This window comes from Sorex fumeus, unplaced genomic scaffold (assembly GCF_029834395.1).
Source record: "Sorex fumeus unplaced genomic scaffold, SorFum_2.1 ptg000003l, whole genome shotgun sequence".
NCBI classification, from domain to species: Eukaryota; Metazoa; Chordata; class Mammalia; order Eulipotyphla; family Soricidae; genus Sorex; species Sorex fumeus.
In genome coordinates, this window is record NW_026606060.1 from 44,720,821 (window position 1) to 44,864,999 (window position 144,179).

At 36.2% G+C, this 144,179-nt stretch overlaps 3 long non-coding RNA genes and 1 other non-coding gene across 5 annotated transcripts; all 4 read left to right on the top strand.

The window, feature by feature from the left end:
• The first annotated feature begins 7,405 nt into the window (after nucleotides 1–7,405).
• Nucleotides 7,406–41,334, top strand: LOC130027588 (uncharacterized). The gene is made up of 5 exons (XR_008793040.1): nucleotides 7,406–7,500; nucleotides 7,865–8,011; nucleotides 39,296–39,440; nucleotides 40,522–40,630; nucleotides 41,208–41,334. It is a non-coding gene; the product is annotated as an uncharacterized LOC130027588 (long non-coding RNA).
• Nucleotides 41,335–43,044: 1,710 nt separating this feature from the next.
• Nucleotides 43,045–103,825, top strand: LOC130026502 (uncharacterized). Of its 2 annotated transcripts, XR_008792880.1 has the most exons (4): nucleotides 43,045–43,242; nucleotides 76,082–76,285; nucleotides 98,998–99,205; nucleotides 103,639–103,825. It is a non-coding gene; the product is annotated as an uncharacterized LOC130026502 (long non-coding RNA). The 2 variants fall into 2 exon arrangements; XR_008792881.1 differs by lacking the exons at nucleotides 98,998–99,205; nucleotides 103,639–103,825 and adding an exon at nucleotides 89,656–89,733.
• LOC130029497 (U1 spliceosomal RNA) lies at nucleotides 80,651–80,815 on the top strand. Its single transcript, XR_008793364.1, has one exon. It is a non-coding gene; the product is annotated as a U1 spliceosomal RNA (small nuclear RNA).
• A 4,405-nt stretch (nucleotides 103,826–108,230) lies between the features above and the next one.
• LOC130026495 (uncharacterized) lies at nucleotides 108,231–112,541 on the top strand. The gene is made up of 3 exons (XR_008792879.1): nucleotides 108,231–108,390; nucleotides 108,489–108,721; nucleotides 112,359–112,541. It is a non-coding gene; the product is annotated as an uncharacterized LOC130026495 (long non-coding RNA).
• The last annotated feature ends 31,638 nt before the right edge of the window (nucleotides 112,542–144,179 follow it).

Sequence of the window (144,179 nt, forward strand, 5' to 3'; positions counted from 1 at the left end):
ACTGTGTTAATGGCTGAGGTAAATCAAGGGAATACCTATTCCTTAAGCTTTAAAGATATTAACTAAAATATTTTCATTTACTACGTTTACTTACCTATCGTTTCTTAGAATTCTCACCATATAAGTTAGGTTTTGCTTATCTTTTAAAGTTTACTTTATTTCTCAATTTCCCTAATAAAAGTCAAAGAGGATTAAAGAGGAGAAGAAAGCTTATTGTGGTTTGTAGCTTTGTTCACATTGAATACATGTTGAGAAATAGCTGCATTCATAAGCTGTATATTCTTTGAAATTTTCAAGAAAGTACAAAATGGAATAAAGCAAATGTATAATAACCATAGAGTAGAGTTTGTAACAATATTTAATTTGAAATACTTTTATAGAAATCTTTTAAAAATAATTATTTTTAATTGAATTTAATACTTTTATATATAAATAAAACATGAACTTTAGTGATAATTAGAAATGGTGTTATTTTCTTCATAGTATTAAAATGCATATTTAGATGAAAAGTTTACTTGCCTGACAATATTTCAGCATGCTTAATAGAGAGTAGATATTTTTCATAGTAGTTTAGCAGCCGAAGAGTAGGATTACTTCAGATGCCAACAGTATTAAATAATGAGAGTTCAAAGAAAAACAGTATAATATTTATAATTTAAATGTTCAATTTTAATAGAGAGAAGTACATAAATCTATGAAGCTGAATTAGGGACTGAGCATTCACTTTATTAAACGTTATATATAATTACATGGATTATATCTTCCATCGGCTTTTACTATTCTTCAATAGATAGTCTGGATTAAATTTCAAATGTAGTGTCTTAAAAAAAATTGAAAACAAATGAATATAACGAGAGAGCCGAAGAAAAGAATAAACACTGAAATAAATGTTGCAGCCGGAACTAAAAGTAACTCAAGTGAAAATGTTTTCGTAATGAACTTTTATGTTTAACAAGCCCAGACACTTGGAACAGTGTAAGCTATATTAAACCCTTTTATGAAAGGATTATGCTTTGTATGATGAGTGTTTTAATATAAGTATGGTACACAGCATAAACTATAACTACATTTAACTCAAAGTAATTACGAGAATTCAGACAAAATTATTTTCTCCTGTACTATCACATTGATACAGATTTTTTTTTCTTTCCGGAATCTTTCACCAACATGTCTCTGTTTCAATTATTTTTGGCAGTATATATTGTGGCTCTGCCTCAGCTACCTTTTATATCGACAGTTGGTAGCACAAGCCTTTTAATGCACAAAGGGTAGCAGCTCTTCAGCCAATCTGTGATAAAAGTGAAAAAATGAAATCACTATGGAAACTGCAGGAAGGATCTAAAATCTCTCTTTATAAAGTAAACGTCTGATGTTTGTGACTGCAGGGGTAAAAAATTCATAAATCCGTATGATGCTATCATTTCTGATTTGTTATCACTGCAAATGCCAACTTGAAGCAGCCTGACCTTAGGCTCATTAAGTGTTGTCTGTTTAGAAATAGTTACTATTCAACAGAAGAAGACTGCTCTGCCTTTCAGATCGGGCTTTAAGGAGAGAGAGTGTGATTGAGAGAAGTAACTAATTTGCTTAGAATGTTCCTTTTCTTTTCCCTTTTGATTGTCTTTCCCTTTTAAATCATAATAACTTGATAGCACTGGGCACACAGAATCGTTCTGTGCTGTGCTTTATTTTGGTTTGTCTTTCATTCAAAAATGGAGCCCATCTCAGATTCAAATTCAACTTAGAAAACTGTCTGACATTGATCTTGAATTGCTGCCAACTCTCTTCCAATCAAAAAAAAAAAAACCCAAAACAAAAACAAATAAAGACCAAGGAAAGTCTCTCTCTCCAGCACCCTGGACCCCCAAGAGAAAAAAGTGAAGGTGATCCAGATGACATAAACTCTGAGGAATCTCATCTTCCATGGATCACAGAAGCAGACACCTGCATCCTGGATTCTTTCTGAATAAATATCTTGACAGTACTCAAAATTTAAGTGACTTTTTGTTAAGAATAGTTGTGTGATTATTAAAATAGGAATTTTCCAATATGCTAGTCATTCACCTGTGGAGAGGGGACTACGAGGTCAAGAAGACACTGAAAATTTCTCAGATATGAAGTTCAATAGATTTCACAACCATTTGATAAGGATTAAAAGAAGACTCAAGTAAGTAGATTGTCTCAGCTTTGCACTTGTCACTACTCTTATTTCTCTAATGTTAACAATTGAATACTACTTCATTAGATTTTTAAGTAATTGGCATTGCAGATCTTCTATGTATTTAATAAATCTGAAAAAAATGGCAACTTTATTACAGTTGTAATGCATTGAAATGTCAAAGATTGATGTGCATGGTAATTGATTTCATATTGTCATGCTGCATTTAGACAATTATAAACATTGCTAATCTAATGTTTCAAGGTACTTATGAACAATTAGTTATTCTGCACTTGTCTTAAACACACTTTTGATGATAGTAGAGATAAATTCCATAAGTCCTAAAAAAGGCTAAGTGTAAATTATGATTAGGACAGAAAATTAGAAGGTTTTTTTTCCCCTTTAGTGAAATTAAGGTTTTGAAAAGTAATTGAGGATTGTTGTTATGAACATGCAAAAATAAAAGTCAGTGCCATTAATAAGGAGAACATATTAATATTTGTTTAAAATAAAGTAATATGACATCCGCCTTACTGATTATATCGAATTCCTACTACTCTAATTATTAACTTGACTGTTTTTATAGTATAATTTCCATGATACTTTCTCTTCAGTTAGAAGAGTCTTAATGATCAGTGATACATAATCTAATAGAAGTGTGTATTTGGGCATCCAAACATAAATACATGCATACTTTCATTTGAAAATATTTAAATGCCTCACACACACTGACTTCATTGATACTTTTGTGCATATAATGAAAACCAATTATCTGTGGAGAAAACTTGACTGGGTGGAAGAGAATTAAATTGGTTTTTAAAGACTCTCCTTAAGCAGCAGTAGCTAAGGATGGTGTTTTAACTCAGGATTGTGAGAACTTTGTGATATGAATAGATCGTGCTTTATTTTGATTTTTAATCAAAAGACTTGAATTAGGAGGACTACATGACCAAAGACATAATTTTTTAAGGACATATACATGTTCTGTAATCTTCTGTGAACTTTTAAAAGGTTTTATACAGAATAGGGAACTTCTTACCAACCTTTTTGCCTTCTTCCTTTTGGGTTTTTCCCATAGAAATGAAATGTCTTTATATTAAATCTGAAGCCAGAAATCAGCTTCTTGTTTGTTTTTTTTTTTGTCATATAAATCTGAAACTACTTACCAGGACATAGGAAACATGTCTTTTCATTTATATATGCAACAATGCAAATACTTTGTTAGGATTCAAAATATTGACATTCTATTGTCTGAGTATGTGTTCTCAGAGTTGACCCCCAGCAGCTATTGCAGAAGAAAGGTTCAAAAATAATTTTACCATTACCTGGAAGTATCTTATTGCTTTTGCATTGGTGAATAAAAGATGTCACTGAATTTTTCTGAAACCAAGTTTTTAACTAATTTAATCTGTGGCTCAGGAATCTTGTCAGACAGATTCTCTAAGAGTTTATGTTTTTATGCTGTGGTAAAGGGAATTGTTACGGAAATTGCATACTTTTTCTTCTATTAATTGCCAAATAGTCACTCCTTTAAATAATGTAGGTTTTTGGATGGTGGAAAGTAGCCCCTAACACTTTCTATCAATTTTTCTATCAATTTTCAACAGTACTTTGGGAATCAGTGTTCCCACTTGGTGGATTAAACAAAAAATTCACTAGTAAATTACTCAGTTCTGGTTTGACCATTGGCTAAGTTTTAGATTATGTATTTTATAATGTTTTTTTCTAATCAGCCAAGTTGTGTCATTCATTTTTTTTAAATCTCAGTTTTAAAAGTAATCATGGTAATACTTTCTTCTTTATTTAGCTAAAAATTAATCTCTTAAAGTTCTCTAAATTTCCTCATAGTACCAAATATCCTCGTGAAAAAGAGAGCTTTGGAAGTTGTTCATAGTTTTAAATCATTTCCTTTACATTAAAATATTTTGCAATATTTCTAATAATTTCCAACTTGCGACCATCAGAAATCTTGATTCTATATAAGCTTTCACTCCAAGACAGAATTTATGCTCTAATCTCAAATCAGCCAACTGAGATAAGACAAGGATTTTTAATTAGAATTTTAATATGTAATCCAAGTCATTTATAGATTATGCACGGAGGTGATCTTCTATGTATTTAATAACTATGTGGAGAATTTAGATAATGTTTAATTTGGTGGAGTGACTATTTTCAACATTGCTGGAATTGAGTTACTCACAATATTTCCAGAGAGTCTCTTAGAAGTTTTATCAGCATGTGGTTTACTGTGTAAATGAATAACCAAATGTGTCTATAGCAAGTTCTGGGAAGAAATTATAAGGAAGTCAGAATACTTTACATATAATATAAAGAGAATATTCCCTTTTCCTTTCACATCTTCTGGGAAACCTAATTTCAGATTGTCAGCTCAAACTATGTAGCTGAAGAGAGGTAAATAAATGCACAGCAGTTACTGATTGTGCTGTAGATAATGAGTAGTGCCCCTCACCTGTGTTTGTGTGTATTTCTTAAAAACTCAGGACAAAAACCAGTTTTTTTCCCTTTCATAGAACTGTTGACACTTAATTTTGAACTTTTGCTTGACATTAATTATTGGGGACTGACATGTGGATGATAAACTTAGGCCTCTGTATCCTAGGGACAAAGATGGCCTAGGAGGGTTTTGTGAAAATGTTCCTAAGAGAAAAATGATCTATTTTCCCGACTTATAAAATAAAAAGGAATGTGTAGTTTTCAAAATACTGGTAACTATTTGCGCACACACACACACGCACAGACATACGCACTGCAAGAATACATCCTCTGTTTTTTATTTACACATGTACTACTTCCATTAATGTTGATAACTTTCCACACATGCCTCCAGAAAATAATGGAACCCCACTGGGAGAACTGTCTGTATTCAAACATGTTAAGAGCTTATTATTTGCAATCTATTTGGCACACCAAGCTTGGTTTTCTGAAGACAACAGAAATTGGGTAGCAAGATCAAAAGAAACAAACAAAAACCCATCATAAAAGATGACATCTGGGTGAGGTCTGGGTAATGCTCTAATTAAATGAACTTACACCTAAGTCTTATCACATGCTCAGGAGTTGAGGGCTTAAATGTCCCTTTGAAACTGCAGCATTGGAGGCAATGGGGGCACCTGGCCTATGTGCAGCCTGTCCCCTCTGATGAGATCCAGCTCTGTTCTGCATGCACACCTCTTATCTAGTCTGCTTTCTTCTATGAAATGGGATTTTGCTATTGTGATATTAAAATAATTATGACAAATGAGATTTTTCATTTAAGGGATCTCTTAAACTTACAAAAATATGCGTGTCCTTTGAAATGAGTCTGAAAATCTACTTACACCACTTAGAAGAGAAAGGCTCTGTGATTACCTTGACTTTGTTCCTTACTCATAGGTTAAGATGAGCTTAGTAAGAGCCTTGTATACTTTCTCCTCTTTTAGGTAAAGTCTTTGGTTATGCTTCTTCTTCCTACCTCCATAGTAAAAGCTTTCCCTGTGTACAAACTGCAATGCGGATGTATTAGCTGTTACTTAGTAAAGTAATTTTAAATTTGAAAAGAGTTTCTGAAGCCCATATTAATTGCTCTAGGCCCTAGTTAAATTAGCATGACTTGAAATGGTTTCATAAAGTTGGAGTTTAGGATAAGAAACTGTGAAAAGGAGAAACTATATTTTTCTATGTCTTTTTTTCTTTTTAAAAAGGGATTTTGAAATTCCAAAATTCAATTTCTTATTAGCATTAAAAATAATACAAATCTTTCATATTTAGAAGAAGCTGCTGGGTAATACTGGGATTTACACTGCTTAGCTCATTACAATCAAGAGCTATGCATGGTTAAATCTCCCCTATTGCGCTGAGTATTTACCCTCTGGCTCTGTAAAATGATGCATGAGTGTGGTTTACAAAGAAATTTTCATAACCATTTTATAGCCTCTGCAGCATACCTACTATGTCAGAATATGCACACTGATGTATCAATGGTAACAATGAGTGAAATTGGTGTTTCCTCTAGAAAAAAAAGTCCAAAATGTTTTTATACTAAGTCTTTTGGGAAAGCATAAGTCCACATTTTGTTTAAACTCAACAGCAGCCTACTTTTTCTTTTCTCCTTCCTTCCTTCCTTCCTTCCTTCCTTCCTTCCTTCCTTCCTTCCTTCCTTCCTTCCTCCTTCCTTCCTCCCTCCCTCCCTCCCTTCCTCCTTCCTTTCCTTCCTTCCTTCCCTTCCTCCCTTCCTCCTTCCTCCCTCCCTCCCTCCCTCCTTCCCTCCCTCCCTCCCTCCCTCCCTCCCTCCCTCCCTCCCTCCCTCCCTTCCTTCCTTCCTTCCTTCCTTCCTTCCTTCCTTCCTTCCTTCCTTCCTTCCTTCTTTCCTTCTTTCCTTCCTTCCTTCCCCTGATTCTAATGGTATTACACAGTCAAATGCAAGACATTAGCCTTCTTTCATTTCTTAGGAGGCAGTTTATTCAGTTAACACATAAAGATAAAAGTCAGAAACAACACATAAAGATAAAAGTCAGAAACTCATAGGTGTTTTGAAAAGGTCCAGGAACTTACGGAATCAAATAGACCTCAGGAAACATAAGGGAGAAATCAAACCAAGTTATTTTTCTTTGGATATTACTAATTTTGTTATACTACCTTAGTCAAAAATTAGACACTGGTAAGGCTCTAGGAAGGCAGATAGTTTAGGAGGTCCTGGAGAAAACACAGGTGTCTAGAAGAAAAATAATAAAAAAAAAAGATTTTAGCCCTTAGGAAAATAGAAGTCTACTGGTAGCTTTTTGTGCTGAATGTATTCAGTGTGCCACACCCTTATGCAAAAGTTGGGACCCCTTTGGCTTAGGTTACCCCATTCGTGTTCTGGAAAACATTCTCATGGTGTTTTGATTTTTTTTAAACCCTGTTTGGGTCTTTCTTTTAAATTGTCTGCACTCTTTATCTTAGATGCTGAGGTTTTCTTTTACTAGCTAAGTCTTGCCTGTGCAATCCAATTCTTCATTTCTGGGAAGGGAGGGGGGGGACATTAGTATCAAAATCTGCATTTCAATAAATAGCAGGAAAAGGTCCCATTCGTAAAAGATACAGGACTAGTTCCCGCTGTGAGCTCATCTGCATCATCTCCATTTATTTCTTGTGGGTGATAAGAAGACCTCTGCGTTTGACCAAAAAGCACTAGGAAATAAGGAGTTAAAATGAAGGCAGGCTCACTGGTTTGCTGAGATCTGTCAGAGTCTGACTGGCTGGCTACATATCTGTCTCTGGAACAATAGGTACCTGTATTCTGCACGGACTGCTGGGTAGCGCTGACACTCCGGAGGAGACCGTCCTCTGTCTGCGCCTTGCTGGTGAGAATTCCCAATGACAGCTCCACTTTTCAGTGGAGGAGGAAAAAAAATATCTGTCTACACTCTTGATGAAGGACAGCGCTTTGATCATTTTTATTCAGGCTTGACTTGGTCGGAGGTTTTAGGTTCTTAGTCTTAAGTCAGCAGTCTCTGTCTCTGTCTCCCTTTTTCTCATACGCACACACACACGCACGCGCACACACACACTCACACAGGCACAAACACGCACATACACATGCACACACACACACACACACACGCTCGCTCACACACACACACACACACAAGCACGCGCACGCACACACTTCCACTCCCTCTCTCTCTCTCTCTCTCTTACTCTTCTGTCTCTCATTTCCCCTGGTAGGTTCTGTGCAGGCAGATGAGTGCCCCAGCTGTAACTGAGGCACAGAGCAATAAACAGAGTGGAGCCAATTTCCACAATGGCAAGAGGGGGCACTGGAGGTGACAACAATGACAAGGACCCGAGGAACATCGTTCTGACAAGTTTTTGGTAAGAAAATCTTTATGCCCCCCTTTTTTAAAAAAAAATTTTTGCATCCTGGTAGCAGAGGTTTATACGATCTCCAATGGGAAATGTTTTCACGAGGGTGTCATCTGTGCTGTTGCTTGCCTGCAAACCTGGGTTCTTGAGGCTTTGTGTTACTAGAATCATCCGGAGGTGAGGTGGGAGCGGAGCTGGGCGGAAGGGTGAGCTGCTTTTTATGTCGGTCTGATGACATTTATCATGCTGTTTAAATTCATAGCTGAGAAAAAAAATCTGTTTGATGATAGTTAGCAATGTTTTGTGCAATGTAGAGCATATGGCTGAGTAGAATTCAAGTGATGCTCTTTCATTCTTAATTTGTAATTATTTTTACACTCAACTGTACTGAGGTCAGAGAGTTTTAAAAATTAATGAGATTCCCCGTGGAGTTCAAATAGTAATGTCTATGTGAGCCACAAAATAAAGATAGGAGTCTGTTAGTATATCTTAACATGGTTTAATTGTCCTATTTTGAACATAGTCCATTTGAAGCATATGAATTGTATAATAGTTTAAGGAAAGTAAACTCTTTTGGAATATCTGTTCTTAAAAGATTTTTTAATGAGTTGAAGAAATTTGTGTCAAATCTCTACTGTTGAAAATGAGCATTTGGGGTGATTGCTAAAACTTAATAGACTTTGTTCTTATTGCAAAATGGAGAATATAATATACTTTCTAGGAAATGACAAATAATGAATAAACCACATGTTAACAAAATTTGCAAATGTGTTTTTTGTCTTCACTAGTAGATTAAAATACAGGAGATATTTGGGTGAAAAATTGCTAGCACGAACAAAGAAGCAAGTGTACACATAGATGAGAATTCTTTGTCACAAATATGAGTCCAGGGCAGGGAATTAGGAGGATAGGTGATTCTTCCATTCTTCGCGCTCCACAAAAGGTTTGAGAACAGACATTTAAAATCGTGCCCCAAACTTTCAATTTCCCACAATTTAAAAGCATTGTTTATGTTCCTGATATAGCACATTGTTTAAATGAGGGGAATTGAAAAGCAGTTTGAGTATACAGTAATCGGGGCTAAAGATGCTTTTTATCCGGAGTTCCCCATTTACAAAACCCATTCTGAGCTTCCTGTGATATATTGTTATGTAAATACGGTGCAGCCAGGGAAAGCAGTACTATGGAGATTCAATTTACTTTGAAAGTTGTTCATTATAGCTGAGATGAATGTTATTTATTTGATGTGATTCAAAGGCTGGAAATGACTTTTTCATTGTGGTGCCTTTTGTAATGGGTGCAGGGTGATCTAATCTTTTTAATTTTGGCTTTCACACCAGTGGAGATGAAAAGAGATCTGAACTCATTTATCCGTTGCTAGGTCCTTCTGGAGACCCAAGTCCTGATCTTCGTTGCTATGGCCAGTTCGACCTCAGTCTCTGTGGTTTTGGAGACTTAGGCAATCTTTTTTGATTTTTTTTTTTTTAGTTGAAGAGCATGTACCTTGATTTACGTCCAAAATTGTGGCTGAATGTCTTTGTTTGCTTGTGATAAACGGGTGCTGAACAATTCATCAGTTCTTACAAGTAAACACCGCTGTCCCACTAAAAATGTTTTGTTCTGAGTTAATGGAATGGAACAAGGCAGCCTCCACAAACAGCTATCTTTTATTGCGGAGGGGCCTCTAAAACTTGGCGAAAAGTGGAGGAAATTGTCCTTGGTTGTGATTGGGGGTGATAGGCTTTAGGGGGATTGCAGAAGAGAGGGGAAGGATTCCTACCCTGACTTTCTTTGCAGTTGAGGCTGCCTATGGAGCGGACCGCCTGGGATGGCCAGGCTAGTCAGAAGTGTAAGGAGGAGTTTCTCCGATGCTTGGCATCTGCTTGCGAACTGCCAAGTGCAAGGCAAAACCAGGCAGACGTGCTGTGTCTGTTGCTTTCAGGCTCATGCTGTTTTTTTCCCTTTCTTTTTATTTGAGGAAAAGTTGTATCCAATACTGGTGACTCTTAGGAATGTTCTGCCTGTGGGCGATTTACTAGTCCCTGGGCATGCTGACATGCTTGCATTCTAGAACCTCGTTAGAGAGCAGCGCTGTGATTAAGAGGCAGTGGGGGGTATACAGCTGTGCTTAGCAGATGAGACCTCCTATATTTCCTGTTCCCTTAAAAAATACAGCTTCATTGATGCTGCATGGAACTTACCCTGTGCTGATAAAATGGTGATGACAAAAACAGGGGCTAGAAGAGGTATTAGAAGCACCTTCAGCTTCCTTTCTAGAGATTGTAGCTTTGAAGGGCAGCTTATTCTTTTTTTTAATAGTAATATGCTAACGTTTTTATCCTAAATGGCCAGCACTGAGTTTCTGCAGGGAAAAAGAAATGGGTTCCATAAGAAGTGGTATCTTCATCAAATTAAAAGGTAAAAATGAAACATCTTTAAAAGTGCAATTTGCAAACTATTTCTTGCCAGTAATTTTAGAAAATTACTTTTTAAAATAAAACTATTTAAAACATACAGTGTACTTTTATATATATAGTAAATAAAGTGTTTAAAGAAGGCAGTGTCTTTGGAAATTACATAGTCATTTTTCTAAAGATTGTCTAGCTTTTGTAAGCAAAATACAATAAGGTAGTTATGTTATCTTTCAGCCCTGAAAATAAGCAGATTTCTATTTTTTAAAGAAAAGCATCTGGGAGGATCAGGAAAAAAATTCTTCATTTACTTTATGTGATTTTACTGCTAGACCTGGTAAGAACTGAAATTAGGTGATGTGGAAGGTCTCTGAGTCTTGAAAAATCTTTACAGATTACTAGTTTTCTTGGAAGAATGCATAAGGATGCTATTATTAATGTAATTGCACCAATTCTAGTGGTTAGTTCCTTTTGTGGAGCAGCAGTTAAAAGTTTTGTGGTCTATTGTACAGGTAATCATTGTGGCTGGAAGTAATTTCCAAAAAAAAAAAAAAGAATGTTTGAAGGTAGTTTTTTGAGACTGCTGGTTTAGCACCTTATTAAGACTGGGATTTGTAAAACTCCATTCTGTTTCTTCACATGACTTTCTTATTTAAGGTCTTCTTAAATGAATGTTTACTTCACAAGAAATTTAATTCTAGGTACTTGAAGGCAATTATTCCCTGCTATATGGTATGTATGAATGTATATAAACATATTTTAATATAGGATGCCTTATAACTATTACATTGTGTTTTGTTTTGCTGTTATTTCAAAGGATTTAAGTGAGTGTTGGATAGTGCTCAATTTCCTGAAATGATTAAATTCAGTCTCAAAAGAATCTGGAGAAAAGGACTGTAATGACATTTTGATGACTTTCATTTTAAGGTGTAATAGAAATTGAGTGAAATATTTTAATAGCTATTCTCTAATATCTCATTCCAAATACAATGTTTTTATTGCTCATTCTAGCTTACAATTTTCTGGTGATAATAATGTTGGCTGGTAATTGTCTCTTACATAGAAATCATTTTATCCTTATGTAAAAGTTATTTCTGAAAAGTCTTCATGCATTTATTTCAGCTGAAGCAATTGAATTGAACTCGAGATAAAACAGTGAGTACTTCCAGATTCCTCTATTGTAATTTGGTAGTTTTTAATAGAGTTAGTTGTATCTTAAAGGGAGAAAAAATTCTATATAGATATATGAATATATCTAGATATATTCATATATCTATATATGAGTTTGTGATTTAAAGAGGAAGCCAAAGAGGCTAGGGAAGGTTTAGAGAAAAAAGCAATAAATATTATGTGTTATCATATCAATGGTTTTGTTTCTAGTTAGCATGCATTTAAAAATTTTTAAATGGATTGAGAAATAAAATATGTGTATGGAAATTTGCAGTTGTTAGATCCTAGTTTTACTAAAAAGGCAAATGCTGATATAAGCTTAGTATGATAGTTGCTAATGTTACCAGGATGTCTACGCCTCAAATCTTTTGGGAGATGTAGACACAAGTAAAGTTAATCACATAGCTTTAAAAGAATCAAATCTTTGGGGAACTAGAGTTGTGACATATTAGATCAATTTTCATGTAAGTCAGAATGAAATATTTAAATCAGCTTTTCTGTTCAAGTTACTCACAGAGCCATTAACTTCTAGACTGAGTTGTTTTATAATGCTAATTAGAAAAATTTTATGCAATTTAATTGATTAGAGTGAACATTAAAAGTTAGATTGTGGTGTTATTGCTAAATTAACACACCAGTGCAATTTTTATTAAAGTAAAATTGAGATCTAGTTTATTCTTCTCTCCTAATATGTTCCCTAAATTTCTCTCGGTTTGCTTTCTTTTTGTAATTAATATTCTTTTTCATATTCCAGTGTTGCAGAGTAATTGGTTACTATGATACTTTTGAGCTTTGTCTTTTAGAGCCTGTCATGGTTTTTAACTGTAACATAGAAAGTTGTGTTCACTTAGAAGATATTTGTCTGACCTGTTTGGGTTGCACTGGGGGAGCCTAAAACTTGTTTTATTAGAAATTATACAAAAAGTTCTAGAGAATTTGAGATAACCTTAGGGGGGTAAATATTTGGGTATCAAAATTTACCAATTTTAGCAAGTTAATATGGTGAAGTAAAATATTTATTACAGCTTATTTTCCCTAGAGTAGTTTGCCAAATGCAAATCTCTGATTTCTACTGATTTCTACCTTGAAAATATAAAGACCTGGAGGGGGAAGCTTCAGTAACTACTTAAGTAGTTATTGAAGATATCACCACAATGCTTGTGCTGTTAATTCCAGCCTGTAAGCAAAGATATATGAGAAAATTTTATCATCTGTATTTTGTGTTTAGTCACCTCAGTGTTCCAACAACAGGTTTTAATATGTATTGCTATTGGGGAAAAAAATGCTTTCCATTGAACGATAACAGAATGATATAAGAAACTAAAACCATGGTAATGAGTAGAGTTAATTGCTTTAGCCCTCCATTATAATTAATGGAAGTGTTTAAAGTTTGTTCAGATTTCAAAATGTGAAATTTGTGTTTGCTTATTACTATTTATAATCTCTTTATTGAGATGTTCTTTACTGATTCATAATGGCCCTGAGTTTGTACCAAGTTCTAAAACTGCTAGACATGATCTTGCATCTTAGATTAAACAGAAACTTTTTATATCTTTAATAATAATTCTAAGTCATGACATGTTTTTATTTTTTCTTGGCTTTATTCTATCATTGTGTACCTATTGTTCTTAAATTTCCTCTATTTTTCTGGCAATTACATTCACAGTCTAAATGCAAAGACTAAAACATACCACAAGACTAAGAGTTCCTAAGAGAAAGACAAGATAACACCCCATGGTCAGGAACATGTGGTACATAATTAACAAACTCCAGGGTTTTAACATAGTTTACAGTAAGCTAAATATTAGATTTTCAGGAAATATCTGGAGAAGAATACCAATGGCTCGAAATATGAAGTATTTGAAATACAAAACACAGAAATCAAGTAAATTATTGTACAAACATCCTCCTTTTTTGTGATAGCTTAGCTTTCACCATTAATTTGGTATTCACTATTTGCCAGAATTTGCAGGCTAGTAAAGTGTCACTAGTAATTCATATATCATCCGCTAATCACATTTAATCTATACCATTTTAGAACTTGGATTTCTCATCTATTTTTTAAATGGATTAAAATACATTCCAGGTGTATATTTTAATTCAGAAAAAAATATTCATGAAAAGTGAAAATATGTTTTTAGATGTTATCTGTTGATATAAATGCATCTAAAAAGTGTTGCATAAATGCATTCCTTTTTTTTTAACTATTCAGTTTATCCGACAGCAAACACTAAATTCATCTTTTTCCTGCTTCCTTATTTTACACTCTGATTCTATTAATTAACTGCTAACATTTTTTTTCCTATTTTCTGGCCAGTATGTTAAGGCTTTACTTTCTAATTTAATACTTTCAAATACTAGAAAAGTAATATCACTATCCTTGGTTATATATGAAGAACTGAGATTGAGAATTTCAATAACTCTTGGGGAACATCTGAACTGATATAAAATTAAAGTCTCTCAGACTCTATTTATTCCTCTAGTTATTCAACAAATATTATTGAGCCTCTGTAGTGTCCCTATTTCGGTCAGTTTTTTTGAGAATAAAGCAGTGGATCTAAGAGTCACATCTCTGCACTTAAAATAGGGCTCACACTCACCCTACTGTTCTTTCAATAGTATACCCATTGGCATCCCTGGATTCCCCAGTAAATAGTAAATAATTAAAAATTTTAAATTTCACATCTTTATTTAGACTTCTTGTCATTTGGATTCGGTCTCTTTCCAACTGCATTATTACCAATTTCTGAATACAAATTTTCTTACACTAGAAAGTTAATCTCAGTATCCTCACAAAGTTTAACTTATACTTTCTCTGATCCACCCTGGGCCTAAAGCACTTTTTGCACTACTTTCTCAGTGCCCTCCTCCCGCCTTCCCCCACTCCTCCCCCCAACCTTGGGTTAAAACCCAGGACATGCACAGAGCCTAGTCTATTTTGTATTTGTGCTAATCTCTTTACACATAACATTCGCAACATGTAAAGTGACTTTGAGTTAAGACAATGTTCAGGGAACTGTCAGTACAGTAAAAGAAGAGGCTTGGAAATAAGAGTTACTCTGCTTAACTCAGTGCCCGTAACATGTACTTAATATACCTCTGAAATTGGGGAAAAGGGACCAGAAGTGTGAAGGAGGGAAGGAAAGACTGACGAAGGGGGAAGGAATCAGGAAAAAAAGAAAGCAATATACTACATTTACAGAACAAAGATGTCAAAGATCTTTAAGTATTTATATTACGGACAGATATCCTAACTATTGACTATAGAAATAACAATTTTCACTTTTAAATATATGTTTGCTGCTTTTTGAAATCACTGCTCTTTCCATTAAATATTTCAGGTATGGAACAGAATTTGTAAGAGTGTAGTGATCTTATATTTATGTATGTTTTCTTTCACTACTCAGATCCATGACACAGCTGACTCTAGTTGGGTTTAATTGTTTTATGTGGTGTATGATTATTTATCTAGTCCCTAGATGTTATTCAGCATCTTAGAAGTAGCTAACCACTCATCACCACACCAAAAAAAAATCTCCTTAACCATTTAACTCTTTCCTATTGGGTTTTCAGTATCGAAAATCCTACTGCAAATCTGTTTCAAAAAGCAGTTTTTGGTCATTTTGTTTTTCACTCAATTGTATTCAAAAATAACTTTGTCATCTCAAGAGAATCACTTATATCTATATTTTGGCACCTCTTAAACCAAATATTCAAGGAAAATGCTCTGCATTATAGAAATTCCCAGCCGACATTTCTTGAATCAGCGACTACAATTGACCTTTGCTATGGAGCTGTTTTACTGACCACAAAAACACTGACTTATACACATCTATAGTAATACAGAACATACTTTAAGGAAGTGTTAATAACATACAAATCAACGGCATATTATTTTTCCTGGATAAACCAAGCTAGAAAGTTTGTTCTTGAACTATTGAACCAGTTACGCACAGTTAGCCTGTGCATACCCTCCTAAGTCAGAGGGGAGTATTCCACTGACAGAGCCCCATTATTCTGTTGCAATTTGAGGAAAAGTGAGGGGAAACTTTTATCTTCAGTCAGGAGGCCTTGAGCTATATCCTTCTCTGAAGAAACAAGAATTTTCTGTCTGCAGTCTGTATTTGTAGTAGCAACAATTGAATAGTGTGAGAATTCCAAAAAATGAAACCTTGACTCCAAAGCTTATCGCATGCTGTGTTGATGTTGGTAAAATGCAGAGGATGAACTTCTCTCCCCTTTAACCCTAACTTTCTATGGTCCTTTCATTTGACACTAATTTCAGGTATGAACCTTGACACTTAGCTACAGTGTGTAATTGTTGGTGTCTCACTGCCACCTGGGTGCACAATGGAGCACAATATTTAGCCCCTACGATTTGCCATAAGAACTTACCACAAGCAGTTGGAAAGGGAAATATTTAATCAGCCGGTTTTCTCACTGTAGTCTCAATCAGTTGAGTCATTGAAAATTTCTATTTCTTCTAAATTAACAGGTTGTTTGGTTGCTGTGAAGAGAAAACCTTCAAGCTTCCTCTTGAATTCAGATCATGGAATTTCAGGACATAGCTTATCAGTTTGAGTGTTAATGATGAGATAGGAAATGTGCTAAGTTAATAGCTCATTTTTAATGAAAAAAATTTTAACTTCCTATCTTTTGTTGGTTCACTGTGAGCTTAATATGAAAAAGGCTATAAGTGACGCACGAATAATACCATTCCTTTTTTAGGCATGCTGTATGATGATGCTGTTGATCTTTAAAGAAATTCCATTTGGTGACATTTACAAAAATAGTTTTACGTTAGCACTTTTAATTTTAATTAAAAAAAGAGTGAAAAAATTTTCAAGTGACAAGGAAGTCACCTAGTAGATGTGCACTTATGTAATAGAAAATAAAATATACCTACCTACCAATGATGATGATATATTATTTAGTTAAAGGCAACCAATAGTCTTGGCAAGTAGAAAAATGACATAAGGATAAATTTTTCCATGTAAATAGGCAGACATAATCTTAAAAATGAATTATGAATTTATTTATAAAAATATTTATGAATAAATATTTTCAAGTGGTGATTTTAAAGTATGAGTGAGTTTTGAATCCATAGTTCACTCTACTTAATTGTGCTAATGCAATATACAATGCATATTCAATATGAATTCAGCGAGTAATCTAGTTAACTTAGTATCCTCATTAATCCAGTTACTCATTGGATTTCAAATATTTATGAACATTTTTACCTCTTCCAGTAAATATTTCTATGACAGGTTTATTTTGTTTTTTGGTTATCTAAATACAAAAGAAAATGACGTTACACATAGCAAAAAAATGATTTTCTGCCGAAAATTTTACTTAAAGAAATTTCTGAATTTCTGACGGTTCAGGGATTTATTTTTTATTTTAAGTTAGGTAAAAGTTGGTATGGCATCTTTTTAATTAAAATTGTTGCCCTTTAACTCAATATTTGTGGTTATTTTTATGAATTTAGGAGGGCTTCAAATCATTTACTCAGTTATTTAATTAACTCCACCGCCTTCCTTAATTATCCTGTTTGTCAATGTTGTGGAAGGCATTAGGGAAGATTTTATACAAGGAGGAAATATGATATTTCACTCATCAGCTGTAGCATAACTGGAGAAAATAAACCTTTAAAGAACTAATTGGCTACTATAATAAAATCCTAATCTAACAAAATTGTTCTCAACAATCATACTCCATACTGTGAAGGTAGAAATGAACTTCTCATTGGTAGAAAGTGTTCCTAACAATTAAATACAGTTTTTCTTTTGGTTCAGAATATTATTGACCTTATTTTTTTAGTGCATAATGGGAACATTCAGAATTAAAGTTCTTGAAAATAAATTTTATGATTTTGATTAATTTCACCAGCAATTAATTTTTTTGAGGAGTTAAAACATTGTGTCACACATTAATTTAACCTCACACTTTACAAATGTACTACTTTGCTGAACATTTGTTATGAAATATGTATGTGGAAGATGAGAATTTATTTTTGTCCTAACTGAATTTAATAGTATGCTTGCAATATTTAGGCACAAATATAAAGCGAAATTTGTGCGTTTGTTTTGTTTTAATACTTCAACTTCCTCACCACCTTGAGAAGATAGGCTTAATAGATTTTATGCCACGGTAATCTTTTAAAATACATTTTTAACAACATCTCTATTTATGAAGAACTTAGCTTGTACCTTTGTGCATCCAGCACAAATTTATACCAACTCCCATTCAGACAAAAACACTGTCCAAATAACACCTAACATTAAGAAAAGAGTTGTGGGTTTAATTTACATTTTAGTCTCTCTCTTGACTATAAAAGTTTAGAACTTTAAAGTAAAACCAACTTTGAGGCTAGAGTGATAGCACAGTGGGTAGGGCATTTGCCTTGCATGCGGCCAACCCGGGTTCAATTCTCAGCGTCCCATATGGTCCCCCAATAGCGCCAGGAGTAATTTGTGAGTGCAGAGCCAGGAGTAACTCCTGAGCATCACAGGGTGAGACCCAAAAAGCAAAAAAAAAAAAAAAAAGTAGAGTCATCTTTGTACTCACATTGATTATTATTAAGAGTCAAATTTACAGTCAAATTTGCAGTTGAATTTGCAGTGATGCCCTCTGCCCCCACCATTTAAAACAAAAAAACAACTTTAAAAGCGTTAAGGATTTTTATCCTTAGTTTCGCAAACATTTCTGCATTGAAAATATCAGCAACAACCATTATTTCTGTGAAGTTTTTATTTTGTAATCAGAGATAAAAGCTTTGGTCATTTCTGAATCTCCACTTAAAGACAGGAAGATTGCATAATATAAACTCCACTATTGCTGCCAGATATGGCCAATAGACTGTATATGGCATCCACTTCGTTGGGGAGGACAGATATCTTATTGTTAAGAATTGGGGATGGGGAGTTTAGCTAAGGATTAATTCTCCTGCGTATCCTGTTATGAAGTGGAGGCACATCATAGGGAGACTGAGACAAAAGTTACTTAAGGAGCCCTACTCAGAGAAAAGATACTAAAATCCAGTCTAATTCTCAAGTCACAGTGTCTTTGGGAAGCAGGGATCATCCTTCTCCTGTCTAAACAAATAATGAGAACAGAGAACCTCTATACCTTCTCCTCAGACTTGTGAAGGCCATTGGAGTTTCTACTGCTTCTTATTACCTTTGCCATCTACCCCAAATCCCAAAGGGTGATTTGAAATATGAATATTCAAGATGTTGGGAAAGGAGTAATAAGTTTACCAATTACTCAGTTTCTCTTGCACAGCGGGTAGGGCGTTTGCCTTACAAGCAGCCAACATGGCCGACCCGAGTTCGATTCCTCCGCCCCTCTCGGAGAGCCCGGCAAGCTACCGAGAGTATTCGATATGCCAAACACAGTAACAATAAAGTCTCCAATGGAGACGTTACTGGGCCTGCTCGAGCAAATCGACGGGAGGGCCTTTTTATTTTGATAGGTCTCTATTTTCTTCCTATTTAATTTTAGTTTTATATTCCCCAAAAAAGGAGTATGTGTGCATCTCGACATTCTCATCTTACCCCTACAGACAGTAGTGCATATCTCAAGAAGCTCATTCTTCAGTTTAACTTTGGTATAACTTGCTCATTGTCATCTGGGTCTTGTCCTCACAAAGTGCTTAATGGTGAATCTTGTGGGGAATACAACCTATTATGTTTCAATTTGCATATTTAATATAACTTGTAGTTAAAGTATGGTGCCACATCATTGTCTAGGAGCTCAGAGTCTTTTTCTTGCAGCTATGGAGGCTCTATACTATACTTTGTCAGTCATCAGTGAATGTCAGCTTTCCGAGTTTAAATGCATTTTAGGCTACATTAATTGGTCTTGATTTCTGTCATTCTTTATATTAGGTTTTAGTGATCTGAGAGTGCTGAATTTCATTTGGAAAATCTAACATTCTAATATTTAGCACACACTTTGAAGAGAGGATTATTAGAACATAGACATTCTTGATTGACTTTAGGGATGGTATGTGTTGAATCTTCTTCACTCAACTCTCTTTTTCTTGTTCATTTTGGGATTGTGGGTTAAGCAGTAGCTGTTGTGACAGAAAGCTCATGTAGTCTTTGGATCAAATCTATTAGACTCGAATCCCAAAATGGTAATTATCTTGAATCAATTATTTGACATTCTTGAAACACATTTTCTTCCTTTGCAATAAAGATACTAATACTCACCTAAATATCAATATTTTAACCATTTCCCTCATGCCAGGCATCATACCCACAGGGGCTTTAAAGCAAATATTGTTATAATAAATGACAAATACTGTTATTATAAATGTTAAGGCCTCAGAGATAAGGAAAACCTACCCCAAAGCACATGTAATGGTTAAGTAATGGGGCCCAAAATTGATTCTATTATTTCCATAGAGGTTTTCAAGAAAGGACTTTCAGGGTCAAAAGGTATATACATACTATATCTAATTATTTTCTAGAATGCATTTTATTTATTCTTGACTATGAGAAGCAGTTTTAATGCTGCAAATTTTTATTTTTCTATGTGACAGAATTGCAAGCTGATTCTGCTTGAGAGTATGTTTCTAAGTGGCCATGAAGAGCTATGTGGTATTAGAGCTGCTTTATACTCTTCTTTAAGATGGTGATGATGCTCTCATCTTGATAAGGACAACTACTTTTATAACTTTGTCTACTCTCATTCCTTGTTCATAAGACACTGCTAACTTCAACTTGTACTTCATCCGAAGGCTCTTGAAGTCTGTGGGATGCCCGTGTATATAGAATACGGAAATAGCTCAGTGCCTTTGGTTAAGAATAACGTGTCAGTTTTCTTTTCTTGCTTTTGTGTGCTATCTGGAGCTCACCCATGCATGATGTTCCAGTTGACTTCAAAGGCAAGTCTATGGTTGGATTAGCTCCACAGGACAGAGAGCAAGGTAAGAAACAGGCTTAGTGTTTTCAAGGCCCACTGGGGAGCTGATAGAATGAAGCAATGTGGTTACCAAACTGATTTGTGTTTATGTCCTCATGGAAGAGCAGGTTAATTTCCCTAATTCTTTCTTTTTTGTCACTATTAAGAATTGTTAAGAAAAATAATGACCGGGAGATAGTACAGTAGTAAGGGTGCTTACCTTGCGCACAACCAACCTGGATTCAATCCCCAGCATCCTATATGATCCCTCAAGCCCAGCCAGGGGTGACTTCTGAACACAAAGCTGGGAATAAGCCCTAAGCAGCACCGGGTGTGGCCCCAAAACAATCAAACAAAAAGATGAGCAGACACTATTTAAAAAAAGTTTGATGTAGAACTATGTGCTTTGAGTTCTTAGAGAGTTTTTTGAAGTTGAATCAAAGAGATACAGATAAATACATTTTGAACACGAAAATACTACTAACGTGGTGAAGGCATAAAATATATAAAAATCACAGTATTACCTAAAACGAATGGAATGAAATGTGCTGCTTGAGAAATAGAAGCTAAGGTGCTTTGCCAGCAAAGATAAACTTCTTATAAAAACACTAGTCAAGGCAATGCAAAGGGAAGGTTGGAAGAAGAGTGAATGAGTTGGAGACATCATCACAAAATGGGAGCACACTGGTTAGATGGCTGAGAAATGAGCAGGTGCTGACTTTAAGAAGATTTACCTGAAAGTAATATGGTAAACAGGGAGGGTTTAAATATGAAACAGAGGAGCAACTGGGATTCCCACGTAAATTGTGAAGCTAGGAAAGCCTACAATATAAACCATTAAGGAGGAAACCTAAGAAGGATGTCATTCAAAGAAGATTGGGGAAATTAAGCTAGCAATTCTGTCACATTGTGATAATAGACTGTAAAGGCAGATGAAGACACTGCTTTACAAAAATGAAAGAATCAGATGAAGGAAGTCACAATTATCCACGTAAGTAGTAGTCCAGGAATCCTGGACTAAAACTATAGATATGATGTTAAAAAAATGAAGGGAAACAATGAGAACAATTGTGAGGATAATAATAATTAATAATAATAATAATAATTAATAAAGAAAATAACTAACGCCAAAAATCTAAGGATAGGAAAGAAGGATAAAATATGAAGGAATTAAACACAGTTGGAAGGTTTGGCTTCTTTGCTAGAGAAATTTCAGAAAGCATGAGTGAGAGAGGGCAGGCAGCAATCCCAGTGCACCAAACATTCCATTGCATTCATTGTCATGAAGGACAAAGAAAATAAGGTTATTTCTTTGCTCTTTGATTTATTCTGTTTTGTACTCAGGGTCACACCACACACACACCAGCTTAATTTATAAGAACCTAAAGCACTTTTTAATTTCCTAGCTCTGACCCCCGCAGAGCTCTTTGAGATCATTTATTTTGGTATTGTCTAAGGGAGACATGACTGAAATTGTTGTCTGTGTGGTCACCAAAGGCATAGAATTAGTATTGTTGAGTCTCAGATGGAATCTCAACTGTGGTTATGTTGTTCTAGTGAATAGAGCAGAAATAGAAATGAATCATTTGTCTCCAAAATTTGGCATTCTGACTTTGCTTTCAAAGATACTGGCATGTGTTCTGTGTCTGAAACAATCCTATTTTGATTTGTCATCAAACATTTGGTATTGAAAAACAATATTGAAAGAAAAGATTTGAAAGGGAAAATATATTGTCAGATCCAGAGGAGCTTTTTCTTTGAATAAAAACACAAGAATTATGGGGATTGCTATCTCCTCATAATTATTACCAATAGAAATTTCTCTCCTGGAATCTATAGCATCATTTTTTGATTTTAGGCTTTGACTTCTCCAAGCATGTTTTTATTTAATTTCCAAAAAAGTAGAAAATATAACAGGACTTTCAATCATAGTTTTCTTTCTTTTAGCTCGAAATTCTGGAAGAGGAGACCATCAAGTAGAAGTGTAATTCTAATGTAGATTCAACTGAGAGGAAGGATTTATTTAAGGTCAGAAGGCTAGGTAGTGACAAGCCAGAAAAGCTCAATTTTATTCATATTCAGATGGACCTCTCTTAACCATGCTGTGCTATTTCTTTCTAGTGTAGGAGATTTTAAACAGTAGAAAGTTAAGTGCACACATAATTGTCATCAATCAATAAATCAGATCTCATATGAATGATTCATCATATAACATATAACATATAACCTACCTCAAAGGCATTATAAAATAAAATATAATCTGATCATGATGGACAGGGCTTAAGTAGAAGTTGAAGAGATTTTTAAAAGACAGTAATTATTTTATAAAATCTTATTTTTCTTGCTGGAGCAATAGCACAGCAGGTAGGGCTCTTGCCTTGCTCGCAGCCAATCTTGGCCAACCTGGGTTCAATTCCTCCACCCTTCTCGGAGAGCCTGGCAAGCTACCCAGATTATTACACCTGCACAACAAAGCCTGGCAAGCTACCTGTGACGTATTCGATATGCCAAAAACAGTAACAACAAGTCTCGCAGTGGGGATGTTAGTGGTGCCCTCTTGAGCAAATGGATGAACAAGGGGAGGACAGTGCTTATTTTTCTCATATGCTAGGGATATTTGGGGTTGGAGCGATAGCACAGTGGGTAGGGTGTTTGCCTTTGCATGCAGCTGACCCGGGTTCAATTTCTCTTCCCTCTTGAAGAGCTCAGCAAGCTACCAAGAGTATCTCGCCTTCACGGCAGAGCCTGACAAGCTTCTCGTGGTGTGCTTGATATGCCAAAAACAGTCAAAACAAGTCTCACAATGGAGACATTACTGGTGCCCACCCAAACAAATCAATGAAAATTAGGAGGACAGTAGTACAGTGCTAGAGAGATTTAATAAAAAAATCAATGGATCTGATTCATCTTATTCCATAATTTATTTGCTAAAGAGCCCCTTGCATCCCCCCACGCCCCCCCCACACACAAACACACACATGCACGTGCACATGCACACACACACACACATGCACACACACACACATGCATACACACACATACAAAGGGAAAGATCAGGGATGGTGCACAGAAAGTTTTCTCCAAGGCATAAATGGAAGGAAAAAAGAAAGGACAAGTCAAAGAGGAAAAAAGTGGGTGAGTGGGTGCATAGAATAGCCATTTCCAGAGTCTTGACTGAATTTGCATTGCTCTGGGTTGGCATTCAAAACAAGTAGTTATTTGATCAAGTATATTTCCCTGTTTATCTTGTCCTAAAAGTTCTCTAACTTGTCCTTGTCCTTATCTATTTTCTCTCTGATCTCTTTCTTCTGCTCTCATTCAAAAGTTTTAAAATGATGGGTCTGGAACGATAAAATAGAGGGTAGGGTGTTCGCCTTGCAAGTGGCCAACTGGGGTTCGATTCCCAGCACTGGGAATCATCCCCTGAGCACTGCCAGGAGTAATTCCCGAGTGCAAAGGCAGGAGTAACCTTTGTGCATCTCTGGGTGACCCAAAAAGAAAAAAAAAGTTTTAAAATGTGATCTCTATATGTACTTTGTGCATCTCCACATCACAGTTTCCAGTGTCTCATACCTGCTGTCAGTTCATGATTGACCACTGGTTCTTAAATTATTAATTCCAGAAGGATTGTCGGGTCTTTATGTTTCTGTACAGTTGGCCCTGTTGTCTCCTTCCCTCTCGAAGTTTCTGCTCACCTGGCTTCTATGGCAACATACCTACTTGGTTATCCTCTACTGTCTCCTTTTCTAGCTCTCCCCTGGTCTAATCTTCCTGTTCCATGGAGCTCATTATTCTCTCACTCCCTGTACTCTCCTTTGTACTTTCAACTGCTGTCCTGATTTGCACTCACTCACAAATTTTATATGTACCTCAAATCCCCTTATGTAATTCAGATTCAAATATCCAACTTCCCGTCATATCCACTCTAGTCCAACACGTGTAAAGTCACTTAGTCATTGTTCCACTTAACCTGCGTGTTCCATAAAGTTTGCTGTAGTGTTGTCTGCTTCATTTACTGAAGCGTGATGGTTCATTTTCAGCTTTTCTTTTCCAGCTTCTGTTGTTTTCCATTTCAAATTCACCTTCAGCGTCTACTAGTCTCCCCCATGAATTTCTTCCTGAAGTTGTCTGTAGTGTCTGCATCATTACCATTGTAGTTCACAACTGCTTCCTCTTGCTGGAGTCTTGCTGTTGTATCCTTGATTGGCTCTTTCCAGCATTTAAATGGTCTTTCTTCCATCAGCCTTCTCACCATCAAATCCAACATATATACTACCCAGAGTTAACATGCTCCATGCAAGCTTAAAATTCAATTCTTCACATCCAAACAACCCTGACTTTTGTTGGGTCAGAGGGTTTCGTTTTACAATGGAGTATTTGCCTTGTCTCTAAGGCAATCCACAGTACTCTTGGGAACAGGATTGGTAAAGGGCAGCTAACTTCTGCGATTTCTAAAATGTTCCTATTTTAAACCTGCTCTCCAGCAAAGAAGAGAAACTTGGATATGAACCATATTATTCATTAGTTTTACTCTTATTTACCTCTAACATATTTCACTTTCATATATCTCTTTCTTATTTCATTCCTAGTCTTTGTTTAATAAACTTAAGGGTGTAACTTTCTTTCCATACCTAGGCTTTATCTTTTTTGTTGTCTTTATACCAATTATCCTTAACCTACTCATATCCTGTGCATATTCTCATCCTTGAGTATACTATTTTCCAATTTGTGTTTATGTGAGTTGAATAGTCCACTGATTGTTGCTACAACTTCTTTTCTTCAAATAAGCTCATATGTCTTTTAATAAGAATTTTGAATGACAAAAAATGTACAAATATGTATGTATATATGCACATGCATCTTTAATTTAACCATTAATTCCCTCTGAAATGAAACTGAGTCATTTTAATTTCTTCCCGCATCCACACTTTATTTTATCCTCCAAAGAAGCTAAATTTAAAAGAATTACAGTAAATTTAAAAGAGCATACAACACTACAGTTTATTTAGAATAATAAATTTCCTCACATATTTCTTGCAATTTTATAACCTTACTTTTCTGGAATTTCTCAAATATTAAGTCTATTTTATGTTTCTTTTTTTCAGTCACATGTCTAAAACATAGATTTTCCAGGATGTTCAGTTACCACACCAAAGATTTCTAAAGCTTCCTTTATCCACATTTCAGATATGAATTTTTCATACCTAAAAAATAGCACACTGTGCTTTGCTGTCCCCCAAAATACTACAAATTCTATTTTCTCAGGAAGAAGAGTGAGGTTTATTTTTTGTTAATGAATGTCAAACAAGCCCAGCCAACGCTCCTGACATAATTAAATTGTAGCATCTTTGGCTGTAGCTCCAACCACGCAATGTTTTGCAGAAATTTAGTTTAAGCAATTTTTTAAAGACCAAATTCTTTTCAGGAAAAAAAATTGGGACATTCAGGAATTATGGCTGCTCTTACAATGTTATACATTTCAAAAATCTGATTAAGAATAAGCCACTATTATTATTATAATTATTAATTTCTGGCCCATACCCCGTGATCACATCTGGTGGAGCTTAAGGGACTATAGTTGGTGCCAGGATTGAACCTGACTTGGCCATGTGCAAACCAAGCACCTCTACCACTATACTACCTCTCTCTCCCAGTTTGTTATATATTTTTTAGTTTATTAATTAAGATTCTGTGGTTTACAATACTGTTAACAAAGGTTTCTCATAGAAGCGTTTCCAATAAAAACAAAGGGGTGGCCAGCAGTCATATGGAAAATTACACATCATTACTCATGATTTGGTAAATACAAATCAAACAACAATGAGATATAATCTCACACCATGACAGTGGCATATATATATATATATATAAAAAGTCTAAAAACTGCCATTATTGGGTGAAACTGTAGTGAGAAAAACCCTCAACCACTTTTGGTGCAAATATCACTTGGTTCAACCAGTACATTCTATTTTTATTCTAATTTTGCAACTTAACTCTTTTTTTCCAATCACCAAAGAACCAAAACTTCAGTTTTTGGCTAATATGTGTGAATGTTGTTTTAAAATTCATACCTAAATACATTTCTTGTACAGTTACTTCTATTCTCTCTTGCTTTTTTTTCTTTTTAGGTCACACCAGCAATGCACAGGGGTTACTCCTGGCTCATGCACACAGGAATTACTCCTGGTGGTGCTTGGGGGACCATATAGAATGCTCAGAATCAAACCCGGGTTAGCCAAATGCAAGGCAAACACCCTAACCACTGTATTATCGCTCTACCCCCTATTCTCTCTTGCTTTGTCCTTTATTGGCTTTTGACTTGATGGCTATTTTTGTTGTTTGGGGCCACACCTAGCAGTTCTAAGGGCTTACTCCTCACTTTGTGCTCAGAGATCATTCTTGTCAGTGCTGCAGAATCAGATGTTGTGAGGGTTATGGAACCAGGGTATGCCACATATAAGGCAAATGCCTTAAATCCTATGCTATCTCTATGGCCTCAAGTTCTGTCTTATAATGCTATTTATTTTCTATCTCTTTTTCTTCTTCCTAGTATCAGAAAAGAAAGAAACACATGATTCTTAATAAATAATCTTTAGGAATATATTACCCCAAGGAATATACCAAAAAGTAAAATAGACAAATAGGGATGTTTTTTCTTTTAAGTATACCACCTAATTTTTTTTTCTTTTTGGGTCACACCCTGCGATGCTTAGGGGTTAAGTTCTGGCTCTGCACTCAGGGATTACTCCTGGCAATGCTCGAAGAACCAAATGGGATGATGTGTATCAAACCCAAGTTGGCTGCATACAAGGCAAACGCCCTACCCACTGTACTATCACTCCCGCCCCAATCACCCCTATTTTTAATGAAATATTTTCTACTGTATCCATTCACTATTTTTTTTTAGTTCAATAGGAATGATAGGTGAATGATAGGTGAAAACTATAATGCTTATAGTTTTCCAGCAAAGTTTTATTCATTCAAACAGGTGGTAAGACTAATTATTGAGGTTGGACTCTACTCAGGGATCACTTCTAGTGGTACTCGGGATTATTTGGAGTACCCGGGATCAAACCGAGGTTGGCTGCTTGCAAGGCAAGTGCCTTGTCCATTTGGACCATCACTTGGACACCCATGCATGATGAATTTTGCAAATCAACCACAGTTTACTAACTCCCCAGTTCAGTCATTACTTTCATTTGTAACTCTTTAAATTTTATTTGCTGCTAGAGATTAAACTCTGGGCCTCACACATGCAGGCATGCACTTTACCAGTGAAGTATACCCCTTGGCCTTATTTTGAGTTGAAAATTGTAGATATAAAGACCAATGCTACTATAATGAATAAAAATTCAGTTTATATCAAACACGATCACATTCTTCAAAGGATGGCAACTTATTAACTCTGAAGATTTTTCCTATGTTTCTTATTTTAAAGTTGTACTTTTTCTGAGGGGAGTGATAGGTAATCACCCATTTTATGCTTTCACTATCACTACAGTGACTGGTTCATGTTAGAGGAATATTCTTTTCTTCTTTTGGAACTTGGCCCATATGTGAAGGGTACTCTTAGTTTGGTGCATGGGAATCACTCCCAGGAGTGCTTAGGGAACTGTGTGGTCCCAGAGATTGAATCCATGACTCCTATAGTGAGACCAGGTACTTCAGTTCTTTGTTTCATCTGCCTGGCTTAGAGGAATGTTCTCAGAACGTTCTCAGATGGAGAGTGAATGATCAGAACTATGTGTGCCAGCTTAATCACATTGTAAAAAGAAAGTTTTGAATTAGTTACATTTTTTTTCTCAGTTGCTTTAAGAATCTCAGATTAGTATTTTTTGTTTTTTGCCTTTATGGGTCACACCCGGAGATGCACAGGGGTTATTCCTGGCTCATGCTCTCAGGAATTACTCCTGGCAGTGCTCAGGGGACCATATGGAATGCTGGGAATCAAACTCGGGTTGGCCGCGTGCAAAGCCCTGCCTGCTGTGCTATCACTCCAGCCCCAGATTAGTGATCTTAAGATGGGATAAAGAACCATGCATGAATGTTGGGTAAAGGTGTGCTATCTCCAGGGCTCCTGTTCGTTAGCTGTTGCTCATAAGGGTTACAGAAAGTAAGTAGGTTGATACCTGTTTTTAATAAGTAGGTCAGGACTCATCTCTTTTGCTTTACACTGATACTATTAAAATACTAGTAATAAATAAAATAATGGGGATAGTTCAAGTGGTAGGCCAAATGCCTGGCATGTGCAAGTCAGTTTAAGCCCAGAACTATACATACCTTTTGCTAGGTTTGGTCCTGCTAGTCCTAGAGCACTGGCCCCTAAAAAACAATAAATTTACTAGTATTTATAAATTCTTAGACTTGAAGTTAATATGGACATTTGTGTCCCCGTGGAAGCTTGGGAAATACTTGTGAGGGGCAAATGGCCATCAAATAAAAAAGTTAGTCTTATATAGAATGACTATGACTGGCTTCATTGCAAAAGAGTGTAATCACAATCAGCCTATCTCTCTTGTCTTTTAAAATTAATGACAGATATAATGCTAGTTATACTGTATTTTACGTTTTAGAGGGGAGTTTGTTGGTGCGACACTCAACCATGCGCAGGGCTTAGTCCTGATTCTGTGCTCAGACCATGCTCAGTGGACCATCTCTGGTGTGAGGGATTGGAGTCCACAGTATGCCAGACAAGTGCCTTAACCTTTGTATTATCTCTCTAGCTTCATTATTCCCCTCTCACTTTCCTCAATTCTATTTCTTTTTGAGATAGAACATCTTAATATATTTGTCTTTTTACACTCTTTTCAGTACATATACTTTTCTCTATGTGTAAAAATCTCTTGCTTCATAATACGTTCAAAGTTGTTTTCTAATTTTTGATGGAGAGGGGGCACACCCAACTGTGTTCAGGGCTTACTCCTGGCATTGTGATCTAGGGTCACTCTTGGCAGGGCTCAGGTTCTCTATGGGGTGTTGGGGATTGAACTTGAGTGCATCACGTGCAAGGTAAGAGCTCAGCTTCCTCACAGTCAATGTAGTCCATTGTATTACCATTTTATCTGTTTCTTCTCCACTCCCTTAAGCTGGAGTACTCTGCTCATAGCAAAATTCCAACGTTGCTTATATTAGTTAAGTAGATAATAACAGACCTCCTCACAATGAGAAAATTAATATCTACTTTTATTAACCTAGTTTTCTTCTGTGATTCACATATCATAGCTTTGCAGAGTTTCTGATAGCCTTGTACAGATTTATGACACTTTTCCATATGTGACTTTGGGTCTTACAGTGGCTTATTTTGCATGAATGCATATTTGCACATTTTGTATAGACTATTTTGTGTCTTATAATTCTATAAACCTGAGGGTTCGTGTGTGCATGTGCACATACACATTGATTTATATCAAGTCCCAATTTAGATGGCCAAACTCAGAGTATGAGATCATTATGATAAGCATGTGTCTTTGTGACAGTGACATTCTAACAGAGTGTGCAGGTGCTGGGTCTTCAGAACATTGTGTTTTCTGACAAAATTTCTACATACTTCCAGTTATATTCACCAAAAGTGTCTTTACCCTTCTTTGTTCAGAAGCCTATATCTCTTAACTATTCAGAGTCAGCTATTTTTTTTAAACTTCCAAATTTGCTTGGAGCCTTTTTTTATGCAAGATTTCCCCATCTATCCACAAGTGTCAAACTCTGACAAAAGATAGCAGAAAATAAGAATAAAGCGTGCTTGTCATTCGTACTGGCTAAGAGATAAGCTGAGAAAGCAAGAATTGAATGATAGAGGAATGAGTGTACCATCATTTGAAATCAATCCTTCGTTTCAAATTTGTACTCATTGGAACTTACCAATTATAAACTGATAAGTCTTATTATTAATAATAAATAATAAGTCTTATTATTAAGACTTAATAATAGCAATTATAGTAATGCCTAAAATCTTATCTAGTGCCATATTTTATATAGTGTGTGTGCGTGTGTGTGTGTGCGTGTGTGTGTGTGTGTGTGTGTGTTGGGGTCACTCCTGGCAGTGCACAGGGACTGCATCTGATGCTGATCAGGGACCATGCAGTACGGGACTGAAGTCAACTTCCTGTATGCAAGCAGTTTTTAATGCTACTTCACTACATTCATTTTTATCTTTTTAAAAGTCTCATCAATGTGCAGCACAAATTTTTATCATTTCCTCTCTATGGGAACTTTTGTTGCTCTTCTGCGACCTGCTGCATCAGAGTGAAAAATAAAGAACCTCCAGATCTGACTACACTAAATGACATCAAGATTGAGTATAGAGCTTGTGGATATCTTAGCTTAGAAATCTGTGCTATACTTAACATTCCCCTAAAGAGAATAGATATCACTATAATGCTCAGATCAGATAATAGAATTATTGAGGTTATGCTACTCTTTTGAAATAGAGACCTGCGACAATATTAAAAATGGATAACATATATTAATTCCTAAAATTTACTCTCACTTATATCATAAAGTCATTTGAATTCCATCAGTTTCTCTAATAAATTAGCCACTGATCATCATAATTATGACCTTAGTTGCAGTATGACAATGAAATGCCTTTTGAATCATTAAGAAATGGTAATTTATGGCTGGCTACTCTGTACTTTTGAGCATTTTACTGCATTATTATTTCTTGAAAATTAGTCACCTCTATATTGCATGATATTCATACATGAGATTAGTTATAGATTTATATATCAGAAAGTACTATTCTGGGCTGGAGCAATAGTAGAGCAGGTAGTGCAATGCCCTCATTTTTTTTTATCCTGGTTTTTATCCCCTGCACTCTATACAGTCCCTGGAGCATTATCAGGAGTGATGCCTGAGAGGAGTTAAGTCCTGAGAACCACCAGTGTAGCCCAAAAGCAAACAAAGAAAATCTTATTTCTAGAGTTTAATAAACACTTTTATATAGATTTCCCCTTAAATGTCTGTTTTGATAACTATGATATTGACTTCTTGCTCATTAGGCACAGGTTGCTATTTGAAGAAATTTGAAGAATCCCTTCAAATAGCAATTCTTCAAAAGAATATGTACCATGTTTTAATAACCAATGCTTTCATTGTCATAATGTTACATAAACCTCAAAAGGTATTCTTACAAGCTATTTTATACAACAGGCATCGGGAAGCTTAAGTGGTTTGTAAAATTCACGCCTAGTAAGTGATAGAGAAGAAAGTCAGTTCCCTCTGATCAGGTCAAGAATTTTTTTCTGTTATCAAGCCAATACCATCTTGATACTCAGCTTTGTGTTAGTGTCAGGAAGTTTCGGCTGGCTCTTCTGAAACAGCCTCTGCATTCACAAGTTCAACTGGAAGAGTTTCTTTCAACTGTTCATTAGAGAAGCTGGTTTCAACCAATAAACCCAAAATTCAGGATATGTGGTGCAATTCTGATTATTAGTTTCCCGATATTAAATTGCATTTTATCCACCTAAGGGATGCATACAACATACAGTTTTCTAGAGAGATGACTTCATTTGTCTATTGATACAACCAAGACAAGAACTTAATAGTTTTTTGAAACTGTAAGTGAGAATGGTAAACTTCGAAAAGAAATAGAGGAGTAGGCATACTTTATTTTCCATGTCCCTTGTATACAAATCACTTTTTTGGTTTTTGATGAAAATAACACACAGTACACTTTTGGGGAGACAGTGTGAAAAAAAGAGAGAGCTCTGACTATAAAGTTTCATCATTTCCTGCTCCCCCCATTTTATCATTAGAACCCACTTTTAAGCAAATCATCCTGCTATCAGCAATTGATATAGGAAAGTTAGTCCCTTGACTACATCCTAGAGTGGTTGGGAGGAGAAGGCAAGGGATATATTTGTTTTGCTTTGTTGTTTATTTTGGGGTCATCCCTGGCTGTGCTCAAGGATTACTCCTAGATCTCCCTCAAGAATCACTATTGTGGGCTCCAGGGACATATGAATGTCTAGGATTGAACTGGGGTAGATTTCTTGTAAGGGAAACCCCATCCCACTATAACATCACTCCAACAGGAAAGGAAATATATATATATATATATATATATGTGTGTGTGTGTATATACACACATACGTATATACATATAAAAAAGATATATTGGGGGGCAAAATTGGCAGGGCTCAAAGGCTACTCCTGGATATGCACTCAAGAATTACTCCTGGTTGTGCTCAAGGGACTATGTCGGATTGCCAGGGATTGAACCTAGCTATATGCAAGGAAGTGTGCAAGGCCCTACCTACAGAATTATCACTCAGGCCCTGGCAAGGGATATTTTTTGAGGAAAATTATCACTCAGGCCCTGGCAAGGGATATTTTTTGAGGAAAATTGGCTTTCACCATTATAGATTTCCTGTACGGGACAAGCTACCTGGAAGGTAGGTTGCATTTAAAGCAGTAGTAATCTAAAGCAGATGAGCAAGCCTTAGTTATTTCACAAGAATATTCTGATGCTATATGCAAATTTCTAACAAAACACAAAGCAATTAATCTGTGATCTTCTACACTGGAATATTAAAGAGAAATATCTCCTGTATTTATTGTCACATAATTATTTCTGACATGTCAAATATACTGGGAATAGGAAGAATATGGGAGAATTTGGGGTGGTGGTGAATCTTTTTAAATGTTATATCAGTCTTCAAAGATTTCAATGAGGAGTCTCAGAATGATCAAGCTCAAAGTTTGACACTGCCATTTAAAAATCAAATGAAGAAAATATTGAAAGGAATTCTGTCAACATTCTGAGATGAATGTAATTTTGAACAATCAAGCATAATGGCAAGATCAAGCTTAATGTCAAACTGTAGAGCTTATAATTCTGTGAAAGTTTGAATTTGTGAACAAAAGTCAAGGAGAACTACATAATGTTGAAATGGAGACAGTGGTATGGAGAACTTAAGATTCCAACTCTGTCCCTCTGGTCTTACCAATTATGTAAATGGTTTCATTATATCAAAATAGCAGACATGAAGTGATCAGTTTCCTAAGAAAAGAATATCCAATTTTACTATGAAAAGGAGCATTTGACATGTCTGAGAGCATCTTAAGTGTTGTCTCATTAAAATGTATGATCAGAATTAATTCACCTTCATTTCATTAAAAACCAAGTCACCTGAGTGAAATTTCTGTAGGGAATCATAAATACAAAAAACAGGAAAGGACAGTGGGTCTGTCAAGTGGCTAGCCAGGACTCCTTGTGAATTGGATTCTTTTACTTTTTTTTTCTTCAAATTTTCTGTTCATATTTGGAGATGACTTGGTATGTGAAAATCAAGGTCACTTGTTAAGGTTTCTATATGATGTAAATAAAAAGAGCATTTAAAAAAAAACTCATTTAGTGTAAGGAATAGGACTTAAAGATTTACCATGTGTTCATAAGGAAATCATGAGACTGCTCCTGAAAATAAGAATTTTGTTGTTGAGAATAATTTTGAGCATGGAACTGCCCTAAATAGACTTAATGATGCTTGCAGATAGGAAGTCTGAGCCTCTGATCGCTTTAACTCAAAGCTGTTGAAATGGTCCATTTCCTTCCTATAAAGAACTCCTTAGCTCAAGTAACAAGCCACCTCAGACCAATTGGCCGTTCCTCACCCCTAATCTGCACAACTTTTAGGTTGTAGAATGCTGGTCTTCCCATTTTCCTTCTAATAATTAAATGACAAAAAGGATTTCTTCTCTTTCTACTCCCCCTTCCCCCTTCTCTTCTTCTTCCTCCTCCCTTTCTTCATCCTCCTACCCACCCTCCTCCTCCGCCTCCTCCTCCTCATCCTCCTTTATGTTAACCACTTTCTTCTTTGTGAATTCTGATTGTGGAACTGCCTCTCACTTGGTTCTTTAGGCAGGTAACTATTTCTGGAACCCATGATGGTACTCATCTAGGGAACTGTTGGGTGGTTATTGCTACAATTTTATTTCAGAATGAAAATCTGTTGGTCTTTGAGTTCATGAATTTGTGTCTTCTGAACATTGGTAGGGGTAAAGTTTCAACCGCTCAGATATCAGATTAGAATCTGAACTTCATGTGTTCTGTCTCACATCTGCTTTTTCTCTCTGCTCTCTTTACACTAAATGAGGCTGCATATGTGTGCCTTTATTCAAAAATGTAATGCTTGACCAGAGTGCTACTCTATCAATACTTCCTTCTTTTTGTGTTTTTTCAAAGTACATACTGCCTTGCAGGCCCTGGGAAATTTCTAAGGCAAAGTCTCCCTCTCACTGTAGCTCCTTGGGGACCAACAAGTGCTTCTCAAGTCCCATGGTGCCAGAGTTGCAAAAATGCAGTTCATTGCATCCTGGGAATAGCCAGACAAAAGTGTGAACTTTACCTAAAATAGCTTCTCCGTGTTTCTCCTGCTGGGCCTCTGGGCATATTGCTCTCTCATTTCTCTCAAATGGTGATGTCCATTTTAGAACTGAAAGGAAAAAGATTTCAATCTGTTCCCTTTTCTTTGTATAACACTTACCAAATAGCTCAATGCAAGCAGGCATTCAGCGAGTCATTTTCTTCTAGTATGTGCATTACTCTCTCTTTGCAATGGAAATTTTCTATTTCAGGTTCCGAAACAGCTATTTCGAAGTCACCCATGTGGCCTCATAAAGTTGGGACACAAGGGCATACAAGCATGGCCTTAAGCTTCTGGAAGATAGAGAAGGGAAGGGAGCAAAGAAGAAAACAGAAAAACAGGATATGTGGACAGTTTTACTGCTTTTGAATTGTATTAAAATTACATCTTGGTTGTCCGGATCAATTTCACTTCTATAATTATGCAGAAATCCAGTTTTATAATATAAAGAAACAAACAATTAAGCAAGCAATGTTTTTGTTTTGCTTAAAATGTCTTTAAAAAGTAAAATTCTGTCTCTGGCCTTTTTTTCCCCTCTTAGTTCACTTTTCAAGCTTTTCCTAAGAATCTTTTATTTATTCATTCATTTATTTTTAATAAATCAACATTAGATGCAGTTACAGACTTAAAAACTTTCGTGATTTCATTTCAGTCATACAATAATTGAGCATCCATGCCTCCACCAATGCCCATTCTCCACCACCAACGTTCCTAGTATCACTCCTGCCACCTCCATCCCACCACACCCCCACCCCTGCCTCTGTAGCAATCGTATTCCCTTTTACTCTCTCTCTCCTTTTGGTTGTTAATGGTCTGTAATACAGGTGTTAAGTGGTCATCATGTTTGGTCCATAATCTACTTTGAGCATGCACCTCCCATCCTGATCAAGCCCTCCAAGCATCATTTACGTAGTGATCCCTTCTCTATCCCAGCTGCCTTTTCCCTGAACATGTAAGGCTGGCTTCCAAGCCAGTGAGTGATTCTCCTGGACCTTACCTCTACTGTCTCTGGCTTTTTAAGGTGAACGTTGGCAGCAGTGTGAGTTCTGCTATTTTTTTGACTTTTTAGGAATTCTTTTTTTGTTTTTTTCTGTGATTTACCTGTGTTCTAGCAAAATTAAGGAGAATAAATTTACAATGTCCTATCTCCATAAATAGCTTTTATTTTGTTTTTTGGGTGACATCCTGTGGTGCTCAGAATTTAGTCATGTCTCTGAGTTCAGGGATTATTCCAGGCAGGGCTCAGGGGACCAGATGAGGTTTCGAGAATCAAACCTAGGTTGGTAAGATAAGCACCCCACCCTTTGTATGATCTCTCTGGCATCTCATAATGAATATTCATTGTTAAATTTTTATTGGTTGTTTGCAATGAACATAACTAATGTTACTAAAGTTTAAACTTCCAACCAAAATAGCAAAACTTTTCTAATTTACTAAAAGTATTATCAGAATTTACCATCAGGAGGCCTTGATCACATTAGGATATAATTAGACATAGGACGGATTACCATAGGAGATAATTAGATACATGGACTACTTGCTCATGTTTAATTTTATAATTCTTTCTTATTTGATATTTTTTACTTTGGATAAGAAAGGACTCTCCAGAACTTAGGCTTTTGAAGTAAAATGGAAGGAGATACTGGTTTAGTATGGACTAAAATGTGTATCAGAAGCAGAAAAATTAAGCTTAATTTTTATAACTGTAAAGTTTTTATCATAGGCATTAGGAATAAGCCAAATCACCTTTATAAATATATGATGTTGATAAATATATAATAAAGATACCCATTCATAAATACTTTGTTTTGATAACTGTATCCAGTTATTGTGAAGAGAATAAGCAAAATGATAAACTCTGGTACTAATCTGTGTGGATTAAAACCCCAGCTCTGGCATTTTGTAGCCATGTGATCTGGATAAGATCCTACTGCCCCCTGGGTTTCAATTCCTTATCTGTAAAGAAGGAATGATAATTCCCATTATTTTAAAGATTTATCCTGACAGTAAAACAGATTTTATAGATAAAGCATATGGAGCATTGCTTGACCTATAGTATTATCAGGGTCTCTATAATATTTCTTCATCCACATTCTTACCACGGAATGCTCACATAATATGTGACAAATATATCAACGGTACTTTTGTATTTACACACTTTTACAGTTTTCATTTAGAAAGAGAAGATCCTAGAAGATTTATCTCAGATGGATTTTGCTAAGCAAAGCAAATCCAAACCATCCACATGAACTTTGGTTTAAAAATTTGAGTGATAATTTAAAATTCTGGAGCGATAGCACAGGGGCTGGAGTGATAGCACAGAGGTAGGGCGTTTGCCTTGCACGCTGCCTCCCAGACAGACCCGGGTTCAATTTCTCCACCCCTCTTGGAGAGCTCAGCAAGCTACCAAGAGCATCTCGCCCGCACGGCAAAGCCTGACAAGCTCCCTGTGACGTACTCGATATGCCAAACAACAAGTTTCATATTGGAGACATTACTGGGCCTACTTGAGCAAATCAATGAACAACGGGAGGACAGTGACAGTAACAGTGAATGTATTGTCACAAATTAGTCTGAAGGTAGAATTTTGCTCTATGCTAAATATTTAGCCCCTAAATTTTAGAGTTACCAAATAAAAAAAGAATAACCATTGTCTTGAAAAGTTTTAGATGGGAGTAGCAAAAAAAATGGGAGCAACTCTGCAGAATTCATATGATTGAGAATTTTTAGTATTTGGACTCTTTGTAGCAAATGTACTTGCGAATGATATGGATGGTGATAAAATTCAGCTCTTGGATCATAGTTCTGATGGAATCCAGAACATTCAAATATTCACTTCTTATTTCTTTAGCTTGCCAGACTTTGCTGTGTGAACGGGATACTCTCGGTAGCTTGCCGAGCTCTTCAAGAGGGGTGCAGGAATCGAACTCGGGTTGGCTGCAGGCAGGGCAAATGCTCTACCCGCTGTGCTATCACTTCAGCCCATGGCATATTCGATATGCCAAAAACAGTAACAACAAGTCTCATAATGGAGACGTTACTGGTGCCCGCTCGAGCAACTCGATGAATAATGGGAGGACAGTGCTACAGGGTTACAGTGCTATTTCTTTAGCAGCAGAATTATTTGCTCCCTGACACTCTTGGTAGTTATACACAGGGGTGAGAGATTTTAGTCCATTAAGCAATTTGATCTAACTCTGCTTGCTCATCAATAGGAAATTTGGCACAATTCCTAAGGTGATTGATAGTGATTGTCCTTCCTATTATTTTATATGAAAGAGTGTGGTTTAGCAGATAAAGGAGAAAGACTATAATTTCACATTTTTCTGGCTAAGCCTTTTTTTTGCTAAAACTTTACAAAAGGGTCTCAACATCTCAATTGGGGGCATTGTCCTATTCCTAGAATAGATATCTATCCATAATTATGGCCTATCTTCATGGTAAAATTTGGAAGAATGTAAATCTTTCCTTCAAAATATCAATTTCTATTTAAATCCTTTTGGGGGCAATGATGAAATCATCTTTTCAGTGGTTTGACCTTTGATTATTTCCTCCCATTAATATAAAATCAGACTTGTAAGTTTAATTTTGGCCAGTTAGGAAAAAATATCACATTTTAATATAATTTCCCCATAGCCTTGTTTTGAAAGAATGTGATTTGGGTTTAACCAAATGTTATTAGTTATTTTTAATACCAATATTCTGTGCCACCTGCAAAGTGTGAGCATTCCATTTTGTATCAGTTCTTTATATTATGTTCTAAATGACTACCAAATAAATAAATTAGAAGCTTGTCATGTTCTTTTCTCACTTTGGGTCCTCTTCATCAAATGCTTAGTGATTTCATTGCACTTGTGCAATTAGGTGAAGAAGCTCCACCCGGGTATCCATGGGTCAGCTATGTGGACTCTAGCTGCCAAAGGCGCTTCTCCTTCTGAACAGAGCGCTTTGCTCAGCCAGTGTAGACATGGCCTGATAAACAATGGAACTTCTCCCATGAGAACTGGAGTTTGGATTGATCTAATTTTTTAAAGAATGTGCACGGATTTGATGAGGGATCAAAATGACTGTGTTTAAAAAGAGAGAAAGAGAACTAAGTTGACAGTAATGTGAAGAATACCATACTTTATAATGAACTTGGAAAGCAGTAGCACTTCGTATTGGGCAAGTAATCAAAGGCCTATCACATTCAAGTTTTATCTTGCTCTTAAGTGTTTGTGCCAGGGAGGTGGTTCTTGCAGGTTTATATCTTTTGAGTTGTAACACCATCAAGTTGTTATATCTGTTGAACTGTCATGCAACACAGCTGTGTCACTTTTAACCAAGATGTCACATATATTGTGGGAAACAACTTGCTTTGTATCTTACTCTTTAGGGTTTTACTGGGTAAAATAAATGTGCAAAGATTTTTTTCCCCAACGCTGCATTTTATTTTGCAGATTCTAAGACTGGTGAGAGTGAATGATGAGTGAGTTGTCAATGGTAGTTACTTCGCTCCACACAGAATGACTGCAGGGAATATATTCTGACATACCCAACGAAGTCTGCCCAGGGTGAAACAATTACCTTTGGGGTTTATATCAGGTGTGTAAAGAATGCTGGGAACATACTCCTGGGGCGGGGGGTAGCTGTGGTTTTTCTTTTGAGTTATGTTGAATAAAAAAAGTGGGTGATTGGTAGCTCCTGATCTCTAAAATACCTGAAACTTTAATCACCCAACATCTCTCTCCTAGGATTTAATACATTACTCCATTTCCTCAAAGGTACTGCTGTTTAATCAAAAGTTTATATTTCAAAGGCTTGACTGTGGTTTTCATATTAAAAGTGTTTTTAATTTTGAAAAATTTTGGGGGGGCTACACCAACCAGTTCTCAGGGGCTATTCCCAGCTCTGTGCTGTTTGGGGTATCTAAGAGCTAGGCTATGCGGTGCCAGGGATAAAATCAAGATTTTCTCCATACAAATAATGCTCTCATCCTATTGAGCTATTTTTCTAGGCCCTGAATTTTTTTTTTTTGCCTTTTGGGTCACACCCAGTGATGCTCAGGTGTCACTCCTGGCTCTGCACTAAGGAATTACTCCTGGAGGTGCTTGGGGGACCTTATGGGATGCTGGAGATCGAAGCCAGGTCAGCCGCATGCAAGGCAAATGCCCTAACCACTGTGCTATCACTCCTGCCCCACCCCTGAAAATTTTAATTTAAAAAAAAATTTTTTCCCCTGCACTCAGTTATGCTCCGGGCTTATCCTTGGCTCTGCACTGAGGGGTCACTCTTAGCAGTACTAGAGAATCACATTGAATAAAGGTCAGCCACAAACAGGTGTGTTTCTAAACCCCTGTACTATCTCTCTACCTCCTCACCCAGATATATTTAAATTAGAAATTGAAGATTGATAGATTACATCATAGGTCTACTCTTTAGAAAAATAAAGGCTATTTGTAAAATCTTAAGCTCTGTGATACCTAAGAAAATTATGTTCAAGTTATCTTGCAAATATATATTTCTATTATCTTTAAAAATTGCTAACTGGTTCAGAAAAATAACAAGTAAAGATAATATCCTTTAGGAAATGTAAGCCATATTTCCTCACAGTTTGAAGTTTTGTTTAATAGCTTCGTTTGATTCATTTAGAAATTACAGAACTTTTGTTGCTATATTTTGTTAGAAAGGAAGGAGAGGCTGTTTCTACAGGTGTCATTGAAAAATCAATACTGAGCCACAGATTATTGGATCCCATAGAACCATGGAGACTTGGCAGTGAAATTCTTCTAGAGGTGAGTGAGGGCAATGATTTTTCTTCTCATGCCTGAAGAAATATGACATAGGTGATAGAGGCTAAACTTAGATTGGAAACAAAGCTGTTTTGAAACCATGGCGTAAAATAATTAATAACAATTTTCTGAAAATAAATAAGGAAACGGAATGAGAATTTGAAAATAGGTGTGGTTTTCTTACATTTTTTCTTATGTTCATTCCATTTATTAGTTTTGGAAAAAAATAGATTATTTGACCAACATTTTACCTGTGCTTTAGATCCAGAGAATTCCTCCTAGCATAGTTATCTTTGAGAGAACAGAAGTCTGACTCTTAAGCCTATTGCCAAGAATGCATCAGTCTTTTAGCATCTAAGGAAAAAGTGTGTCATTTACACAATCACACTAAAATACATGAGCTTGTCAATAATCTTGTGCATTTTAACTGTATATTTTTCCAGCAATGCATACCAGGATTTTATTACATATTTGTATTTATTTATTTATTTTGCAATTTCTTCCAGTATTTGCAAAATTTAAAAGCTATACATAACACATTGGTTGTTTTACTGCATTGCTTAGCATTCCATCCATGCAGGCAGACGGTGTTCCTAGGTATGGAAGTATAAATCCCAGGGGAAGTGAGCTGAAGAACATTTTATGCATCACTCATCCTATTATGAGCCCTGCGCTGTTCCATCTCTCTACAAGGCAAGAGATTTATTGTAAGTCAGCTTATAGCAATAGAAAAAGATGTATGCTAATGGCTCTTTCTTCAAAGTGTATGTTTTTGGAACTCATAATGGGAAGTATGGAAATCGTTTTATAAGCCAAATAATAATGGGAACAATTTAAGTTACTTACATGCGCTCTAGAAAGCTCCTCTGTCCCCAGGTAGTATTTGCTTCTTCTACCCTGGGAACCACATGGTGTAGTATTGTCGTCCTTGTGGGAAGCGAGGTGGTAAATTGGTCATTTTTATAATGAATTTAGGCAGAGTCAATGATCAAGGAAGATAATTCAGACCTCAAAGTAGAAAATTGCCAAATTACCACTTTGCTTTGTCTGGGGGTAGAAATAATTTGCTTTTTATTACTTTTCAGGTTCACAAATTGATGATAATAAAGTTAAACGTGAAAATAGTTTGAAGTTCATGATAGTATAAATAATTCTCTCAATAGTAATGTTTTCTTTTTTTCTGTATAACGAATATTTAAAAGATTTTTTTATGATTTGGTGAAAATTCGTGTCCTTTATTTCTTATTCTGACTTACAGGGTGACGGAAACAACAAATAATTTGTTTGCAATTTGTATAGTCTCATTTTGGATCACTTAGTTTATCTGTGACTTTTTATAATGATAAAAATGTTCTATAAGAAAGACTATGTATTAGAGGCTGCTATTGCAATAACAAGAGAAAAAGAAGAATACAAGATTCTGGACCGCTCCCCCCCACCTAATGAGGTAAAATTTTATTATGTCCCATACAGTGACATTATATTTAAGTTTATTAATCAATACCAGTTGCAAGAGAGTTTACATTTCTCAATTTGACACAAAACTCTATAAAATGAAAATTTATATAATGTCAAAAAGGGTCTCATTAAAGGTGTTTAAACCAGGCTATTTAAATTGTTTTATTTAGAAATAAATTAGCTTATTTTTGCTGATCTTTCGTTGTTTTCAATTCAGAAAAGTATGTCAGTATGACATGTGACATATGTAAATAAATAATAAGTTATGTGCTTTATAATTCTTGTGTGAAGGATGCATATTGTTCTTCAACTTTATGAGTTCTAAGTTTTGATGTGTGAACAAAAGCAATGGTATATTTTGAAGTGTTCTAAATTTAAAATGGTATATAAAGATTTTATGGTAAGTAGAAGCCTGTTTTTATTATTATAAAAATTTAGTGTTTGTCTGAGAAAAAAAAGATGTGACATATACGAGAGACAGGATGGAGAATTTTAGACATATGAAAAGTTCCAGATGACTATTGGTAGAATATATGCATATTCAAATAATTCAAGTAATCTGCTTTATTTGGTATTTATTCCATAATCCATCACAGTGATCAGATGATTTTTGGAATTCCCTTCATAGTCCAAAACTGTTGTGTAATGTGTTTTCAACCCATTACCTTGTATGTTTTGCCAAAATCTCAAATGTATAAAATAAGTCTATTTCACATCTGAGTAACATAAAACTCATTCTTTGGGTTTAGCACATTATGACTTTTCCTAAAAAGTTGCAACGATGAATGTTTACTATGCAATTTGTGGTTTGTAAAGTTTCATGACTTTCCACGGTGATGAACTGGAAAAGTATCATAAAAATATGGTGATTAACTAAAGCATAATTATATTCAAGTTGAAAATACTCTGGAATGCGAACTATAGTGAGCACATGTCTTTGACTTGTTATTGTTTCCTTGACTGACTTTTTTTGCCATCCTTCCAACTCTTCCTGGATTCATCTTCTTCCCTTCTCTTGGACTCTTCCATTGTGTTCCAGTGGCAGATTAAAGAACAGAAACAGAACAATAAGTGTGCATGGCCACATTTTCCCAGTGCCACCAACTGGGAGTTAAGCTAACTAACATCTTGAAAGTCATTAACAGCAGGCATGGCAGGTAAAATTAATTTTTTGTATTAAAGTACAGACTGTTTCTTCAGATTCTTGGTCTAATTGCTTGTTTGTCAGTTGGAGAAAGAAGCAAAAGTAGGTTGGAGGCATTGGATCAAATGCCCAACAACTCTTGATTATAAAATGCAGATTTTTCGCTTTTGAGGATTAACTGTAGTGGATTTTGTCAACCTAAATGGATCTTTCCTTCTATACAGAATGAGAGTGGGCTACATCCTACCATGGCCAAAGGATTGAGTAGATAAATTCCAAGTAGTTTATAATAATAACTTGTGGGTTATCAGGAACTAAATGATAGGGTGAATATTTCTATTAACTAATGGCATTTGTGAAATTCCTTAATTTATATGTTTGCATGATTTTTTTTTACTTCTATTAGAGCAAGACATTGATAATTTATTTCACTGTTCTGTTAATTTGATTACTGTTTTCCAAGTGGTAAGTATAAACATCCTTAAATATTTCATGAAGCTCTTTTAATCAGGCACAGCTCTGAAAGCGCATCCTCATATTGATCGTTGGCCTTTTGACTTGTCTCCCTGTCATGTTGGATGCCTTTTTCTCATATTCTTGCTGATGATCACTTAGGGAAAAGAAAGGCTTCATCCTTTCTCCCTGAGCAGTAGGGAATTTCCTTAAGAATGGTGAACTTGGGATGAATAATAGCAGTTTGCATTCCTGTCAAATGTATTTTTATGATGAATAAGTCACCACACAAGAGTCATCTAAGAGATATAAGTATAATGTGTGATTATGGTGGGAAGTTTAAAGTTCTAAGATAGGTTATATTATTATGATAATATCATAACACATAATATAATCAAATTAATATATTCCTCAGATAGCAATCATTAAAATAAATTTTATGGAGCCTCTTCATTTCCCCTCTACTAAGTTATAGCCTTGACCTGTACCATCTTGCTATGGAAAATATTTTAAATTGCTTAAGCTTCTATGACATCTGATGGCTATTTCTTACCAAATTAGTTCAAAAATTAACATTGGATACAGTGGGAAAATCAAATAAGCTTTACCTTCAAGTTCTGGACAAATTTTTGAATGAGGACTAGAGAGATAGCATGGGGGTTAAGGTGTTTGTCGTGCATGTGGCTGAGCCTGAATCAATTGCTGGTTCCACATATACCTTGAGGATTGTGGGCATGGCCCTTAAGGACCCTCAGCACTGCCAACGTAGCCTGGGTAATTGCAGGAGCCATGCAACACCACATTCCAGGATCCATTTAATACCACATTCTCACGCCCTTACATTGAATGGTCTGCTTGGTTGACTGAGAATCTCCAAGAGGGCTCCTTTGGACTCCTGAGCACCATTTGGGAGCCCCCCCCATATATGAATGATTAATGATCCATTGTGGATGGCCATACTGTAACTGTGCCTGTAGTACATTTTTGTTTTTTGGCCACACCCAGCAGTTCTCAGAGCTTACTCTGGTCTCTGTGCTCATGGTTCACTCCTGGCAGACTTGGTAAATGATATGGAATGCTAGGGATCTAATTCAGGTCAGCTGCATGATCAGCAAATGCCATACCCATTATACTACCAGGTAGGCACTGAATCTGGAGTGTTTTTAAGAAATGTGAAATCCCAGCCAGAAGAGATAGTATAGGGGCTAAAGCATTTGCTTTGGAGGTAGACAACTTTGGTTTGATCCCTGGTACCACATATGGCACCCCAAAAACTTCTAGGAGAACTCCCTGAGCCCAGAGCCAGGAACATAGAGCCCTGTATGTATATTTATTTATAAATATCCCTTGAGGTCCAGGAAGAATCTCTGATACTCTTTTCTCTTCCAAAGAAAGGCTTAGGACTAATACCTCTGAAAATTTTCAAAGTAACCACATACTAATTTAAAGATTCTTTGGGACATTCAGCACAGCTACTTGTCTTGCACTTTGGGTACTAAAAGACCCTCTTGTTTCATATCATGAGTACTCACATTTGTTTAGTTAGTGCTTTCTGGTTTTTAAAACCTTTTTCTGAATTGTCCTGTTTAGGAGGTAAGAGTGGTAAATAGAGGGTAGGATGATTTATTTTGTGCATTTCTTTTCCTAAGTTGATTAATGAAAAATGAGAACAAATAAATATTTTTAATGTAATAATGGAAAAATGTGATTCATAGAGTAATTTTCCTGGGGAAGAGAGTTGCCCTTCAGACACTGAAGTTATTAGGCATTCATTCTGCTAACTATTAATAAGCTGAAGGAAGGATGCACTATTTTTCTCTAAAATGACCTTAAGATAACACTTCTCTTAAGCAGATTCATTTGTGAATATGAAGGTCAGTGTCCAGTGATCCATGTTAAATATGTGCACACACATTTTTATCTACATATACTTGCCCAAAAATTTCAACCAAGTAATAGAAGTAGTAGAAAAGAGAGATCTTAAACCTAAAGTTCTGGGGGCTGGAAAAGGCATCAAAAGAAATGGAAGCTTTGGATTTTGACTTAGAAATTCACATTTCACATTGATTTTATTATGTATCATATTGTGATATTATTGATAAAGTTTGAATCTGCTCTGCCTCTGAGTAAATCTGTTATTTTAGATGGGTATGCCATATTTCACTATTGTGCTTCATTCAGAAACTACTTCTTGAACATCTGCTTTGCCCCAGTCGCTCCTTGTACCTCTCCCTCAATAGTCACATATTCTAGTCTCAGCCCTATTCATGTCTGACAATAATAAAATAGCAAAATACAAAATTATGAGACCGATTAATTGACTGGAACAGACTAATTGTAAAGAAACAAATTACTAGATAGCATGCACGGTTTTCTACTCAGGGATTAGATGATGGTTGTCTGAGGTCAGCAGAAAGTCCCATGAAAAGTAGAAGTTTTTGTTGTACTTAAAGCAATTCTTCTAAGCTGCAAAAGAATGTTTCTCAAGGTGGGCTCTCTTGCCACTCATTCTCTCCCTTTAAGTACACAAAGACCCAGGGGCAGATAGTGGCCTCTTGGTAAATTGGAGGTACTTTGTTCTGTTGGTTCGCTTAATGACATATTTCCAGAGGGGAGTTTAAAACGTTTTTTCTAAATATGGTAGAGTAAGCCAAATAAGTTTAGAAATCTCTGTTTGAGGTTATTTTTTTATTTGTTTTTCAGAAATATAGAATTTAATGTAATTTTCTTTTTCGCATTTCTATACTTGACTAAGTCTCCATACCTGAAGATACATTGTTTTTTATTTTGAATTTTTCCCTCATAAGTTTTTATCATTTCTGAAGTTTCAGAAAATAACTGCATTTTACCTTTATTAGTCCAGTGTTTATGTACACAGTGTGTGTCAAATCATGAGTTTGACAGCTCAATAGTGGGGATTCTACCTTCTTTGCCATGTGCTGAAATCATTGCAACTAAATTTAGTGCGCATACTTGGTGGTTAAACGTGACTGGGTTATGGGTTTGAGTTCCTGCTCTACCACTTGCTAGTTGTATAAAGAGCCTCTCAGCCTGATTCTTCAGCTATAAAATAAGAAAAGCAACCAGGATCTCCTCATTAGATTCAAACAGAATAATGAGGGTAAAGCACAGCGCTTGGCATATGGCAAGAAGTCAATAAATATCAGCAATGATTTTTTGAATTACTACTATTTATTGCATGTCGGTGCAATACAAACAGACTGAGATCCATGATTTTTCATTTGATGCATTATTCAAAGAACTCTGACTAATCTTAGGCAAATTCTGGAAAAGCAATGTTTGCCCTCAGCAGTGCCAGCTTTTAGTGAGAAAAGGCATTGTCTCGGCCTCCTTTGAATGCCTAGTACTCTGCCTCTCTCCTTTCCTCCTGAAACCTCCTTTTAAATAAGGACCTGGATTTAGTCACTCGAAAGTCTAGATGACTGCCAACATTTTGGGGTGTTGCCTTGGTAAAGGTCACTGACCTCTTATCAAAGATCGCATGCTGAACTGAGGAGATTGCTGGCATCCAGTAGCAGCTGGTGAAATTGTTTGACAGTATGGTCTCGTCCTTGCCTTCCTGGGTTTACCCAGAGTGCGAATGGTTAACTGGGCCATGGTTAGTTCTGAGGCTGCTGTTGCCTGCTGGGGCTCTCCTGGGGGCTGTCTGACATTCTCAAAGGCTGCCTCTCTCTAAGCCTGGGGCCATTTAGGGATGTCTGTCAGCTTTCCCGTTTTTTTTAAATTTTTTTTCTTCCCTAATTTGTGTCTGTGGATTTTGAATCTAGTTAGGCCTTCTACCACAGGCTCTAGTTCTTTGAATATTTTTCCCCTAATATTCTTCTTTATTTTGAAATATGCATTCTTTTTCACCCTCTACCCCTCTGACAATATCCCATCTAATGCAGATTCATATATATATATATAATATTCACATATATAATATTCATATATCAGAGGAATCGAATCCAGCTTGGCCGGGCTCACTGCACTCAAGGCAAATGCCCTACCACTGTGTTATCACTCCAGCCCATATTCATATATAATATTACATATGTATTCATATATAAATATTATATATAAATGATTACATATATTTATTCCTGGCTGCCTATTGTATTTCTTTCACAAAGGCCTTCATTCATGATTTAAAGTATTTTTGATGAATCAAATTATTATCCTGGGACATTCTCCCTAAAATGGGTTTTTTGTTGTTTGTTTTTTTAACGAAACTCTACTCCATCTGTATAGTTTGTACATAGACTTGAAGATTGGAAGAACTGGGCAAAACTTATAAGTTATGTCTTCACTGGAAATTCATGCTAGCATTCCGGAAAGTCAGCTCACTCACTTTTCAGCATGGTCTTGCCAATGAAGTGTTAACAGGAGGGTCTGTTGTGGCACTGTGAGAATTAATTTAACATGTTGTGTAAACTAAAACATGTGTAAGTTTAGGAGGGAGCTTTTATTTTTGGTATTGAAGCAACCCCATTCATTTTTTAAGACAAGGTGTAAAGACATATGTTAAATTTTTACATATCATATTATTAAATTGCTGCCAGTTATCTTTGTCAGTACATTGTTTAATGCAGAAATAGCTAAGAAGAGAGTATTTTGTTATATAAAAATATAAGAGGAGAAATGACCATTGGTGAACATTGGGATCTTTTTTATTTTTTTTGTATTTATTTATTTATTTGTTTATTTTGCTTTTTGAGTCACACTTGGCGATGCACAGGGGTCACTTCTGGCTCTGCACTCAGGAGTTACTCCTGGCGCTGCACAGGGGACCATATGGGATGCTGGGAATCGAACCCGGGTCCGCCCCATGCAAGGCAAACGTCCTACCCGCTGTGCTATCTCTCCAGCCCCGGATCTTTTTTAAGGGTGTTGAACTTCCCTCAAAGGATCTAGCTTATTCAGAGGAGGGCTTCTTAAATGCTTTTCACTCACTACTCCTTTTTTGTTTAGGGTTTCTTTGTTTTACAGGAGACTGGATATACAAGAAAAATATGTATTATAAATCAGACATTTGTTGATAATAAACCATAAATTTATCTTAAAACAATTTTTTGGTTACATCCACCTTTATAAAGTGACAACATACAAATTGTCATAAAGAACATTTATGGGCCAGAGAGATAGGTGAAGGGGCTAGTATATACATTGTTTGTTCTCTCGTATAGTCTGGCTGTCTGAACACCACCAGGAGTAACTCCAGAGCACAGAGCAAAGAGCACTGCACCCCCCCACACACACATACACTCACACACATACGCATGCAAACATACAGAAGATAAGCTTTAGAGAAACTTTATTCGCAAAATCAGACTGTGATGTTCCCAGGTGTTCCTTCAAAGTTTGAAGTCATGAGTCATAATATTTCCAAAATTATCTAAATAAGTGAAAAAGATCAAAATTAAAATATTTATCTCATATCTACTATGCATACTATGTACAATGCCCTTGTAGTAACCGTAACTACTAATTTTGGTTTTTGTGAGACCCTGCTCTGAGCTATCAGTTTTTCCTATGAATGTCTCAACAATATGCTCATAGTAACTAAATTAATTTTTTGTAGAATACATTTATTCTTTGAAAGTCTTTTTTTCCATAATAGCCTATATAAGCAAGACATTTAGACCCCTGTAAATTAGCTTATTTGCGATAACAGAGATAAGTCTATATTCATGTATGTCATTCTCTCATTGAAGGACATATTGTTGTCTTGATTCATTAATATCCTCTCTCACTGCCTCCAAGGTGAAAGAAACTAAAAGAAGCGTGATAAAACTAACAAAACAAGCATTGCTGGTTAGATTCCGCAGTGACTAGAGAAATGCTTGTTACCTACTTCTGGCTGAGCAGAGCAAGTTGACTTAGTGGTGGTCATTTTCATTTTTTTAATCACTCCTACATGCAAATCTTAAAACAGAACAACCATGGAAAACACATGGTTTCCAGGAGAGAGTTGGGCCTGCAGCAAGTGCATCTCTCTACCCATTTGTAGAATTATCTACAGGAAATAGATGAGATTTGAAAGGGCATTATAAATAGAAAACATTCAATTAACTACTTTTGATGTTTATTTAACAACTTCACACTGTGACTTGAAGTTCAGGACCATGGCACCTCCCTCCAGGAATACCACTGCCTTTTCAAATGCTAAATTCACAAATTTATTCATCCTAGTTAGGGTTTATCTGGATTGGGTTTTAACTATACCAATGAGGTGCAAGACTAGAGCATCTATTTGGAGTTACCACTGTATTAGAGTCAATGGAGAACTTCTACATTCAAAAGAGTTAAAAAACCAATGTCAGAAAATGCAGTGAATCAATCCAACTTTGTTCTTATAATCCACTTCATTGAATCTTACACTAGTGTGATTAGTGCTATTACAGGAACTTCCATTATTATTTAAAACAACGCCATTCCTTGATAATCTAATCTATTTTCAAATTTAGCAACAAGTCTCACAATGGAGATGTTACTGGTGCCTGCTTGAGCAAATTAATTAACAATGGGAGGACAGTGCTACAGTGCTATTGTTCAAATTTAATGTAATCATTGGCATTCATTTGTGGATTACTCTATTTGCTCTGAGACCTATTTGATAGATTTGTGAGAAGTAAGGTTATAGCAGTAGCTTTAAAAAATTGAGGACTTGTTATACAAAGGGGCTGACTGACTAATAATAGTGTAGAGGAAGTATCAAGCACTGGAGTCAGGAAATGTTTCACAAAATCTGGATTTGCAGCATAGGTTGAAAAATTAAATAAGAGATTTTTAAATCTAGCCATGATAATTCATCAGTGAATTTGTACAATGTGTTTTTCTTTGAATTCTTTTCATTGAGAACCTGCTTTCAGAGGCAATCTTAATCAGTCTCCCAGTGGAACTATTTTTTTTAATTGACTCTCATATTGTTTCTTTGCCAATACTTATCACCTTCCTTGCATCTGGGCAATAGATAAAAGTTGAAAGGGGTTAAAAGCAAATTTTATTTATTCATTCAATCTCTCATATCTTTGCCATATTGATTGCCAAAGCTTCTTTTTACTTTTATAGTTTCAGCATCTGATGTTGGAGAGATAGTACTTGAAAGAGGTGGACCTGGGTCTGACCTTTGGCACCCCACATGGTTCCCCAAACCTTGCCAGGAGTGATCCCTGCCAAAGAGCAAAGAGTAGGACCTGAACACTGAGTACCATTTGGTGTGGCCCCAAAACCAAAGCCAACCATCAACCAAACAAAAAACTTCAGCATCTGCTGATTATTATTTTTTCCTTTTTCCCCATGACAAAATCAATCAGTAGTTAAATGAACTTGTAATCATAAAATTAAACATTAACTTTTTCGTGAAAGCTCTACAAGACAATCCAGGCGCACTGAGATAGCATTTAATAAAAAAATTAACTGATTTAGTTTTATTAATGGGAATGTTGACAAATGAAGGTTTCTGTCTAAAAATTAGAAATTAAGTATGTAATCTATATGGAGGTTAATGTTTTTAAATACCCTTTTACAGAGATCAAGGGAGAAGTGTAGAGATAGTACAGCTGGTAGGGTGCTTGAGTTGAAAGCGGCATACCCTGGTTTGATCTCCAGCATCCCATATGGTTCCCCGAGCATAAGCAGAAGTCATTCCGCAGTGCCTAGCCAGGAGTAAGCCCTGAGTAGCACTGGGAGTAGCCCAGAAATCAAAGAGAAAAATAGGGAAAAAGTGGAGTACTAATGGAAATAGTAAGCAATTTGGGAATTAAGACTCTTACTATATATTGCTTACTGGAAATTCTGTCAAATTCAACAAATAGATAAAATATGAAAAGAAAAATTATACAAGTGAAACAAAAAAGCTTCATCATGTTTTGTTGCTTCATTGTTCATCAGACGTTGTTTAGGGTTATAAGGAATGTAAGGGTCATTGAGGAGATGTGGAAAATCACAGTAAATGTGAACTGGAATGTGAATGTAGAAAATCTCCATGCTTGTCAAGAAAAAGGGCAAGACTAAATCTCAGTCTCCTATATTTGTAAAAGGATACATAGCACAGCGGTAGGGCGTTTGCCTTGCACGCAGCCAACATGGCCGACCCGAGTTCGATTCTTCCGCCCCTCTCGGAGAGCACGGCAAGCTACCGAGAGTATCTCGCGCACGGCAGAGCCTGGCAAGCTCCCCGTGACGTATTCAATATGCCAAACACAGTAACAACAAAATCTCCAATGGAGACGTTACTGGGCCCGCTTGAGCAAATCGATGAACAACGGGAGGGCCTTTACCTTTACCTTTACCTTTACATTTTCACCATTCGGTTACCTAGAACTTTGACATAAATTAAAAGCATTTGACCATCTGAAGAACTAGAGAACAAGTGCCAGACAAATATCAGTCTTCATTTATTAAAATAGATTGGTACAATTAAAATAACATTAAAAAATAAACCTAAAGTTTGGCATCATGCTCTTACATGTGCCAGATGGACACAATTCTTCCTGAGACTGGACATACTCTAGTGAATGACAAATATCCCATGTATGTATCACTTATGACCCCCCCCATGAGAAAAGATTCATCTATTGATAAGCAGGGGACAAAAGAGTAAGTAGAGGTTCAGTGGTGCAACTAACATGGAGAACTACTCACGGCAAAGAAAGTCCTATCAGAAAAACATGTGAGGGAAACATCTGTGGGAGACAAGTTTTCAGTTGGAGCTGATAGATCAACAGAAGCTAGCCAGTAGTCAAAAAGATGGAGTTTGGGAAGAGTTTACCATCTAAGTACAGATGGAAAGGAAATAATACTGAAACATTATACAAGCAAGATTGGATCTCATAATACGGTAGGCTTGTTGATTACATTACAGAATGTAAGAATATAAGAATTAAGTTATAATTAGGAGCTCAAAGGAATGGGAGAACCAATAACAAGGATATAGAAGTGGTAACTTTTCCAGGGGTAGGCTTAGATGAGCTTTTGGGGCTATTTTAACCTCTTTTCTCTCATCAGCACATCATGGTCCTCCTGTTGTTCATTGATTTGCTCGAGTGGGCCCAGTCACGTCTCCATCGTGAGACTTCTTGTTACTGTGTTTGGCATATCGAATACGTCACGGTTAGCTTGCCAGGCTTTGCCGTGTGGGCGAGATGCTCTCGGTAGCTTGCCGGGCTCTCCGAGAGGGGCGGAGGAATCGAACTAGGGTCAGCCATGTTGGCTGCGTGCAAGGCAAAACACCCTACCGCTGTGCTATCGCTCCAGCCCTCATCAGCACATACTGAAATGTAAATAAGTGACTTGTGGATTGTGTCAAAATGGAAGTTCTTTGTGAGCAATAATGCATAGGTAAAGATATATTTTAATTTTTAGTGTTTAACATGACTAGGAAAATCTATCTCAAAATATAAATTTTGGACTGAGATTGTGAAGACAGATGAGCCAAGACACATAAGAACTATAAACTATGACATTGAGGTCTTTTAAATAGTGGAAAAATAGATTTCTAATCTTTTTGAGATTAATATCAGTACCACATAAGCAAGCAATATTCATTGATCCATAGAGAGAATCTAGGCTAGAACAGTAAATGGTATAATTGACAGTATCTGCGTACCTTGTGACTAGAGTGCTTGGTCATTACTCTTCTATCTTTTTTATTTGATTTAGGATCACACCTGGAAGTTATCAGTATTTACTCTTGGTTCTATGCTCAGGGATTGTTTTTGGCAATGCCCAGCAGATCACATGTGGTTCCAGAGATTAAACCTGGGTCATCCATATGCTGGGCAAGAACCTAAACTATCTCTGCAGTACTATCTCTACAGTTACTTTTTATATCTTTTCTTTTTGTTTTTTTTTGAAGTTATTTTTCTTTTTCTAATTTTTTTCTTTCTTATTCTTATTAGTGAAGCAACATGAAATACAGCTGTAGACTTACAAACTTTCATGCTCAGGTTTCAGTTATACAATGATTGATTTCCCATCCCTCCACCAGTGCCCCCTCTCCACCATCAGTGATCCCAGTTACCCTCCCACCCTCCACTTCATCCCCCCACCCCACCCTGCCTCTGTGGCTGGGCATTCCTTTTTGCTCTGTCTTTCCTTTAGGGTGTTGTGGTTTGCAATAGAGGTATTGAGTGGCCAGCATGTTCGCATACAAGTGGTTCTACATGGAAAGTGACATGCTAAGTGAGATGAGTCAGAAAGAGAGGGACAGGCATAGAAAGACTGAACTCATCTGGGGAATATGAGGTAACAGAATGGGAGACGAACACACAAGAATAGTTGAGATAAGTACCAGGAGGTCTGCTCCATGGCTTGGAAGCCGACAGCACATGCTGGGGGGAAAGGCAGTTCAGATAGACAAGGGAACACCAAGTAAAGGATGTTTGGAGGACTTGCTCAGGATACGAGATGCGTGCTGAGAGCACACTATGGACTGAACACGATGGCCACTCATATTTTATACTTATAAAACCTATTATAGCTCCCAAAGTTTTTTTTGCCAACATCTATTTTGAATATGTTATATCCTTGCTCAAGATATTCAGGTAACTCCCGTCACATATGTAGCCTCAGTCTACTTTGTCCTGCTTTTATTCTGCTTTTTTTTCCATTCTGCTTGATGCCTTTTTGTGTCATACTTATTTTTATCTCCATTTTACTACATGACCAGCTGTATTTTTTTTTCTCATGCAAACTGGCTCTGTAAGTTCCCAATTCTCAGTTTTTTATAACCATAATATAGAGATTACATTTGTTTAGGATCATTAACTGCTTTTTTTTTCTTAAACTTTTAAATTATTTTATTTTATCTTTTGGTTTTTGAGCTACACTCAGTGGTTTTTAGGGAGTCACCCCAGAGGTACACAGAGTACTATGTGATGATGGAGATTGAACCAGTCTCATTAAACTGCATTAAAGATGGATATTTAAATCCCTGTACTATCTCTCCAGCATGACTGCATTTGTTTAGATTTGTTTTAATGGACTACTAAATTTTTTCTTAAGCCAAGTAAGAAATGTCTATCTTATTAATCACTATATTAAAGCTCTTTCTTATTCAGTGATACTAAATCTTAAACTGTCTATAGATGTATATATCTAATCAAGAATGCATATACGCACTGTATTGATTAGATTTAACACAAACTTTAACATATGTTTCCTAAACACACTTATTTTTGCTAAAATTTCAATCATTTATTAAAATTATTGCCATCACCCTAAAATTATCATTAACACAAGTTGCTTGTGTAGTAAAGTGATTATAGCATCATTCAACATCATATACCTTTCACTTTTATATTACTCATAATGGAAGATTCTGGTATACTTTTTTAAAAAAAATTTGGGAACAGAGAAGTTTTTTAAACCTTTTAGGTTCACTTATTTATCATTTTATGTTTATTTTCACTGTATCGTAGATATCCTAATACATACAGATTCAGACTTCAATCTCTTTTATATCCAAGATATGAGGAAAGGTAAAATAAGTGATTACTTTGCACTTGTTGCTATGCCAAGTGCTACCGTTTGAAAAGATGGAAAGTGACTGTCAGACTTACTTTCTGATTAGAGAAGAAAATGATAAAGGAAGTAATATAAGAAGGATTGCCTTCCTGCTAACCTTGGTCACCCCTATTTGTGGGTCTCTTATTTTGATGTTTGTGTTACATTCTTTTTATTTCATTTTGTGGTCGGTGGCTTAGGAGAGACTTTAATCGGAAAATACTTGGTTCTTGTGTTCTTTGGGGATTTATACTTGGAAGTAGGTGAAATTTTGTTGTGTGATGTGGACAAACTATTTAGAGTATTAGTGAAAAATTAATGTAATGATTTTCTTAAGGTATTCACAAAGCAATTAGAAGAATATTAACACTACTATTATTATTAAGCTTACATATACATGTGAGCATGAAACAGTTCTGAGCTAGGGATGCCTAGGTAATCAGTGATGAATGGAAATATCTTCAAAAGAACACTTGCGAAAGAATCTGAGTTTTGACAAAAGATTCAACAAAAATTGACAGCTGTACAAATGATTTCTTTCAAGTAAATAATAAAAAATTAGTTACAATGTCATTTGTTACAAAAAAAGTTGTCCTCTTATTTATTAACTAACAAAATATGCATATTTTGTGTTGCATTGATACATTGGTAATGAGGAAGGTAGTACACTGTGGGCCTCTTTTTTTCCCTCTAATCGCTATTATTTTTATTCTTCTATAATTTTCAATATAATGCAAATATTTTTTCACAGCTGAATTTGTTCTTATTAAACTCCATGACAGAGTGTTTAAAACGAATTTAAGAAAACTACATAAAAAGTTCCTAACTACAAAATATATTAACTTTGAATTTAAAATTTTTAAATTTTATAAAACTATGACCAGATTTAGTTACCTTAAATACAGTATTTTATATGTATTACAAAAGGACAAATAAATTTAAAACATGCACGTAGAAAATTTTAAAGCATTTACTAACCTAAATATATAAAAATTAATGAATATGAGGCCATTTTGTTGGAAATTTTAATAAAAACTAGTCACTTGAAGCGATTAAAGAGACAGGTGCTTGATCTGCATGCAAGAGACCAGAGTTCATTCCCTGGCATGGCATAAGGTTCCTTGAGCTCCAGGAGTGATCCCTGAAGCAGAGGTAGGAGTAAATCCTGTGCATGGCTGGATTTGTAAAAGTTAATATGCTAGATATAATGAAATTAATATAATAGTGAGCATTTTTTCTTATCTGAATTTACAATGAATTTTCAATGATCAGTGTGAATCATGCATTCATTAAAATGTATATCAATTAACAGTTTCAAGAGGAATATGAAATATTATATTTGAAATACAGCAGGAAATCCTTGTAGAGATCTCCACCATTAGCAATATGTCGTGTTTTTACTTTTTTTTTGTTTTGATTTTGAGACAATACCCAGCAGTGCAGTGCTCAAGTTTACTCCTGACTTTGACCTCAGGGAGTACTCCTGGTGAGGAAAGGAGATCATACGGGGGTAGAAGGCATTGAACCCAGGCATTCCCAGTTCAAGGCAAGTACCTACCTATGTATTATCTCTCCAGCCCTAAGTGTAACTTTTATTTTCATTAGTTCTTCTTGAAATAGTTGAGTACTTGAAAGGAGGAGGTAGTATTTATGTAGCAGTAGAACATACTTCCCCCCAATTCCTAATAAAGAAAAATGAATGAAAGTATCTGAGTACCATAGATAGAAGCTTGGCAAAGTAGCGTTCCTCTTAAATAGAACAGAAGAGTCTGTCAGAGGGAACAGAAACAGGAATCATGGAAAAGAGTCACACCATGGAAACTGAGGAAAAGATGGATTTTGAGCTAGACTTCTATTGGCGCCAAGTTCACTATCATGTAATATAAAAGCCAAAGATCAGCCTTAGGTTTAAAATGAAGAGGTCTAATATCATCTCAGAAAAAGTGAATTAATGAGAATGTACAGATTTGAGGAAGCTGAGTAATTTTGTCCTCCTACACCTTTGGTACTGAGGAAAGGTGTAAGTGTAATAGAGCCAAACGAAGGCTTTTGAGTAAGTTTGAGTTGAGCACATTTCTAGGGAAGGATATTTGTGTGAAAGAGAGGAACACAATACTGTTTTGAGCAGCATGTAAGGTAGTTGATGTGGTAATCTGGGTTAAAAAAATGTTAGGGGCTGGAGTGATAGCACAGTGGGTAGGGCATTTGCCTTGTACACGCGGCTGACTCGGGTTCGATTCCCAGCATCCCAATGGTTCCCTGAGCACCGCCAGGGATAATTCCTGAGTGCAGAGCCAGGAGTGACCCCTGTGCATCTCTGGGTGTGACCCAAAAAGCAAAAAATAAATAAATAAAATAAAATAAAATAAAAAGTTATTTTCTTGGGTAGAAAAATACATTTTTCCTTCCCTAGGTCACAGTCACCGTCCTCCCGTTGTTCATTGATTTTCTCAAGCGGGCCCAGTAACATCTCCATTGTGACACTTGTTACTGTGTTTGGCATATCGAATACATCACGGGTAGCTTGCCAGGCTCTGCCGTGCGGGCGAGATACTCTCGGTAGCTTGCCAGGCTCTCTGAGAGGGGCAGAGGAATCGAACTCGGGTTGGCCATATTGGCTGCACGCAAGGCAAATGCCCTACTGCTGTGCTATCGCTCCTTCCTTAGGAGAAAAGAAAAAATCTAATCATAATGGTGAGTTGATAAACTGAAGAGAATTTTTTCTTTAAGCTCCTTCATTCTTTAGGAAGTGGGAAGCAAGGTGGTTAGCTGGGATTTGACAAGAGAATAATAAAAATTTTTAATAGACACTTTGAAGACTAGGAGGGAGCTGAATAGGGCCAGTGAATTTCTGATGCCATCTCTCTGTAGAAGCATCAATCTGTAGGGCCGGTTTTTTCATCATCATTCAATAGTTTTGTAGCAGGAATAAAGGTTTATTAATTAAATTACCTAAAGTTAGAAATTGATCCAGGGAATTATAGATGTGCAGGAGGACAAAGTGTCAAAATAAAAAAATGGCAATCCAGTGATGGAGGGTGGCAAAGACTCAATAATCAAAGCGACTACCATTGCTTTTATTTTTTCACTGCTCTCTAAAAGATTTAGGCAGAAATACTTCAGTTATTCTTAGGCAGCTTTTACAAGAAGATATAAATATTTAGACAGGAATCAGTGCCTCTTCTTTAGTACATTCATCATTGTGTGAGGTGGCATAAAGAAGAAACAGACTCATTGACTTAATTTTCTCGAGTTTCTGTAGCAAAATAAGTTCTCAGAAAGTTTATGTAAAAGCCTGAATTCTTACATGACTTCTAGTTAGTGAGGGTTAACACTTGAGAATGCATAATTAAATTTTATTTATAAAGATACAGGCTGGAGCGATAGCACAGCAGTAGGGCGTTTGCCTTGTGCACCAGGTTCGACTCCTCTGCCCCTCTCGGAGAGCCCTACTGAGAGTATCTCACCCACACGGCAAAGCCTGGCAAGCTACCTGTGTTGTATTCAATATGCCAAACACAGTAACAATAAGTCTCACACTGGAGACGTTACTGGGCCCGCTCGAGCGAATTGATGAACAACAGGAGGACAGTGCTACAGTGCAGTGCTATAAAGATACATTACAGGTGTACATGTAGTACTAGCATTCCTTAATGTATTAGAGTGTTGTCAAACCTTTAAATTACTTTCATGAAAATTGTTAGTGTCTCCCTTCAAATTTAAAAAGCTTTTTCGTTAATATGTTCTCTGGCTTGTGGTATGTGAACTATATATGTAGGCCTGGTGTTACTCTCAACCACTTAACTCTCAACTCTGAATATGTTATTTTATATCTTAGAGCTTCAGTATCATTAGTGTGAAAACAACTTTACTTTCCCCTAAGGTCCAGACCGAGATCCTGCCTTTAAGAGAAATCTTACAATAAAATCCTCTTAGATGACAATTGAAATGTTTCTACATTCTCTCAGTCCCCTTTTCTGCTTCCCCTTCTTCCTCTCATACTGCTGAGGTTTGAAAGGACTGAAAATAAATATAAGTAAAATCAAAGCATTTCTTCCTTGTCCATCACTCTATCCTAATATCAAGTACCTTAGCTTGAGATAGGTGAACTCTCCATTTTTGTTTTGAATATGATTATGTTTTATTTGACACATATTAAGTGCCTACTGTGTGACTGTCACCTTCTTGGGTATCAATATCTTTTAACTTAAGCAATTCTCTGCAATATTCTCTTTTTTTTCTTTTGGGGTCACACCCGGCGATGCATAAGGGTTACTCCTGGCTCTTGCACTCAGGAATTACTCCTGGTGGTGCTCAGGGGACCATAGAGGATGCTGGGAATGGAACCCGGGTCAGCCGTGTGCAAGGCAAACGCCTACCCACTGTGCTATCACTCCAGCCCCTGCGATATTCTCTGAAGTCACTATTATTGATGGTTTATGCTTATCCACTAGACCAGCATTTCTCAACAGAGACCATAAGACCTTTTGTGGACCCCAAGATATGCCACAGGTGAAAATCACAAAAGTGGAAGGCAAAGCATGACATCAGGAGGACAACAAGGGGGACTTGGGACCACAGATAGGAAAAAAAGATTAGAAGGGACTACTGTCAGATAAAGGGTTGAAAAACACTGGTCTAGACTAATCCTATTTAAAAGGTTATTACTTTATTTCTTCAAATCCCATAAGCCAGCATGATGTTTAATACATATCGGGTGATTTATAAACGTTTGTTGAGACTTCTATGGATGGAACATATTTACCAAGATATTATGACTACTTATAATGTAGAGATATGCCTTGCTAGATAAAAATAAATATATTTGATTAAGTTCATTTATTTAATTAACTCAAAAATAAAGCAGCTTTGTGATTTTGGTTAAAATTATGATTAAACTTCTTTGCAAAGCATTTTTTTGAGAGTTCCAAGGATAGATGGAAGCATCAAACTGTCTTATGAAAATCAGATGTGCATATTAGGTTTATAGAGAAAATACTATCTGTGTTTTCACTGTTGTCATCTAATAAGTAATTTTTGTGAGTCACTTATTTTCTTTTTAATTGAGCCAGTCATAAAATGAATTGAACATCTATAGAGGTGTTGCAAATGAAGATGAAAGATCACATGCTTTTATTAAATAAAAAATGAATTTTCAAGATAGTTTAAAAAGTCAGTACTCTGTATGCTTACAATACCATTATTCTAATATGCATTCTAATAAACCATTATCCATTTTATCTCAGTAGAATGAGAGCTTATTTGAGAGGAATATTTTTACTAAATTGGCACTTGTTTGTATTCATTGCCTTGATCTATTATCAGACAGGAAATATTTCTGGAACTGTGGTAGATGATACAAACACTTGTCATGCATGTTTGCTCTACAATATAAAATCCACTGAAGTTAAAATTAAAAGAAAAAATTCAGTTCATCACTAATTTGTTCAAGTTTTCTGAACTGAATTTCTTTTTAATGCAGATTTTTAAATTTTACTTTGCATACATACCCAGTGGTGCGCCCCTGGATATTCCTGACTCTGTGCTCAAGGATCACTCTGGGTGGTGGTTGGGGAATCATATGCAGTGCTGGGGATCAAACTGAGATTGGCTGCATGAATGGGGAGTTCTTAACTTATATTATCTCTCTAGCCTCTTTCATGCTAAATACTTAAATTGAATTTAGCAGTCTATTAGTTGTACAAAGACAGCTTATGTACATGGAGTTCAAAATTTGGATTTTTTTCTCTTTTAAACTTTTTGTTTATTCTTGATTTCACCAGCTTCTTTAGTAACAGCAACATAAATTTAAAATTTGCCATACATTTCAGAGAAATTGAAAAGTTTTATAATAGAGTTTATCTATTTATTTAGGTTCCAGAACATATGCATGCATTTAGATGTACCTTTAGCTATTATATTTCACCCAAACCTACAAGGCAATAATTCATATACTCAGAGCATTTTATTTAAAATTTAAGATACCAGTTTTGTGAGTATAGAATAGAAGGGACCTCATTTGTCAAAAGTATAAATTAATGTTTGGGAGCCCAATGTGACTCCTTTATTTCTACATTTCATCACCACATACTTATTGACTGTGTTGCATGAACTGTGCTAAAGGTGGAGCAGTTTTTGTTTACTTATTGCATCACACCCAATGGTGTTCAGGGATTACTCCTGGCTCTGTGTTCTGGGATCACTTCTGCTTGAACTCAGAACTGTATGGAGTGGTGGGTATTGAATTGGGTTGGCCATATGCAAGGCAAGAACCTTACCTGCTGTACTACATCTCAGGCCCCAGACCAGAGTTCTTATATTCATAGAGCTTCTATTCTAATTAATCATACAACCCAGAACAAACTCCATAATTTTTTTGAGAAAGAGGAAATTCAAAATTTTTATATTATAATTTTTATCTATAGTATATCAGGGTTCTATTGAACTTATAAGCATATTTGTATTATTATGTACATTTTTATGGTACAGATTAAAATATACAAGAATTAGAGTGGCTATAGAAGATAACACTATGAGTTTTTTAAAAATCACATGCCACAGTTAATAATGTATACGAGAAATGAGTGATAAAACTAAAGGTATAGAAAAGGATGGCTTATTATTTGAGATCTGATTCTTAGGAAAGTTAGTTCATGTTGACTTTTCATTGTTCCAATGTAGTACTAGAATCAAAGAATGGAAGTTTTGTTGTGATTGCTATTGTGTGAGTCTTTAGGTACTAGGAATTGAACTCGATGTCTGAGACCTATAAGTCTTATTCCCTATCATCTGAACCACAATTCTTGCTCCAAAGAGTTACAATTCTTAAAAGGCAGATTTCAGCTTAACTGATTTCTAAATAGAAATGTTTTCTATAGACAGGAAGGTTCAAGAATCAGGAGGTTGCAAACTTCCTCATTGCTTAAGTTAGGTCAGGGACTGACTTGAGTAGGAGAATGGTAAAATGTACCTTGGATCCTCCAAACTGTATTGCTCCTACAATGTTTTGTAGTTAAACATTACAATAACTTTTGGTTCCTAAAAGTTCAAAGCAAACATGCTTCCAATATCTTATGGGTTTCAGTACATTAAGGTTCTTATCATTTTTCAACTCTAAGGATACCTCTTAGTGTTAATAATAAGTTCTGATGAAGCGATAGCATAGTCAGTAAGGCACTTGCCAAGCACGCAACAGAACTAGGTTTGATTCCTTTGTCCCTCTCGGAGAGCCCTGAAAGCAAGCTCCCCATGGCGTATTTGATATGCCAAAAACAGTAACAACAAGTTTGACAATGGAGATATTACTGGTACCTGTTCGAGCTAAGGATACCTCTACCATCAGACTTATAGGAGAAAAAGAGAATAAGCCTTTCTTAATCATAGGCCATATACAAGTACATGTTTTCAGACATATGAAGATTACCTTTGTTTTGTACAAAGGCGACCATTTGGAGAAATGCTTTCTAAATTCATTTTCTTGTCAGGATTGGTGATGACAGGTTCTAAAGCCCCAAAATTAATTTCTATGGCATATCTATATTTCATCATCTAATCCTCTGTGAATTTTCTGGATTTCGATTAGCTTGTCCTAAACTTCTGGCAAGCTAAATTTCTCTAACAGTCATCAATTCATTGCATTAGATGCCTGTTCAGCCTTGGAAGATATATTGATTTCCTTTTCTCAGTAAAGTGACAAATACCATTTTCATGACTATAATAGAGATTGATTGCATTTTATAGAATGCACAGAAAGAGCTGATTTGAGTGAGGCAACTTTGGAGCTTACAAAAATGAAAAAGTCATTGAAATTAATAATGAAGTTAATGAATTCATCTGTTGCTGATGAAGTCAGTGTTTTGAAAAAGATGAAAAGTTCTGCAGCTGCACAATCATTGTGAAAAATTCAGATGCATTTCAATACTTCGGAAGTGCTGTTTTTGTGAATTGTTTCAAAAGTGAACAATAATTGTTTTCAAAGCTCACACTATGACATTAACCCCGGCACACCTGGGCATGCTGTGCAATAGTAATTATATTGAAACATACTTTTAATTAAGACAGGACTCATGTAAATCATGATCAGAGTCAAGTAAATTTGAAATTTTGAGCAGTCTATGAGGAGAAGTCTATGTTTCCGATATGACTTTCGTGGATTTGATTTAAAAATATATTGGTTTCCTTTTCATTCTAGACATTTTGCAGTTTGGTGCAAACTAGAGCAAATGTTAATATGTTTTTATGAGTCTGCCTTACTCTCCAGTAGTGTGTACTGATAGCCTAAGGGAGAGTTCAAAAATAAAGCAAAAAAAGTACATGCATGTGCATATCATACGCTTAATGTATGTAAAGAGCACTACTGTATATCTTTTAGAGTGAATTGCAGTAAGAAACAAAGGGTAAATATATTAAGGGGTTGAAATTGGCGATTGCAACGTCGGAACACATTGCTAGGGGAGATTCTGAAACCTGCTCATGTCGTTTAGGGACCTTAACCGTCTGTTCATCTTCTCATCATGGAGTTTTGTAGCTACTATAGTGTCAAGCACATAGGAGGAGTTTATATGATTAAATACGGAAGCAGAGAGCTAACTAAAAGTGTCACTGGGGGGGTGGGGGCTGGATTTGTTTCTCAGCACCAGGAGTGACTCCCAAGCGCAGAATTAGTGGTAACCCCCACGGCTGCCAGATAATACCCCCAACGCAAAAACCAAATGAAAAAGCAAGTTTTCTATAAGAGCAAAAAAATAGAAGAAGTGTCACAATGAACAATGTTTGCTGAGCTACTATGCCATGGGATTTTACCTGTTTTAGTTCTGCTTTTTATAATATTACCGGAGGATAAGTCCTGGGGCATAGTAGGATTAGGAAAATATAGAACACTTATGAAATTGAAGAATATTTATGCATATTCTGAAATATATATCTGCATCCTTGTTATAATTATTAGAAAAACTGACCATTTCCTGAAGATTTGAGAAGAAACCACATAAATTATTATGGATTTTATAATTATAGATTATTATAATATCAGAATGATATATAATTTTGTGGCTCATCCTTCTTTTTCATTTTTATTTTCATTTATTTTTTAAAGTTGTTCACAATAACTTATTACATTCAATATTCCAACACCAATCCCACCACATTATACCTTCCCAGTACCATCATTTTGAATTTTCCCACCACCACCCAAATCTGCCCCAAAGCCGGTCCTAAATAATTTATTTTGTATTGCTTGTTATGAATAATCCATTAAAAATGATCCAAAAAGCTTTCCTTAGAGGAAAATGTGTGAAGATTGTCGCATCACCCTGGAGCCACTAAACCCTTGAATAAGAGATTACTAACATGTTGTTACATGTTGGTGGCTCATCCTTTTACTCTGTGATATTCATAGTTAAGTTTATTACTTTAAATATATATTTAAAGCATTTAATATATACATATATTTAGTAAAATAGGACATTAAAAAAGTAATTTAAATAAAATTATAGCTGTAGAGTTTTCTAATCAATGTAAAATTCTATAGATTTCTTCCATTTTATTTCTTTGTGATGAATTTATCTGGTAAAACTATTACTTATACTGTTATATATAAAGACATTAAAGATACATGTGTACCTTTGATTCTACTAAATGTATGAAAATGATTTAATTTAGCACTTTTCTACTTTCTTCAGATTAAAATTTAAGTAAAACTAGAACTTGATTAAACTTAATTGCTGAAAATTGAAAAATGAAACCAGAGAAGTACATAACTACTTACATAAAATTTTCTAATAATTTCATGAAGATATTTTACTTGTAATGTTAAATTAAAAGGAATTTCCTAATGTTAACAAATGCACTAATTTGTCTTTAGTTAAATTTTTTAAGTAAAAACAGATTTTATTTGGAGGATTTTGTGGAAGGGGAGGAAGGGAGACAATGAGAGAATAGCATGCTCAAGAGAAAACATGGTCTTCTCCGAATGAGAGAGAGAGTTCCGGTGCACACCCCCACATTAGACATGAAAGTGTGAAAAATTACATAGTTCAAGGGGTAAGTTGGTTTTGGTTAATTTTTTAAAAAATCTATCTTGGTATAGAACAAACTCCGTTGCCTTTTCAGATCATAACTTAGTGATTTAAATAGTATCTGTTGGATTTAATTTTGATAGTAAACTTAATTGTTTAAAAAGGTGTTCATTTCCAACTTTCTAGATATACTAAGTTACTATATTTTCTGGGAATAAATATCAACAGTGCCAAGCCTTATTACGAATAAGGGTGGTCTTTGAAAGTGTCCTCATGAGAGATAAAGTAGATTTATTATATAATTTATCCTCAAATTGCAAAATTATGAGTATATAGTTTAATATCTTTACACTCTAATGGTATAGCTTCTTCCATCATACGGGATAAGTATTAAAGTGTTTTATGAAAGTAGTTAATTAGTACATTATTAATGTCCCTGAATTATTCTTAAAGGCCAATTTCATTAAATTTAAATAATTAAAAGGAAATAGTTTTTTCTCTATAACATTTCAAAAGTGGTATTTTCAAAAATTATTTAAAAATTTAAAGACAATAGTAATATCCTACTAAAATTGGATGAACATCAAAGCCATTTTTAAAAACATACTAGGGGCTGGAGAGATAGAACAGCAAGTAGGGTGCTTGCCTTTCACACAAGCGACCCAGGTTGGATCCCTAACATCCCACATGCTCCCCTGAGCCCCACCAGAATTGATTCCTCACTGCAGAGTCAGCAGTAAGCTGTGAGCATGGTCACTGTGGCCTAACCCCAGCTTCTCCTAAAAAAAAAAAAAATTAAAAAAAAGTAAAGAAGAAAAAGAAAGAAAAGGAAACAAACTAAAATTTGTATCTAGGAGAATCTGATGAGTGTTTTGGGAATAAATGAAAATGCTGTTTATCTAGATATCTAGATTAAGCTGATTATTAATACACCAATCTGATAAAAACTTCAGATTTATTCCTCTTATCTGAGCACCTACTTGTCTCTCTGTCCTCCACTCCCAACATCCTTCTAACATACCTGTCAGTTCATGTCTCTCTAAATGCATGATAGCTTGTCTGTTGCCTAAGGAACTACAAAATAATGAAATTGTGTGTTTGTTCAAAATTCCTTTTTCTCAATTCTTTTCCCCCAAAATCTTGATTTATAATATTTGGAGTGAGTTGTGTCCTGGGAGATTTCAAAAGGTATATAGGTGATTCTCAGAATTATTTCTTACATGGGCTCCAGGGACATGCAGTTGTTGTGTTTTTAAACACTCCTTATGATCATCTTTATGACCTATTTTTTTAAGTAGTGAAGTAAATGGATTTATTTAGGAAAAAGGGGAAGAATGAGAAGGAGGTAAATGAGGGGAGAGAGAGAGGGAGGGAGAGAGAGAGAGGGAAGAAGAAAGAGAGCAAAAGAGAACAAAAGAGAGACAGGGGGAAAGAGATTACACTTCCCTAGCTGGGTTGTGGGTAACTCCAGAATGGAGTTCACCCACCTTCTTTTAATTTTTTCACCTCACCCATGTCTCTGGGCTAGAGTGATAGCACAGTGGGAAGGGCGTTTGCCTTGCACGTGGCTGACCCAAGTTTGATTCCTCATCCCTCTCCATAGCCTGGCAAGCTACCCGTGGTGTATTCGAAATGCTAAAAATGGTAACAAGTCTTACAATGGAGACATTACTGGTGCCTGCTCCAGCAAATCGATGAACAATGGAAGGACAGTGAGAGTGCAGTGCTACCAATGTCTCTGGTTCTTGAACCAAATAGAAACTATCAGTCCCTTAAACAGGATTTTCAGGTTTTTCTGTCTCTTTACTTTGAACCTGGAAAACCGAGTCCCCACTCTTTACTTCTGTCCGCACCTCATTCCTGGTGTACCTTAGTCAAATCTGTATTTTAAGACTGGGACTTCACCTCACAGTGGTTACTTCTTCAGCATTTATCCTCATCACACATTTGGCTCCCAGGATTTCTTGCTGTTGCTTATGGTCCATGTGTACATCTTGCTTGCATCCCTCACGGTGCTTTATGCAGAAGCATATTGCAAATATGTCTCGTTCTTGATTGATCGGCTGAGTGAATGTATCTTAATTAAACTGCTAAGGGCAAGTCAAAGGCTGCACTTCAACCCCCATGAAGCCACTTCTTGACATTTTGTAACTTGTTCTATTCCTGAGAGCCTCTAATACTCTCCATTCAGCTTGAATTGCTTGTTCTAGTGAATAGAACGAAAGCTAATGTTGACCATTTATTTGCTAAATTAATCACGTATTTAAATCGCCGTAAATGTAGTGCTTGGGAAAATGAACTCATATCAAAGGCAGAAATTTTAAATTTTTTTAATTTAAAATCAAATTGCTATAACTCCATACTATTTTTTTCTCCCCAGTAGGTCTGCGTTGTCAAAGACCTATATGCTTAGCTTTTTAAAAGTGATTTAGTTTTATTTCTTTTTATGTTGGAGTGTGGGGAGGCACACCCAGTGATGCTTGTGGAGGTGGGCACAACCCTGTGCTCCCATATGACAAGTATAAACTTCAACCCTTTGAGCCATCTCCTCGGCCCCTAATTTAGTTTTCTTAAAATAGTTTATGATCAGAATAATTTCTCATCAGTAATTAGAACATACCTTGCTGTAAGATAATTAGAATAAATGTACCATTTGTCAAAAGCACAGGATCTTAAGTGTACTTGATTTTTGTGCTGTATTCTTGCGTTATAGAATCAAATGATATGATTCAGCATAACTATAATATAACTTGGCAATGAGTTGTTAAAAATTGGGATACACTTCAGACTTACAAAAATAAGTTTCCCGAGTATAGAAACTTGAACAAATGTATATTTACCAATGGTATTCAAGATTATCTCAAGAAAACACCTTGAGTTATTCATTTGGAAAACATTGACCATGAGGTGGGCATCCTCCTAACCTGTTTTGCAACTCGGGAAAATTTTGCACTTTTTTTTTAACTCCCAATTTTGAAAAAAAAAAAAAAACCTACTTGGTAAATAACTTTGGGGAAATGGAGGCGATCTATTGATTTGCCACTTCCCGAACTGAAAGCATCTCGACAAATCAAATGCTGTTTGTACATATATGTCCTTTTCTCTTAAAACTAGCAATTTAGTGCATTAGTGGAATGTCTTTGGCCAGGCTGGTCTCCTGTAGGTTTGACTGTGGAGAAGCAGGTGTGAGCTTCCAGAGCGTCTTTACAAGTGTCTCTGTGGGGCTTCCCTCCCACGCCTCCGCAGGAGACAGCTCATCTGTTTAATCCTTATGTTTTAGTCAACCTTTCTTATTATGCAGACAGGGCTCTGAGGCTCAGCTGGATTTTGACTCTCCGAATGAATTGATGGGGCTCTTTGATCTTAACCGTGTATTGCATCTGTTTCATCTTTCCTCTTAACGCATAGTCTTCCAAACTCCAGTTCTAGCTGGTGCTCTGAAAACAAATGGATCATTATACAAACAAATAAAGGATGCCAATTAAAACTCAGGTTCAAATTCTACTTTTCATTTTCGACTTTTTTTCTTTCACTGCAAACTTTGGGGGAGGTTGTCGAGACTCCTTAAAGCAAGCTAATTATGTTACTGCAAAGAGACCATCAGGCTGGAGAGTAGTCTGTGCATGAATGTATCCGGAGTTTAGTTTTGTAAGTTCAGATTTGTATAGAAAAATATTTCTGTATCTTTAAATATGATAAATTGTTTGATAGCATGATATCTTATTAATAGACAATAGGAGCAAAAGTGTACCACCTACTAAGAAAAATTTACCCCGGAATTGTAAAGTTCCTGCCAAACAATATATCTCTTTTTGATGGCCGAGAGTTTCAGTTGAAGAGACAGTTAGCGTCAGCACTAATGCAAATAAAGAAATAATTCTATGTTATAAGATGCTAAAGTCACATAATCTCTTTTAAATAAACATTTTGATGAAAAAATTAAACTGTATGATGTAGCAGTTGAAACAGCAGAGATTATTTATTTGGTTTGCTTACCCACATAAAAGCATCTGAAGTTTTGATTAATTGAACCAGAAAAATAAGTTTTTATCTGACTAACCTTTGGTGTTCTAATCTGACATTTTGGAGACTTGTATTTCTGCTTTTTATTTTTATTTCCCCCTGAATCATCATTTATCTTTAAGTATACTACAATCTCATGATGATAATATAATGTCAAAGCTCTTAGAATTATTTCAGCTAAGCAAAACTCTGATGTTTTGTAAGAGTCAGAAGCTCTTGAATGGGTTATAAGAAGGTCTTTGGGAAGAGGAATATTGTAATATTACCTTGTAGTCTGTTAAACAGATAATTTATTTCTACACATCTATGTAATATATGTTAATTATTAGTAAATTGTCATACTATACATTTTCCTTAGAAACATTTAGAAATAAAAATACACAAGGAATTAGAACTGTGATCACAAGTCCATAATATTATCATTTAAATAATCTACTTTCTTCCAAAAGTCTCAAGCCCACACACAGTACTCAACTCTGAACTCGGGAAATTCTTATCACTATTTTTGTACTTCCCATATGGAATTTGAGAATAACTTAAGGAAGGAAATATGCAAGGTTACTGAATACTTCTATAGTCAGAACTACATTGAGGCTCACTAAAGAGAGTGTTACATACCTATACCCAGTTTGTTTCTCTTGCTACTAATTGGAATGGGTTTTCTGTGTATGTATGTGTTTATGTATGTATATATGCATCAATTAATTGTTTAATTGAAAGGAAAAAAGGATATAGCAGCTAAAGATATATGCTTTTGGTTATACAGTTAACCTTTGGAAATTTCATGTTTTAAGGGAACTATCCCTATCAATACTTCTTAACTGAAAATCCATGTATAGCTTTTAGCTTGCCCAAAACTTAACTATTCGTAGCCTGCAGTTGTCTGGAAGCCTTATCCATAAAAAAGGAAGTAAATTAAACACATATTTTTCAACTTATATGCATATACTCAAATATGTCACATATTATATTCCTAGAATAAAGCAAGCTAGAAAAGAACATCAAGAACACCATGGAAGTATTATCATGAAGTTTCTCGTTTTTGTTTCTTTAATAGGCTGAGAGAAGTAAAGGAAGTTAGACCCTCTTCCTTTTCCCATATGTGTAAACAAAATGTTTTAAACTTATTTTGTTCATAGGTCAAGTGTACTACACTTAAGTCTCCTCAAATTATTTGACATTTGTTTCTTTTCTCACACGCTGTGTGGCACATTTCTTTTTCTTGCTATTTTCATCTTTCCATGTGCTTACCCAATGTTGATCCATAGTCAATCTTGCTTCATAATAGTAATTTAGTAATTCATCCGACTTCCATTACTTTCACATCTAGTAGAGAAAAACTCATATTGAATGTATTGGTAGAGATGTTTTTTTCTAACTATTAATTATTAGTGAATCCTTGAACCCTTTTAATCCCTGACCATTTCAGTGTGTCTTTCATTGTTGACCATCTTCTGTACTCATAAATTTCCAGAGAACCAATTTTAGCTTCCAAAACTTATCAAAGTTCATGTTACTTTTAAGATCCTAAGTCTGAATCAACTTAGCAGATCATAATCAGCAGTTAAAGAAGGAAGCCATGCAAGAATCAAAATATATCTTTGAGCGTGGTATTTGTTTTACAATGTTTTCTTACTATTAATTGCCATGGAAATATTCATGGTATTTTCTCACTATGAATTTGTTGGTGAAAATAAACACCAAATAAAGCTGTATTGGATCACATAGCCTCCAGTAAACTGGTGGTTGGATTTTAGAATTTAATATCTTATTCAATTGAATTGAAGTTTTTACCATCTTCCTTAAGCAACAGAGGAACTAGCTCTTAACAACAGAAATAATGGAAACTTAGCACATCTTTCCAGAATTGTTTTGTTCTAGGCAGTACCAGCTTAGTGAGGGTACTGTATTAATATTGATTAAAATTTTAGACTTAAGTAATCATTTTGGAGACAGATGTGGATATTTAGTAACACAGAAAACATACAGACCAAAGAAAAGGGATTTCCTTGTTGTGCCAAACTTAAGGGATATAAAGTTTGATGGTATACTTGTGTTATGAGAAGAAAGGCTGTAATAATTATCATCACTCTTTTACGATAGCTCAAGGTTAAATATTTGCTGTTGACTTTAAAATTTTTATAAGTGTTACCTTTTCTTCTGAGTGATGCAATTTTTTTTTAACTTCTCCACTGTATCCACCAGGAATTAGTATAAGGAAGAAATTGGAGTTATATTTTCAGCTTACTTGCATTTTATTTCAGCACTGGGAAATGTTTTAGTGCTTTGTAGTGAGATAAGCATGAGAAAGAGAAGGAAAAAGGCATAATAGTTTGGTTGTATATATGAGTAAACATTTTAATATGTATTGTGTTCATTTACCAAGCATGGCACTTAGCCTCTGTAAAGCTCACTGTGGTATATAAGCTTGATACTCTGTGTTCACCATATATCAGCACTTCCAAACTTGCCCAAACTGTGCAGTGCCAGTCTCTATCCCAGAGGAACTTCACAGACATCTTTATTAATACTCATAAATGATTTACATGATCACTGAAGTTTATGCTATATATGGGCTGGAGCAATAGCACAGCGTGTAGGATGTTTGCCTTGCATGCGGCCGACTGGGTTTAATTCCTTCGTCCCTCTCGGAGAGCCTGGCAAGCTATCAAGAGTATCCTGCCCGCATGGCAGAGCCTGGCAAGCTACCGTGGTGTATTCAATATGCCAAAAACAGTAACAAGTCTCACTATGGGGACGTTACTGGTGCCCGCTCGAACAATGGGAGGACAGCGCTACATTGGACAGTGCTATGCTATGTATATGCCATATTGCTGTGTTACATCACACAATGATTTCATTGATAGCATTTCCTTTAGGCTGGTGGTAAGGTGTTTCTAATCCTAAAACTGCAAGTGACCAATTAATGGAGTTTAAAATTAACAATTGACGATGAAGCTGCTGGTGGATGGGATGAGAGCTTTGTCAAATCTGGGGTCAGAGCTTTATCAAATCTCCCAAGTGTTAACTGTCAAACAAAATTATTTAATAACTGTCTTTTTCTCCCGCTACAAGTTTATGTTGCTTTATATACAAGCACCAAGGCCTCGGGTTTTCTATGATTGTAGCACTGTAGCACCATCCTCCCATTGCTCAATGATTTGTTCAAGCAGGCACCAGTGACCTCTCACAACAAATTTTGAGACTTGTTACTGTTTTTGATATGATTACCCTATTATAAATACATATTTTTGATAAGTGAATTTTAGCTTCATATGGTATTAAGTTTCATATGATATTGTGTGAATACAATAGTTTCATACTGTATTGTATTTATTCATATTTATAAAGGGGTCATGGTGATAAGTCAAAGGATTGGGTTGCACACTTTGCGTGTGGGAGCCCTAGATTTAACACCTGACACTGTGTACTCCCCCAAGCACCACCAGTAGCAATCACTCAGCATCTACGAAGGAGTAATTCCACATATATGCTAAGTCCACATACAATTTTAAGGTTAACAGTTTATTATGCATTGTATGTTATGTGATGTTCAATGGTGCCTCTTATGCTCCAATAGAAACTGTTAGCTCTGAATGGTCAGGATTCTTGAGAATGGACTGCTTGACATTTGGAACATGAAGAGGGAATCCATAGGTGGAATGACTCTAAAATTGTATTCCTTAGAACAATGGGCTTCAACTGACCTTTGCAGATATAAAAAGGTTGAAAACCTCTACTGTTGAGTTTTGACTATAACTTGAGGCATAATTAGTGCTTATAGTCAGGTAGAAACTATACAGAGGATTTATACACATTTTCTGGTTAAATAGAAAAACTTTCAGGCAGGAATTATTGTTTCCATTTTACAAATATGGTCTTTTATTCTTATTGACACTAACAATTGCAATGGTGTTAAGACCAACTTTCGTGAAAGAAAAAAGTGCTTTCTAATTGGACAGAACATATTTCCTGATTTGGCTATTTGCAAATATTGTCCAAGTGTACATAGCGATTAATAATTATGTAATTACCTTGTGTTCTGATTTTATTTCTTTGAGGAAATTCTTGTGTTTAAAGGAATTTGTTTTCTCAATCATCCTCGTTATCACATAATGACAACATGCAAGTAACTCTCACATTTAAAAAAAATATTTTTCCTCTGTGGGTACACCCAGTTGTTCCAATTGTCTTTTACTGAGACTATTGCAATAGAGAAATTTGTGTATGCAGCACAGTTTTTTTTTCTTTTTTAATTTTCTTGGAAAAAGTACTATATGATTAAAAGTAAAGAACTTTTTCAACTAATTTATCTGTAGAATTACTTTTATAGGAGTAAATAGGAGGTATTAAGAATGAAAAAATTATATTAAATATGGACCCTTTTTAACACTTTAAAAAGATATAACTTCAATTAATGTATATTGAAGTTTATTATGCTTTTGTGGCCACGCCTACTGGTGCTCACAGGATCATGTGCTATCAGAAATGGAACCTTTGCACACAAAGGCAAAGCTGTATGCAAAACTGGCTCTTCAATCCTTTGATTCATATCCCTAGTCCCAGTGTAGCACTGTCCTCCCATTGTTTTGCTCCATCGGCCACCAGTAATGTTTCCCTTGTGAGACTTGTTGTTACTGTTTTTGGGATATTAAATACGCCATGGTAGATTGCCAGGCTCTGCTGTGCGGACGGGAAACTCTTGGTAGCTTGCTGGGCTCTCTGAGAGGGATGGAAGAATCGAACCTGGGTCAGCCACATGTAAGGCAAACGCCCTACCTACTGTCCTATTACTCCAGCCCAGCCCCAGTGTATGTGTTTATAATATTTGACCACTGACATAAGACCTGAGAGTAGTATATTGTTTCATTATTTAATTTTAGAAGAAGATTAATTGGGCTTTGAAGAGATTGGTGTGAGCAACAAAAACGTTCATTCTTCATCTCAATCTGTATTTTTAGAGAAATCACATCTAAGAAGATTTTGTCCTTTACATTGTGCTCAATGCACTCTCATCCTCAAACATCCTGACTTCTTTATTTCTTGACTCTTATGGAATCTGATTCATTCCTTAATATTAGTTCAGGACAAGAAATGAAGGATAAAGAATTTTTGCTTCCAGATATGTCTGAAAACTTTTTGAAAAATTTGAACTCCTGAAATAATGTTTTCTTCTTTCACCTTGTTTTAAGAAACTCCTTTATCTTCCTAGAATGGAAGTATCTTGCTGCGTAGTTTTGGGGATCCCTAAATCATCTCCCTATTTTATTTATTTGAAATTCTTTGCAATAACATTTCTCTTTCCTCAAAATAGCTAAATAATTCAAATACATGGACTTTGGAATCTCTATTATAGGAATATGACTCTATCTCTTATTCGATTGTCTATTGTTCTTTTTTAAATTATCCAGTGCAAACTGTTTAACTATATCAGTGCTTAAATATTTTTTTGTGTGTGCTTTTTGGGACGCACCCAGTGATGCACAGGGATTACTCCTGGCTCATGCACTCAGAAATTACTCCTGGCGGTACATGGGGGACCATATGGGATGCTGGGAATAGAACTCAGGTCGAAAATGTGCAAGACAAATGCCCAACCTGCTGTGTTATCACTCCGGGCCCCAATGCTTAAACATTTATATGTGAAAATAATCCTCAATAATTATTACATCAATTCAATAACTTATCATGCAGATCATGTATTTACTTATCAACGAAATGTTTTGCCTTCCAAAATATTGGTAAATCCAGAAAGTACAGGGGTTAAAGTGCTTGCTTTGCACACAGCCAATCCTGGTTTGAATCCTGGCATGGCATGTGGTCCCCCAAATATCACCAGAAGTGATTTCTGAGCACCGAGCCAGGAGTAATTCCTAAGTGCAGCCTCCAAATGAACAAAGCATATATTGTTATATAGTCTTGTGGTAACATTAGTATTATGTGTTAAGTAATATGTATTTAATTTTAATGATTCTTTATGCATATGTATCTACCTATAGGTCAACTGATGAATAGATAGATTGAAAATTCTATATGATTTTAATTGACTTTAAAATGCATTTTTGTTGACTGAGCTTTAGAAGGGAAACTTTGCACTAATCTATAAAGATATCTGCCTCTCAATTCAAAGACATATAACTTAATTTTAGCTGAGATGTCCAAATTAATTATACCATATAATTATGACTTGAACTGGTAAGTGAGGAAAATCCTGGAACCTAAATAGTATTCTTATTGATGAAGAAAAGGGATGACTGCAGATAACTGCATAATGTCATATTATTGTTTTCATGGATTGACTTAAGGCTACTTAGCTATAAAGCAGGTTTTTCCGGGTATCTACCCCTAATAATTACCAAAGTAGCACAGAGGTGAAAAAAAATTAAAAGGCATCTAAAATAAGAGCAATGTAAGATTTAAAAAAATTCTCATTAAATGTATCATAATTTATATTTCTAACATTGGTATCAAAGTGCTTCCTATTGCAACTTTGCACGTACCCTACTATTGGAACTCAAAACCCCAGGAAGTACATGTCTGAGATCTGAATGTATTCTTGGTCTCAAATCAATCTTGTCACTCCTCGGAAAGCAATGCAAGATAATAAGTAGTATTCACCTGATTGCTTTCCTGCCCCGAGACAGCTGGTGACGTGTGTCTTCCTGATAACCAGGAGTTTTCAGATCTAAGGCAAGGATAAAGGAAAGCTGGGAGCTTGCAGAATCTAAAATTGACAGTCAGTGGCTGAGGAGAGGGTCAGAAGGGGTAGAATCTGTGACACATATGGGAAAAGAACAAAATTTATCTGCTCTGGTTGCAATGATTAGATGTCTTTGTCTGGTTTTCTTACAGCGTTGACTGATTGTACTCACCAGCTGGCTAATATCATAATTAACAAAGTTGCTACTATGTCTGCAAAGTTTAATCGAATAATTTTCCAGTGATATGATGACATTGTCACAAAGATCACAAGGGACACAGAGTCGACTTTTGCTTAAGGTGGAAAGGCAAAGCTGTGTAGTCAAGATGAGAAACGGTGAACTTACTCAGCTAAAGGTATGTTTCTTTTGTAATACCACGTCCTGAGCTTTCTTGTTCATATTTTTGTTTAATTGTTTGAGAATTCTATTTTGTTTTATGACTGATATCGTGTTCATAGGAAGATACTGTTATGTGAATCTTTATAGTTCTTGGGCATTTATAACTTACTTTCCGAAAGCTTCAGTATTTCCCCCAAAATCTAAAATTTCGTATGTATTAAAATTGGTATAGAAAGCTATGTTTTGTTAGCCAAACTTTATCATTGTCAGAATAACTATTTGGTAACAAAGATCAACTGAACATTTATATTGTTTAGCATTAGACTTATTTTGATCAACTATGTAAAAGTCATTACTGTTTCATTTGATTGTATCAATCTAGTTATAGGAATTGGAAATGAAAACATGCTTGTTTATAGAATCTGTTCCAGTCCTATTTTAGTTTTTTAAAATGCTTTAATTGGGGGCATGGTGAATAGAGATCTTGATTTTACTCAAATATAAAAATTATGTTTTTTAAAAAATATTTAAAAATTCTTGAATTTATGAATTCAATGTCAGCCTGAATATTTAAATTGTACCTGTATTTTCTTTTATTCTGATTTACTTTGCTTGATTAAATATTAAGGCTCAAGGGAATTGCCCAAATTATAGTCTTCACTTATTGCTAATTAATGAACGTGAATATTGATGAAGAAGGGCATGCATCTCTGTGTAGTCACTTGTGTGTTTCTTCTGCGTGCAAAGAGAGGAAGAAAATACAGAAGGCAAAGTTTGGTTTATTTATGCTGTGTCACACTACCACTATAAAGCCAAGATTGATTAATCTGCAGTATAATCAGGGACATACTTTAGGGTTTTGTTTTTACTTTTCCTCTGTGGTCATCCAGGCCACTCTTTCACGGCCAAAAAAAAGTTACCATTACCCATTATTATTTGTCTTTTATTTAAATAGCATTTTGAACATCATAAAATAAGTTTTGGAAACAGATTAATGCACATTTAATCCCATTTAAACTCTCTCATGGTTTTATTTCTAACCACAGGAGATTTGTCAGAATATAATCATTTTAAAATTTGAAAATTTTATGTTCTCAGATTTGAAAAAATGAGCCATATTACAGGATCACAAATTTGAAAATATTTTACTGTGAAGATTTAAAAACAAACTAATTTTGTTGAATTTTGGTTAAAATTTGATTTAACCCATTTGTTTCACTTAAACTTAATGGCTTTGATAAGAAAGACCATATGTAAGTGGTAGTTTCAACCATTATTTTAATATATTTTTACATTATATTTTAGAACAGTTACTCTTATGAGATTTTTTAAAAAATTTCATTTTGCATCACACTCTTACTAGAACTGGGCATGTAATCGGTACTTAATCCATATTTATCAAGTAAATAAGTTTAGATCTTCCTCCTGTTATTCAAGTATAGTTTGTATATTACTCAAAATAGTAACTTTTGTATGTAACAATCATAATGTACAGATATTAGTAGAAGAGTTGCATAATCACAGACAATGGAGGAGGGGATTAAGTTCCTAAAATAATGTAATGTTGTTTTAACCTAAATCTCCATGATATTTTGTGTAATTGAGATGTGCTATTCTAAGAACTCAGTTGGGGTATCAGAGGTGTGTGAAGATTAGAAAAGGCCAGAGAAGTGGTTTACAGCTGATACACTCTTTTTAAAACAGGATTATCTCCAGAGATGTGTAGAAATGAACTCTTGTCAGAGTTTCAAAGGAACTAATATTTTTTTTTGGTTAAATGTGCTAATGTAAAGAGTTAGAAGATTAGTGAGGCATAATGAAAGCAATGCATTCTTTCACATGGAAATAGGAATATAATAAATGTCCTGCAGGTGATTGGGGCCGTAGCAATTTTATTGAAGATTAAAGTTTGATTGACCTTTGTTAGGGTGATTAACCCTTCTGAAATTAAAAGCCAGGACTGAATTATTCTGGCCAATTTAAATGCAAACATTGAGCAGGTCATATGTCATTCACATAATAATAGTTTAAAAACCGTCCTATTTTAATTTTTATTTTTGCACGTCTGAATGGGATGCTGCTTTGGAAGGCTCACAGCTTTAGCAACAGCAGTTTGTGGCAGAGAATACAGATAATGTATAGGTAATTGGAAGCATGTGGGGAGAGTTCCAGGAATCACTCCTCTCATTCAGAGCATCAAAACACCCACTCCAATAAAAGCAGTGGACTAGAGACTATCTCCTTACACTGACAATGTGTGCTTTCCAAAGGAAATAACCTAGGCATATTAGAAAAAGCTTCAGAATAAATAACAGTGACATCTTTAGTTAAATCCAGTGCTAACCACCCAAGATGAATACTAAACCCCTATTAATATATGTGCTGTCTCCTGAAAATGCTATGTTTGGAGATATGATTAGTTGCAAAGCGCTTCATAAAAGTTGATTCTTTCCAGTGTTTGGAATCTTATTCCCAGTGATTTGATAGTCTGTGATTATATTCAGTATTTGCGCTAACTTAAAAATGTTATATGAAGAGCAAACTCTCAATACCTATGAAGTCACTTAAATGGATAGTCTTATTTTTCTTAAAATTTTTGCAATCTTTTGTGAAAAGTTTCATATTTAGCTGACTGGAAAGAAGCTGTTTCCATATTTCAGATCATATTAAATTTTTTCATTACTGAGTCAGTGAATATTTTTAGTTTTAGTTTCAACCTCATAGTGCATGCTTCTTCCTTTTATGTGCTTACATACTATTAAAACGATAATAAAGGTTCTCCTCATTCCATGTGTAATTTATTTCTCTTTCTTTTCATCAAATAATTCATCAAAGAATTCTGAATTTGCCAAGGTAGAAAAGTCCAATGTATTATAGTGTAAAAATTAAGAAGCCCAAGGTGCTAAAGTTCATTTTGCATGAGCTTTTCATGTACTCTTTTAACATGCTTCTGAAAGTGAGGCTTCTATTCTGGGCCTAAGAAGAAAGTCAAATATAAAAAAACTTGTGATAAAGTGACTATGATTATTCGGCTTCCAAAGTGACTCTGATATTCTCCAGAGATCTGGATAATACCTTGCAGCATAGAATAATAGTATGTTTAATTAAGATCTGTTTGCTACAAGGATATCCCAACTCTTAATATATGTGGGACTAGTAGTCAACCATAAATTTTAAACAAATATATTATTCTGTACCTTTCCTGATAAAATGTAGATCATCAGCTTTACCATGGTACATTGGATCAAACTAAAACCAAGTTCAGTTGTTCCATGATAATACTTGTTTTCTGATTATAGACAATTTTCCTGAGAAAATAAACACAAGTAAATTAAATCCCTAAAATAAACACTATTAATTATTCAGATATAATTCAGCAATTTTCTCTAAGTTGATTATTCTCATTTTACCTCTTACCAGAACAAAGTTGTTGTTGTTTTGTATTAAGATGTATTGTAAATACAGTATTTCCTAAATAGAAAATGCTTGTGTGTGAAACTACTGAGCATCTTTCTCTATATTGTTATTAATTATCAGAAAATTTTTGCACTAAAAAATTCTGACTCAAAGAGAAATTTATTTTGTCTTAGAAAAGAGAATTGGTGAAAGAGCGCAAGCAAATGAGATTATATTTATATTTTCAAGCATGTGTTTTGCTTCAGTGTGCTTAGAAGACATTGTTACTTCTTTGTTGCTTTGTTTCTGCCAGTTTGTTCCTTTCTAATCCATTTGTTCCCAAGTTGGACATTTTCTCTTATAGTTGTGAAATACCATTCTTTGCTATTAGCATGTGGAAAGGAATCTGTTTGAAATGTTCATAGCCCACATGTTTTTAGTGGTTACTTTTTTTTCTAAAAAGTGACCAGTGGTGTCCTTTTATTCATTGCCTATTAGTTATATATCCACAGTCTAATTTGATTCTTCAAAAATTCTGAGTAACCTTGCATGAGCTATTTTATTGTGCAGGGTTATAAAAGAGAGATCATGCGGCAAACTCAAGCACTTACTTTTCAGGGATTTAAAATCAACAATAGTCAAAAAGTTGTATGGAGGGATTTTTTAAGTCATTCTACTTAACAAGCAGTCTTTCTAGAATAAAAGAGTTTGGTTGATAATAGCTAAGTCAATTATTTAGTATAATTTGGTAAAATGATAAAAGTACATGGAGGCATAAAGGCTCCGATGTTAACTCCATAGTTAATTGAGTTACTTCTCTAGCATTAGATGGAGAATAAGAAGCAAATTGAAATTTGCCTAATTTATAGTGACCTCTTGATATATTCCAGGGTATTCTTTTAAAATCATCACACCCTGTGTACAAATTTCTTAGGAATCTAGAGAATTCCTTACTAAGATGACCTTGATTAAAAACTCCTTTTGCATACTTACTGGGCAGGGTATATAGCGTGATCACAAAAGTGGTTTTCCCAGGGCGAGGCTTATCTATCCATTGCACTCTGGATGTGCTGACTTCTGTGATTTTCCCAAATGGGGGAAATCTCGACTGCCTGATTTGTGGTAGTAGGGGACTCCATTTGCACTCTGAAAAAATAAAATAAAATAAACAATCTTCTTTTGCATTAATATTACCGGAATTCTTTATTCAGTTTCAACAGAATTTTACTGAGCACTTCCTACATTCCAGATACTCTTTACGAGGTGAGTCTTTGCAGTCACCTTTTAGGAACCAGAAATTAGGATTAAAGGAAGAGTCTGAATAACTCATGTCAAGAAATTGGTGAGGGGCACAGGCTGAGTAGGACGCCATGTTCAAGACCTTCCTTGGTAGAGCTTTTTTCGATATATCTGTTTCACACATATTTGTTAAAATTTATTGACTAAATACAAGAATTTTTAGTGGATTATAAATACTACCTCCAAAGAGATTTTCTAAAATTCAGGAACTCAGAAGGAAAAATTATTTTCGGATTCTCCTCCCAGGAAGTGGAAGAAGTGATTTAGAATACCAAGACTACCAGCCAGAAACATAGTACAGGGAATAAGGAGTTCTGGCTGTTTTACAACTAGCCCCATTCTAGTTGAGCACTGTGTTTGCTCCCCGAAGCACCGTTGGGAATGATTTCTGAGCCAGGAGTAAGTTGCACATACAGCCCAACCCTTTCAGAACAACAAAGAGAACAGATGATTTATTTCTGGGCACACTGGTGGAATAAACTTCTTTCTTTTAGTGGCAAGTTTGTGAGCCCGCAAAATTGTCTTGTCCAGATATTCATATCCCAGATTAGTTTCCCTGTTCATTGAAAGCCTGTCATTAGAGACAAGGAGTGGGACTGTGGTCAGGGGCATGTTCATCCCTCATCCAACTGGGTTCTAGTCCCAGCACCACATGGGTCACAGGCATTGCAACTGGCCACTAGGTGCCCAGGTAATCCCGTGCACCACACGTCCCTGCCCCCAACTTACACCCTAACCACCTGGTCGCCTCCTTTCCTCACACTCACCCCATCATAAAGAAAAAAAAGGCGGGGGGGGGGGGGGAGGAAGTGAGTCTTTTAAATTTTGACTTTACTTTTTTTTTTTCTGTTTAAAGACAGAGGTGCTTCTCTCCAGCTCATACATTTTCATTGGTTTAGTACTTTGTCAAGGCTTTTATTAATGTTCCTCTATGTTTCATGGTTCTAATCTTGAAACTGCATAGAGCATAAAGTCTGGTGGATTTTTGTTTTACAGGGAATTCTCAAAAAAAATTTTTTTTAATTTTATTGAATTACCGTGAGAAAGTTACAAGCTTTCATGTTTGGCTTACAATCACACAATGATCAAACACCCATCCCTCCACCAGTGTATATTCCCCACCACCAATCTCCCCGGTATACCCCCTCTTCCACCCTCCCCCTGCCTCCATTCTCTCTCTCTACTTTTGGGCATTATTGTTTGCAAAATGGACACTGAGAGGTCATCATGTTTGGTCCATTATCTACTTTCGTGGGGTGGGGGTCATGAACAGGGCATTTACCTTGCATAAGGCCTACCCAGGTTTGATCCATGACACCCTGTATGGTCCCCCTGAGCCTTGCCAGGAGTAAGCCGTGAATATAGAGTAGGAATAAGTTCTGAGCACCAGTGGGTGTGGCACAAAATAAAAAAAAAGAATATGTGGAGAAAATATTTTTGATAAGTATATAAAAATAAAAGCACAATTTAAATGGGATAACTACAATATGAGGGGAAAAAAACATTATCTTACCTGGCAAGCAATTTGTTATCCTTTCTCAATTTATTAAAACAAAACGTTAGCATTGGTTAAGTAAACTGCAAAATTAGCCTACGAGGTTTCAAAGATTTGGAATTGATAACTAGATTTGTACTTGAATGCTTGGTTTATCATTGGAAAGCTGGTTTTTTAGGTCTGTAAGCTCTCTGAGTATGGTTCAGAGAAGTGTGCTAGGTCTACATCTATTTCAGTATCTATCCACAGGACATAGAAGAGTGACTGATACGTGATAAATAATGAAAGCATGTTTGCAAATTGAAAGTGACTATTATGCTTCCACAAAATAAATTTAGAGACGTTGTACTCAATCTTACTTTGAAAGAACTTGCACTTGTACTAAGAAATAAATGAAGACTTTAAAATCTAAAGGGGAAAGGAGTAGGTAAGAGTAGGCAAAATAAATATTCACTAGATAGCTAATTAGATAAATAGATAGAATGTTCTTTAAAATTAGCCTAACATGGTTAACAAAGTTGCAGAGTCGAAGTGTGCTTTGTACAGAGAATTAGCCTATTCTTTTAGGTTTTAATTTTAAATGGTTTTATCTCCTCCACTTTTAATCATTCAATCACGAGTTGGTCACTTATTATTTACCAAGAGCTAAACAGGGTTTTCTGAACTGTTTAATATATTGAGTAAAAATGCATAGATCAGTTTTATATTTGTTGAAAAATAATTCCTAATAATCATCTTGAAAATTAATAAAAACTCAACTAAGGGGCACTGCATTGAGTTGGAGAAACTTAGGAGTGTAGATAGGAAAATAGGGAATACTGCTCTAACTCTAACTACAAATCAGTTTATACTTCAGCAGAGAAAATTAAAGTTTGTAATAAAATAAGATATAGAAGAGCATCTTCCCTCAAAGATGCTAGGCATGATGGAAGGGTGCATTTGACCAACATCTCTTCTAATTATATAATACTTGAGAATTCATTAACCATTTGAGTCCTGCGTGATGATGATTAAACCCTTAGGCAGATGTGAATCAACTACACTATGTGGAAACATTGAGGAAAACATTTATGAAAAATATGATCCAATTTCTGAAAATACAGACCAATTACAGTTTGAGATTTAATTTAGGAATTTTTACTCTGTCTGCATGATGTATATATTAATGATGATTTCTCTCCCTTCATTCTTCATCTTCACAAGCAAAAGGAGATTTTTACTTATTGACGTATTACTGAAGAATCTAGTTTTTCTACAAAATTACACATTTTTTTGCATAAATGTGCCTAATTACCTGAATTCAGTTTTGATTAGCAGTGTTAATTGATGCAGCTGTGGATGGTATCTGTTTACCTAAATTACCATGTGCAAACAGCAATATGTCTGGAAGTGAATATGCTAAACTGAAAATACTAATTAGCTAAGACAGATTGTTATTCAAGTCACATCGTGGAGCTTTCTAATGAAAGCCTGGATGTGTCAGGGTTTTATGATATTCAGACAGAAATGTCTATATTACATATGATTTCTAAATTTAATTCATAAGAACAGATGGGATGTCAGCCAGGGTTCTTCTGCTTTATTCCAGTATTAATGTGAATATTTTACTCAACTAGAGAGAAATTTATGAGGTTCTTTTGGTAAGAATCAGATGCTTTGGCAATGTGCTAGCTCTGCACATCTAGATTCATCTATTTCTTGACCAATATATTCCCAGATTATCGCCACCTACTACTATACAGAAAATGAAAATAAATAAACCACCTTGCAGGTTTAATCACATCAGCTGGGTAATTTAATGAAATCAAATAGGAAAAAGGTTAGATAAATAGACAGCTTATTCTGAATCGTATTTTCTGGGTGTTTTCCATTTGCATCCCAAGTAAATATAATGAAAGTTCAGTCATAGATTTCTTAAGAATCAGTGAGAGATTCACAGGGCTGAAAGGAGAGTTAGCATTGCCTTCAGCTTGTCTTGTGTCTTTAATCTTTTAAAGATTGAGAGCCGAGGACTGTTATTTTCAAAAGGACTCCGTTTTTTGGGTTGGGGGTGGGGGCTAAGTATCTCCCAAGCAATGCTCAGGAAGCCCTGGGGGCCATTCCCTAGTGATACTCAAAACTTATCAGTGGTGCCAGGGCTCCCGTGTGGTACTGGAAATAACATATTTTGAGCATACCAGTCATCTGAACTATCTCCCTGACCCTCAAGTGCCTAGATCTTAAATACTGTAGTATTTTCTTTGATTTTCATTACATTTATTCTAGCTATGACCTGCTTTGCTGAGGATGTCTCTTCCACATAAAACATTAATCTTAGCCATCCGTTGTGGTGTAGTACTGAACATTTATTAATGACAATGTATCTTAGAGATAGCTAAATCTAACAGTAAAACCCTACACATCTTGTAGTGGAAAAAATAATGGACCCATCGCTCCTTTCCCAAGAGACTGAATAACTATGCTTAGTGCATAATAACTCTCTTCTTCCCAACGGCTATGAAAATAAGGCCTCTTGACTCAAACTTAAGAGTTTAAGATCCCTTATTAGATATTTAAGATGCCATGAGCAAAATGGGGATAATTTTCATGATGCAAATTTGAACATAATTATAGTTTGGAATATTTAATCTAGGTTTAAGTGTGAATTATAATTACCAAAAATTGAATTATTTTAATTATGCTAATTTCTTTCCCCAAAGTTTTGTGTAATTTGGGTTATCTAAGAAATATTTGGATGCAGCAAAATTACAATGAAATTTAATACTAAAAGTAAGTTATTTGTGTAAGTGCACTGTTATACTTACATCTTTGCTACAAAAATGTTAAAATGCTGTTTTATTACCCAGGAAAACACAGATTGTTAAAATAGCTTATATCAAAATGGAAAAAAAGAATATTAATTACTGTGTGGAATATTTACATTCCATTTTCATATCAATAAAAATTTTAGCATATTTTTGTTACTTATATCTCATCAATGAAGTTAATCACAATGTTCCAAAAATAAGGTTCATGTATTAAAGTAATGACTATTTAATAGGACATTTTGAATGTCACCTTAAAACTTGTATTGTCTTTGAAAGCATTTATCCATACTTACTGGGGGACCAGAAAGATAGTATAGTGGATAGGGCATCTGCCTCACATATGGCTGACCTGGGTTTGATCCTTAGCATCCCATATGGTCTCCTAAGTAGTGCCAAGAAATTCCTGAATGCAGAACTCCTGAATAACACTGAGTGTGGCTAGAAATTATTTTAAAATTTCTTAATTCTCAGAATTTCTTTATTCTTGAAAGCTTGAAGAGTTTTGTTTCTTCATGACTAAAGGTAGTTGTCATTGTCGTATGTCATCTCAAAAAAGTTCATTAGCATAAAGGGTATGGGTGTATGTGTGTGTGTTGTATATGTGTGTTCACTAAAATCAACTCTAGACAATGAATTTAATTTAGACACCAATTGACCCAAATGTCTGGTTTTTAATGTCATGTTAGTTTACTTTCCATGTTTCTGGATCCACTAAATAAAACAATTTTCAAAAATGTCAGTTTGCAGAGCCTCAATAAAAGAAGAGACTCCCTCCTCATAATTCAGTTATCTGTGCTACCCAAGTTGTTTTAGGCACTATTTGTTTATTATTAGTGTATCAAAAGAAGATTTTAGATTTATGTTTTTTCATTTTGTTCCCATCTCTAAATGTGAAGATGGTCAGTGTCAAAATCTCTTCTATAATCTTTATTTGACATGTATTTATGATAATCTTAAACTGGGAAAAGAGGTCAGTAATATGAAATGTGAAAGGGAGTTATGGAAGTTTATCCCACATTCCAATGAATTGTCTTTAGGCAAATCATTTAACTTCAGTGTGCAAATTGGTTAATTTTGAGATAAATATAGTTATCTTCATGAGTTATTAGGGACTTATCACTTGTGCCCAAGGTTCAATGAATCTGCAAATGAACTGTAGAGATCTTGCCTTTGAACTCTAATTGGCATGAGAGGGGAAGCAGGTCAGACTGAGTTAAAGACTGTGAAACTTAATCCTTTGAAGAAATTTTGATTTAGTTTCAGTACTTATAAGTATTGCTAATATATTCTAAGATTGATCTGACTCTTGGCTTTCTTATATGCTAGTTTCTTCCCAAAAAGCTAGGTTGTAGGTAATTTCTCTGAGGGATATCTTCTGCTTCTTAGTTAAATGCATCCCTTTGCCTTCACAGTGTTTTATCACATGATAATTGATTGCAAACAGTAAGAGCACTCAAGGTACTCTTTAAATGAACTGTGGTTACCAATGAGTAAAAATCAAGGTCATTAATCTCATTTAAACTCTCAGTAACCAATATTGCAGAATACTAATTATTACCTGATGAAGGCCTTAATTTAAAGAATGAAACCTTCTGAGTAGGATTGATAACTAGCAGGCCTTGAGTGTTTGTATGCTGGAGTCATAGTTTTGATCCACATGGTCAGCTGAGCACTTTGGGGAGTAAACAGGGCCCTGAATCACTGAATACACTGGATAAAGCCAAAATATATAAAGTTTCTCATTTTTTAAAAATCATTCCAGACTTTTTTTAAAAATAAAATCACTTTATGGTCTGGTCAAAGTACCCTAAAATTTCACAAAGAACAGAATTTGTTTGAACTTTTCCCCCTAAAAATTGTAACATATGCTATCCTTTAATTAATGCAAATTTAAAGTGAATGGAACTTGAATTGGTAAGCAAAGACAGAGGAGAATGCAAGTTCGATTCATAGTCAGTGACCTTGGGGCACTTTTCTAATTCTTTTGAAGTTTAGTTTATTATTATGTAAAATGAATAATGTAGTATCCATATACATATTGATATGGTGCATAAACTACATAATGGTGTAAACACTTTAACCCAATACCTAGTGTCAATTTGACACTAAATAAAGAGCAGATATAATTACTATAAAAAGTACGGTAGTGCTACATCAAATGCCAATGGAGGCAATTAACTATTTTAATGTGGCATTTATTCTTAAATATTTATTCAGTAAAGTTATTCCTATTTCCACCATTAAACAAGCATTTTTGTTGCAGTTGTAGCTGTGTGTGTGTGAATATATGTATGCATATAACTTACATCAAAACAAAATTGAACACCTGGCTTCTAAATTGGTGGTACTGTAATCTTGTATCTTCCTTCTTTTTAAAATAATGTCTATACCTCTGTAAGTGGCACTGTATAGCCAAAAGCTAATCTCTACAACATTATCATTTATAATCTTCACATAACAAGATAAGGAAAATGACATCAAATTCATCTCTTTTTTTCTTTTTCTTTTTTCTTTTTTTTTTCTTTTTGGGTCACACCCGGTGTTTCTCAGGGGTTCCTCCTGGCTCTGCACTCAGGAGTTACTCCTGGCGGTGTTTTGGGAACCATATGGGATGCTGGTAATTGAATCTGGGTTGGTTGTATGCAAGGCAAATGCCCTACCCGCTGCGCTATTGCTCCAGCCCCTCATTCATCCTTATAAATGTGATATACAGAAATATTAGGTGACTTCTTAATGTCTCTTACTATAATGAGGGACAGGAAAGACATTAGTAGTCTTTCTTTAGTCTATTTGGAGAAAAGAAACTAATAACACAAGTTTTCCACATAATATTGACAAAAGATAATGTCCTAAATGAATGTTATGACATTCAAATATACATCTCAAGAATGAGTATATTATAAAATCCAGGACATTATTCTAGTTTTGACAGGTGGAGTTGAATTCATTTCTCCTCAATAAACAATTATTTAGAAATTGAGAGTCATTGTGTTCTTCACAACAGTGAGACATGATTCCTGTTGTTATAGGTCATATTAAGGGGAAACAGATCAGATAACTAGGATCTCTTGTAGGTTTGGAACAAAACCTCAATCTCTAAACATAGGCACGATCCTAAATATTTTTTATGAGATTGGAATTGGAACCAGATTTAAAAAAAATATATTATTTTGCTAACAGAGAAGGAAAATGACCCAAGTAAACCATTTCAATCATTAATATTTATTATATTGCGGTAAAGCATTTCATTGATTCAATAATTATCTTATAATACCTTGTGTTTTACGAGGTATTACAAAGGGTACCATAAGAGTATAAAAAGTTCAATGATTTTTAAATAACCATCCCATCATTTGATAGGCTATCATTATAGCAGTGATATAATTTGAAGTGAAAAATTATTTTTTTAAACCACGGGTGCTAAGTGATGCATTGGTCACTCGTGTATTTACTCAATAAGCATTTATTTCTCTTGACACTAGGTCTGGAAAATATATTAGTATTTATTACTAGAAAATTTAGGTGTGGATTATTTATTCTCCACTAAATAGATGCAGACCAAAGTATTCTTCAACTTTTTTAAATCTAAATGTAGTCCAAAATAGGTAAAGGTAAAGGTAAAGGCCCTCCCGTTGATCGTCGATTTGCTCGAGCGGGCCCAGTAACGTCTCCAATAAATTGGGTTAATTTTGATAAGGTGATATTGAGATTAACAATATTTTAAAACACTTCTTACCAGGTGGAATGCATACAAATGCTCTTATTTCAAGAAAGTGACATCAAAATAGTTCAAGTGGAAATACACATACCTAAAGCAGTTGCTGAATGCTAACTAAACTGCAGCAAAATGCTCTCTGAACAGTGTGGTGTCTAGATTCTAGTCATGTGTTTGTTCAGGAGATTCAGTCTGATGAGCATCTCCCTGGAGACCACAGTTAATTTAGGTACCTACAACATCTGTGTCATTTAAATAGGACCAGAATTCAAATCCCAAAACATATACATTGCAATTTCCTATTGAGTGTGGGTGAATAGGACAACATCCGTCTCTGGACTTTGATTCATGAACTACATGGACCTAATTGACACAGGGTCGTTGCCCTTTCAGATAGAACGCATGGTAAAGCTTTGGTATATTTGGACTTGCGCAGGGTTCTTACATCGAGAAATTCCAAATTAGATTTTTGTCATTAGCTTGTCAAGCTTGTCTTAAGCCCACTTAATGAGGCCTGGGGGTGGAATGTCTTTTATGTTCTGGGCCTTTATGGTTAGCCTCAGCTACTCTAAACTATAGCTGAAAAGTTAATGAAGTTACCACAGTGCTTGCTCGTTTGATGCTTTTGAAAACACACCTCTTATGTGTTTGGTTATTTAAATTCTGTTTTCTAGCTTTTAGGGTTTATGTTCTTGTGGCATTCAAGTGCTATGGAAATAAGACCAGATGGATATGACAACCAGCCATTCAGGAAATTATATACACATTGCATTTTAGAAAACCAGTGTGCATATGTCTATCTGGATGTGTTCATATGCCGGATCATCTTTGTGGCATCCAAATGGTTGGAATTTTTGGGAGGCAGTTACCTAGTAGAATGTCAGCTTGAAATTTTCATTTAGAGAAAAAGCTTGCTCTGAAGAGGATATGACTGTTTTGTTGACCAAGCCTGAGTATACAATTAGAGTTAAAGCCACTCTGCATTTCTCCATTTACCTTGCATTTTAGCTACAGATAGTTAATTATAAACTTGTGTAGAGCCTGTCATTTACCTGGAATGTAAACTCTATAAGCACAGAAAGTTTTTGTGCCTGATTAATAACATACAGTTTGGTACATGGTAAGCTCTGTGTGATCATGAATAAATTAGCTGTCCCTGAGAAAGTGAGATGATCTTTAATCCCGCCCCCCTTGTGTTAAAGTCAGCATAGCAAGGAGGACTTTAAAAGATATTTTGAGTCTCTTACACAAATATGTGAGTGTGAATAATCATTATAATGCCAAACAAATACTATTTACTCTGTGTCACATGCTCTTGTTAATATTCACAAAGATCTTTGGTGGAGGCACTATTAGTTTTCCTGTTTGGGGCATGGGAAATCCAAAGTACAAATACTACCATGTGACTGCTAAGACTCAAACCCAGAAGTCTGATCTTATGCATCTCATATGTTCTTAAAAACATGGCTTTCAGGATTTGAAAGTAAGTCATCTGTGGGATTTATCCATCTACCCTTTCAATAGCAAAACTATAACCATGATCTAATTATTCCATGCAACTTTAAAATATTCTTTTCATTTCAATCCAGTGATGTGCGGAAAATTATTATCATTTTTCTCTAAAAAGAAGAAAATTGTGACTTTTCTTTTCACTTTTTATTCATTGATTTACCTACTTATTGTTGTTCTTTTATGGAAAAAAAAAACAGAAAATAAGAGGATAGATGCTATCAATAAATTCTTCACATTTCTGTATTAATTAAAATGTGGCATTAACAAGCCCAAAGAATATTGTCAAGCTAAATGGAAAAATAGTTACTGGATTCTAACTTGGCTTACTTGAGTTTCACTTTTACTGAAATAAATGGTGATAGAAAAATCAAATTTACATTAGAAAAGAATGCAATTTTAGAGCTCTTTGCCAGAAATATGCCTGATCAAATGTGTTTCATTAAGCTAAAATTAAAGATTAGTTTTTCTACCTCAGTGCAGATTTGGCCACCCATGTAGTATATGATTTATTCTGAGAGCTGATAGAAAAAAAGTCAAAACAGAATTGTAACCATCCTACAAATTGGTTAAAATCACCTCTATACACATAGGTAATTGGAGATGGAATAGTGTGTAGGATGTAATAATTGATAATCCTGCAGAAGAAGGACCTCGTTTGCAGGAATGCACTTGTGTATTGGACGACATCATTCTACCATATTCAGGAGTACTTTATCTTTATAACAACTGGGAATGACACTAATTATCTGTTCATTTTCCTGAACCCTTGCCTATTCCTATCTACACAGAAGTGCTGTTTAACCATACTATTTCTATGAGTCCTCTTCTAGTCAGTCCAGATGCCCAAATCATTCTTTTTGCACCCTTTCAGAAGTAACTAGCTTTAGGAAATCCCATTCAAATACTAAATAGCTCTATTTTGCATTAACAGGCCACTACCAGTTCCTCTTTGATAATATATATTTTTATCTAAATATACATTCTTCAATATAACCTAATATGGTAGGATATACATCTCTACCTCTACTAATTGAATGTTGTATCTTGTGCAAATTATGTAGCAATACTAAGTTCATTATAACAAACCCTAGGAAATAGCAGCTATTACTAATAAATATTTTAAAAGGCATTGAAAAATGATAGGAGACATTTATATAAGGCCTTTAAGAGGTGCCCATAACTTCAGTCAAAGTCAGATAAATAAAACCAGATGGTTATATTGTCATATATTTTATCATCATACTGTCTGCAGGCAGCTTCCTTCCATATATATATGTGTATATATATAGGAATCACTTAGTCCTCATTTAACTATCATCACTGCCACTACAATGATAGCCATATTTAAAACCTAAAAACCACTAATAATATTTATTGACTAATTTGCCATTCAAAGTCACCTTCCTTAGATTTTCTTGTTTCCATCCCCGTCATTGTTGACATTCATATGCAGAGGAAACAAATCATGCTTCTAATGTGGGGCAGATATAAGATTCAGAAGTTGTATATCATAGTGCTAAATGGGAGATTTTGGTAATTATTAGTACTGAAGAGAATTATTTTTTTCTGTTTGGGTCACACCCGGCAGTGTTCAGGTGTTACTCCTGGCTCTGCACTCAGAAATTACTCCTGGCAGTGTTTGGGGGACCATCTGGGATGCTATGGTATCCTGGGGATCTAACCCTGGTTGGCCACGTGCAAGGCAAATGCCCTACCTGCTGTCCTATATCTCCAGTCCCCTCAGGAGAATTTTTTTAAAATTAATTTATTTTTCGTAATGGATCCCCATGAGGTGCAGTTACAGACTTACAAACTTTAGTGGTAATGTTTCAGTCATACAATGCTCACTATCCATCCCTCCACCAGTGCCCATTCTCCACCACCAATGATCCCAGTGGGCTTCCCCCCACCCCACTTCATCCCACCCACCCTGCCCCGCTGAGGCCATACCCTTTTGCTCTCTCTCTCATTTGGGGTGTTGTGGTTTGCAATAGAACTATTGAGTGGTCGTTGTTTTTGGTCTATAGTCTATTTTCAGAACGCATCTCCCATCCTGAATGGACCCTCCAAGCATCCTTTACTTAGTGGTCCCTTATCTATCTGAGCTGCCTTTTCCCCCAGCATGTGAGGCTGGCTTACAAACCATGGAGCAATCCTCCTGGTGCTTATCTCTACTATTCTAGGGTGTAAGTCTCCCTTTCTGCTACTTTATATTCCAGAAATGAGTGCAATCTTTCTATGTCTGTCCCTGTCTTTCTAACTCATTTCACTTAACATGATACTTTCCATGTTGATCCATTTATACGCAAATTTCATGACTTCTTTTCTAACAGATGTATAGTATTCCATTGTGTAGATCTACCAAAGTTTCTTTAACCAGTCATTTGTTTTCTGGCACTCAGGGTTTTTTTTTTCCAGATTCTAGCTATTGTAAACAGTGCTACAATGAACATACAAGTGTAGATGTCATTTTGACTATTCTTTTTTTGCTTCTCTGGGATATATTTCCAGGAGTGGTATTACTAGGTCAAATGGAAGCTTAATTTCTAATTTTTTGAGAACCTTCCATACTATTTCCTGAAGAGAATTTTTAATAACACCTATAGGCCTAGTTCAACTGCAGAAAACAAAATTTAGGAAAAGTGATTTTTCAAAATTAAGAGTTACTAAAACTGACTCAAGAAATATCCTTGCCTATGTATCTTCCCCTATAAACTCCAGTTATTTGCTTAGAAAGGATTTTTTGTCATTGACTTTTATCCTTCTCCTAGCTCTTCTCAAAAGCAGAAAGCAGGTAACCAGAATATAGAACAAGGAACATTTTTCTTTTTATCAGGATTGTAATATGTCAAGGCCAGAAATATAACAGATCATAAAAAATGTTTTATGACTTATTTATAAAAGCAATTAGTTTTATATCATAAATGAAGGAAGATAAAAAAGTTTCCTATATTTCTCCTTCCACACATATCTTTAGCCTCCATAGTTATTAACATCACTGACCAAAACGAAACATTTTACCAACTATGAACCTACATTCACGTATCCTACTCATCAAAAATCTGTTATTTACCTGAAGATTTCTTCATGGCATTATACATCCCATGGGTGCAGATAAGTGGATACACATATATTTATCATCATCATACCGTACAGAGTGATTTTATTACCCTAAAAATTCTATGTGCTCTGCACACTTATCTTTCCATAAAATCTTGTCATCCCACTCCAGCAAATATTAATCCGTGTGTGTGTGTGTGTGTGTGTGTGTGTGTGTGCGTGTGTGTGTAGTTTTGTCTTTCCTGGACCCTGATACAATTGGAATAAAACAATATGAAAGCTCTCCAGATTTTCTTTTACTTTGAAAATTTGCATTTAAATTTCGTCTATGTCTTATTTAAGCTTGATAGTACTGTAGCACTGTCCTCCCATTGTTCTTCAATTTTCTCGAGCAGGCGCCAGTAACGTCTCCATTGTGAGACTTGTTGTTTCTGTTTTTGGCATATCAAATACGCCACAGGGAGCTTGCCAGGCTCTGCTTAAGCTTGATAGACTTTTAAAAAATTAAACAATATCCCAAGTGTACCTCAGTTTATTTACCTACTGAAGGACTTCTTGGTTGCTCCGTATAGCATTTGGTGAAGAAAAAACTCAAAGGATGTGTAAGTTCTCTTTGGGAACATTGCACTGTTACTTGTGACTCCACATAAATATGTATATAGCAGCTTAATAGCTGAAAAGGAGATGGATGAGGGCAGAATGTTTACAGATTGTTTGTGTCATTGGGTGGGAAGAGAAATTGGAATATGCTCCTTTCTTATTTTAGTGATAGTTCACTAGGTGACATAACATTCCAGATAACAGGAAAGATTTATCTATGGGTGCAATGCTGAGTGCTTAGTCATTGCAAGCAAAGTGCAAAATGGAGAAAGAAAGAGGCTCAAGTAAGTTTATTGGACAAGATGTGCCTTGATATTATCAGCTATTATTATTTTTTCCATGAAATTTCCAAATTGAGCTGCCACCTTCATCCTGAAGGGTTTGTCTCTGAGGTAAATGAGTTTAACTATTTTTATTGATTTATGGTGCTACTCATTGAGAGTATTTGAAAAATACGGTAGGGCGTTTGCCTTGCACGCAGCCAACATGGCCGACCCGAGTTCGATTCCTCCGCCCCTCTCGGAGAGCCCGGCAAGCTACTGAGAGTATCTTGCCTGTGCAAGCTCCCCGTGACGTATTCGATATGCCAGACACAGTAACAACAAAATCTCCAATGGAGACGTTACTGGGCCCGCTCGAGCAAATCGATGATCAATGGGAGGGCCTTTACTTTTACTTTTACTTTATTTTTTTTTTACTTTTTCTGTCTTCTTTGCCCTGGCAGCAGCTCTCCTGCCACAGTCTCTCATCCCCTGAAAATATCTACCTTTATTAATTTTTTTTCCATCTCCTCCTTGGTTAGGAGCATATTCTCCCCCCGACCCCCACCCTTACACACACACCATTATCTCTGCTCCCCCTCCCCCCCAGCTACTGAATAGATCACTGTCTACTCCAGTGCTGAAAGACCAGAAACACTAACAGAGGAGAGCCTCCACAGGTTGGCAGTCCCATCTTGCCAAATCTCACTTGACCCCAGCTGCAGCTTCCAAACTAATGTCTTTTGTAGAGACATCGACACAGCAGAAAGTTCACTGAGGCTGGGGCTCTGGCGTTGGAATTATAAATTTGATGGGAAGCCTCATCATTGATTAGTCCAGGAAACTTTCTCTGACACAGCAGTTCTTTGATTTTGCCACTGTGGCCTTTCCCTCTCCGTGGTCATAGGACTCCTCTGCCTGATGGTGGCCTTTCTCATTCTCTTCACCATGTGAAGAAGAACTATTCACCTCTTGTAGCTACTTTTCTGTGCCTCTTTGCTCTGGAGTTCGTCTTCTTGAATTTTCCTGGATGCCTGGGAAAAATGGTTGACTCAGGGTTTGACAAAAAGAAGACAAAGAAATACTGGATTAATAAGATTTAAAAAGGTAGAGATGAGTTTAATTCTTCATTTACATTTGGTTAATCAGAAACATTTGGCTAGTTTTGGGTCACTGAAGAAAAGAAAACTACACACACACACACACACACACACACACATGAAGTGAAGACAAAGTTCAGGAGAGATGATTTGAAAATATCAACAAAACAGAAAAAAATGTGTTTAGAATTTGTAGAGTGAAAACTTTGCCCATTCCTGGATGTTCACCCTGAATGGTTTTAAAGCCTGAAAAAAGATGATAGAACAAATACATCTGCACACCATTAGCATTAAAACATGGCCCAGTAAGAAGTCAAAATGTCCTTAAGGGAAAAAAATGGTTGAGCAACAATTCCTTTTTGGATTGCACCAGAGAACATGTTTTACTTACCATCTGACTGGTAAAGCGTTGAGAATACCTTTTGTATACATATGTATTCATTTGCTTTGTAAAATAGGCCCATTCCCTTCATGGCTGGAGGAGCAGTTTCTCAGAAGGCAATCTCAATATCTGCAAATCCCCGAAGCCAAAGAAACACTAAGTTTAGGTTTATCTACTGGGGTGTATCTTTCAAAACATTTTCCTTTTACAGCTGGCCTGAAAGGACAAACTGTACCACCATTAGGACTGATAGGATGAAAATATGATGGTTTCAAGAGTATTCAGCAAGAATATTCTGCAAATTATATCTGTTTCCAGGTCTATCATCAAGGAGATAAGTTTAAACAGGAGCCATGGACATAGGACCTTGACTTGTTTTTCAGCCAAACAACCAGGAATTTCTTAAGTACGTTTAGCACAGATTCATCTAGGTAGCATATTGTCACAAAACATAGATATGTAAATTTTTATATCAGTTTCTTGTCTGCAAACTTTATTACTAGTATAAGTGTATGAGCAGCAGTATAAATATTCGAGAAATTGATGAGCATTTTCTTTGTTGCTAGAAATGTAACTGGTAAAAAAAAAGACCATTATTAAAGTATAGTTTGTCCTGTGCTCCATAGAAAATAAGGGAGAAATCAAGTTTACTTCCATATCCTTATATAATTTGATTTTTTTAATTGATATTGCGCTGGAGCGATAGCACAGCTGTAGGGCATTTGCCTTGCACGCAGCCAACATGGCCGACCCGAGTTCGATTCCTCCGCCTCTCTCGGAGAGCCCGGCAAGCTACCGAGAGTATCTCGCCCGCACGGCAGAGCCTGGCAAGCCACCCGTGATGTATTCGATATGCCAAACACAGTAACAACAAAATCTCCAATGGAGATGTTACTGGGCCCGCTCGAGTAAATCGATGAACAACGGGAGGGCCTTTATCCTTTTATTGATATTGTGGTATCTCAGATTATACCCAGCAGTGCTGAAGGTCTTGTCTGACAATGTGGGGTCATGCCAGGTATTAAACTTCACACATGCAGCACACACTCTCTCTACCACTGAGTCATACCCTGGACCCTAGAATTATAATGAGTATTTTCTTTCTCCTTTTACATTAAAAGACCAAAATATGCAAGATTTATCAAATAATTAGCCTTAATCAAAAGCTTAAAGTTGAAAATAAGTTAAAGAAATCAAGTTATATATTATTGGCAATAATTAAACACAAATAACATTGTTAATGTTCTAGCTGTTGTATTGGCTATAAGGAAAGTGAGTACTGGAAAAAACTAAGATAAATGGTATCCAGACATAGTAGCATTTACTGCATTTTGTCAGTCTAACATTGGGCTTGTCCAGGGGGGTTACCTGATAATTAAGGAAATTGTCAGACAATTTAAAGTATGATGGGAAAACCCTTCTATAAAATAGTTGTGGGCTTCCTTAGTCACTGCAAAGTTTGATTGAAATCCCTTCTCTTGGCTTTATGAAATGAAATATTTCTGTGGGATCTCTGTTTACTCAACATTATTCTATTGGTGAAATTTGTATTGTCATCTTCATGAGACCCAGGCTGTCATGGATCCAGAAAAAATAAACATATTTTGTGGCATGTTTCCTTAATAAATTCCTCTGGTCCATACACTTATCTAGACAAACAAGAAATGGGAAAGCAGGATTAATTACTAAATTTCATAATCCAATAATTCCAGTTTTCACTAAGCCCATTGAGGAAAGATGAATTAAACTAGCTTTTTATTGAGCACTACTATATTCCAGGCTATTTTAGATATATAACTTTTATCTCATAACAACCCAGAAAAGTAGCCAATGCTCTGACTGTTGTTTAGAAAACTGAAATTGTGTTTAATGAACTTTTATAGGGTTACCAATATCGTATCATTTTCCATTTCTACTACTGTTACCACCTATGTTACGGCCACCACCACCACTACTATTACTATTCCTACTCATACATCCTCTGCTATTAGTGCTCAGAGGTCCAGGGTCCACTGCTGGAGAATTTTAATCAACCAGGCCAGTGATTCAATGTGAAGACTTGAACATGCAGCACTGCTTGGGCTTTGTGGTGCTAGGAGCCACGAGGGGCTACATGGTGTTGCTCAGGGTCCTCTAAGGCTGCACTCAGCAATGCTCAGGGTGTGTGTGTAGAGAGGAGCTTATGGTGTCAGAGATCAAACCAAGATTATACTGCATGCATTTATGTGCCCTAGCCCTTATACTATCTGCCTGACTCTGAGATCATATTTTTATTATTGGGTTGATTTTTTTATTTTTTGAGTTTGGGCTCTCAACTGGCAATACTCAGAGGCCACTCCTTGCTCCGCACTTAGGAATAATTCCTGAAGGTGCTCAGGCAACCATATGGGATGCTGGGAATTAAACCTGTGTTTAATTTGCAATATAACCCTAACCACTATATTCCCTTTCCAGTCCCTGAGATCAGATATTTAAATTAGAGTTGATTCCAAAGACTATGTCCTTCCTATCATGCCACACCATGCTGGTGAATGGCCTTAAGAGGTTGGAATAATTTGAAATACAGAATGAGTCAGTGGTGCTCAGGGTCCATAATTATCAAACAATAATGCTGTCTTGCTTCTTATCTGAGGCTCCTTGGTCCTTTTTGTAGATGAATAACCAAGATCAAATTTACTTATACAATCTAGGAAAAGATGAAAAGGTAACTGAATAGGGAGAAAATAAGAAAACATTAAGTATATCTACTTGGTAAGGATTCTAAAAGAAAGCCAAAGAAAATATCTGTTTTCCTGTTTGTTTTCTGCTTAAAAGAAAAAGGGAATAACAGAATGAAAAAACAAAAGAATATTGGTAGAGTAACAACAAGCAAGAGAATGGTTTGGGAGTTAAGTCTCCATTTCTCTGGTCACTCTATCCTTTACTGAATGCGAATACTTTGGCTTTCAGGCTGGGCTTGTCATGCAAGAAGTGTACGCTAATTTCATATTTTCTAATAACTTTCTTTTGGGGATAAGCGTTTTGGTTTTCTACTGTTGATTATTTCAAAGGCATCTATATGCTAATATGTTTATGCTAATTATTTTCATGTTTCCCCCTTAGGTTATACTTTATGTCACCCACCAGGGAGGATCATCTCTCATGAAAACTTTCAAATTTGATTTTGGAAATTATTCAGAAAAAATTAAACCTTGCTCTCTTCCAACATAGGGATGAATATGCTCTGGAGATTCCCATAATTCAAAGAAAATGGAATGGGATAATATTCAGGTTGTCATGCTATCAAACTCCTCTTGAAAAGGATGGCCAGGTACACAGAGCATTTATCATTGTGACATTGAAAAGTTGAAAAAATAATTAAAATAAAAACCTAATCAGAGTCTTAGAAATCACTAAATGATCATGTTTGATCCACAGAGGACAGAAGGAATGCTCTTGCAATCTCTACATAGTCAGAAGTGTGCTAATTGCCTCTATGGCTATAATCACCACATTTTGATTGTGTGTCATTTTTCCTTAACATAATTTTTAAACAAAAAAGTCAATGTATTTTTAAACTGTTTTATGAGAAAGGATTGTTTTCATAATGGTCACAATTGGTTTTGAAAAATGGTTGTCATTTTTAAAAAATAGTAGTAATTATTCAATTAACCTGTCTTAACTATTTATTCAGACATCTCCTCTTGATAATAGCTAAGGCTAAAGAACCAATAGCTCAACATGAGATATTAAAAATGAGATTATACTGTAGAGTGTTTGGCAACTCTTTGGGGTTTGTGAATTGAGCACCTTTGCTCTCAAGTACTTCAGGATTGTATTATTGTCTTTCCTGCTCTGTGTTTAAGAAAAGCAAGGGATCAGATATTCTGAGGTTCCACATTCAGATTTAGGATCATTTTGCATGCCAATAGCATCTTTATTCTTCTCTCCACCTTTCCCAGCAGTATCTAATTTAGTTTCTAATTTTTTAGATGCTTTACCTTTTAAACTTGAACTGTGACTTCATTCTGTCAATAATGCTGCTCAGAGGCTATTCTGTCTGCTTTTGGCTCCCTTTACTGCCCTCTCTAGTAGCCACACACTTTTCTCTGGGAGAAAGCGTTCTTTTTCACTGGAAGACGATGCCTCCTAATAGGAGGTCTGGCAAGTAAAGTAGACACGCGCCCTTCTAGACAGGAAGCTGAGTGAGCCTGATATGACAGGCAAAGACAAGTGCCTAGACCATATGTGCTGTGATTGCCAACCAATATTTCAATACTTATGGCCCTAAGCTTTCTGGATATACGTTTGGTAAAATGCTTAAAAAAATATTGTTCATTGAAGGTAAAATAACATTTCATTGAAACTTGCCTATGTTTTGTACATTCTATTGAACAACAATGACAAACCCCAAAACCCTGCAGCAGTATTCATGTACTAAACTTCTCCAAATCATCATTATTTTCTTTTCATTTTACCTATTTGCATTTAATAATAACAAGAGAGATACATGATTTTCCTTTTAAGGTTGTGTTGGGAGGATTCATTGAACCAACACATTCCTTCTTAATGCTGCTTCAGTTAAGAAACTGTTCCATCTTGCTCTCCTCTGAACATAATTCAAATAGAAAAGCAATTTGTATGCAATTAAGCTACAAAATTTAGTAGGTGTAGAGAAACTGCAATCCCACTAAGGAAGCCACTGTGTGAGTATTATTTTCTTCACAGACTAGATACCACAATAATTGGAAAGATAATCTATCAACTACCTTTTATCCATAACTCTAGTTGGTAGCTACAGTTTGTGAGGTTTTTTTTTTAACATGTTTATCGGGCATGACATTTGTTCAACACAACCCCAGAAACGTTTTTGAGCAGAGAAGTGTACAGTCCCTGGTCCTATAATGCTCATGGAGCATGGTTAATTACGCACAAGGCTTTGGAATAGGGGGATTAGAATCAGGTAAGCTGAATCTAAGTCCCATACCAATATTTAATAGTATTGTTCTTAAAACTTGTGTGACTTTCTTGACTTCTCTGAGCTTTGTTCTCATCATGAGTAAGGTGATGCGTAGGTTTGGATCACATTTCCTGGGAGATGGCTGTGAGAATTAAATGAAATAATGTATTTACTTGATGTCTGCACACAGAAAAAAGCTTAACTGCTTCCATCATTGTTATTTCACTAGTAATAATACTTTCAGGAATACTATTTACCATTATTAATGATGCTAATGGTTGTGTGAAAAATTCAGACCTTTTCTTCTGGAGAACTTAGGTAACAGAGACTTGAAGATGAACATATCATAGATACTTTGCCAGTAAGAGAACACCTATTAAATAAACATATGTAAAGCTTGAGCTTTGAGTGTGATTTCCTAAGGCTTCTAATACCACTTCGAATAAAATAGAAGGTTTCTATTAAAATCTTGATTTGCGACTAAATGAGGTGAAAGCAATTCTTAAATGCATCAAATAGTATTGCTTTTGTCTAAATCATGTCAAATATTTAGAAAAATATATAATTTGATTAGAATTTGAGAGTTATGTGGAATGCCCTGCCAAAGAGACAAGGTGGGGCGGGGTGGGGGGATGGGGTGGGATGTGGGAGAGCTACTGGGATCATTGATGGTGGAGAATGAGCACTGGTGGATGGATGGGTACTCAATCATTGTATAACTGAAACCTAAGCATGAAAGTTCGTAAGTCTACAACTGAATCTCATGGTGTTTCACTAATAAAAAAAAAGAATTTGGAGAGTTGTGTGCCCCTAGAAAAGCACTGAGATAATGTAGTTAACGAACTGGCTATTTTTCTTGTCTTTTGGACACTGATATTAGGAAAAGCCAGTTTGTGATTTCTTCCTAGAATACAGATTGTGGTTGCCATACTGATTAGAAGGTACACTTGGATCTACCTAAATCCTGTGAGGGGTGGAATGGATCCAAATGAAAGCATTTGATAAGAAAAGCCTTCTTACTAGTTGAAAGGTCCTAGAGACCTACAGCTCTCTTCACAGAGTCAAAACATAAAATGAAAGCACCCGGTGTCTAGGCCATTAAAAAGTTTCAGCCTTGCTACTAAAAAAGCCAAGAATAAATAAGCTTGTGTTTGCCTCCAAAGCACATGGCTCCTCACAGACATGAAAGTCAGAAGTTAATTAAACCTTTGAAGGGCTAGAATAGATTGTGCCATTCTGTATTGAAAAGTCAGGACTTTGACTTCTAATTGCATGCCTCCAAAAGACCATGCAATATATTTGCTAACAAAGGTCCTTATTGCCTACAAATCATATTTACTGTAAAGAGAAATGTTTTTCCTTGGTATCTGGAATGGCTCCAATCACAATGAAACTTTATTAAAAGCAGTATTTGCATTAAAACTATCAATACAATAAATACTTTTTAAAATTATTTTTCCTTTCCTAGGGATTTTCCTTTATAAGGAAACTCTCCATCAAAAGAAATGCTGACAAAATATGAATATCTTTACCACCATGGTGTATTCTATGATGTTTGATTTTGAATATTCATTCTTGGATTAAAGAGCAGCATTGTTTACCTTTCACAATGTATAGTTATAGCGGAGATGAAATAAGCAGCAATTAAAAGAAACTGATCTTATTAGAATTATAGCTTCCTTGATTTTGTTTTCTTTCTGTCATTCTTCAATGAAGTTCATGTAAATGCTCTTCAAATGAGCAATATTTGGAATTGTTCACAGTCACAAGTGAGAGAACAAAATAGAACAGCTTTTCATTTATAACACTGCCTTTCTCTTATCTATTGGTCTTCCCTCCCAGACTGTCTGTCTGTCTCTGGAAAGCAAAGTCAATAAAAATGATTAGAGCAGGCATCTCACAAATGTACACCCTTAAACCATGAAGCAGTAATGCTGTGCAGGAAATATTTTTCTGACCTTTTCAAATTGCATCCAACTGTCTCGGGAATTTCTCAGTGACTAGAGGTAATAAGGTTCAATCCGTTTTACTGGCTGGCTTCAAATTTAGTTCCTCTGAATCTCTAACTTATCTATTGTTTGTATCTTGGCTCTGGTCCCTATTTAGCACAGAAATCCATGGATCTAATCTTTTTCTGCACACACACACACACACACACACACATACACACACAGGACTCAAAAAACATGACAACTCCTCCACTTATTGCAATTCAAAAGCAAATTTTTAACATGGAAGATTAGTGGACTTGTTTTCATTGGAGAAGTCCTAGTTGAATTTAATTAGCTCTTAGATTTCATCTAGCTCTTAAATTTCCACTTTTACCCATATAATCTATGCCTTATTAATCTTCATTACATAAAACTTTTCAGCTTAAGTTTGTCACAGAGAGTCTATAGAATACTAAAGAGGCAAAAAAAAGTAATATGAATTTCTTTTGTGTTGAAATAATTCTGATTTTTCTTCTGTGAGTCCAAATGCACTGGACACACTCTCCCAGTGAGGAGAGGAGTCATCCAAGTGTGATGTGCTAAAAGACAGCTGGCGGCCCTTTCGTTGCTGTGCTCCTTGAAGGAGAACCAAAAACAGAAGCTCAGGACACATTTCTTGACCTCAGGAAAGTGTTGAATGTCAGGAAGCCTTGACAAGGCGTTAAAAAGCTTGTTTTTACTTTTCATATTTAGAGCATGTCCACACTGAATGTGATTCTGGGGAGATAGCCTTGTGTTCTTGTTTGTAAGACATACCAAATTCAGCACATTCTCTGCCTTTGAATTTTATCACCTTTGTTCTCCCTTCCACAGAGGTGATTAGAATCTTGGCTGCAAGTTCCTGGGGTCAGTGGAGCTTGGAAGACTCTTTTTGCAGTCCCTCTGTTCATGGGCAAACAGCCATCAGAAGGAGGAAATCTTTTTGAAGTTGCCCTTATAAAAGTCTGCCCTTGTTTGTAAAATAAAAAATGAGTTAGATCACCATAAGAAATTTGACTTTATGAAATACGATTATTTTATGGGGCTGGAGAGATAGAACAGCAGGTAAGGCATTTGCTTTGCATGTGACTGATGCAGGTTTGATTCTTGGTACCGCATATGGTCTCCTATGCTTTTCCAGGATTGAGTCCTGAACACAGAGCAGGAGTATGCCCTATGTGCTGCTTGGGTGTGGCCCCCCAAAGAGATCATTTTAAATAACTCTATAAATAAGATATGTTTGGGGTAAGGAGGTGAAAGGCAAATATTTTAAATTCACAGCTACATATGTATTGTTAAAATAGATCGATTGTGCATATGTTAGAATTCATTTTCATAAATAAGATCTCTTCTACTGAAAAGTAATGGTTTGGGTCAAAGTTAAAAGGAAACATTGAACCAGAGTTAGCTCAGCAATAGAACAATTGGTGTGCACAGGCCAGATGTCCTAGACTTGATCCTTGACACCACAAAGGGGACAAAGGTGGGGATGAAACAAGAGAAAATATGATTGTTCTTTGAAACTTTACTTTGTATTTGAAATTGGGCGATGGGAGCCAACAGTTCCCAGGACTTATTCCTGGCTTTGTGTTCACAAATTACTCCTGGTAGGAGTTTGTAGACCATATGGGTGGGGATCGAACGCAGGTCAACTGTGTGCAAGACAAATGCCTTACTGGTATATATGTATACTGTTTCCTAGGCCCTTATATTTGAAAGGTTTCCATATTGACAATAAAGCCACAATCCTGATATCATCTCCTTAATCCCTGCTAATTTGTTATCTTGTTTAGTAGTGATGAAGTATTTTGACAGTCTTAGAAAATCAGCTTTACGATATCTGCAATGCTATGTAGTGTTTTTAACAATCAGGAAACACTTTCAGGTGAGGTAACCAGGGCAGGTTTCTTTCATGGACTTGCAGTACACTTGATAAATTAATAAGTGCAAGTGTATGTTTATCCGAAGACATGTGTATAGCTAGGGAGGCATGGATATTTTAATTCGAATCTGGAAATAGAATGAGACAACTCCCTAGGCAAATAGATTTGCATCCACCTGAGGATGCCAACTCTTTGGGAACTGGAAACTTGGCTATTCCTAGGAACCCTTTCAGAACATGGAGTAGTTTACCAACTGCACTAGTTACTATGTACTTAGTGCCCACTCTTGCCTATTTCCTAGATATGTCATCTTCCCTATCTCTAAGGACCTGTAGATAAAATTACAATGTTTAGTTCTTTCCCCATTGCAAGTGTAAAGTGATTTGAGTCTGGAGGAATAAAGGAATGAGGCAGAGCCATAGTTCATTTATAATGGGTTATTTTGATTTGATGGTTATTCTTAGAGCCGGGAGGCTGGTTGGGGATCTCATCAGGGATGGCTGGGTAGAGAGGCACAAAGGGGAGAAAAAACCTAGTTAGTGTTGCTATGATTATTGAAAGTAGTTCCTTATTGGGTAACTGTTATTTATGGGGATGTATCCTAGAGAACTCATGGAAAACACTTGATCTTTACTGGGCCCTGTAAAATAGGCTCAACTGTCCTCACTGGCCAGGCAGCAGTGAGGCTGCCAGGGGTTATTACTGGGTGTCTGAGTGGCAGGGGTATTGAGGAGAATTAGTTTTATGTGGCAAGGAAGAAAATAACTCATTTGTTGTTCTGAAGGTTTTTGCAATGGTCCCCACTTCTTTCTCCATATCCTTCTTTCCTTTTTTCTTTTCTTTTTATTTTGCTTCTCTTTGTCCTTTTTGTTTTCTCTGAGAAAGAATAATGAGGCCAAACAGTTAAAGCTCTGTCTTCCTGCGTCTTCTTGAGTGGAACAATGATTCTTTTTCCCTCATAATAGAGTTTCTTTCAGTAGAGTTCCTTATTTAGTTATTTTGAAAGTAATAATGGCCAAGAGTTCTGGCTGGTCATAAGGTCATTTTTATTCCGTTAAAATAATAACACAGGCGAGAGAAGATGGTGATTATATGCTGCCCTCACAAGCTCACATTCATCTCTGTCTAATCTATCTTTTGTCTGTGTTACAGAATTACCAGGGTCAAAGATCGGATTTAAGTAAGCAAATGTTCAAGGTAATTCTGTAAATCAGAAGTAAATCAGAAAAGCTGATTGCTATAAAAATGGCATTTTAAAATCTTTAGCACTGTAGCTCTGTCCTCCCGTTGTTCACCGATTTGTTCGAGTGGTCCCAGTAACGTCTCCATCGTGAGACTTATTGTTACTGGGTTTGGCACATCAAATATGTCACAGGTAGCTTGCCAGACTGCCCTTCAGGTGAGATACTCTCGATAGCTTGCTGGGCTCTCTGAGAGGGGCGGAGTAATCGAACTTGGGTTGGCCGCGTGGGCCGCGTGCAAGGCAAGCCTTACTTGCTGTGCTATCACTCCAACCCCTTAAAATCTGTATATGTAGGAAATTAAGTTTCTCTTTAAATACACAACTAAAGTATTTTTCCTCTCATTTGTTTCACACATCAGTATTACAAAAATAAAAATTCTCCACTGCCAAAGCTCTGTGGTTGTGGCCTGAACTCAATGGACATATTGATGCATAAGGATTCAATTTCACTCTTATAGCAATGCCTCATATACTTCAATTTGTTTCTCACTGAAGGGGCTTGGTTATTTATTCTTGATAAACTGGGCTTCTGATGTTGCCACAGCATCACTTAGTCTCTGAGACTGAGGCCAGCAACCTGATGGGTCCTAATTTGTTCCCAGTCATATCAGAAGACAGAAAATTGATTCAAATCTAAGCAGAATAGTAGTATCTCAAAAGCTCTGTCACCCTTGTTCACTGCAAATATATCAGTTCCTAGAGCGGCTGTTCTGAAAATCTCACATGTGATAAATATCTCCATTTTAGAAATTTCAACAGAACAACAAAATAAAGACAGCTTTAGATAGAAATATGATTTCAATTCTTTTTCTCTCTTTCTCTTACACACACACACACACACACACACACACACACACACACACACACACCCTATGGGTCTTGCCTCTTAAATATGCAGGTGAATCCACAGAAGCTTTATATTTTGCACAAAACCCATTTGCTACCCTCTATTGCCCTCACTGGAAAGAAACTCCAAATAATGCAAACAAATGGGAAAAAAATCAGTTGTCCTAGAACTATCAGCTCTATTCAGTTTATCTTTAATACTTTGCTTTCCGTGACTGTGAAAGCAAGGGAAATGACAGCATCAGCTTTAAATCTGTAGATTTAGTGGTGGGCACCTGCCTGTGCTTCTGAGATATACTGGCAATCTCTCCATATTGTCAGGATTGCAGCAGTATTTTTTTTCCTTAATTGGAACCCCGCTGATACCTTGTGGGATTTCCTTCCTTGGCAAGGCAATATATCCATATAGACATAGAGCATAGCCACTATAGTCTCTCGTATTATCATAGTTAGAAATATCAGCACTGGGATCAAAATTAAACCAACACTTGGGCTAATGGAGTTTCCGCACTGTCTTCTGATATTATTAGAGATTCACCGTTTTATTTTTTTGTGTTTATCTTTGAAGTTAAAGTGATGTCAGCAGAAATCCAAATTGAACATGATTAGTTGCTATAGGCCCTCTTCTATTATCACTCTTCATTGCCATACTTTGGGAAGTGGGGCAATGACTAATAAAAAAAATACTAGATATTATACAATTTCAATGTGAACACAATGAACATAGAGGTTGGGACCTTCTATCAAAATGATTTATCTTTTTTCAAGTAGGTAAATTAATGTAATAAGATCAACTTTAAGAAAATGGCTGGAAATTCTTAACTTTATTCAAATTAAGTTAATGAAAGGAACCAGTGAATTGCCTTTATCTTAACTTTCCATGTAAATACGGGATTGGGTTTGTTATCTTGGACATGAGAAGTCCACTCTGTATTCTATATTTATGGTTACAACATTTGCATTAGCTTCTCCCTAATGCTATTTTTATTTTTGTCACTGGAGTTCATGAAGACTTAATCATCAGTCCTCTAATTTTCCAGGAAAAAATGTTGATTTATTGAACTGGTTACAAAAAAAAAGAAGAAGAAGAAGAAGAAGATCAATCTGACATTGTAGGTTAATAGCAGGGAACAAAGCACATTCATAATTAGAAGAGAAAAGGACTTTCCTTGTTCATTCCAGTTTATAATAAAAAGCCCCTCACCAAAGTGTCTCAGAAAATAATGCATTCAGACTGAGTCGAATTACCGCCTAGCAGATTCTATTTATCTGTAGCTTAAAAAGCAGCTGCGTTTTTGTAAAAAGCAATGAATGTGGCAGTCCTACTTAAAGGTAGAAGAAAAAGAACACCCCTTGTTTTGTAATAAGGGGATTTTCAATTTAAAAGAGAGAGCGAGCCTGTTGTGTGAAGTAGGGTTATTACATTCACTGTATTCTATCTCACCCACCAGGAGGCTAATAATGAAGGGCCGGGGAAGGAGGCCAGTGCGACCAGGGTTATCTCAAAGCCTCAGATGCTGGATAAGTCCGGGGAGGCAGAATCGCTTTGGGATGACATTCAGAAAGGCCGGAGTGATTATTTGGAAGAGAAAAGCCTGCCTATTCTTTTCCAAGGTAAACAGTTTATTTCTTCTGTCAGCTTCATGTTTTAGTGAGAAAATATGTTTATATAAAGATATCTATAAAGTTTGCCTTTAAAAATATCCTTTTAGGTATATTCCCCCTACTCCGTCCACTGATGAATTCTTAACATCCTGCCTTAGACAAAGGCTGTGCTTGGAACCCCATCACCCCTAAAACCAGGCTTTGAAGGATCTGCCAAGCTCAGTTTTAATCACGGAAAGAAATTACCCACATGGAGTCAGCAGAAAATGAGAAAGTGGAGCTCGTGCTGAGAATAATTCCAGCAAGTGCCAAGGGTCTAGTTGAGGAATGACTTCATGAGGTGAATATCTTTAGCTTGTACTTAGGGTTTGGTTAGCGTATAATCATTTCTCTTTTAGGAGCGATGACTATCCTAAATATATTTTGTAACTAAAGAGTGCTCTGGGCATTTGTCACGATGTTGACAGATTTAATATTAGTCTGGTCTTTGTTGTTATTTACTGTGACTAATTTTACATTTGCAAATATGCAAAAATGAATTTAGGTGGAAAGACTCTCTGAGCCAATGACTCCTAATGGCTGTCTGCATCTGTGTGCATTGCTGTGAGTGTGTGTCCAGCAATTTTTGTCTTTGTGTACATATGTGGCCATGTTCTCGTCTTCTCTCTGTTGTGCACATAGGTGGGAGGCCTGTTAGCCAATGGACTCTCAGATGTGGTCCAAGGCTTTCATTTGGGTTTTGGACCAGGAAAAAAAGAATGTGTCACATCATGATTAATGGTCAATCTGAATTTTCAATCCTATGAAAGGAGAAGGGGGAGGAGGCTCCACGCTCAGTGATGAGACTAACCTTTTCCCTATGGAAAGAATACGATTCAAATTAAACATCACTTTTAGTGTGAAATTAGTTTGAAGGCTTTTTGTTGTTGTTGTTCCTTGTTTAACTCCTTCCCCTCCTTGCTGCCTCTGTGATTGAATCTATTCCTAATAGCCCATGGTTCTTTGTTTCATTTTTCTAAAGATCATGCCCCAGAAACCAAGAAAAGAATATTTTACTAGTTTAAATTGGTGCTTTTTCATTATTCACATGGTAAGAGTCTCACTAAAACATATTATTTCTTTGACCCCAAACTAATGTTTCAAACCAACCTCCCAAGCAGTAAGCCGAATCATGATCTTTATTAGGAATAATCTGGCCAGCAAGGAGGTAGGAGGCAAGTAATTTCCCCCCCCTTTTTTTTTTTTACCATTTGAATACTCCCTGCTTTATGTTAGTTTCTGCTGGCTGGGAGAACTCCAGAGGAAGAATAGCAGCAAAAATATCTCAAGTGTTCCCTTGGTTCTCTAGTTTCCCACATAACTGAATTACAGGATCACCATGCCAACCTGCAGCAACTTTGGCTTCAAGCAAGCCTCTGCCAGGACACTTTGAAACACCCCTTCCATACTCACTGGTCAAAGGGCACAGCCTGGTCTTGTAGAAAGAACTCACTGTCCACAGACACACTAGGCTGCTGGCTCATTTGTGCATATTCTGCCTTGGTTGGCATTATCAGGAGTTGATACGCAAGCAGTTCTTTCACTTTGGGGAATTCAGTGACTCCTGAGAAATGGGAAAGGATTAAGAGACCTAAGAGACATGGCTATTCTTTCTAAGTATATTCAAATGAGGGCACTTCCTTCTGGAAAGGATGGAGAGGTGTGGTGAAGGAGGTGAGGCAGCTGGAGGGGGCTTGGTGGAGGAGGTGAGGCAGCTGGAGTAGAGGTGAAGTGGGGAGGTGGAAGGTGGAGGCAGATGAGCAGCTGTGTTTATTTTAATACATATCATTTAACCCTCGCCTAAAAACAAATTGGAGAGGTTTGGGAGTGCATTAATCTGGACCCAATTAAGCATGTCTTTCTCCTACAAAAGTGCAACCTGAGATTAATGAATATAAACTAGAGTTTCAGATGCAGTGCTCAAATCATTTGCATGTTTCATGCATGATAATTGAATTTATGTATGCACTTCCTTTCACTTAACTATTTCCAGTCTCCTCCCCGTGAATCACCTAGACAAAGATTTCATTAAAGGACCTGCTAGGTGGATATAGCTTGCAGGACCTTCTTCTTGAGAAACTCAAGTTCATGATTTCTTAATTTCAATTAAAAAAAAAAACACAGTCGTTTCTTTCCTTTTTTTTCTCTTTTTTTTCAAAAAAGAGGGTCGTGTTTGGTATGCTGTTCTGAAGTCAGTAAATAAGCACTCAAAGTTTATATTTGGAAGGTTCGAAAATTCATGAGAACGTATGGCATTGAGTTTGTAGTGGTCCTAGAAAACTGGCTTTCCATGTGGCCACTCTCAAGTATTTGATTAATTCCAGAAATAATGCCCCTTTAATTCAGCATCAATAATGTGCCTGGGCTCTAGACCTTAGATCCCTGAGTCAGTCTGTGTGCATTTTTATCATTTCGGGTATCGTAGATATTGCTTCTATACATGGGGTGGAACCTGGTGTCAGGCTCAAGGATCAGATGGATGCACAGGAGTGGCTAGCACCTGTGGTCCCCTAGCAAACTGCAGGCTTTGTGCCCCTCCCCCACTTTCTTTCTTTCTTTTGTTATTAAGTGTAGAAGGCTTAGTGCAAGCAGGCTCCAACATCCCACCTCACCTCCCTGCTCCAATGTGAAAAGTCTATGGGCTTGTAAGAAAATATCCTGGGGAAGAAGTTGAAGTGGCTTGCAAGAATTCCCCTGATTTCAGCTTGTATCAGAGTGATTTGTCTGTCTTCTGTCTTTCCTCATGTGTTTCCAAGTCCAATGTCAAAGTGATAAGCTTTTCTCCAGGAATTCTCCCCAGTGTCCATTGTTTCTGGTGAATTCGATGGTTGAGTGTTGCTGAGTGCCTCCTAGTCTTGTTTTCTGGTCCTTGTAGCTAAGAATGTCGTTGGAGGATAAAATCTTGTTAATTTGTGATGTCACTATTTAAGTGTGCTTCCTGTCACTTATGTGTAGTTTAAAATGTTTCTTAATGTAGCATGAAATGATTGGTTAGCTTTGAAATGGTTGTGAAGTCATGTGAAGAAAATAAGTTTTTCATCCGACCGAGATAAATTCACTCTAGTGCTTTATGGCTTTTTATTCCTATGTGATAGTAATAAAGTCTCATGTAGGGATGGAAGCCATGAAATACATTGTGAAAAATCATCAACTAAGAAGGGGCCATCAGTATAGAAAATGTTAGCCTGTGGATCTGTGAATGTGATGGATATTAGTGTATAGCTTTGCTATATGTGTGGTTTTTTTTTTTTAGGTTTCTTTATCTTTAGATTTTGACAGCTAAGGAATCTAGGCTACCGAGTTGATTCATCTTTGTAATCATTGATTTACATGAACATTTTGGGTTTGCATGTTTCTGTTTATCATACATTTTTCTCTGTTTTCTATTAACAAACATGCTCTAGGGGCATTATAAATAGCCTGCCAGTCTGGTAGGCAGCATTCACTCCTCCTGTGCCTTCTTTCTCCTTGTGGTCTTTCTTCTGAAACAAAGAAGAAAGAGCCAAATCAGACCTGCCCTCTTGGAAATGTGGTCCAGATTGCGCTACTCCCAAGCTCCAAACAGGTATTCAAGGGATGGTTAGACAAACACCACCTCAGGTCCATGAATCCACTAAGACTTGTTTTTCATTTATGGGTGTAGTACAGTAGAGAAACGCCTGGTGGTTAACAGAAAGGATGGCTTTAGAGCAGAGTTGGATTCCAGTTCCTCTGCCTCTTATCTATGTGACCTGGACAACTTGTGAGCCTCTTTATCTCTAAAAAGGGGAGATTCCCCTTACCCCCATGTAATAATAATTTATCAGAAATAAATGGAGTAATGTATAGATATGTGCCTATAAAGCATGTTTTTAAAGTAATGAAATATTAGTTTTTCTCCCTTTCTCTCTTCCCTTTCCACTCCCTTTTATCCCCTTCTCATGCCCTCCTCTCCCAAGGTTAGTCTAAAAAGAGCACCTTTGAGAAAGAAAAATCATCTTCAAGGACGTCTAGTTGTACCTCCTTCCCATACGTGGCTTCAAAGCCTAGGTTGGATCAATTACTTGGATTTTTTTTTACTTGAACTCTTTCAATATTGACAACTAAACTGTATTCATTTTTCACTGTTTTATGTACACTTGCTTTTACTTTGACTGCCTTAATATTGACTGTTGACCACTGCTCATTTTTTGACTGTCTTTCTGTATTTTTTCAATGAGAATTCAAATAAAAATTATTTTGTTATCTTTTGCCTCTCGATTTCCTCTATACCATGAAATTGCAGCCTGTACTTTGAAAATGTTGAGACTTATCTGATAACATAAATGATACCCTTTTCATAGAAAATGTCCAGCGGTAGTGTTAAGGGAACTATATTCGCACAGCATTAATGTGTTTGGGGAAAATTTGCCAATTTAGTTGTAACTCTGATGCTAGTTTGCCAAAGATTCAGGAATGACCATTTGACTTTATTGTTAAAATCTAAGAAATATTATTTTATATAAAACAGTATTTAATTTATAAAAACACAAATATGAAAAATTTAAAAGTACCGATAGTGTGTGTTACTCTAAAATTAGAATATAATGAAAATTCATGACACTTATTTTCCAGACTTCTTGGGAAGAATTGAATTTGTTTTTAAGAATTCCATGCTAGGGCTGGAGCAATAGCACAGCGAGTAAGGCGTTTGCCTTGCACGCGACCGACCCTGATTTGGTTCCCAGCATCCCATATGGTCCCCCGAGCACCGCCAGGGGTAATTCCTGAGTGCAGAGCTAGGAGTAATCCCTGAGCATCGCCAGGTGTGACCCAAAAAGGCAAATAAATAAATAAATAAAGTTAAAAAATAGAATTCCATGCTTATTTGTATACATCTAGGTCCCAATATTGTTTCTGTATTTAGTACACATTAAGTTCATTCAAACCTCCATGAATAAATAAATCATGAGAGAAGGAAGGAAAAAAGGTGGAGAGAGATAATTGAAGAAATAAAAGGTCATATAACTATCATAAGAATTATATTGTGTGAGGGAGGACAGACATATAAATGTTAAAGACCTTCTCCCAGAATGAGGAGAGTTCAAATCTGCTAGGCCATCTAAGGTAAACTGCAGTATGGCTAGCATAGACAAAATTACTCAGTTCTAAGGAACAAAAAGGAACATTATCTAAAATTGGGGGTTGTATGAAATGAATAAGGAAAAAACATCAGAGTTTAGAACAAGAAAAATTTTTTATAGGTAAGGTTTAAGGATTTACAAATTATCAAGGAATTCGTAAAAAGCTCAACTAAGTGGTTCTTGGAATTTTTCCCAATGTACAAAGTATTCTACCCTGGAGAATATATTCGTTTCTAAATATCTTCACAAGTGCCATTAGAATCAAAAAGTAGATTTTAATGGACACACTTACTTAGATTAATTAATTGCTGCTGAGTCTCTGTGGGCTACAATTAGCTATTACCCATGTGGAATAGGATGAGTCTAAGCTGCCAGCAAGTCTGTGATTTCAAAAAAGGCCATGCATTTTCCCAATGTCCTTTACTTTATGGTGGCTATATTTAAATTCCAATATTTGCCATTACTTTAAGGCAATTTGTGCAAAAGTGTTGTCTTTGAGAAAGACTGAGTATTTCCCAATAGCTCTGGATATTGAACCTGCCACCAGACCTTGGACTTCTTAGGATTATTGGCTGACAATAAATCTCACAGTACATTTCTATGTAAAGTGCATACAAATGCCCTGACAAGTGCAACAGAAAACTGCAATTAAGTGAGCCCATGAATGAGAAAATGTCTGGCTTGCCAGTGGTCATGACACAAACAGGTGACTTTAGCATCAGAAAAGTCATATCAGAAAAGAGATAGTATGGGAAAAAATGGCTGCCAATTCTCACCATATTTCCCTCCCAAGCCCTAATCCTTATCAAAAGTTTCACTTTTTCCGAGGTTTCATCACCATCATGTTCTTATTAGATTACAAAATTCATAGATTTGATCAGGTTCAGAATATGAATGTGTATGTTGCCTTACACATTCATATTCCAAAATGGAACTTAGAGTTCAAGCCATATTCTTACACTTTTTGAATGACCCCTGGTCACTCTGTACCCAGACTTCAAGTAGACAAATTAAATCTTTTTACTTTAGATAACTCCAACCTGTCTACCTTTATCACCAGACACTCATGTCTAGCATGAATATATAGCATTTATGTGTACATTGAATAGTATAGGGTATGTATAGCATGAATGAGAAGAGATTCACCCAGCAGCTCCAGGTCAGAGATCCTATATCGGAGAGCAAAGTACAATTGGCAGGACATTTGTGTTGCATGAGGCTAACTCAGCCTTGATTCCAGCACTCTATATGGTTACCTGGTGCTGTTAAGAGTTATCCCTGAGAGGCTGGAGTGATAGCCTTGCATGTGGCCGACCCCGGTTCGATTGCCAGCAGCCCATATGGTCCCCTGAGCACTGCCAGGAGTAATTCCTGAGTGCAGAGCCAGGAATAACACCTGTGCATCGCCAGGTGTGACCCGAAAAGAAAAAAAAAGAGAAAAAATGATCTGTGAGAGCAGAGCCAGGAGTAAGCCTTAAGCACTGCTGGATGTTATGAGAGAGAGAGAGAGAGAGAGAGAGAGAGAGAGACAGAGACAGAGACAGAGAGACAGAGAGAGACAGAGACAGAGACAGAGATAGACAGAGAGGCCCAAATCCTCAACAAGCACCCAAACCATAACCTTCTGGGTCACTAGTTCAGATTTTCCATCTCTAAAACAATACTTAGAATGAGATCTCCCAAAGTGGCCACTTTAGTCAGGACTGGCTCAGCCTCTGTTATTATGATTACACTATTCTTTGATTTGAAATGTTGATGGTCAAAGGTAGAATGGAGTTTAAGAAAAAAATCTATCATGATTAATTAGAGGACATGTCAGCCTTCCAGAAGAAAAGGTGTCATGGCCAGAGAGATAGTACAGTATGTATAGTATGTACAGCATGAATGATGAAAGATTCACCCAGCAGCTCTGGGTCGGAGAGCAAAGTGCAATAGGTAGGGAAGTACACTTGCCTTACACATGGCCAGCCCTGATTCATACCCACCACCAAATATTTCCATCCCCAAGCATTTCCAGGAGTGATTCCTGCACCCCAAGCACTCTGGAAGTGATCCCTGAGCATGGAGCCAGGAATAAGCCCTAAGTACCACCAGGTACGGCTCAACTCCCCCCCTCCTGCCCCATTTCCACCCAAGAAAACCCCAGGTCTATGGCATATCCAGAAATGAATATCATCGATGCCTTCTCCTTTCCTTCCTTTTTGTGTTTTCCTCATTAAGGCAAACATTAAATAAGGTGGTTGATTTAAAGTAATGATATTAGGCCTCCAGGTTAATGCAAATTTTCTTTTCCAAATTTCTCTTGTGTCTTGAATAGAATATTGGAAGGGGGGAGTGCTTTCTAGCTAAGGAATTAAAAATATTTGCTAAATGTTTAGCAGGAAACATACAATTTCTTAATCACCCATAATAGGTTGCACAGTGACGCTTCAATAAATATTGATGCCTTAATTTCTTGCTTATTTAAGTTTAAAGTTTTTATTATGACCCACCAGATCTCTAATGGTTTACACTTCCCACTCCCCCCACTTTAACCTTGTCTCCCACTATGGTTCTTTAATCCTTCTTTGCTGACTTTGTGGTTGTCTGTGATATATCAAATGTGTTTTTACTTTGGACCATCTGACAGTTCTGCTCCTTCAACCTAGAATACTCTGTGAGTGAATATCTACATGACCCATCCTCTCTTACAGTGAGAGAGTTTACACAGTACTGCAACTTTCACTGTAGATAATAATATGTAATGTTCATTATTATAGGGCCACATCCAGGTATGCCCGGGACTACTTATTCCCTGCTTGGTGCTTGGAAGTTGCTACTGGTAGTGATTGGGGAGTGATTTTTTGTTATCTGGAACCATGATAGGCCTCCTGAATGCCATGCATTTTGAATCACCTCCCACGGTCTAACCTATCAATTTTTATTTCAATTCTTCCTTGGGATAAATTCTTCATTCTAGAAAACCTAACAGAAGTAAACGGGCATTGCTATGGCCCCAATTTCACAACTACCAAACTGCTTTCCATGCAGGTGACATCACTCCACACTCCTTGAAGAAGATAAATGCCAGAAAATCTTGCTTGACTCTAAAAAATTCTGCATTATGCTTTCTATGTAATTAATGATAACCTTGCTCTCTTGGTTTTTTTCTTTGTTCTTTCTGAGTGCTAAATTTTTTAAAAAAATTATTTCTCCAACTTTGATTATAGAAGTTTTGAGTGAGAGAAATAATTTTAGAAACAGAAAAAAAGTCACAAATTGTGATTCCAGTTTACCTATTCTACACACAAGGAAATGGAGTGCCCTGGTTATCTCGCTGTTTTTCGACTACAGCTAGGATTGAGGCATTCAGCATTGACTCTCAAGGCAGCACTTGAAATTTTTTTTTTAATTTTTATTAGTGAAACACCATAAAGTACAGTTGTAGACTTATAAATTTTTATTCTTGGGTTTCAGTTATACAATAATCGAGTACCCATCCCTCCACCACTGCCCATTCCCCACCTCCAGTGCTCCCAGCATCCCTCCTACCCCCCCACCCCCATCCCACCCCAGCCCTGTGGCAGGGCATTTCCTTTTGTTCTCTCTCTTCTTTTGGGTGCTGTGGTTTGCAAAAGAGGCATTGAGTGACCTTCATGTTCAGTCTATAGTCTACTTTCAGCATGCATCTCTTATCCTGGGAGGATCCTCCCAACACCTTTTACTTGGTGTTCCCCTCTCTACCTGAGCTGCATTCTCCCTCAAGCACCTGAAATATTTTCAGACTCGGAGTCAGCTAATAAGCAGAGAGTACACTATACTAACTTCTAGCTGTCAGAGTCTACTTGTTCTTCATTTAAAATAATGTCAATAGATCTCCAAGAATATCTCTTGGTGGTGAGAGATTAAGTATATTAATGATGTGCATAATATAATTTCTAAATTGAACTACCGGTTCCATTTGCTCTCAACTTGTTCTAGAATCTTTTATCTTTGTTTCTCTTGTATATTCTGGAATGTTTAGATTTATCTTCTTTCTGAATTTTATAAAATTGTAAGACAACCCAGAAATGAGTGGCATTTGTTGCATTTCTTCAAACACAAGCAAGATAATTAGATATCTGGTCTTACTAAAGAAAATATTTTTAGAAGGTTTGGAGGCCTAGCTCAGAATTTAGTGTGCCTTCCTTGCTAGCATATGGTGAAAAGTCCAAATACTCAGTGTCCTGCAAAAACCTCCAATCACCTCCAGGATATGCCCCACCTCCTACTTAAAAAATATCTTGTGATTTTTCTGGAGCTAACACAAAATTATTTTTGGAGCATATGATATTGAATTATCAATCAGCTTGTAGATTTATTAAAAAAACTGCATACCTTCACAATGTTACTGGGCCCACTCGAGCAAATCAATGAACAACGAGAGGACAGTGACAGTGACAGTGACCTACGCAAAAGTGATTTTATTAATAAACACACCTAATTTATTTCTCTAGAGAGAAATACATGCTAATGAAAACCTTAAAATTTTATTTTGCCATTCATTGAAATCCGAAAAACTAACCTTTTTTTCCCACATGTGTAAGCTTTCACTGTTTCAAATACTGTTCTGTCATTACCCTATTCATGAATTAGTTGTTATGGAATGCCATAGCTGAAGGTCAAACAATAATTAGCATCCATGGTAAACAAAACACTTAATAGAACTTTTATTTCTAGACTTAGCTATAGGGATCAATCAGTCAATAGCATAGCTAAAACTCTGTCCTGATAAAACGTATATTAATATATGATTATCTATCTTAAAATGGTGCCTACACTAAGTGGCCAGAGATAAAGTTTGAAGATAAAACTTTATTTACCAATAGACTTTCATTTATCCAAAGAAAATATAAAATCCCAGAAAAAATAAATAAATCATACTGTCAGGAGAACTTCAAAGAAAACAGGTGTGTATCAGTATAGTAGATGTTCATGTAGTTTTTTAGGTTAGATGTGTACAAGGAAGCATATCCCTTTGCTTCTCAGGAACACACAATTATTTTAATTCAAGGGAAGAATTGTGAGGCTTGCCTGAAAGTTGGCTTTGTACAAGTAGCATAATGATATTATTGAAAATTTAATTCTTTAAATGTGTACTGTGCGACTATGGCCACTTTTGATTTCAGAAAATAATTGCAGTAAATATTTCCCTTAGTTTTACCAAATCCAGGTTTTACAGCCTACTGAACCCTCATATCTGTCAGAAGTTAGATACTCTCAAGTCAAGAAAATAACCTCTTAAGATTTTATTCCTTTCCAGTCTATCCTATTTTACTTACCCATCAAGGAATTTAAAGACTAAGAAAACAATACTTCACACAGCCATGCATATTTAGTGACTGGGGTAGATTCTGAAAAATGAGTCATTTGACAGTTTTGTTGTTATGTCAGTATCATCTAGTGTAATTACCTAAACCTACATGGTATAATAGGGCTTCTTCAACCCTTCTCATTACCTTTTCACCTAAGAAGTGCAACACATCAAGTGCTGTCAAGAAACACATCAAGAAACAGGAAGAATTCATTACTCATATGAATTTGAATTAATTTTTTATTGTTAGTCATGCATAAATCTTTCATTGTCACCAAATGTTTTGTAACCCTCCACCTTGAGTTATCCACATGGGTCCCTAACCCACAGTTTAGGAAACTAGCATATGGCATACTACATTCAAAGACTCTATTGTACAACCTGTTGGGACTGCAGTTATAATATGTGGCTTAAATTTGAACAAGTATTGGGCATTACTAAGCTGTATTATCTTAATTAATTATCTCAGAAATTTTACCAGAAAATGTGTCCTCATTTTTTTTCAGATTTGGAAACTAAGGTTTGGAAAATCTGACTCAGAGAGCCACCTGTTATGATATTCTCATTATATCCCTAATGTCAGTCCTCAAACCTAAGGCATGACTCATGTTTGGTGCACCAGTTAGAAAGATGCTGTCTCTCAGCCATTGTCCTCCTATATTTTGTGTATGGTGATGTAATCTCATCTTTTCATCGTTTTTATTTCCCTTGGGGAAATTTAACATTAGGGTGAAACCCAACAGAGCCCCTCTCCTCAATTCTTTTCTTTTTTCTAATTTTCTCCTATGGTTGACTCTGCTTAGAAAAGGAGGATTTGCTATTACAATCACCACCCCTATACTTCTCTCTGTATGCTGCTGCCAACATTTTTTATAATTTTTACTAAAGTCAAGAAAATTCTAGTAAAGAAAGAAATGGACCTATACGAGCTGAAGAGATAGTATAGCATAGTATAGCAGTTAAAACACTTGCCTTGCATGAACGGACCTTGGTTCGGTCCCCAGCATCCCATATGGTCTTTCATTCCAGGAGTGACTCCTGAGTGCAGAGCCAGAAGCACCCATGGGTAAGGCCCACCCTCACCCCCCTAAAATATAAAACAAACCAAAACCAAAATGGATTCATCGGGGGAAATGTCGTAAATGTTATATTACTATCTCAGGAATAAGTTCTTTGCCTCCCAGGAAAGGAAGAAATATTAAGGGCCTTCAATTGCGTTCTTCTGTAAGAATTTCCAGACATTCCCTGTTTCTTTTGTGCTGTTGAAGAAGTGACTCCAAATTCCGTTAGGTCAGGTGATGTTAAGAATCCAGAAAAATGCAGGAGAAGACATTTCAGAGACTTGGCCATTCCTTTGCAATCCTTGGAAGCTTTGCTAACAGAATAAAGAGTATGCTGTTTGAAGACATCTGGTGAATGTGGAGTGGAATTATGACCAGAGGGTTCAACTCTGTTTCTAGTTAGCTGTGTGACCATGAGAAGGTCACTTGGTCTCTTGATGCCCCAATCCTCCATCTATATTTTGACAATGGTTTCCATTTTCTCATTTCAGGTTGTTTTGATATTAAACTAAAGCCACACATGAGCAGAACTGCTGTAGGGAGCTACAAAAATATCATGGCTATGTGAAATCTAGAGGTTGGCATTAGGTTAAATGTCAGGTGGACTGTACATTAATGCAAAAATGGAAAAACAATTGTAATTTCACTTAAAATTTTATCTCCAAATTTTACATTCTTTTATGGGTTTATGTGACAAGTCCTGTGAAATGGGTTGAGAATATCACCAAAAACAAAACAGGTGCATCCCTCAGTGGGAACTGTTGGGAAAGGAAGACAGAATGGACAGGGGTCAGAGTGGAATGAGTATTATAACATAGGATTGCCCAGAGCCCTGTATACACACAGCAGTTCCTTTTGGGGGATCGGAGAAAGATCTCCTTAGAGAATTTTACTTTCATATCAGTTAAGGAAAACACCAAAAGTGCCTACAAACACCAAGCATAGTGCAGGGGTAAGGTATTTGTTTTGCATACAGTGGTCCCTGCTGCCACCCCCAACACTGCATATGTACTGTCAAGAACTGCGAGTAGTGATCCCTAAGCAGAGTCAGGAGTAAGTCCTGAACACAACTAGAAGAGGCCTCAAATCCAAAATTACAAGAAGAGAGATAAAACTTCAGAAGAGATTTAATTCTTGTTTAGAGCTGAAACTCACCCTTTCTCTGATTCCCACAACTTAAGGATTGTGCATTATTCCTTCTGTAGCCACGTTAAGTATAAGGATAAATTTAAAGGAATTCTAAAATTTCAAGAAATTATAAGTCTGAGGGAAGTAAAATTTATACAGAATATTTTTTTATTCTGATCCTTCTTGGCCTGTGAACTGGGTCAATATTTCTTGACATATGACTGAGAGGTGTGCCCCCATTGTTCCTGATAGGTATCCAACAGAAGCTTTTTTTCCCTATAATTTCTTTGAGGGGATAAAAATATACCTTACTATCTCTGCATACACACATCAAGGGCTTCTATGCAAGGGTGAAGGACAATTTTCTCCTCTAGATATTTTCCAAAATAAACCTCTCATCTCCAAGTACAAAACTTTTTCAGATTTGTCATTGTGTGTGACCTTGGACAAGTTATTTAACCTCCCCTTGGAGAAAAATTAAAGCCAAAACTATTTCTTACAGAGTTACTGTTAAGTGATTTTTAATTTTTAAAAGTACCTGGAATAGAGTACATGTTACACAAGTTTTACCAAATAGCATGATTATAACCACATATTTTTCTTACCTTCCACTTATTCTCAGTTCACTTCAATTTGCTATAATACATGACTCATATCCGTAAACAGCCGTAGCTAAGGTCACTAATGACCTTCATGTAGCTAAATCTAATCAAATGTTTCAGTTTTTATTTTACTCACTTCCTTGTGGAAATGTATCTTGTTGATCAGCACCTTTAAATACATATATATACACTCTCTTCTGCTGATGTAATTATTTCTTATTTTTCCTTTTACCTCTCTGACTATAGCACCCTTTCTTTCCCTAACTTTCCTATCTCTGCCCAACCATTTAATATAAAATTTCTCAAGATGTAGGCCTGGGTCTTTTCCTTAATTTCTCTTCTTTCCCTAGGTCAACTCATAGTTTTACTAATGCCTTCTCCTTTCTTTCCTTTTCTTTTCTTTTCTTTCTTTTCTTTTCTTTTCTTTTCTTTTCTTTTGTTCTTTTCCTTTTCTCTCTTCTTTTCTTTTTTCTTTTCTTTTCCTTTTCTCTTTTCTTTTCTTTTCTCTTCTTTTCTTTTCTTTTCCCTCCCTGCCTCCCCCCTCTTTCTTTCTTTCTTTCTTTCTTTCTTTCTTTCTTTCTTTCTTTCTTTCTTTCTTTCTTTCTCTCTCTCTTTCTTTCTTTCCTTCTTTCTTTCTTCTTTTTTTGTGTTTTTTCTTTTTGTTGTTGTTTTTTTCTTTTGGAACCACAGCAAACACTTCTTGAGGCTTGCTCCTGGCTCTGCACTCAGGGATCCTTCCCGGCAGTGCTCAGAGGAACTATATAGTGTGCCAAGGATCAAACTTAAGTCAGTCATGTGCAAGGCAAGTGTCCTGCCCACTGTACTATCTCTCCTCCCTCCCAATTTTATTTCTGAGTTCAAACAGAGCTATAGAGTGACACTTAGAAATTACTGGGAGTTTCCAAAGGTATATCACTACCATTTCATTATCTTTTGCTTTGAACTTGGATCTCCTCCAGTTTTCTATCTCAGCAACTTAGACTCATTGCAGGAAGTAGAAACCTCAGGATAATCCTTATTAGAGTCCTTGTCCCATAATATGCTTTCAATTTTTATCTCTATTTCTACTGAACCCACCTTCTTTCTGTGCCCACTACACTACCCAAGGCAGTGGTATGCCAGACTGATGACCATAGCCTCTAATATGCTGTTTCTAATCTGCATGCACTCTGGGTCTACAGTGTTACCATGCAGCCAGATGTAGCTCTTCAAATATGGATTCAAGCATGTCAAATCCTTCTTTTTCTAGAAAAGTTTAAGGGTTTCAACACTGTAGAGTAAATGCCAAAATTTTCATACCACCATGGTTCAAGGTAAATCTATCTCCATTGCTCTATGTACTCTCTTTTCCTTAATTTCTTAGTCATTCAAACATATTTTTTCCTAAATCTGGGAAATCATGGCTATCTTGTTCTGGAAGCCTCTCCAAGCTCACTCTGTAGTTCCCAAAGAACAGAATACCAAGGTAAATTGAACAAAGAAATAATGAATGGTTATAGCAAAAATCCATGATAATAGAAAGATCAAGTAAACAATGCAAAGGATCTGTAACTGGAGTGATAGCACAGCAGAAAAGGCACTTGCCTTGCATGCAACCAAATTGGGTTCAATCTTCAATACCCCACATGGTTCCCTGAGCCCGCCCGGAGTGATACTTGAGCACAGAGCCAGGAGTAAGCCCTGAGCACAGTTGTGAAAGGTCCAACACCCACCTTCAAACACACACACACACACACACACACACACACACACACACACAAAACCCCCAGCACAAAGGGACAAAGGGTGAATGAAATCAGTTGTTTGTTTTTCAGAAGAATAAGCAGAATTGAGAAACCCTTAGATAAAGCTCAGAACAAAAAGAAATAAAATTCAGATAGATCAGAGATGAAATGTGATAAGTTCTAACAGGCACATCACAAATTCAAAACAAATAATAATCATGAGGTTACTATGAACTCAATGCCACTGAGCTGGAGAACTTCAAAGAAATGATTAAATTCCTAGCATCATGTGACCTCCCAAGATAACTCAGAAGGAACAAACCAGTCACAAGTATGTAAATGGAAACTGTATTCCCCAATAACAAAAGGTCTGGTTCACATGGGCTCACTAGCAAGTTTTACCAAAGTTTCAAAAACTTTGTTGCCTTCGTGGCTTTAAGTTCTTCAAAAATATTATTAAACAAAAGGAATCCTTCCTGAACAGCTTTCTATGAAGCCAACATTACTCTGGTTGATACCTGTTCAGTCTTTGGATGCTCATCCTTCCATATATATGCACTTCAGTTTCCCAGGATAGATCAGGTTCATCTGTTACATGCTCCCATCAAAGTGAGTTTCTTTCTAGTAGGCAATTTCATGCAAATATTCAACTATTTGTAGTTGATTGTTCATTATGTGATTGAGAAATTCTTTTACTCCCAAACATACTATAGGCTCCATGAAAGAAATGATTTGGCCCTGTTTTCACCTCCACTGTTTGGAGGGCCTACTACATAGAACAAAGCTCACTAATTGTTAAATAATTAAATAACTTATTTCTCCATCCTGGATCAACAAAAATATTTCATGCTTTTTTTCTAAAAATTCAAAGCTTAATCTTACCACAATTTAAGAATGATTTGAAAATTATAATTGAATTTTTGACTAAATCATAGCATATGTTCTTTTTTAATAGTTGTATTTCCACCATTAAAGTGAGGTTCATTAATGTAGAAGATGAAAGAATTTGTATATGGGGCTAGAGAGATAGCATAGCAGGTAGGGCATTTGCCTTGCACGCGGCTGACCTGGATTCAATTCCCAGCATCCCATATGGTCTCCTGAGCACCACCTGGAGTAACTCCTGAGCAGAGCCAGGAGTAACCACTGTGCATCGCCAGGTGTGACCCCCCAAAAAAAATTTAAAAAAGAATTTATATAAATATTCACAAGTCAAGTTTGCAAATTCAAATAGAAACACAATAATTAATCTGAGACCCAAATTGTGTTTTATAGCCACAAAGTTTTAAAATACTAAAGTCATTAATTGCTATTGTGACATAGACTGGAGCTATAGTTGTAGTACTTTGCATAACTGTAATATCAAACAACTTGAGAGGTTTGCCACATTCTTTAATTTTTTTTATTGATTAAATGAATTATTTGACATTTTGGCATATTGTAGAAATTGCTGAACAACAAAGACTGCTTTCATTCCTCATTATTTTCTCTTTGAGCCTAATGCAAATTCCCAAGAAACAAAGGTATGATATTTCTTTTTCTATAATTTTATTTCAATGGCAAACTTTTATGGATAATAGTAGATTCTATGTGAAAATTTCACATTATTAAATTATATAACATCCTCCCTAATTAAAATGTAATGCATAATAAGATAGGAACTTTTATTGCATTCAGACTTTCATATTGTCATTTGTACAGAGGATAATGTACTATTATATTCTTGTCATTGAAACAGTGGAATAAAAGACACATTCACTGATGGAAATTCTTTCCATTTTGGCTGCCAATGCATCCTTTGGGAGTGTAGGTAATTCCAGGTGGCTGGTGAAATGATGGTTTGGATATTGTTTACACTGACTAGACTGGCCAGAGCAAGACTTTTTGATTCCAAGCTCATTTTCTCTAGTCTATTCAGTTAGTACTGATTATATAAATATTGCATAGTTGTCCCTCATCCACTGGGATACCCACAAACCTCTATTTACAACCATCATCCAAATTCTGACTTGTCTAAAGTCTCTCAGGGTAGCTTTTCTTATAATATTTTTATGCTTCCAAATTCCGGTAGGCGGGGGTCACACCCACCACCTGGCCCCCTGGTGCCGTGTAATCCCATCAACGGCCAAGACTCAGAGACTATAAAATCTAGCTCCCGGAACCACGCGGCCGCATTTGCGGCCACGCAGCATCTTATCAGGACATCTTTTATGACATCTCATTATCTCATTCCTACTTTGGACAAACTTGCAGGCTATTGAATGTAGCCTGCCCACAGGGCAGAGTCTGGCAAACTCCCCGTGGCGTACCAAATATGCCAAATACCAATAACAATGATGGGTCTCATTCTCCTAAAGAGCCTTGAATATAATCTCAGGGTTAGAATGAAAGAGACGTTACTGGGGCCTGCTCGAGACAATCAACGAATAACAGGATGATGAAATGAATGAAATGAAATGCTTCATGAAGAGATAGTATTTGTTGTGAAGCTGATCAGGTAGAAAGGCTATCCCAACAATCACTGATTTCCTCTTAAGTGAACTAACTTAATAGATGAGCATTTTTAGTGATTTAAAAAAGCTAAATCTCTTTTAGTAGCTGCATGAGGCAGTAGAAGCTAGATAGTGAAAAGACACAGTCTTCTCTTTAGTACAAGTTACTTGGACTCAAGTGAGGGAAAATATGATGATAAGGCATGCTCATTGAAGGAGTTAACGGTCGTCAACCAACACTTGACAAATAGTGGCAAGCTTGTTGGTGAAGAATATCTTCATTGCAATGTGGAGGAGAAGCAGGAGTAAACCAAGTGAATACAGTTTGGGTAAAAAAAAATTCAGAATGAAGCAGCAGATTTTGTTAAACATCATCCACCAAGACAAGTAATCAAGTCGCAAAGTAATCAAGCATAGGCTAGAAAAGAATACCTATAGAAGAACGATTTAAGTAGAAATTCTATGGATATATCTAATGAGGAACTCTATTTTATCCATGTAAGCAACAGAGCAGATCTTCATACACTTTTTCTACTCTGCAATCTCTCTTTTCAATTATGAAATTCATAGAGGCAAGTGCTACCAGAAACACCTCATATTCCTTACGTGGTTGATTTTTGGTCACTGCATATTTAGCAGCCTTTAACTATTCTCACAATTTACCTATCCTCACATTCACTTATGGAACTTATATTTGTTTACAACCACAGCTTAAGAAGGTAGATAAAGAGCACCACTTAAGAGTCTGACTCGGAGAATACCATGATTATATTTCATTTGCTAGAATATCTCTGTGGTTGTTAGGGTGAATGTTCAAAGATAAGATGGAAGCAAAGCAACCCATTAGCAAGATAAAGCAACACTCTGTAGCTAAAGAATTTATCAGTACCCAAACTACTCTGGTAGTACCAGAGACAGGGCCAATATGGGAAAGCCTTGAAAGCTATTAAGAAGAAATATTGGGCAGAAGTTTGCAGCCATTGAATTCAGGGAGGGGAGGAGAAATGGACTTAATGTTCAGTGCTTTAATGCTCAAGCTTTATTGGATTCCTATGTGAATAATTATGGAAACATATTCCATAAAATAATACATTCATCCTATTGGCAGTACTGATTAAAAAATAGCTGGACACACTTTTGAATCTTGGAAATTTTAAGCAGAAAGGATTCATTTCTCAGTTAAAAAATTTTCTCTCAAAAAAGAGATTTGAGGCAGTGGTCTTTTCTACACAGGGGATATTCAGTTAGGTTGCCTTTTTTGGTCTCACACTATGTTTTTCCTATACTTAATTCTTACTACACTTATCAGAGTCTACTGTAATTGTGCCATTACTTAATTTTCTACACACCAGACTGTGAGTGCCTTAAAAGAAGGAACCATATATTACAAATCATTGATCAGACATGTCTTCAACCATGTACTCTGCATTCATTATATCTACTGTGAGTGAGACACTACTTCTTTGTATGCTGAGGCCCCAGTATACCTAAAGAATACATGTTTGAGCCTTGTAGATGTTTGATGTTAAGATGTTTGATGAATTTAATTCTGACCAAAATGTGACTTAGTTGGCTATTTTAGTCTTTCAGTTTACTTGGAGGAAATCTTAGATTATCAATTCTTCACTGATAGGTAGCCAAGACTTCATACTCATGTGGACAGAGGACAAATGCATTTGCATCCCTTAGGAGTTTGTTAGAAATACAGAATCTCAGGCCTCATCTGTCTCTTAGAATTAAAATCTGTGTCAGAACAGATCTGTGTGTGTGAAGGAAAGTTCGAATAACTCAAAAGTGGAGAGTCAATATAAGTTGTTTTGGTCTGCAGATTAAAAGTATATAAAGGGTGATACCACAATATATTGGGCTGGAGCGATAGCACAGCGGGTAGGGCGTTCGCCTTACAAGCGGCCAACATGGCCGACCCGAGTTCAATTCCTCCGCCCCTCTCGGAGAGCCCGGCAAGCTACCGAGAGTATTCGATATGCCAGACACAGTAACAACAAAGTCTCCAATGGAGACGTTACTGGGCCCGCTCAAGCAAATCGACGATCAACGGGAGGGCCTTTACCTTTACCTTTACCTTACCACAATATTGCCTAATGGATACATCTAGAGGGCTAATACCTTTCCCAAGCTCAACTAACTTTCTTCTTTGCTCACTGCCATCTCTCAGCTATCGTCACATAAGTACCTTTTTATCCTCATATTTTAATCAACTTCTTACCATTTTGTAAAAGGTTGCATTATAGTAATACCCAATATGTAGAGCAATAAAATATGCTGTTGTTTTACAGGGATAATAGTGATTAATTGTTGGTACTTTGTAATTAATCCAATCTGTGTTCAAATTTTGAACTTGGTCATTGAGTACTGGGATATCTCAATTGCTTTATGTCATTTTCTGAGTACCCATTTTCTTTCTCATCAGTTAATTTTGTGAATGGGGGGAGGCAGATAATAGCATTCACACTATAGAATTATGGTAAGGAATAAATGGGGCGTAAAGTACCCATCTCAGTAATTGACACACAGAACTTAGTAAATTTATCTATAATGCTTTCATTTATGAAAATTCTTTCCAAATTTTCATATTTATTTAATGACATGCAGTGAATATTAATAATGTCTAAAGTTTTGTGTCACAGAGGATACAAAGACATATACATTAAATCAAATAAAATAGCTAAATAGCAAACACTTTACTGAAAAAATAAAAATTAGAAAAGCGTCTATGAAAAATCCACAGTATAGTCACTTGTTATGGGTCATTGGTTCTTCATATAACTCTTGAACAATATTGATACCAGATCATACCCTCAGGAATTTTGATTCAATTTTCCTGAGCATCTGGTATGTTTTAAGTATACTGTAGATGGGTCTATGTGCCCCTGGTTTCAGACAACAGACACAAAAATTCCAAGAAGAAAATTTTTCTTATGGATGAGATTTATAAGTTTTCTAGTGGAAAAGTTTATTTTGAAGGAAAAATATGATCATTCTAAACAATTTAGCCGCAAATTTTTATTATAAAAAATTACGACAAACTATAAGAAAAACAAGCAATAATCCCACCTTCAAATTGCATTATTATTTTAAAACACTATATTTATATTTATTTATTTTTCTCCCCTTTTATTCACACACATATTATATATATTATGGCTGGAGCAATTGCACAGCGGTAGGGTGCTTGCCTTGCGTGCAGCCGGCCCGGCTGAGCCAGGTTCGATTCCTCCGCCCCTCTCGGAAAGCCTGGCAAGCTACGGAGAGTATCTCGCCCACAGGGCAAAGCCTGGCAAGCTCCGCTTGGCGTTTTTGATATGCCAAACACAGTAACAACAAGTCTCACTATGGAGACGTTACTGGGCCCGCTCGAACAAATCGATGAACAACGGGAGGACTGTATATATACCATTCTAAGTAACAACCATTTTTACTGAACAATTGGGCAAAGCATTTGATAAGTGATATTTCAGCAAAGATCTTGTAAAAATCTGAGCAAAGAACATCCACATTAAGAAAGAGCAGACATAATGCCCTGATAAAAGTTCCTTTGATTGTTGAGTGATAGCTAAGAGACAAGCAGAGTTAGAATAGAGTGAGCGAGAACTATGCCAGGAGATCATGTATGGCTTGTAGTCATAAATTAAACTGAGTTTAGATGGTATTTGCAATAAAATGGAATCCCATTGTTAAGGAGGCAGAGATGATTGAAACGTATTTTCCCACTGTAATTAGAATTCTGTATAAAGTTGTCATTTATAGATGTGAGAGAAGAATAGGGAGAAGATTATAACAATATTTTATAATAAGATATTCTTAAAATAAGAATATCAAGTTTTATATGAGACATATGAAGTTTGAGACACTTATTGAATTTTTAATTTGAAAAGTCAAATAGGAAGCTGAACATGTATATGTATTTTGAGTTCAAATGTATATATATTCAATTATATATGCATACTGAATTATATATATTATATATACATATATGTTTGGAGTTCAAATGCTGTTGAATCTGTATAAGATGAGAACTGAGAGTAGGCCATTGTATTTGGTAATAGAAAGATCATTACTGACCTGGAAAATAATACTTAAATATTGTTATAGGAGGATGAAAGCCCAAGAAAAAAATAGGAAGAGACTGCTTCTGATATGATGATGAAAATTTTATCAAACATTTTGCTTAAAAATCTAGAAAAATTTGGTTCACCCAGAAAAGTTTGGGTGCCCTAGATTTTCTGACTATGTAGAGATAAAGTAGATTGTGGGAAGCTCAGTATTTTATTTTATTTTCCTACCTAAGTAAAAAGCCAATGGAACAGATCTAAAGGACTGAAAGAAAAAGAATTGCCAACCTAGAATTATATACCTAAGTGGAGATACCATTTCCAACAAAGGCCAAGTGACAATGTTTTATGCGTGAGAAAAATAAAAGAACTAATGTGCAACCATTAAAGTAAAAAAGAAAGGTGGAAACCCTGAGCACTGCTGGGTGAGGCACACAGATCATGAATAACTACATACACACATACATTCATATGTGCATACATAGAAATTGTCTTAGGCAGAAGGAAAATTACCCCAAACAAACATCCCAGAATAGATTAAATCAGTAGGGTAAGGTCAGAGAGATAGGACAGGGGTTAAAGTGCTGCCAACTTCAATTTGTATTCTAGCATCACATATGGTCTCCTAAGAACAAAACCAGGACTAACCCCCCTATCACAGCTGAGTATGAACCAAGCCCCCCAAATCTGATAGGATAAAATGTGGAAAATCTTATGAGGCAGAGTGATAGTACAACAGACATAGTGATTGCTTTGCACAATCTGACCCTGGTTTGATCTCCAGCATCCTATACGGTCACTGAACAACAGAGGGATAACTCTGAGCAGAGAGCCAGGAGTGAACCTTGAGCCTTGCTGGGTGTGATCCCCAAACAATACAAATGTGGAAAGTCTATATAAAATAGTTTAATGTCCTAATGTACAGGAAGTGTGAGTATGATGGTACAAAGTTCAGTGTCCTAAATTCAAACCAATTTGAGAATTCACTTTTAACTGTATTGTATCAGTTCTGACCTAAAATGCATCCAAATGTCACATTATTTATTGTCCTAGAAATTAGAATGAAATCTCTGCAAAAGGCTGACCTGTTTATCTGATTGCCCACATAATTCTAAGCTATTAGCCATATTAGAACATTTAAATTAAACAAAACATTGAGCTGAAAAGAAAATAAATGAGCACTATACTTCACTGGAAAATGAAGGGATAAAAAAGACTATGAACTCTAAATATACAACCTTCATTTTGTTTTAACAACAGAACAGGACTCATTAATTTTTTTCTACCCACGATCCATTTTTGCCCAAGAAAGTTTTATATGGATTTGTGCATGTTGGCATACGAAATAAGTATACAAATTAAACTTTTCATGAAAATAAATAATAAAGAAACTTATTGTAAACTGATTTCAGTTATATGACCCCACACAAGATCATGGCCCATAGTTTAAAATGCTAAGGATTAGTCCAGTGTTTTTTTTCTTTTTTGACCTTTATCCAACCATGACTTTTTCCCAATCTTGGGGCGGTTGGATTTTTTTTTAACATGATCCTGCCCCATTTTCAACCCCCATCTTACATATTGCCATCCTTTTCTTCTGTCATGGCCTTGCATTTACAAGATTTTCATAATTTTCACCAGTGACACCTTCGGAATATCTTGAGGGATCATAAGGTGCCATATGACCTGTGACTAAATCATATGCTGAACTATAGACCTTATACTTTATTTGAAAGAAATCTGCGTCCTTGTCCCTTTTTCCCATATTAATTAGAAGTACTTCAATTCTTTGAACTTTTGTTTTGGGGAAAGATGTAGAGAAAAGGTAGAAAAGATAAATGATGAGCCAGATACTTGAAATGGAAAATGCACCTATAGTAAAATAACAGTACCAGAAATGATCTAAATGTTATTTAGTTCAGGTTTTTAGGGGGTATGGAAGAATTTGGTGCTAAGCATATGTGAGCTAAAGATCAGTAGGAGCTCTCACAATTTCCTCCTTAAGCTTGAACTGCCAGGTATTTTCAATTATAGTATTCTTTGGAGGAATATTTCCACTGATTATATGAAAGAGAATCTATGCAAATTTAATGGCAGCCACTGAACTAGCTCAATCCACTCGATGAGAAAAGTGCCTTAGAGAAGAAAAGAACAATGCTTTATATTATAATTTTATGGAGCTCAAAGAAAAAAATGTTTTCTTCAAAAGAGTAGAAAAAACCCACAACCAAAATAATCCAAGCTTTCTGCATTGGGATTGTTCAAGTGTGAAACCTTACATTAGTCTGGTTGAAAAATATTACCTGAATAATTTTACTGGCAAATAAATCAGTAACCTGAAATGATTAGTCTGGGACTAATGATACTTTATATCATTTTAAGTAGTTAAACTTCTTAATTACAGACACTCAAGAGACTTAGAAAAATGGCTGTAATAGCGACATGCCATTAATTTTAAGAAAATGCAGCTTCCTAGGCAATACCACCCAAGAATACACATTCTCGGGTTAATATGGACCATTGGAAATGAATAGTTTATTTATTTTTAACACAGCAACCTTATGAAAGTATTTAACTTCCTATACTGGTGTCCATTATAATTTCAATATTCTACATTGAGAGTATTACATTTCAAAACTTTCAGACGCTATGAAAATTCAGTACACATACTGGTGTAAAGTAAGTGTAATCTGACTGCTCAGAATGTAAGCTCAAAAAGTAATGTTTAAGAGACGTTACTGGGCCCGCTCGAGCAAATCGACGATCAACGGGAGGGCCTTTACCTTTTTTTTACCTTAATGTTTGCTCAGAGCAAAATTATAAGTCAAAAAATAAAGACATCCCTACACTTTTTCACTCCCAACTAAAGAAGCTGACAAAATACTAATGCTCTTTTTTAAAATCACGTTATATATATATATCTGATGAGCTAAGAAACATAATTATAAGTATTTTGGTCAAATTTTTCAGGATCTTATCAAATTTTCCTTCAGTTTTAACTGTGAACTTCTCAAATCCTCTCATTCTTAAAATTCAGGATGAATCTTGTTCTTTCTTACTCACAATTACTACATATCTCTAGGAAAGAATAATTGTCAAAGGATCTATCCATGTTTACTGTTAACAGATTAATGATAATTGTTAACATTGAGCTAACTTTTTCCCTATCATGTATTTCATTAACATTATTCCAATATCAAGCATTCAAGAAGCTTATACATATGGAGATAGCACCATATTCTATAGATTTCAGTCATCTGTTCTTAGGAACCTGGATTGTTTCTAGATTTTTGGCTATTGTGGATAGTGCTGCAATGTACATAGTGATGCAAATGTCTTTGCTCTATTGTGTTTTGTGGTTATTGGAGCCTATTTCAAGAAGTGGATTGCTACGTAATATGAAGCTTAATTCCATTTTTTTTTTTTGGTGGAATGACCATACTGTTTTCCAGAAAGGCTGGACTAGTAGCAAATGAGGGTAATCTTTTCCTCAGTTTACACCCAATACTGGTTGTTTTTGTTCTTTTTTGATATGTGCCAGTCTCAATGGTGAGAGATGATCTTATTATTGTTTTGATTTGCATTTTCCTGATAATGACAAAGAAATTATATATATATATAATATATACAAATATATACATAGTTTTAATTTTGAGACCATACCCAGCAGTATTCAGGGCTTATTCCTGCATCTGTGCTCAAGGATCATTGCTGGCAGGTTCAGAGGACCTCATAGGGTATTGAGGGTTGAACCCTGGTCAGCCCAATTGACCCTATTTTGGTCCCCAGCACTGAATATGGTTCCCAAAACATTGTTAGAAGAGTTCCATGAGCACAGCACCAGGAGTAACTCCTTCCTTCCCACCAACAAAAGAATTTTTTTATTGCTACTATCCTCATCAGCATTTGGTGACATCAGTGTCCCATAATTTTTTTTCATGATTTCAGTTTATTTTGTCAAGACTGAAAATTTAATTACTTTATATTATGAACTATTAAGTTTCTGTATTCAGGTAATTTTTTTCTTATTGACCCACAAGAATAGGTTCTTTAGTATAACATTTAGTAGTACAAAGAAAATTCCAGCTGATTGAATACATGTCTAATATATGATATTAAAATACTAACAGATATGATAATAGTAAGAACATACATTTCTTTCAGCATATTTCTTTGAAGAAAATAAAACACTAGTTCAAAATTTTTGGATATTTCAAAAACAACCTCAGTGTCATTTGATGATGAATATATAAAGAAACTATATAAGATATGTATTGATTATATAGATAGAAGATAGAAAATAATATTGTCCATCCTTGAAAAAGAGAAGACACCTTACAACTTGTTAGTAAGGTGTCTTACAGTTACAAGACACAATACACATAAACCTAAGTGAAATAAGTCATTCAAAGAAAAATAAAAATCTCAATTTTTAGTGAAATTTTACACACAAAAAGCTTTACAGATGTAGAAAATAGATCAGTCAAAGAGACGTCAGAGGAGTCAGCAAACTAGGAAAAGTAACCTAAAAGGGTAAAAGCTTATTTGTTACACGATAAATAGGTCATGGAACCTATGCAGATATATACTCATGTATATATAAATATGTAGAGATGTGTATATATGCATGTATATATTCAGTATGGTAACAATAGCTAACAATGCTGTCTTGTAATTGGAAAGATTTTCAGATAGCAAATATCAAAAGTATTTCTAAGAAAAATCATAGCTCTTTGTGTTTGATTTGTTGTGGTGATCATTTAACAATATCAAATGCAATATACATTTATCAAAACATTATGCAAACTAAAATTAATAAAGTGTTCTATGTCAATAATATCTTAATTTTAAAAGATATATTTGGGGTGTTTTTCATAAATATATATTGCAATTTTTATATTTATTATGATTTTGTTTTCTTTCAAATATTTGACATGTTAAAAACTTTTCTTAAAACGTTGATGCTTCTTAGAAGTTTCGCAAATATTCTGTGTTAAAATGAGAAAGAAAAAACTAATAAAAATGGGAAGAGAGTGTCCCATATTTGGGCTTTTCTAATAGATGTATAGTAATGTTTCACTATTGTTTTAATTTGTAGTTCCCCATGGGATGGAATGTAGAACATCTTTCATATACTTACTTGCCATTTTTTATATTTTGTGTATCTTTTTTTTCTTTTTGGGTCACACCCCTCGATGCACAGGGTTTACTCCTGGCTCTGCACTCAGAAATTGCCTCTGGTGGTGCTCAGGGGACCATATGGGATGCTGGGAATCAACAGCGTCAGCCTCCTGCAAGGCAAACACCCTACCCTCTGTGTTATTGCTCCAGCTCTGCCATTTGTGTATCTTATCTTCTTTGGTGATATAGCTTTTAAGTTCTGTGGGTTTTTTTTTTCTTGTTGAGTTTTGCCAATTCTTTGTTGTTTAGATCACTGTCACTGTCCTCTGTTGTATGTCGATTTGCTCGAGCGGGCCCAGCAACATTTCCATTGTAGCTTGCCAGGCTCTGCCGTGTGGGCAAGATACTCTCGGTAGCTTGTCAGGCTCTCTGAGAGGGGCGGAGGAATCGAACTCAGGTCGGCCATGTTGGCTGCATACAAGGCAAATGCCCTACCACTGTGCTATCGCTCCAGCCCAGATGCATCAATATTGCAGAAAATAAAAAGAAATGTATATCCACAAGGACCCGAGTGAAACTACAGAGTATCAAAGACTAATAGAAAATAGTATATAGATCAAGAAAAAAATTTTAAATGACCTCAAAACATCTTTAAATTGACTCTCTAAATCTCTCACTCTCACTGTCACTCTCACTGTCCTCCCGTTGTTCATCGATTTGCTCGAGCGGGCCCAGTAACGTCTCCATCATGACACCTGTTGTTACTGTGTTTGGCATATCGAATACGTCAGGGGTAGTTTTCCAGGCTCTGCTCTCGGGCGAAATACTCTTGGTAGCTTGTCGGGCTCTCCGAGAGGGGCGGAGGAATCGAACTCGAGTCGGCCACGTTGGCTGCGTGCAAGGCAAATGCCCTACTGCTGTGTTATTGCTCCAGCCCCTCTAAATCTATTTTGTTAAATTCTTTATAACAATACAAATTAGGTAAAGGTAAAAGGTAAAGGCCCTCCCGTTGATCATCGATTTGCTCGAGCGGGCCCAATAATGTCTCCATTGGAGACTTTGTTGTTACTGTGTCTGGCATATCGAATACTCTCGGTAGCTTGCCGGGCTCTCTGAGAGGGGCGGAGGAATCGAACTCGGGTCCCATGTTGGCCGCTTGTAAGGCGAACGCCCTACCCGCTGTGCTATCAAATTAGATAAAATGAAAATATTAAATTATGGTTGATCATAAAATTTGAAAGAGAAATCTAAAACTTAGCCCAGAGATTGTATATGGAGTATTATTGCCTTGCATACTGCCAACCCAGTTTGATCCTAGATATGGCATATGGTCTCCTGAGCACTGCCAAGACTGATCTCTAAGTACAGAGTAGGAATAAGCCTTTGACACCACTATGTGTACTTTTCTCCCTATTGCATATATATGTATGTAATACAACATATATATGTATGCTTATACATATATATGAAATATACATTTAGTCCTTACTTTTAAGAAACTCCTATACTTCAAGAAGATAATTTATCAATTTTCTCACTTTTTTCCTAATTTATGTTACACTAGATCGTTTTATTATTTTATTGGGTTAATATACTTTAAAATCAGAATTAGGAGCCAACATAGTACAGGGGTGAAGGCTCCTGCCTCGCATGCAGCTGATCCCAGATCAATCCCAGCATCAGAGTATTCCTAACACTGCAAATGGCCATCCCTGAACAACATGCCATAAGTAAGCTCTGAGCACTTCCCTAGCATTGCAAACGGCCATCCCTGAACAACACACTGGGAGCAGGCTCTGAGCACTGAAGGAAGTGACCCAACCTATCCCAGACATAAACATAAACTCAGCCTTGATCATACTATTACTTCAGAAAAATTGGAAGATTGTCTATTTAATCTCATGAAAACCAGCAGTCAAATACCCTTTTTTTAAATAAATATTTAATATATTGCATAAAGATTTTAGTCTGCCTGAATCACACTCAATTTATCTTTCATAATATAATTTTAACTCATTTAAAAATGTCAAAATCATTCATATCTCCTGTAAAAAAGTAAGCTCTGAGCTCTGTTGTGTGGGTTATATTTGCTGTTCTCTGATCTGAGCTCTCAACATGCAATTCAATGACCACTGCTCTCTTAACAGGTTTTTTTCTTAATACTGCACTACAGAGATAGTCCTCTCTGTGTACTTTACGGTATAGAATGTGTTTACTACAAAAAAAATCAGAAGTACAAATATTATTCTTTTGAACTCTATCAAATTCTAATAAATTGACCAGAACCAGGGGTAGTTGTTGACCAATATGATTCAAGAAAAGGAATCTCTTTAACAAAATTATGATTTGAAGGGGAAGCACTTGGCCAAATAAAGACTTTATTGGTTACTATATATTATTAGAAATATGTTCTCAATTACTAAATTAAAAGACTAATGTTTATTTAGTTTAATATTTGCATTGCGAATGCCCTGAACAGCTAGAACATTGGTGTAATTGCTAGAGTTACAAAGAATAATATAAAAGTCCCTTCCTTAGAAGACTTCAGAATTAAGAGAAAATTTAGATAAATTAATCAAAGAATAGTATATTAAGTTTATGATCATCGGCGTTATCTTATTGTCTATTTAGAAAATACTACAGGCAAAGTCTAGAGAATTGTCTTGAGCATTTAGGGAAACACAACTTTTAAAAAATGTCATCCCCCACCCCCTGCTTGGACTGGAGCAATAGCACAGCGGGTAGGGCGTTTGTCTTGCAGGTGGCCAACCCGGGCTCTATTTCCAGCGTCCCAGATGATCCCCTGAGCACCACCAGGGGTAATTCCTGAGTGCAGAGCCAGGAGGAACCCGTGTGCATAGCCGGGTGTAATCCAAAATGCAAAAAAAAAAAAAAAAAAAAAAAAAGAAAGAAAAAGTCATCTCCCCAAAATGCCAAGTTACTAATGACTCTGATTTCTTTTAGATATAATTTATTATTTGAAAAAAAGTATAAAATATCTCATTTCCTCAGGTTTTATTTGTTCAGATATATTCTTGTTCTTCTAGAAACTACTAAATTCCAAGACTTCTAAATTAGGGCCTGGAGAGAGTATAGTGGGTGAGGTGCTTGTTTTGCTCATGCTGAGTGTGACCCCCCAAAAACAAACAAAACATAAGAAAAGACTTATGAATCATTGGTGCTTTCTGTAGATAATTTGGCTCTCTCACTGTGTGATGCATGTTTGTGTGTCTGCGTATTGAATTGGGCTGAGGGTAAATGCATGTTTTCTGTCATTGGTCAAGGTGTGGTAAGTCTCTGAACAATCAAGAAAGCTGCTCTGATTTTTTTGATCTTTTCGACAACCAAGAAAGCTCAGTGAATTCTGTTCGGGTCTCAATCATCAATTACATTGCTCAATCACAACCCCAGAGCAATCATCTTCCAGCGCCTCACAAAGCTAGTCCTACATGACATAACTCTAACCATCTCAGCACTGAAGCCACAGCATTAACAGAATGGATCAAGTTGCTAGTGATGCTTCATTCACAGTAATCAGAAAAAGAAGTCAAGCAGGCACATTTATCACGGTGACCGCAGAGTTTGTAGGTGAGACGCTCTGAAGGGAGAAGATACCTTTGATTAAGTTAAGACAAACTGTAATAGATGAGAGTTCTGCTCATGTCCAATAAATCACCAGAGCCTTTCCAGGCTAGCAGGAATAGAAGCCGTTGGTAAATTAAAATTTGCTGCAATGGCTATGCTGATGCCTTTAGTGTAGATTCTGCCTAGACACCTCTGCAGAGGAAAGCTGGAAAAGGAAGTCTAAATAGTCTTAAGAGGATATTCATGATTGACGACTATAAAATATATTACCCATTGGACTTATTCAGGGCTATGCTTTAATAAACCTTAGTCTCTTTTAACTGTACGATGTGGTGAAAGGTTGCTGAGCTCAATTTTAGCAATCAGACTGGCAGGTTGATATGGCAGTGGTGTCGGGAATGTTACGTATGTGGCTCAGCATCTTCTCCAAGGGACCAAGTGTCAGAGGTGTCATTTGAAATAAGAAAGTGTGAGCCTTTTTTGTTTTGGGTTTCTCTATGTCCATAAATTTTTGGATTTTTTTCCCTGGGATTTGGAGGTCATGAATAAAATATGAGTATGCTCTATTTCTTTTTTCCTTAATGAGAGATTGCCTCAGATGGTAGTCCATTCCCTGCACAAAGAAAGTCACACAGTGGATTTATTAACTCTTAGCAAATGTTTGTTCGATGCTGAGTAATGAGGAGGTTTGCCGGCACCGAAAGATAAAAGGCTTCCCCACTTTGTGTTTATCCTCTGGGTAATGAAAAAACAAATTGGCGATTTTGTATTTTTTCTGTTGGAAATTCATAAGGTCACCCAGGGAAAACACAGAAGGTTAACTGGCATGAACACTTGCCTGTAAGCATGGTGTCAGGAAAGAAAGGTCACAAATGGATGAAATACCCCAAACCATAACTAGTGCCCCTGCAAACGCAGGGCACAAGAAAGAGAAATTGCATTCAATGAAAGCAGAGCCTTGGGAATTGCACTGACTGGCATGCAACAAATCCTGCGTTTTCATTACGCAAATAATGAAAAAAGAAAAAGCCTTCTGCAAAATCAGTAGAATATTTTTTTCTATTGAAAAGCCTTTATTTTTTTGCCACCTACTTTTATTCCCACTCTTCCTTCCCGCCTCACCCCAGTTCTGTCTTTTTACTCTGTTCCTCCACACCATTTCCTTTTATTCGACTGCTCTCTGAAAAGAAAAGCCTGTTTCTAAGGGTTAAGGGGTGTGGGAGAAGAGGTTTGAAGAACCCGAAGCTGCAGCTGACCAGTGATGGATAATCTACGTGAAGTTTAGAGTTTCCAGCCTGTCTTAACTTTCGGTAGATAACTTTTCCTAACATGGAGCAGGAAGGGTTCTTTTTCCCCTTTGTAATACAGTGACTCATGAGGAACCAGAGTAATGGGATTTCCTGCAAGTTTGCAGAATATTTCAGTCAGATATTTTGCCACCGACTTTCACTGGGCAGTCCCTCTGGATGATTAAAACAGTTTTGTTAGGATTCCGTTCAGTCCGAGTTCCGAGGCCAGGGTCATTTTCAGTCAGCAATCTCATTTCTCTGCCTTGGAAAAATTGCCTTTCTCTATTCCTTGCGGAATCCCTATTGTGCTCCACAATAATATAGATTGGGTTAAATTTAGAGGAAAAAAATTCCTGTGCTGATTGGTTGATCTTTTGCTCAGAAGGTAAAATCATTCCTGACTTGAAGGAGAAGTGGGTAATGTCTGTAATCAGAAAAGGAAAACTGAAAGAAAAATGAGGAAAAGGATGTAAGAAGGTGGAAGAGGTGGATGGAGGACTGAAAAGAGCAATAAAAAGATGGAAACAATGAAGGTTCAACCTGTGAGAAGTAGGAAAATAGAAGAGAGGAAAAGACTGAGGAGAACTAAATTGGAAAGTATCTTTCCAAGTTTTATTGCACATGGGCAGTGGAAATAAATTGATTCAAGAGAGGTTCTTATTGAGCTTCCATTATTTTCTGTTCAAAATTAAAAGTATTAGACTCTGACTACCCTTTCAGTTGTGGAAGGAAAAGCCTTTACCAGAACACACTCAGAGGACATGTGCACATATTAAGTCTCGTCTTGGAAGCTTTGAAGAAAAACTTAAGTGTCATGGAATGTGGTGATTTATGTGCTGTGGAATCTTCAAATTGGAAGATACCATTAGGATCAAGCTAGTCTAACCTTTTCATTTTACAAATGAGATAAATTAAGATCCAGATTATTTGTGAGGTTTATGCAAAATTGATACAGTATGTAACTGACACCCTGTTGGGAGCTGAACAGGGTGTTCAAATTTTCTGCCTCGCTGTCATTGACTTACACACCTGCTGCTTGAAATGGCCAATTACTTTTCATTGTGGGCAACAGGTTCTGAAAGAGCACAGGCTTCTGCCAGCTCTGATATTAGAAACAATGGAGGACTACAAAAATTTTCCATACCTGGAAATGATGTAACCAAGCTCGGTTGGCACCAGTGATCATGAACAGGTGGACAATAACAAAACAAATATTAAAAAAGCATGAAGTTCAGATCAAGTACACATCTGAATGAACCAGTTAATCCCCAAACACAGTTTTCTTTATTTTATTTATTCATTGAATTAGCTCGCAAAGCAGTGCAGAGATGCAATAAAGGAAGACCTCAAAGAAAGAAGAGCAGAAGTACTAGGAGATGTGGGAGAAGCCGGGAAAAGCATTCGTAATGCCCACCTGTCCTTTGCCAACTACAAGACCAAGATGACTGCCCTCCGATGTCTTGATGGATCTATCACATCTACCAGAAGGGCAATGGAGAAGATTATCCATGACTTCTACTCAGATCTCTTTGATAGCCATGTTCACTTGCCGACATACCAAATTCTTCAGGATGGATATGTCATTCCCAATGTTCTCCCTTCTGAAATCCAACACGCCATTTCATCAGTAAAGAAATGAACAGCACCTGCCCCAGACAAGGTCAGACCTAAACACCTGAAGAACCTGTCGTCAGTACTCTTCAATACACTGGCTCGGCTCTTCACATGCTACCTGTCTGAATGCAAGATTCCGTCCCAATGGAAAACCAGCAGGACTGTACTACTGTTCAAGAAGGGAGACATCCACGACATTGGCAACTATCGCCCAATCTGCCTATTGTCTGTCATCTATAAGCTGTTTACTCAAGTCACCCTGATTAGGATTGGCAGAACACTAGATGTAGGACAACCATATGAGCAAGCCGGTTTCCAAAAAGGATTCAGCACCATTGACCATATCCACATGATAACCAAGCTCATTGAGGTTTCTCGGGAGTTCAAGATGCCGCTCTATTTAACGTTCATTGATTTGAAGAAGGCCTTTGATTCTGTTGAAACCGAAGCAGTCATTGAAGGCCCTATCCAATAAGGGCATTCAAACTCAATACATCAGGATCCTCTGTGAGCTGTATTACGGATTGACTACCAGGATCTCACCATTCTACAAAGAAGTGATCATTGATGTCAAGAGAGAGGTCCAACAGGGTGATACCATTTCACCGAAACTCTTCAGTGCCACCCTCGAGAACATCATGCGATGACTGGAATGGGAAGAAATGGGAGTGAAGATAGGTGGTCAGCAACTGCACCACCTCTGCTTTACTGATGAGATCATTCTAATAACACCAAACATTAGTCAAGCAGCACAAATGCTGGCCAACTTCGACTGTGTGTGGTCTTTTGTGTCCACGGGACATCAAAAGACCATGTGGCTGCCCACCTACCAGATGGTCAGACTTCTTCATCAAGATCCTGAATGATCGGCTTGAGGCTCTTCGTGTTCCTAGAACAGACGCCATTGGGCTACACTAGCACTACATCGGACTACAGCTGAATCTCACGAAGACAATGTTTATGAGTAACAGCCTCATTCCTGACGATACATTCGCTCTCAGCACAACAACCATCTCCGAATGCAAGAGTTTTGTGTACCTAGGTGGAGAAGTCAACATGACAAATGATCTGGCACCTGAGTTGCACAGGAAGAAGAGAGTGGCTTGGAATGCCTTCAAGAGTGTCAAAGAAATAACTAAGAGGATGAAGAACCTCTGGCTCCAGGCACATCTCTTCAATTTGACTGTTGTTCCTGCATTAACATATTCCTCAGAGACATGGGCCCTCTGAAAACAGGATGAGAACGCTATTTGGGTCTCCCAAAGAGGAATCAAAAGAGCTATACTTGGAGTATCATGTTTCACTCAAATGAGAGAAAGAATCCGGAGTTCTGACTTCAGTAGACGATCAATAATCAGGAACGCTGTCTCGTTTGCAACGTGTCAAAAATCAGATGGGCTGGACACATAAAGAGATTTGGAGATGACCGCTGGACTAGAGCCATTACCGACTGGATTCCACGGGACATCAAAAGACCATGTGGCTGCCCACCTACCAGATGGTCAGACTTCTTCATCAAGATCCTGAATGATCGGCTTGAGGCTCTTCGTGTTCCTAGAACAGACGCCATTGGGCTACACTAGCACTTGACAGGGACAAATGGAGATGTTACTGGCTCCTGCTTCAGCAAATCGATGATTATCGGGAAGTCAAGTGATCAAGAGATTCATTGAATTACTGTGATTTATTTATTGAATTTACCAAGTCATTCAGTTTCAAGTTTCATACCAAGTTTCAGGTGTACAGTGTTCTAACAACAATTCATCTCTCAGTAAAGGGTGGGAGGGGCACTTCAAGGTTTATTTGCAATTCCAGTGAACTGGGAATTCTATGTTTTGTTTTGTTTTTTATTTGCCTCATGTGGCAGCGTTTAGAGCTTACTCCTGGTTCTGTGCTCAGGAATCATTTCTCATAGGGAACCATATGGGACTATTGTGTCCAAGGTAATCAGAACCCAGTTATATGCTGTGTGCAAGGCAAGTGCCTAAACCACTGTACTATGCCTCTGGTCCCACATTTAAAATGACATTGGTGGTCTCCTGCACCTCTTAACATATTACATTTTTGAACTGCCCTTTCTGCAGTGTTGAGTTAACAATACTTAATTGCAGCCGCTGATAGGCTATGGCATGCCTGTCATTTATTTCCCTCCCTGTTGGTTGCACAGACCCTGAGGTAAATTGGCTACTTAACAAAGTCCCACCAAATGGCAGCTCTAGCAGTCCGTCAGAGGTTGCACTTAGGGATCCAAATGAGAAAAGGACAGGAGGATACATGTCTGCTTAACTTGTCTTCTTTGGCTAATATTATCCAAATAACTAACCATAAAATTGAAAGAATTTCACACAGCAATAGTCTTCATGCCATCTTCCCCAACCCAAAGGAGCTGTAAGGAGTAAAGTCCCTAGAGTTCTGACCAAAACTATTGATATTTCATTGAAGGCAAAGAAATAAGGGTCAGCTAATTCTGTCATTGATAACATTGTCGATGTGAAGAGAGCCTAACTCCTTATTTTAATTAAATTGTATTATTTAATGTTTTAAAGGTGTCATTTTATAGAAAAGGCCATCTTTACAGAACTACACCTGTAATAGTACAGTTTATGGAGAAAGAGGTCATTTAGGATAGACTGGAA